The sequence below is a fragment of the Carica papaya genome, chromosome 6 (genome assembly GCF_054855325.1).
Source record: "Carica papaya isolate Zhongbai chromosome 6, ASM5485532v1, whole genome shotgun sequence".
NCBI classification, from domain to species: domain Eukaryota; kingdom Viridiplantae; phylum Streptophyta; class Magnoliopsida; order Brassicales; family Caricaceae; genus Carica; species Carica papaya.
The window spans coordinates 1,137,024-1,278,712 of NC_142314.1; the positions used below are offsets into that span (position 1 = coordinate 1,137,024).

A 141,689-nucleotide genomic window follows, 5' to 3' on the forward strand; every position below is an offset into this window, starting at 1 on the left:
CTAGTAGCTTCATTGGCCGCAACATTGTGAGAAAAACATATACGGGTCTTGGACATGCTAATCTTGTGCCCGGAGCTCTTGCAGAACTCAGCAAGTACAGTCTTGATGAGTTGAACTTACTTAGTCGAGGTACGGCTAAAGAGGATCAAGTTATCGACGAAAAAAAGATATGAAAATTTGGGGCCCCTCTTACTCAAGAAAACTGGAAGCCACGCCTCACAATTAACCAACTGATCAATGTATTGTGAGAGGCGCTCCATGCATAACATGAAGATCTACAGTGATAGAGGGTCACCCTGACGGATACCGCATAAGGCACAAATTCTTCAGTGGCCTCCCCATTCCATAATAACTACATAGAATCAGAACACACGCACTGCATGATAACTTTAACGAGGGGCTGTGGGAAACCAGTGTCCCGGAGGGTATCTTCAATAAAATCTCAACTAAGTCTATCATAAGTTTTTTAAAGGTCCACTTTGATCGTCATCCAACCGACTTTGCCAGTTTTACACCTCATGGAGTGAGTGACCTCCTAGGCCATAATGATATTGTCTAAAATACTCTGACCCTCCACCAAACTTGCATGTGTGTTGCTAATGAGGCTAGGCATAATGCTTTTGAGCTTGTTGACAATAAGCTTGGTGATAATTTTGTAGGAGACATTAAGGAAGCTAATAGGACGGAAATCCTTGATAGTAGTGGGCCTAGTCATCTTGGGGATCAAGGTTATTAAGGTCCTGTTAATGCCCTTCTCCAGCTCAACCCCCTGAAAAACATCCATCACCATCCCACAAATCGAGTCCCCCACAACCCCCTAGTGGTGCTGGAAAAAAGTCGCATTAAGGCCATTCGGTCCTGGGGCCTTGAGAGGTTTCATGGCAAACAAGGCCAAACGAACCTCGTCTTTAGTGATAGGGGCATTAAGTAGGTTAAGCATAGTTGTCATAAGGGGCGAAAACTTACCCCTAATCTGAAAGGAGAGCCCCCAATGTATCTCTGAAATAATGTTCTTTGAAGAAACTCGCAGCCATGTGTCTGAGATGACCTTCGTCGGAGCCCCAGTTTCCCTCAAGGTCTTGGAGCATAATAATTTTGTTACGTCAACGGCGAGCCAAGGTGCGAGCATGAAAATACTTCGTGTTCTTATCTCCAAAAGAAATAAACTTACACTACGATTTTTGCATCCAATATAATTCTTCCTGCATCAACACATCTTCAAGCTCTTTGCGGAGGACCATCTCTAAATTGATGAGATACTCAAAATGAGTTTGTTCTAGCTTTTTTTGGATACCAAAGATATGAGACAACAAACGTTTCTTCCTTCTGAAAATGTGACCAAAGACGGTAGTGTTCCAATCGTTAGTCTACTTGAAAAAGTGCTCAAGGGTGGCTTGGAAAGAGCAATCGCTCTGCCATCTGTTATGGACGAGCGTAGGGAAGTCGGGATGAGTAAGCCAAGTCGCAAGGAAACAAAAAGATTGGGGTTTATGGCTTTGCGTGTGGCTCACACTAGCATTAATAAAAAATGGCCTATGATCCAACTGAATTTTGGGAAGGTGTTGCACCAACATCTCGGGGAAGGTACTCAGTCATGTCATGTTGGCGAGAGTCCTACGAGATGTTGGGGGAAAGTGCCTCTACGCCAGGTGAAAGTAGGACCCATATAGTCCACTTAAGAGAGGTGTTATGGCTTATAAATTAGGAGAAATAAGATCACCCTTTACAACTTCTCCTAGCCCCACCCATCCTGTTCGAATTATCCCAGATCGCATTAAAGTCACAAGCAAACAACCAAGGGTCATCAATAGTTATACTAAGTTGGTTGAGAAAGTCTCATAAATGGCAGCGTTTCTGACCTTGGGGGCTCTCGTAGACCGTTGTAAACAATATCATACGGTCGTTCTTATTCCATTAGATCTTAGCGTGAATGAATTGACTATTATTAACCAATATATTGACTCGGTAAGGATAATGCTAGAGTAGTCAAATACCACCAGAGAACCCAAGAGCTTTCACTCATTGAGAGGAGTTAAAGCCCGTGTTACAAATAATCTGGTCAGCTTTATCCCCGGTGGTATGCAGCTCCATTAAGCACTCCCAGACATGTATTGTTGACTAAAACCCCAAAATATCTGGCCGAAATTGGAACTCACCGCTCCCTGACAATTCCATGTGAGAATTTTGTGTTCCATGGATAAATATGGGAGGAAGATAAGGCAACCAAGAAGCAAAACAAAAGGAATTGGGATAGAGGCAAAATCAGGGGTGGCCATATTAGATAGCATTGCTGATAGGCTCATCGAGCAAGCCAGTTTCAGCCTCTGCCTCATGGCAGTCCTGTGCCCCACCCAGAAGAGACGTGGCTGCGAGCTTCGACGCCTCTATAACCTCTTCGCGGTGCTTCTTCAATTTCAGGTCGCGTTAGGAGGCCTTATTGACCTTGATGCCCGACCGATGCTCATTTAGTGGCTGGGAAGCTTTCTGAAGGCTATTACTCGAGGAATGAGCATAAGAATTAACAATGGCAGCCGGTGCGACGATGTTGCCTTGCTCGACCCGTTCCTCTTCAGTTCGGTTCACAGAGTGCTTCTACTTATCGAGGATGGAGCTGATGTGGTGGATCATCACGTGTGGGCTAGGGCTAAACTGCAGGCCCATGTTATTCTCTTTAACTCGTCTTGCACCGGTCGAGTCAGCTTGGGCCACCACTTGTTGAGAGTTGGCTTGAATTAAGCTTGGGTTAGTCGTTGGCCTGTTATGTTAGTCCAAGTTTGGTATTGAGGGGGTAGGTTTTAATAGGCCTATTTTAGACTGGCTTGACTTAACACCGAGAAGTCCAACACCCCTTTTCTTTTGCCTGTATTTAATATTCTTCTCTTTTTCACCTCTTACTACACCTGCTTCCAATTCTTGAAAATTTGCCCCCGTTGAATCCGCCTCATGGTCGCCCTCCTCAGATGTTGTCAAGTCCATATTGCTTACCTCGTTCATGTTCTCATCCACTATTTGTTTCGTTCCCTCCTCTCCTTCCTGAGGCAATTCGATGGTTTCTTTTCTTATTCTGACATTTTTTGTAGATCGATTGTGTAATACTCGGTCCCAAAATTTGTGACAAAATTAATTTTAAAATTAAAATATATATATATAAATATAATTTTCAAATTTATAAATTTTTATTTAATGTAAAATTAGAAAAAAAAAAATAGGTGGATGACGAAATTAAAAACAATTTTGAAAAAAAATAGTGAAAATTTGAGTTCGGAGAGTATTTTTAAAAGAAAAATCAGAAACTGGAGGTCAAAACATAATTAAAAAAAATACGTCACGTAGGACCGCCCAGTCAGCAGTCCCGACGAACCAAAGCTCGTTGCGTGACAAGGCACGCTGGCAATCCACGTGCCCGCGATCGGATGGCTTGGATGTGTTCCCGCGCGCATGGACGGTCCAGATCTGTTCCCTCCTCAGGCGCGATCAGACGGTCGCGATTAAACACAATGAACGGCTCAAATTCGTTCTCTCTTTAAACGTGATCGTACGGTCAAGATCAAATCGTGATGAATGATCCAAATTCATTTTCTCTTTAAACGTGATCAAATGGTCGAAGTTAAACGTGATGAACAACCTAGATTTAAGGGAGACGGGTATAAATATCTCACTTCACACTGAACCCAAACCCTAGTCGCTAGCCCCCGCCGGAGAAGAAAACTGACAGCCACCCGCCGCCGCGCTGGAGCCACCCCCGACCGCCAAAAAAGGTAAAAATTCTCTCATTCGCACAAAATTTGATTTTGAACACCTCTATAGCCAAATCAGAGTAAAAAAAATGGTGAATGAGCCAAAAAACTACGGATAAAGCTCAACGGCGCCGCTGCGAGAAAAACCAAAAATTACCTCCGATAAGCCGCTTCCCATTTCCCGTTTCGTGCAATTTTTTCACCATTGTGTTCATTCATTCTGTTTTCTTCAAGTTGACCAAAGAAAAACGGGTAGTCGCGAAGGTGAGCCGGCGGAGCTGCCACACTGAAAAATTCCATCGCCGGTAAGTTTTTATTTTTTGATTTTTTTGGCCAACCGAATCCCTTTAACGTGTTTTCTCGTAGGAATTGGTATAAAATAGCCGAAACAGGCCAAAAACGGCCAGTCTGAGACAAATTTCCACCACGGGCGGCGGTGCCGTCACCGGAGCACGGCGGTGTCGCCGTGCCAGAATTCTAAAATTAGCCGAAAAAGATTTTTAGCACCGATTTTGGATTTTTTAAGGTATTTTTAGGTACGAGAAGTGTGTTTTTACCTCCGCAGGAAAATTTAAGAAACCCAGAGACCGCCAGTAGGCGCAGTAAAAAGTTCAGTATTTTGGACACCGAGTCGGATAAGAATCTCTTACCTTATTCTCTGTTATGGAATTGAAATCTAATTATAAATAATACGGTATTTTGCGTAATTTAAAAAACTTCGATAATTAATTACAGGTTACTGATAGAGCTGAAACCGGTTATTTATTTCTGCTTGTCGTGTTTTAACTTATTGTTTGATTTTACAGTTTTAAATGTATGATAATATACTAAAATTGGTAAGACGATTCAATTGTGTTTACTTGATGTATATATTGCTTGTTTTGCGTGATTTACAGTTAAATTGTGAAACTGAAAATTAAATATAAATGCTGGTTAAATGAATGAATGAAATGGTTGTCTTACTGGATATCCTGAGAGATGGTGGATAGATCGGGTACATAGAAAACCCTATCATGAACGTCGCTTCATACCGGATAGCGTATTGATGATTAATATTTTAGCGCTCATACCGGATGGGGTATTAAGGGATGATATTTTTGGCCCTCATACCGGACGGGGTATGGGGACGACCGATTAGTTGACAAGTCTTGTTATGGGTTAACACGTGGTGGAACATCGCTATGGACCCTCAGGGATACCAGTAAACAAATAAAAAAGAAAAGTTGTTGTTCTAACTAATTGAATATGAAATTATGATGTTGTTTGTGTTATTACCTCTATAAGTCGGTTTTAAAAATCTCGCTACGGTAAGTATGCAATAAATAATTTTATTTATGATAAATGAATTTACTTAATTTAATAACTTCATTAGTTGTTTTTATGATTTTTACCAACCTTCATTTCTGTTTCGGTGAGTATTGTAATATTCTTAGTAGACTAGTGTAACTCACCATTTCATTAACCATTTCAGATCAAAAGCATCAAGATCCAAATCCCAATCAATAAGGGAGTTGTGAATAGTTCACCACCCGGACTGTCTTCAAAGGCTAGTGAATGTCGTCTTAGGATGCCTAATTGTTTACTTTTCATTTATTTCTTAATTTTTTGCTTATTCTTTTAGAAAGATCATTCCCGTATCTCTATTGGATATTCTAAATTATTGTGTAATGAATATAAATACTAACTCTATTATTTCACTTCTGCATTCAATTCATGCCTTTATCTCCCTTTGAAGTTCTGGGGAGTTACAGATTGTCATCCGGGCACACGGAGCCTTGCCCTTTTCATTGAGAGACATATCATCAAGAGAGATCATAAATTTTTAAAGAATCCTAAAAAAGTATATGAAAGCCTTAGAGATAAGTATTTTTAGTGTACATGTATTTTATGCATCGACAAATATGGGGTCCATGACATCTCCTATTTTTTTTTCTTTTTTTTCTTATATTTGACCCATATAATTTATTTTTTAATTAATTTCATAAAAACATTGACATATGTGTGGATATACATGTAATTTTACATTAGATTCATTTCCTAGATTGAGAAAATTTATTCATATTTTATACCATTTTCAGATATTATAATTTATGGTTATCAATCATATCTACTATTAGGAAACTAGAGAATTGATAATCATTGAATCTAAATTTAAATTACAAATTAATAATTGTATATTAAGTAAAATTGTATAATTTATAATACAATATCCGACCATTTATACATAGTGTTTAATGATTTAAAGTCGGTTTAAAATTTAAACCGAATTTTAGAATCATTTCAATTTAATTCTATTCAGTGTATACTTAAATATGAAAATTAAGTCCGAACTAAAATGAATCATTTTATTTTTTAAAATATTTACAATAATTTTTTACACAAAATACTTAATAAATTTTAAGAGATAATTGATTTATAATAATCAAAAATCATATTTACAAAATTAAACTGTAGTTTATTATTTAAATTAAATATAATTAAGAGATAATTTAATTAGTTCATACCAGAATCAAATAGAAATAAAACAGTTATATTGATCCTTAATTTTTTGGATCTCAATATATATATGTAACTAAAGTATGTGATATTTATATCTTTTATTAATATTGTAGATAACTAAAAATATTTTATTTAAAATAAATTGTGTAAATACACGCAATCATCTATAAACATAATTTATTTTGCACGAGAAAATATAATTATATATATCATTTTCAATAGTCATAAAATAAGTAGAAGTAAGTTATCTAAATATTTGATTATATTCAATTTTAATTATAATTAAGTCAATTCAAAATTGTATAATTTACTATGAATTCATATAATTCATGGTAAATTAATATTTACCAATACAATGTAAATTATTTTATTACTTATTTGAATTAGATCATACTATTTGATGTTAATTGTATGATTATAACAACAATAACGAGTTACGTGAAAAAATTACTTATTTTTAAACCGAATTGATTGTAAATATATATATATATATATATACTAATTAGTATGTGAAAATAATTTATTTTGCATAAAAATATAATTGTATGTATCATTGTTAAAAATTTAATTTATAAGTGGATAAAGAATAAATTAGATAAATATTCAATTATATTAAAATTTACTTATAATTAAGTGAATCACACATATCAATTCAAATTCATTGTTAATTATTCATACAATTTCTTTATAATACGTGATAGATTGATATTCACCAATCTAATGTGATTAGATTATATTATTCAATGTTAATTGTATGATTATAACAACGATAAGTCATAAATCTTACGTTATTCTCATATTATATCATGTTTTATATTTTTTATATGGTTTAAATTTATGACCTCTAAACATAATATAATAGTTTTAATCATTAAATTACCGTGTTGTTGATAATATTATATATTAAAATAATAAAATATTTTTATAATATTTGAAAACATATATTTAAGTAATATTATGAACGTTCAATTAATATATTAATTTATTAAAAAAATGGTATAAAATAAAACTTTTTTAGTTGGTATCTATATAATGATGTAACATATTCTTCCATAAGCAACTTGATATAACATAGATATGTATATATATTTATTTGTTGGTCGTAGTGTTTTTTGAACAACTTGGTATAAATGAGTGTATTGATATTATATTTAGAGAGAAAGAGAAACAATCTTATAAAATTATTCATAATAAACTAGATTTATCTCTTCATTAAGCATGTTATATTAATTAAATTGTATATATTTTATTTTATTTTTCTCTTCTTGATTTTTTATATCTCATTATTCTAAAACAAAAGCTTGAGAAGATGTAACTTGTGACATGTGGTTATCTACATAATCAAAATTTTCTCAATCTTACTATAAAGTTCTAGATTATGCTTGGTCGGATGACATAAGATTTTGGATCCAAATATAAAATTAAGAATCTTGAGATTGAATAGAGTGTCCCCTACTAGTTACGTCAAACTTAATATTAATAATTTTTCGTTAGAAACCCTAGTAGTGTCTCTATACGTGACATCCTTGGATAATAATGATTATTACCTCATTGGATTTGTGTGTCATCTTGATCAGAGTCATCATATAGATACTAAGAGCAATGGGGTCTCGGGGGAGTTGAAGTTAGCTTGAAAGAATGTGGTTAAGAAATTATTCTATTGAAACATATAGTTGAGTGATCTATTAGGGTCCTCATAGGAAGCCATTATTTCAGAAGTTTTTCAACTCTTATTTTTTTATCTTTAAGTCATTCTAAGTAAAAATTTTATTATTTAATTAAATATTGTATGTATCTTTCATAATTTAGCAATAGAAATGATTTGGATTAAATTTTGTTTCAATGATATAAGAACCTTTTGCTTTTTTCTTCCGACTTTGATTTTTATAATGATAATATCGTCTAATTTGTTAATTTCATAAAAATCTAGCCAAGGTAGGAAATAAACCATAAGTATAAGTACATACATAACCATACATTGCATTCATTTCCTTAATTGAGAAGATTTATTCAAATCTTATGCCATTTTTAGTGATTATATTTATGGTTATGAATTATATACACGAATTGGAAAAATAAGTGACTCATAATTATTGAATCTAAATTTTAATTGAAAATAAAAAATTATTAATTAAATAATATAATTTAGATTGCAATCCTCTGTCTTTTGTACATAGGGATATTCAACGGTTCAAAATTAGATGGGCTTAAATCAAACGTGAAAATTTTTTGGATTAAAAACTAGATTGTTTCTTATTTTGTTCGATTTCATTTAGTACGAACCATATATTGTATTTAAAAAATTAATTTAGTCGATTCATACTAGAAGTGGACCGATACTTAGTGATTTCTTCAATCTTAATTATTTGAACCAATATCCAGATTGTTCTCCATCGGTTCAATTCGTTCTTTTTTTTTTTTGTTGGGCCAAATAATGAAGACCTCAATCCATGTATATTTGTAATTTTATATTGATATTGTAGACAACTAAGAAAATATTTTAAAGTGAATTATGTGTAAATAATAATATATTTTATATGAGAAAATATGATTATATATATCATTAGCAAACCAAATTAAACTTAAATATAATGTATATTTGTATAAAGAGAGAGAGAGAGAGATAATTTACCATGTTATATTAATTGAATTATATATATCGTGTTTTATTTGTATTTTTTTTTATTTTTTATTGAATTATTATAAAAAAGAAGACTTATGATAAAGATAGAACTTGCAATATATGATTATCCATTGAATCAAATTTTTATTAATTTTAATAAGGATTCTAAATAATACATTTTCGAATGTATAAGATATTGTATCTAACGGATAGTTAAAAATTTTAAAATTAGATAAAATGCCTCCTACAGGTTAGATCAAAGTTCAATATTGATAGTTCATCGTTAAAATACTATAGCAACACCTCCATATATGACATTTAGTAGATAATAATGGTTATCGGCTCGTTGAACTTATACGTCATCTTTGCCACAGCCACTGTATGGATTTCTGATATTAATGAGACTTTGGAAGGGTTGAAGGTGGCTTGAAAAAGGTGGTTAAAAACTTAACATTCGAAGTCTTTTTTTTTTTCTTTTTTTTTTGGTATGCAAGTTTTTCGAAAAAATAAGAATATTGGATAATTCAATTTTATTATCAAAATTTATATTAAATATATTTTTTTTTGTAACCGACAAGTTCACATTTTTCACACATTTTATAAGACGAATATGTGGGTGGATTGCACGTATCTAAAAAAGCTTCATGACACATTCTTGTGCCCTTAAATTTATAGCCTTACTTGCATTTGAATTTTTAGTGTTACAATATGAGGTAAATTAACTACTCAAGCTATATAATAGTTTTTTTTTTTATTATATCAAAAAAGAAAGATCTCAATATAAAATGAAAAAATTATAAATATAAACATAATATTTTAAAAAAATTATTGTTAAATATACAAATACAATTTAGTTTGTACAAAGATAAATTTTTATATTAAATACAAAATTATTGTATTAATTGTGTTATCATAATATTTTATGTGTATTATTAACCACTTAAATCAATCATTGACAACCATAATAATACAATAAAATATACAAGTTATATATCTTTTGTGGGATTCAAAATCATGAATCAATAATAAATTAATAATAAATTTACAAATAAAACTTAAGATAGTGAGTTTGAATAATAGTATATATCACCATAAAAGCATAATAGCAATAATTAATTATTCCTAATTCAATTTACTTCATGAAGCACCTATAGATTTTATAAAGTAAATATAATTTAATTTTAATATTTTTACAATATAATTACATATTTATTAATATATTTTTAATATTTACTAATATTATATTATGAAATAAATAGTATACGATAAATAGATGGATTTCATTCGCACGTTTGTATTAATTATATTTAATAAAATAAAAAAATATATAATTCCCAATTCCTTAAAAAAATTATATAATTTTCTTTTATACTCATAATAATTTACAAAATATTTCTGAAAAATATATTAAAATTCTACATGTTTATAATGCCTAATTTGGCAAATTTGAAATTGGCATGGAAAGAAAATTCCTTCATAATTCACGCACGTGCGGGAAAAGAACTTTCCAAAAATAATAATCTTAAAAAAAAAAAAAGGAAGAAGAAAATCCGCCAGGCGTTGTCTCTGCATTTGGTCGCCTTCCAAGATTCACCAAACCCACTGACACAAACCCCGATTCCCGAGAAAATCCACAGACACGAAAAGCTTCATTCATGGATTCCCGGAAATTGTCAGCTTTACTTTCTTCTCTCGTCTCTCAAGTAATCCTCCTCCTCTTCCTCTTCCCGTCGTCTTCTTCAACCCCTCACTCCCTCTCATCCGATTCCAATTCACAAGAAAACCTCTTCCCTCTCCTCCAACATTTTCTCTGTTCCCAAGAAATCCTCACCTCGCTGGTTCTCTCAATTTCCCGGAAACGGAAGAGAACCCTTTTTCCAGACCCGGAATCCGAACCGACCCACGAAGACAGATACTCCCCGCCGAGAGAGGTCCGTCTGACTCGAAGTCCCGGGTCGTTCAAGACCTGCTTCAACATGACATCCACGACATTCGAATGGCTCTCCGGCTTACTCGAACCGCTACTCGAGTGCCGTGACCCGGTTGGTTCGCCTCTCAATCTCTCCGCAGAGCTCCGACTCGGAATCGGCCTTTACCGGTTAGCCAACGGGTCAAATTATTCCGACATCGCGACACGATTTGGGGTACCCGAGTCGGTGACCCGGTTCTGCGCCAAGCAACTCTGTCGAGTTCTCTGCACTAATTTCCGGTTCTGGGTCGCGTTTCCTAGCCAAGATGAACTCAAATCTGTGTCGAATTCTTTCGAGGAACTAACTGGTTTGCCGAATTGCTGCGGTGTTATTGATTGTGCGAGGTTCAAGATTGTTAAAGACGATGAAACATGGAAGGAGGATAGCATTGCAGTGCAAATCGTGGTCGATTCTTCGTCTCGGATTCTGAGCATTGTTGCAGGTTTTCGAGGGGATAAACCAGATTCAACTGTGCTTAAGTTATCAACTCTGCACAAAGATATTGAAGAGGGAAGGGTATTGAATTCGAATCCGGTTTATGTCAATGGGGCGGCAGTGAATCAGTACTTGGTTGGAAATGGTGGTTACCCTCTACTTCCATGGTTAATTGTACCTTATGAGGATTTTCTTCCAGGTTCATGTGAAGAAAAATTCAATGCAGCCCATAGATTTCTCCGGGTTCCTGCATTGAAAGCCATTGCTAGTTTGAAGAATTGGGGGGTGTTGAGTAAACCCATCAGAGAGGAGGTTAAGTCTGCTGTGGCTTTTATAGGTGCCTGTTCAATTCTGCACAATGTTTTGCTGATGAGAGAGGATGATTCTGCATTATGTGATTGTTCAGGGGATGATTACGATCATCAATTCCATGGGGAGTTTAGGAATTTGGAGGATGATTCGAAAAAGGGTTTCGAAATTCGTAGAGCATTGGCTGCAAAAGCAGCAGAATTTCATGATTCAAGATCGATGCAGAGTGATTAAGAAGCTTGGCTGCTGGAAATTCTGTAATTAGTAGAGAACCAAGATGATTGGACATGGGTTCTTCTTCTTCACACATTTTTGAGATAGGTAATTCAAAATTCTTTCTGGATAATAATTTATGAAGTTCATTCATGTTGATTTTCTGGGTAATAACTGATTTGATTTGATTTGATTTAACATTAATCTCAATAAAAAAAAAAAGCCCCCTTCAAATTTGTTCTTTCTTTTCTAGCTTAAATCTTTGAGTAGTATTTGAAGAGGCACTCAGAGCTGCATCCCTCTGATAGCTTTCTTTTTTTGACTTTCCCTTTGTATTAAGAGGAAAATGTACATGTCGAAAACTTGATAGAACATTCATGGAGTTAAAAAGAATCCATCCATGGCTGCTTCCCCATTCATTTCTTCTTATTATTTGTACATGTTGGAAATATGGACTGTACTTTTTCTGCCCAAATCCAACACCATCAAATGGTATGCAGCTTTTCACCCAGACAGTAATTTACCTACAAATCTGATTTGCTGAATGATCTTCGTCTTGAGCTGTTATTGATTATCGTAACTAAGAAAATTCTTCGGAAACGTAATAAATTCGTTGAAACTTAATCTAACTCAGTTACCTGCACCTCTAACAATACATTAGTTAATTAAGTTTTTGATTATATTAAATTAAGTATTGTAAGTCGATCATTATGAGTCCATAACATACTTACTAAGTGATAACTTCTACATTATCTCGATAATTTTTAAATAGAGAAATTATGAAATATTGGTTTTGATATACAAAATCAAACACTTATATATATATATATATGTATATGTATTTACTTATATGATTTCTTAGTTTCCTTAACTTGCACAATCATTGATGGACAACTTTAAACCATTGTGCAAAATTGTCCAATTGATTTGATGTTCAATATTGAAAATGTAACACCATTATACTCAAACTCTAGTTTGAGCTACTAAATAAAAATTTTGATAAGTTATTAAATTAATTTGTAAAATTAAATATTTATTATAATTCAATTCTTAATATTTTTCGTTACAATTTGATTATTTAAAATATTTTTTATTTATTTTAAATTATTATAATTTTTTTTATCAGTAAATAAAATAAAATTAAACATTTAAATCAAATAAAAATTACGAGAAATCAAATTATAATTTGTGTCAAATTTTAAGAACTAATTTGATAATTTATCCTAAAAAAAAACGTACGAGAATTGCGTTATATTTATAATAAATATAAAATTTATATAAAAATTATCGATAAATTCGTAATTATTTTAACTATTATATACAAAAATTTATATTTTAAATAATAAAAATTTGAGTTTAGCACAAGACTGGATCTTGGCAATATTATTAGGGAACCCATAGACTTTTGATTTGTTTACAACCGGGTCCCAATGACCCTGTAAATGACCCGTTACCCGGATCCGGAACTCGACCCGGATCCATAGGGCCCTTAAAGTTTCCGTCCCCTTCCATAGGCCGCCCAGACCCAGACGACGTCGACCAGGCCCGCGAGTGGCTGATTATGTATAAATTTATAAATAAATTTAAAATATATTTATTTTTAGTAGTTTATATTTAAATAAATTAAAAAATAATATAAATAAGATGATAAAAATTAATTATATATGAAATCTAATGCAAAACTAAAATAAAAAAATAATCAATTTTATATATTTAAAATGTGTCTTCATGTTAATTTAAATTTTTATTATTTTCTAAGAAAATTTATACGCGTATAATGAATTAAAGCAATATATATAACGTCCTTATCACGTCGAATTTAACGGGGGTGGCATGGTTGGCCAACATCTAACGGCGTGTTACTACCCGGTTCAACGGCTTTGACTGAACCTTAAACGGCAACCCCCGGGTAAGTATTCTACTCAACTTTCTTAGGGAAAGGACGTAAAGGAGGTCCGTCGTCGTTTTACAATATTTGACTTCTCGCCAACCCCTATATTACATATATATATATATATTAAAAAATATTATATAAAAATATCACAATTATGAATATTTTGATATATTTATACAATTATGGAAATTCTATATTATTAATATAACTTTTTTCTTTATAAATTCATTACAAAATATTTTTTTTATTAAAAATTATAATAATTTCGTTAAAAATTAAATTAATTTAATCACCATAATTTTAACAATATATTAATAAATTAAATTTTTAATATTACTCAATTAAGTATTAAGTGAAATTAAATAATTATTTAATTAAATTTTGTTAGTTTTATTCTAATTATATTTATATATAAATAAATAAATAAAATTTCAAATGGTACTCCAATTTTTGTTAGTACAATAATGGGTTAGGTTAACAATAATTGACCCAATTGCTCTATAAATTTGATATGCATAATAATTTTTGTATAGGCAAATATACATACACACATATATATATATATATATATAGCACTTACATGTTAAAATGAGTACTCCTTATTTAATTTTGGGAAAAAAAAATATGTAAATGCCATTTTTATTATTACATACGATGACTACACCAAACATACAATAGACACGTATATACATAGTCAATCAATATCATAACATTCACTTTTGAAATATAAAAAACTATATATATACTCTTGTATACCTAATTTTTTTGGTGGGACAAGTAGGGATTTAAAAAAAAAAATTATGGTTTAATATAAATAACTATATATATATATATATGTACATGTATTGAAATAATGGCCAGCCATTATTTCAATGCCTTATCTATTACTAAATTAATTCATATATATATATATATCCCCTTTAAATGATATTAAATTCCTATAATTTATAGTTTCATTAAACCTTGTAAATATTTAAATTAAATATATATTTTTAACGACCTTTTCTAAAAAAAGTATTTCGAGACTAATTAATATGACGTCAGCCAATAACTATTTGTTGAGTAAACTTTTTTTGTGGAGTGCAGACACACCCACCAACTCCCTCTGCACCAACCCTCTTACTGCCACGTGTGAGTCAACCACGTCGTAGGTCCCACCACTTCCTTGAACCACCAAACGCCGTCACCACGTGGTAACCCCCATTTATTTATTTATTTTAATTTCATATTTTGTTTTAAAAAAATTTTAATTATCTTTATGCCAATTATAAATAGTTAAAAGTAAAAAATATATATATTATATTTATTTACAAATAAATAAATTTCTTAATGTTGGCGGTTAATTTATCTCTAAAAATTATGTAAGAACTTCTAAATGTTTAAAAATTATGACGTCATAAATATTTTAAATGATTTCATTTATAATAAAATAATTTAAGTTACATAGAACAATGGGTCAAAAAATGGGCCCAAGACTGGTAATGCTAACACCCAACATCACCTCACCAACCCCCGGCCGGGTTGGCGGGCGGTCTAACCACCGCGTATCTAATCCGAACCGGTTTCTGAACCTCCATATATACCTCTCCACTTCCATTTCAAATCTCAGGTAACCTCTAAACCACTTCCCAATTCCAAATTCAGGAGGGGATCTCAGAAGTATCAGAAGAGCTTTCATCAATGGCCGCCAATGGAGAAGAGAACCAATCTCAGATCGGGAGGCACCAAGAAGTTGGCCACAAAAGTCTGTTGCAGAGCGATGACCTTTACCAGGTTTGTATAAAGCATCATACGGTCACGTTTTCGTTCGATTTGGTGGATTATGGTGTAACTTTCGTTCGTTCTTTGCAGTATATACTGGAGACCAGTGTGTATCCGAGGGAGCCTGAGCCGATGAAGGAGCTCAGAGAGTTGACTGCTAAGCATCCATGGTTGGTTTAATTGGACAGATGATCACTCAGATTTCTATATCCTTTTGTTTTAAAATTAGATGTGTTCTCTAATTGAATGATTTGAATTTGAATTTTGGAAATTAACAGGAACATCATGTCGACCTCAGCCGACGAAGGGCAATTCTTAACCATGCTGCTCAAGCTCATGAATGCCAAAAACACAATGGAGATTGGCGTTTACACTGGCTACTCTCTCTTGGCGACAGCTCTTGCTCTTCCTGATGATGGAAAGGTCAGCTGTTTAAATTTTAAGTTGATTTCGTGAATGAATCAAATTTGCTCATAAATCCTCTCTTCAATCACGCGATCTAGAAAATAATTTTAGTTCGTCTTTTGCAATTGATTGCTGCAGATCTTGGCCATGGACATTAACAAAGAGAATTACGAGCTCGGTCTACCTGTAATTCAAAAGGCTGGCGTTGCTCACAAGATCGAATTCGGAGAAGGCCCTGCTATGCCTGTTCTTGATGAGATGCTTACAGATGTAAGTAAATAATTATAACTATTTATGACTAATTTTATTTGCATTGATTGCTTTTGAACTGCAATTATATATTTGATCCTCAAATTATTATATTCTTATCTTCTCTCCACTCTGACATTCCTCTGTAATCGCAAACGTGTTAGGTAGGTTAACTTCTGTTTTTGGCCGCCCCCAAAAAAATATATAATATCACCTTTAGTGCCAAAAGTGTAAATATATATAATTGAATTATTCTCTGCGGTGCTACGCAGGAGAAGAACCATGGATCCTACGACTTCATCTTCGTGGACGCTGATAAAGACAACTACATCAACTACCACAAACGTCTGATTGATCTCGTGAAGGTCGGGGGTATAATCGGCTACGACAACACCCTATGGAACGGATCCGTGGCGCAGCCAGCAGATGCGCCGATGAGGAAATATGTCAGGTATTACAGAGACTTCGTTTTGGAGCTCAACAAGGCGCTTGCCGCTGACCCTAGGATCGACATCTGTATGCTCCCGGTCGGCGACGGAATCACTCTCTGCCGTCGGATTAAATGACCGGTTTAGAGTCCAAATCACATGGTACCGCTAATGCAATGTCGTATGTAATTTTTTAAAGCTTTATTTTTATTTTTCGGCTTCCGGCCATTTTTTATTTGCGAAATGCTATGGATTTGTATTTTTAATGAACAAAAAAATGCGATGATTGAGGAATTATTATAACTACCATTAATATGTTGACTAAAATTTACGTTTTGGTACACCCACTCTCTACCAAAAGCTTCCCCACTATTCCACATTATATACACACATGCTTATTCTAAGTATATATATATATATATACACACATATATATATTGACCACTACCTAACAAATTTTATAATGGACTAGAAAAATTAACAAATATTCTTTTAATTTATACAAAAAAATATATTTTTGTGACTTATATCTTTACGGTTTTTAATTTCTGATAATGTTAACGTAGTAACCTAAAAGTTAATATTATTACGTTATATTTACATATTACTATTTTGAAATTCATAAAAAATATAAAATTCTTTTAATAGTAATTGATTTATAATAATTAATTGAATCGAATTGAATTAATAACTTAATTTTTTTATTAATGATACTGTAATGACAGAGTTTTAACTAAAATTAATATTTTATAACAGATGCGTTACTAATTGAGACACTCGTAATAAATTAAATTTGATATATCATTTAATTTTTATTTAAATTGAATTTATTTTTGAAGAGTGTGTACGATATTAGATTATCCTTTATCATTATTATACTAGATCGTCGCATTTACAACAAATCAACTTATTAAAGATAGTACGCCATCGATCTAGTTGAAATATGTATGCACGTATATATAGTTTTATTTGTATTTCCATGTGCAAAAAGACAGTTCACCTGCCGCCGCATCGGAGCACTTTCTGACCATCAGGTAAAAATTTTGAGTTGAGTTAAAATATCAGTCAATTCTTGGGTGTTACAAATCCAATAAAACAAATATTTTTTTAATTGAGTAATAAAAATCAAATAAAGGTGATTAAGGTAAGAAAATATAATTTTGTTTAATACATAAATTACGATAACATAATCCCATTTCATTTTTTTTTATTTTTCAATTTTTTAAAAATCGTATTATATTTTTCACTTAGGTTATAACATTTTATTTAATAATTACTACATGTATATTAATTATTCAAATACTATATATTAATTTATTACAAAATATTAATTAACACAATGGGCTCTATCATATAGGAAAATCCAATATACTTGAATGTTATTTTGTGGGCGCATGGCCCATTTTCACTTTGTAAAAATGTGGTAGATTCAAGGTCCAATGTAACGTGACCGATTGGAAAAGTCTTGTTGTTGCTATCTACTATATAAAAAAAAATAATTATAATATAACATAACTATAATAAATTTATATAATATTGCAATAATTAAAAACAATTATTTAATATATATATATATAAAAGAGCACGTATAAAGCACGTAGATAGATCTCGTAATTATATAAACACGTATTATAATACAATTTTATATACAAAATATATAAAAGTGATTCAAATTAATAACTTATTTTTTTAAAAAAAAAGACATATTAACTATATAATAAAAAATATTGAACCGTCAATAATTATTATATTATTGTTTTTAAACAATAAACTAAAATTATTAAACTATCATACGTTAATCATTGATATTCTATATATATATATATGTATATATTTATTTATTGAATTGAAATTATATTTATAATTACTCCATATTATGAGACTTTTACATAACGCAAGCGTTACTACTTTTCCTTGGTTGCCATTTCTCGTTTCCTTAACTTTTAGATTATGTGTGAAAGTGTAAAGTCGCTTTTAACTCCTTTGTTCTTGCCTGCGCGGAACTTGCTTATACACCATGTATTATTTTATTTGTATATTTTGGAATTACGTCTATTTTTTTTTTTTTATACGAGATTATGAGTTAAATTTAAATATTATAATTGGTATATATATATATATATTACGTAATAAAATTAATTAGCTAATAACTGCCCTAAATAAACTAAATTAGCCAATTAATTTAAGCAACTTTATTTCTTAATCCTTTCCGGAGTGGACCGGTCAAAAGATGTCTCAGGCCAGACATTCACGTTCTGAAATTAATTAGTATATTCTAATTGTTAATGATTATAAATTTATATTATATTTGTAATAAAAATTAAAATGCAACTGTCACAGAGCAAATTACAGCGTAGTTGCAGGGAAGAAGACGGTCACTGCAAAATCCAAAGAGATACAAGTTCATTTCGCTCTTCTCTCAATATTCTCTGTACATTTATTGCAGCTTTTTCGTTAGACCCACACATCTTCTTCTTTACTGCCACCTCTGGTTTACCCTTTTTTTTTCATTTACTTTTTCCACGTCCTTTTCTTCTTGCTTGCCGAGTAAGACAATATCCACACATTATATATATATATATATGGACACACTGGCTATGGATACCATAAGTAACCAAGAAATCTAACAAACCCAACTGAAAACACTGATAAATATCTACTTCTTTCTTATTTTTCCCTGTTCAATCGATTTTGATGGGGTCGCCGGAAAACTTCTCCGATGAACCGTTGACGCCAGCCGGGAGACTATTTCTCCGGCCGGAGCTGAATACAATCATCCACTCGGTAGTCGGGGTCAAGGACGAGGTCAACGTCGAGGCAGTGAAAGCCGTCATCAAGGACTCCGTCATGTTGCAGCACCCGAGATTCTGCAGCCTCCTGGTTCGCGACCGAAACGGGTTGGAGCACTGGAGGAGAACCCAAGTGGAAATCGACCGCCACGTGTTCGTGGTCACCGACCCGGTGATTCCATCACCGCCTTCCAAGACAAGCCTCGACGAAAACGACGACGTTGAGAGAAGGTTAACGGCGGTGGTAAACCAATACGTGGCGGAGCTGTCATTAAGTACGCCGCTCAGTACTGATAAGCCTTTATGGGAGATTCACTTGCTGGTGGAGTATAGGTGTGCGGTTTTGCGTGTGCATCACGCGCTTGGGGATGGGATATCGCTGATGTCGATGTTTCTAGCGTGTTGCAGGAGGAAGGATGACGGCGACGCGCTGCCGAGTACGGTGGTTTCTAGTTCCTCCGCCGGGAAGGGGAAGAAGAAGGAGAGGAAGATGACGTGGAGGAATTTGGTTCGGTGGTTATGGGGGTTGGTGACATTGGTGTGGTTTAACATTGTGTTTGCTGTGGAATTTGTGGGGAGAGGTTTATGGGTTCGTGACCGGAAAACGCCGATTGCCGGCGGGGCTGGCGTGGAACTCTGGCCGAGAAAACTTGCTACTGCCAGATTCTCTATTCATGATATGAAGCTTGTGAAAAGTGCCATTGCCAAGGCGGTAATTACTAACTTCCACACCCACACACAGCCACAGAGAAATGGCGGATCTTCCATTTTCAAATTTGACTCTGCACATTAGTTTATTCCAACTGCTTGGTTTTTCTTGTTGAGCAAATGATTTATGTGGGTGTTTTCTTTTTCAGAAAAAATGTTTTTCTTTCATTAAAAAAAAAAAAGGGATTTATACATTTTTTTTTTCTAAATTCTTTTGAAATTTTAAGAACAGGGTGTTTTGTAGATTTGACTTCTGAGATTAACATATATAGACATTCATTCTCTGATCAAGTAAGAACAGTAGAACAAACATGTGGTGGAGAATCTATGGACATAAATGGAGGCTGGTTGTCCTTCTCAAACAGTTATTTACCTTTCCTTTTTGAGTTCATTAGTGCTTCTGCATGTGGGTTTTGTACCAAAATGAAATTTGATGTAATAATAATTGATTTCTGTATAATCTTTGCTAAATTATAATCTCATATTGTAAAATTACTGCATGATTGATTAAAATTTTCAATTTTGATGTCAATGGTATTCACATATATTGGTTAATTGTATATTCTACAATGTATAATGCAGACCGTTAATGATGTTCTTTTTGCGGTGGTATCCTCCGGGCTGTCGAAATACTTGGAGCATCAATCATCGACGGGTATGAATTCCTTTCCAACAAACTATTATTCGATGTTTAGTTCATGATCTTATGCCCCTGTATGTTTACCTTTGCCTTATGTTTAGCTACAGTTTGAAGCAACTTTTTAACATGTTACAGTAATTTAATAGTTACTATCTTCTTAAATAATGCTCTAGAATCTTTTATTGTTAGGTCTGCAAAAGAGGATTTGTATAACAGGAACCGCCATGGTTAATCTAAGAGAACAGCCAGGATTGCAGGTAATTCACCTACTATCTTTTCATTTCTCTTCTTGAATTGGAACTACTTTATATAGCACTGTACACCTTTACCTTTCTTGGGTTTGAATGATCCCTTGAAGGTACCATGAGTAATATTTCATAGTAATTCAGTATTATATCTGAGGCATTATAGATTTTTTTCCACATTCTTCATTTTGGGTTAAAAATTCCGAAAACTCTTACGGGTGGTTAATTGGAAAATGTTTTCTTCCGAGCAGGAACTATGTGACATGATGAAACGCAATTCAGGAGCGCGGTGGGGTAACAAGTTTGGCATGATTCTCTTGCCCATTTACTGTCAAAAAGCAGGTGCAGATCCTCTGCAATATCTAAAGAGTGCCAAGGCAATTATAGATAGGAAGAAACAATCTATAGAGGCTCACTTCTCTTACAAAACTGGAGACTTAGTAATGTCCTTGTTTGGACCAAAGGTGAACATGATCTTAGAAATGAGTTTCTATTGATTCTTGAAGTTATATAAGAAATATGTTGAAAAACTCTTTTATGTTTCTTATTGCAGTATGCTAGCTGGCTAAATTACCGGATTTTATGTAACACGACCTTTACGATCTCTAATGTGATTGGTCCTCAAGAAGAGATTACCATTGCGGGCAACCCTGTGACGTATCTTCGCGCGAATACATCTAGCTTACCTCATGTAGGCTCTCTAACTTCTCATACTTGCTTCCTGTTTTATTTCGGATTATCATATTTTACTTACCCTGGCAACTTGCAAAAATAATCTCCTAGACTTTTAGAGAAATATGTGTTGAAAAATCAAACTTTGCTTTAGATAAGATGCCACAGTAAAATTAACCTGTGAATTTGAAATCAATGCCCCGTATTGACCATCATAAAAGAATATTTTGTAGTTTTATAAGAAAAATAAGGGTTATGAATTTACATAAAATACGACAGTACGATTAATTCCTGAATTTGAAATCACTACTTATATATCATGTATTATCTATAACTCATAAAAATATTCTGTAATTTTAATAAGGAGAGAAATGATTAAAGATTTATCCAGTGTGAGATATCATGTTGTTCGAAGAATTTTAAATGTTATCGGAGTAAAAGGTCATCGACAAATACATGTATTATTCGATAGATTCATTGGCATAACAAGAATGTATGTGATGGTTTGCAATGCAGGCACTCACAATGCACATGGTGAGCTATGCAGGAAAGGCTGACTTGCAAATCTTGGTGGCTAAAGACATCATACCTGACCCAGAATTTCTTGCCAAGTGCTTTGAAGATTCTTTGCTTGAAATGAAGGAGGCAGCCATTGCCACCACAAAAACCTAAAGAAGCTCGAGATTTGCACAGAAGCCAAAACAAAAAAGAGGAGGATATAGATTCTTTGACATTACAGAATACGTTTTGAGGATGAATTTGAAAATACAAATAAGATTTTCCAGAAAAGAAAACTATTTCTTTCGTATTAAAACTTCGTGTCTTTGTAATCGAATGTCCTTACTCGTATATCCTCGTTGAATTGTTGAAATTGTAAACTTTGTAAGAATTAATAGTAGATTCTAAACTGGTAAACCAAATTCTCAGTTTTACTAAATGAAGAATTATACATAAGTTACTATCAGTTCATAATATATATATTAAGTAAATTATGTTTTTCGTAAGCTTTAAATTTATATTTAAAAAATAAAATATAAAAATTTTCATTATGTCGATTAGTATAATTTACTTTAAATTAGATTCAAAAAAATTGAATTTTAATATTAAAAAAATTGGTAAAATAATAATAAAATAGAATTATTTTTTAGGACTCAAAGAAATTGCCCAAAAAAATGAAGAAAAATGTCAAGAAATTAAGAATAATATTTTTAAAATTTTAAAAAATTAAATAATTCAAACATGTTGCGCCCCGTAAATCTTATCCCCTCGGCTAACTAATCGTCTTAAAGCTAACAGTGAAGTTTACGCGGCGGAGTAACGACCGGGAAAAGGAAATGAAGGTGGGAATGATGGGAGTGGTGCACAGAACTCCTCCTGCTACCTCACTCCCTGTTCGTAACGTCAGGTCTAGGGCTAAATGCTCTTCGGTTCCTGGTAATGCATTATCTTTTTCAATTCAATTGTAATATTATACATACATGCATACATACATACATACATACATACATATATATAGCTTGGGTACTCACTCGGTTCGTTAGCACTTTTAGTTACTTAGTAATTCAATCTGGTTAAATTGTATGAAGTGGGTAGTATTGGTCTTTCATGTGTTTGAATTGGAAAAGATAATCCAGTAGATTATCTTTTCTGAAGTGGGCTAATGAGGTTTTTGAATTGAGTAGCAAAGTGGTTAAGTTAAATGATGTAGTGTGATTAAATCCAGTAGATTTCCACCCATAAGAAAATGAATGTTAGAAGTGATGATGCTGTGAATTTTGCTGTCTCTTCGGTTGGGTTAGTGTTCAATTTCTATTCAAGTCCTGAACTTAATCATTAAAGTTTTAGAATTGAATCATAATTTTCATATCTGAATCTGTTCGGTTGCGCTTTGATTTTCTTAGTGTGAATTGGAAGCTGCCAAATTCCAACTGAGAGAGATGATTACACTTATTTATGGTTGAGTTTGATTCAAAAAGTTAAATCTATATGATATGAATGCGATAAAGATTTGCATGAAAATGATGTTCTAATTGAAGGGTAGATACAATTCACTTTTGTAGCTTGTTCCTTGACTAATAGATATACAAATATGTCACTGTAAAAGTAATTATATACCGAATATGTAAATTATAGCTGAATTATACTATTAGATAATATGATCTTGAATAGAATAAAAATAAAATAAATTTAACTAAACATAGTGTGTCCATTAAGTAATTCAGTAATATAGGAATTGAACAAGAAGAACTGAATGGGATCTAGAGTTTATGGTTTTTCTTACCTTTATTTTGGTCCAAAAAATGTGATGCCTCAATGATTTTTAATGAGGATGGAGTTGAATAAAAAAATTCTACCTTAATAATATTTGAAGAATGGGTTCTTAAGATCGTTTTTCACAGATCATATCTCCTTCATCAAAGATGTGGCTGTTACTCAACCTCCTGATCATCTTCCCCATTTGTTGAGAATGCTTCAAACTAAAGGTAAGGTATTGATATTGTTACACCGTTTACTATAATGTATTTGATGCATTGTTTCAGTCTCTTTTCTTGTAATCTTGATATGCAATTATGAGGTTCTGGAAAGAGTTGTTCATGTTGCATGAAATAGAAAAATTAAGTCAGCAGATCAAAGATTAAAGTAAAAGACAAAAAAAAATTACATTGTTCGATCAGTGTGTCATACTCTACAATAGGGATGGATCTAAATTTATTATAGAAGACTTCTAAATATTACAATGTGATTATCTTTTTCTCTCATACCCTAGTTCCAATACACCAAAATCTCACAATGGAGTAATAATCTTGGTTCTAAAGGCGAAAAGTATGTATAGTATAACAGCTCATTTTCGCATTGGGTGGATGGTTCTTGTCTTGAATGTTTATAGTTAACCGGTTCCTAGTCTTTGTTATAACATGCACAGAGCACCTATTTTTTATAAGCAGACTGGCCTGGTTATTCCAATAATAATCTATTTTCTTTGCTGATAAGTGAAGTACCCCGAGAATAGATTACATATGGAACAATGCTATGGATTTTCAATCAATGACTATTTGCATTAAGAAGCAAATATATCACTGGTGAACTAATGATTGCATCAATATACCCTACGCATTCTCTGCCACTTTAATCCTTCGCGTCTGCAAATTGATCATGCATGAGATTTGAGCAAATTTTCTTCAGAAGAACTTCCTCCATGTATTTAGATGTTTATACATGATCTAAATCTGATCCTGCTTAACTCGAGGACTTATGTTTTAGTTTCTGTCTTGTCCTCTTATTTACAGGAGAAAACATCCTCTCGCCGGGATGTAAGCAAGGATTGATCCCTCTTGCTATTCCTCTTTCCAAGAATCCTGCAGGTCAGACGTGTAGATATTATAAGCTATTCATTTGCCTCAGGCAGTTTTTCAACAAAACTTTCTTCTTGAGTAGTCTAGCGATTGTTGGTTCATTTCTTAATAGGTTCAATAACTGCATTGCTGCGTTGGCCAACTGCACCACCAGGGTAAGAGATTTGAGTTTCTGATGTTCCATCCTAGTTTATTTCCATTTAATGTATATATTGGTATAAATTTATGGCTAAAAACATCTTTATATGGTCATTGCTATTCACACAGAATGGAGATGCCGGTGGTGGAAGTTCGCAAGCATGGCGTGTGGCTTTTGGCAAAAAATGTAATGCATTTAACCAAGAGCAAAATAATGTGTATTACTAAATGGCTTGTACTCTATAATAAATTAGCTACAAATTTGTGGGTTCTACTACTTTTTATGTTGGAATAACAGGATTGAAATCCAGGTAGATCAATATATTCAACGGATTTTGGTAGAAGAAGATGCAAATGGCTTAAATAAAAGTAAGGATGAACTATATCATGCTTCAGCAGAGGCTGGTGAGAAACTTTATAAAAGAGGTGATTTTGCAGAATCTCGGATTGGAAGCCTCGATAGTTATCTTTTAAAAGAGGTAGCAAGCGGAAGTTGTTTTAATCTAGTTAATAGAGATCGACAGTTGTGCAGTCGCAGATATTTTTATTTAGTATAGATGAAGAAAAAATATTTGTTAGTTATGCTGCTAACTGAAGTATTTTATTGTAAGTACCTCAGGTTGGACTGTTTCCAGATGTTTTAGAGCGTAAAATAACGCGGCATTTCGAGCAAGAGGATCATGTAAGCTTTTTTCAGTTTTTGGTCATTCTACAAGAACTGTGAATTGTCCCATCTCGAGCTACTCTCAACAACATTTTATATTCGTATATGGGTGGAAGGTTTCAGCTTTGGTTACGGGAGAGTTCTATACCAGGAAGGACCTCTTTCCAGGATTTGGACGTCCTTTTGTATATTATGCAGGGATTCTGCAGAGGTTTGTGCCTATCTTCTGGAGCATTTTGATTGTTCTCATAGTGTTGTGAGCTTCACAGAACTGCTCTCTGAGCAACATTTGAATTGTAGGGTAGGACAGCTTTCAGAAGCAAAAGATGCTGCAAGGGTGGCATTGAAATCACCATGGTGGAGTTTAGGCTGTGCGTACCAGGCATGGGACTTCATTTGACCATCTTATGTCCTTCCTGATTCTATCATCACTTACATATTCCATAAATATATATGTACATGATGCATATCAGGAAGTTGCTGGTATTGCACAATGGGAAGATGAGCAAATTGAGTACATCAAGGAGAAGGTGACAGAAGAGGGCAGACAAGAGGATCTGAAAAAGGGAAAGGCACCTGCCCAGGTATACCTTCACGGCATTCTAACTTGTCTGATTTTCTGTTCTGTAAATTTTTTCCTGTTTGTTAGTTGTGCACTTGGTATAAGGGAAAATGAGCATGTAAGACTACAGTTCAACTATGAGAGACCATGTTCATTTCAATTTCTTTGTGTAGATCGCGTTGGATGAGGCTGCATTTTTATTGGATTTAGCTTCAATTGAAGGAAACTGGGTTGATTCTGTGGAGCGAATTGCTGAATGTTATAAAGAAGCTGGATTGAATGAAATTGCAAGATTCATTCTGTACAGAGATTGATAAACAATAAGGATATAAACCCACAATCAAAGGGTCTTCCTTTTTGACATTTTTAAACATTTTCACAAAGATTCATTACAGTACTTTACAACAAAATGCAAGACTTGGTAGATACATTTTGTGATTTTGTGATTATATACAAGTTGAGCTTCCTTTTTTATATGAGATGGATTAAGTAGCTCTCCTTGTCATTGAGCCCTTGCAAGTTGAATAGGAGCCTGAATTTCTTTCATGGGTGCAACTGTTAGTTGCAGACTAACAGGAGAATGTGCAGTGAAAATCTTTAGCCTTGGATCAATTGTGCATTTATGAGTTAAAATGTAAAGCCCCTGCTTGGACAATTAAGTTTTTGTATGGAACAGGCTCTGCATCAGATAAGTTCATAGCAACTCATCAAATTATCCTTCATGTCAAGAGCTGCGCTGTAACTCAGTTGATCATCCCCCCTCGTGTGAGCTTTTAAGATCGGGGGTTTTATCCAATTACATGCCCATTAGAGAAGGAAAAGGAAACTAACTACCCTTCACCTTAGCAGAATTGTAAATTTACTATCAAATTCTGATCTGGAAAAAGATTTGGTCTTATTAGTGATAACGGATGTCAAGTAAGAATCCCTTTTTGATTAACTATAGGAGTTATTCAGGTTTGAAATGCTTTAACATCCCACATATATACATTACCAATAGACACTATATACCATCTCTCTCTCTCTCTCTCTCTCTCTCTCTCTATCACTCATGAGGTAAAAAAAAGAAAAAAGAGAACAAACTCTCACCATCTCAAATCCTCAATGTAAAAATCAAACACCAAAGTAACAAGAAAACCAAATTAACTGACCAGTGAATTCCTCACTTACTGAACTACATCTTTCTTCTTTTTCTATTCTTCTTATTCTTCTTCTTCTTCTTCTTCTTCTTCTACTACTACTACTACTTCTCTCTGTCATTCATGAGGTTGAAAAGAAACAGTGCAAACTCTCACCATCCCGAATCCTCAATGTAAAAATCAAACACCAAAATAATAAGAAAACCAAATGAACTGACCAGTGAATTCCTCACTTACTCGACTACATCCTTTTACTGCCATGATAGCAAAAGAAATATTCTCATGAGGCCTTGTCTTAGCTTGTTAGGCTTTATTTACTCACACCTTAGCCACTGATCGAGGATCGAGGTTTCTTGCCGCTACCTTTCTTCCGTCCAACTAACAGCCTCCTGAGAAACCCAACTCCTTGCTTCTTACTTGGGCTTGGCACAACGGGCAGAGAAGCAACAACAGTAGAGCTCCTGGTTTCAGTCTTTGAAGCAGAAGATGCTTCTGTAGTGTATACCACCAAGGCATTACAAGCATTGGAAGGAAGAACTGCTTGAGCCTGTGAGTCCTCAATGCATGAAGCTCCTCTAGTGTTTGAGGATCTAGAAACATCTGCTTTAAAACCATCTTCGGCTAGCATTTGATCGCGCAATGAAGTGCGTTTGTGCAACTTCTTGTTATAATTACTTGCAGCGGTTGCAGAACATGTCGCAGAGAAAACTTTATCTAAGAGTACTGCGTCTCGTGGTGTGGCCAGTGCCTTTAACTGTTTCCCCAGGTTCATTATAGTTTCCTGGCATTCTGCCAACTTCACAGAAGCTGCTGTTATCTCCCAACCCTGCATGTTTGACCAAGAGCATCAACAGTTGCTAAAATTTTCCATGAGTTGATACAAAATTATAATTTTCCCAAAAAGTAGTATATAAAAATTGAACGATTTGTCAATAGCTTACATTTTCAGATTGCATTCCATCTTGATTTATGCTATATTTTGCCGGTTCCTTCTTCGCAACACTGTTTTCAGCACATATTGCAGAAGTCAATACTTGTTTCTGAGAAGAAAAATTAAGAGAAAACCCATAAATAATTTTTTTACCTTTCTAGCTGGAGTTGAAGCTCAAGACATGTTGCTTCTAGTTCTTCACAACAATGATTTTTGTACTCCAACTCAACTTCCAATGATGAGAACCTCTGGAATACCTCGTTGAGTTTAACTTTGGCAACTGAAAGCTGGGTGTCAAGCTCTTCATTGATGAACTTTTGATTTTCAATTTGATCCTCAATTAATTCCTTTGATGCTTGCAGAGATTTCAGCTCTGTCTGTAAGTTTCCAATCTTTTGTTCTGATTCCCGAAGTTTCATCATTAGCTCTGCACTATTATCAGCTGCATACTCCAGCCTGTCTTCCATGTTCTTCATCTCATCTTTCAGTTTTTTGTTTTCTTCCTGAATATTAATCTGACTAGTTTCCATTTGAAAGGAAAAGTTTTGATCACATGAAGAAGAAACCTGTTTCAAACATGCTCCTCGCTCAGTACATGTATTATCTGCCTCCGATACATCATATAAATCCTCTCCAGCCTTAACTTTATCATCATTTGGTGGGTTGTTCTGACCAAAATGTTTCTTGCTCTTATCCCTAGAACTAAAAGCATCTTTAGGAGTGGTATAGTTGTTCAAGATCCAGTCCAGAACAGATGAGAGCTCGTTAGCAAATTTCTCAAGATCAGATCTCCCATTCAACAATTCATTACAGTTATGGATGAACTGCTGCAGAACAAGATTCAGTTCAGATCTTTTCCACTGGAAAATACAGACAAAGTAATCTGCAGAGGATGCTAATGGTGAGGAACTTTGATCTCTGTCAGACCAATTATCACAAGCATGATTACTGTCTAAAGATTTTATATTGATTCCTGCAACCAGCTTGATGATTTTACTGATTGACTGATGCAGGTTGCACTGAGTGTCAATATTTAGTGTTCCACTTGATGGATCTATGACTGGAGATGTATTTGGAGATTTCCAGGTGATATAACCACTGATATGGAGAGGATCAAATTCTTTAGATTGTCCTGATATTGCCATTTTATCAGTTTTCTCGGTATTGGGAAGACTAGTGCCAGACAAAGCAATCCTAATGTCCTCCAGTAGTTCCACAAGACTTCGTTTTGAAATTCGTGCTTGCTCTAATAGTGCTTGGAGAACAACCTGAAGCCAGTCAAAAGATTCTCCAGCTGCTACTTCTTTTGAGTTCATCTGTTTCACATCGTTGAAATTAGAATCACCTTGCGTTACTGGTACCAGTTCAGTAGTAGTTGAAGTGGGGTGACATGTCTGGTTTGAAGGTGTTTCAACAGAGATGATGGCCAACTTTTCCATCTCGACAAAATCATCCATCAAACTCATCTCGGAAATTCCACTGACACAGCAATCCTTTGAATTCCTGAGTCTCTCATCTCTGAAATGCTCCAGTTCTGAAATTAATGCACTGGCCCATGACCCAGAAGAGCTACCTCCATCATCACTACTGATGTCAAAGCCAGATATCAGAGAAACCTCGTTTGAACTAGAACTACGCACTGCCAGCTCCATAGATTTCTGACCTTTTGAAACTGAAAGCTCTTTAAGAAGAGCGTCAACCTGCAATACTCTTGAAGCTGGCTGTGAGCATGGTACTTTTGAAGAATAAAGTTCAGGATTCATTCTTATTATTATCTCTTTAAGATTCTTGTTTTCTTCTTGCACATCATGTAACTGCTCTATGAGGAGATTGACCTTGTTCCTCGGAAACTCGTGAGAGCTTTCCACCATTGGGTCTCTCACAATCAATTCTCTTCCGGGATTCATCTTTTTCTTCCTCATCTCCATCCTGTCCCTTCCTAATATCTCAACTTCACTCCTCATCTTCAGCATAGCTGCAGGACCAGGCAGCCTCTTCCGCATCATCAGGCGTAATTTCTGACATTCTGCTTCTAACTTTGAGATTTTCTTCACACCTTCCAGATACTGTTTATGTGCTAGGTCAGCAGATCGGCGATTGTATTCCATCTCTTCATTTCTTATCTCGAGCTCCTTCTCAAGAACGTGAAACTCATATTTTAGAAATGCATTTTCCTTTTCTGTTGAATCTGATCTTACCAAAAGTGCACTGAATTCTGCTTCAGCCTGAGACTTCCTCTGTTGTAAATCTTCAACCAACTTATCTTTAACTAAGAGAGCCTTAGTCAGATGAGTATTCTCAACAGCTAACTTGTCAAGCCTTCTATTTGCCTCACTTAATTTTTCCTCCAATGCTTTCTTTTCATTATCGAGTTCACTGGATGCCTTCATAACAGCACCACGTGTCCTTAGCTCCTGCTCTTTCCGAACAAATTCTAATTGCTGTATGCACTCCTTCAATGCAGCATCTGAATGAATCATCTTCTCGTTTCCCACCACTCGTTTCATTTCATCTAATTCTTTTACCATCAATATTGCTTCTAGTTCTGCCTTTTCCTGGCCTAAAAAAAACTTATTTCAGTAATTGGATTATTCCAAATACCCACATGAAAGATAGCAGAAGAAATGAAAAATCACCTGCAATGGCTTCTTGTCCTTTCTTTGCTTGACTTGCCATAGAGTCGTCATCTTTAGCAGGACAATCAACGAGGACTGAAGCCAACTTCTCGCTTAAATTTTTCACAGCTCTCCGCGATCTAAATTCTCCATTTGAAGAAAGGGTTTCCACCTGACTTAATCAAATAATGACAACTCAATCATATTTAGTATTCTCATTGATCTTGGGTTTAGTATGAAGAATTCTGAAAGTAAGTGTTTCTCAATCTTAAACCGGATGCCGAATTGAAAAGGTACTGGAGAGGTTCTAAGCTACCTCTTCATCGATTCGACTAAGCGAATTGTTGACTTTGTCAAAAGATTTATTATCTGGGGATTTTTTCCTCCAGCGCCAAGTCTTGGAATCCATGATATAAGTTCTGTGGAGAGGAACAAAAAGGGGAAAAAAATCAAACTTTCTCTCATCAACTTAATGGAGGTGATATTTTTGCTCCAAGAACAATGTAATGGCAACTAACACAAAGAGATTAACAAACAGAAATAAAAGGTTTGATTAATTATTCAAAAATTTAAGCTGACAATAACTAGCCCAGGTTAATAATTCATACTATATACTAATATAATGAAAGGAAATATCACTGAATTAGCAAAAAAAATTAGAGTTTAATATAGCAACCACCACAGATGGAAATTCATAAAACAATATGTCGAAAGTGTTGTATGTAATCAGAGATCCAACAGGGGTTGAGTACAGATTTGAAAAAGAAAGATATTGTCATCTGATTTTCTCGCTAATCACTGAGAAGTACAGTAGAAGAAGGACATGGAAATGGGAAAAAGAAGGCTCGGAATCATGATGCTTCTCAATTAATTTTTCTATCATTTAATAGTAACTCATTAACTTTTAATGAATTGCTAGTTCATTGTGTAATAACTGAATGGTTAGATCCCTAATCTTCCATATTTATCCTCGAAAAACCAAAAGCTTTCAAGTCACAGCACACTCAAAAAATGAAAATCCAAGCTTGTACCCAACAATGGCCTTGTAGTTACAATCAGACCCATAAGAAAAACAAGCTGAAATCTGCCATGAAACCAAAATCCCAAGAAAGAACAACCTCCGGAAAAACAAAAAACACCAACCCAGAAAAAATAAAAATCATTACTTTCAGTTTTTAGCCTCTTTACCTGAGTGGTCTAAACCAGACCCAGAAGTCTTATTAGGAAGAAGAGTTAGGCTAAAGCGAGAAAGATGAAGAAAATGTGAAATGCAATCAAAACAAAGAAGAAAGAGAGAGAGAGAGAGAGAACAGAAGGTGAAATGTAGTAGAAGAGTTTGTTTTACATTGGATGCTATGATTCCACCGACACTTTACTGCACACCGAGGAGTGATGATAAGAAAGAGAAGCCATGGGAGCTGACCCAAAAAAGAAAACAAAAGGAAGCGATGAATTCAAGCAAAGTGAGACATTGAAGGGACAAAAGCAGAAAGAAAGGAGTAATCAAAAGCGGATAAATTTATTTATGAGGGTGGGAAAAGAACAGAATGAGGATGCGGAAGAGAGCCGTTAGGTTTGGTAATTTTCTGTATTTGGATCCGTTTGATTTTTGTCGTTTAACGAAGGAGACAGTCAAGATTGCTGGATTTTTTGTGTGAGTTACACGCTCCCTTATTCCTTACTTCTTTAATTACTTTTTTCACTGTGGTTTAATATATATTTACTTTTACCAACGAAGTAAAAATTAAAATTACTGTTTACTTTTCTGAAACATCCTCCACCTGGAGCGGGTATTCCGCACGCGCACGAAAGAAGCGTGGGTGGAGAAACTTGGATAAACAATATAAAAGTCTAATTTTGTCGTCGGAATTTTTTTAATGTTTCCTTAACACCATCTATTTTTAATTATAAAATAAATATTTCAATTAAATATTAAAATATTTGTGATTCTTATAATAAATTAAATTATTTATTGTCAACAATTTAATATAATTTTTTTAATGTCAAATAATTCTTAAATTTGTAAATAAAAATTTTATTTAAAATAAAGAAAAATACTATTTTAAGTGTCAAAAAATGAGGTTAATCAATATGGAAAAAAGTTAATAAAATTTCATTTGATTTTAGCAATTTAATTAATTAGCTAACTAATTATAATGATTTGGGTATGTTGCTTACACCAATATGTATATATATATATATATGTGTGTGTGTGTATGTATAGTTGTAGCAATATATATGGTCTATATTTTTCTCACATTTTTTTGTGGTGGGTGTGACTTTATTTTGGGACCAAACTCTCAACGAAAATTTAGGCCAAATGCTTTTAGTGTCAAAGTTGACAAAACATAAAGTTTGATGAAACGTGCACCATCCATCATTGTTGGACTTCATCACCTCTTTCTATTATTTCCTAAGTTTTATTATAAAATATAAAAATAATAAATATTTTATATATATTTTTTACTATAAATATATAGAATTATATAGACGAAAACATTAATTTATTTATATTACAAAATTTTGAAGTATGATATAATTTAAAGTGAATAAATTAATATATTTTATTTAAATATTATAAATTTAAAATTTATTATTTTATAAATATATTATGAACTAACCGGTTTTTGATTTTATATTTATAATAATTAGTTAATTAGTACGTAAATGAGGGTCAAAAATATGGGAACTGAAGAATTTATAAATTTATGTAAGGCAAGTGTTCGTAAATCAGAGTGGCGCAGCGGAAGCGTGGTGGGCCCATAACCCACAGGTCCCAGGATCGAAACCTGGCTCTGATAAGTTGTAATTTTTTACGTTTTTTTGAAGCGGCGTCGTTTTCCTGCTTGCTTCACTTAAAATGCAAATTACCAACGACGTCGTTCTCCTGCTTGTCATACAAAACGCGAGTTCTTCAACATTACAGACCGTGGACTCGGCCTGTCTTTGTCATGAAGTGTAAAAACAAAGCCCACTGTCCAAAATTCAAATGACTAAATAATTATATATATTTTAAAAAACTCCTATTTATCTGTTATATACATATGTATGTATAATTAATTATATGCATTATTAATTTTATTAAAATTTTATTTGTTTACAGCTCATACATAAGCTATAATTCTGTTAAATGCATTATTAAATAAAATATCTATACTTATATACTTAGTTATAATTGAGAAAAATATTTATCATTAAAAAAACTATATGTTAAAAAAAATAATCATAGATAAATTTTATAATTCATAATTATTATTATTGTTACTCTACGTACAATTTTATGTGGTCCATGTCACTAAACTATTTGGACCGCAAATTTCAACATCAGGAATATAACAATCAATATTTTCAACAACCAATATGATACTTAATTAAATTAACATTTACACTATTTTCCAAAAAAAACCCATTTTAATTCATTAAATTTTAAAATAATATATAAATATTTATTTTTGAAATAAATTAAAATATTAATGAATTTTATTTAAAATTCTGAATTAATTTATTTTAATTTCTGAATTTATATGAAAGTATATATTTTTTTTTATTATGATAAATTTATAATTTATATTAAAGTTGGTTCGTAACTGAATTTAACTGGTTCAACCGCTACATAATTAAATTAAAAAAATTTAAAATAAATTATTAAGTAATTAAAAGTATTTTATAAAATATTTAATTATTATAAATAATTATATTAGAAAATAAAAGAAAATTGATTAGTTTGATATAAAAATTTTGAGAATTAATTTAGTAATTTTAATTTATTTAAAATAATTCCGCAAACCGACAAAACGTTAAAACCGTGATAAAAGACGGCTGACGAGGGTATTATCGACCAATCATTACCACATCAACGCCCGTCTTCCCAACGATCTCTTTTTTTTTTTCTCTTTCTTCCTCCAGGATTACCAACGCAATCCCCTTCCTCCTCCGCTAAAAATCTTGATCCGACTCGCTGAGCTAACTCATCGCAACTGATCGCCGCCGAGAATTTCTTCACTCCATATCCTCAGTCTTGAATGGAGATCTCCTCGGCCGAGCCGCCTTCTCCGATTGGCGGCAGTAGTGGCGGTGGTGACGCCGCTTCTGTGTCCTCGCGATCGGTAAACTCTTATTCATCGTCGTCTTCGTCGTCTAGTCCTTCTTCCGTGAAGAAGGAAGAGAGCGTATCGTCTTCGGCGGCGGCTGTGGCGAGGTTCGATGAGGAAGAGGAGGAGGAAGAGGATGTTTGCAGGATCTGCAGGAACCCAGGGGATGCGGAGAATCCGCTGCGTTATCCGTGCGCGTGTAGTGGAAGTATCAAGTTTGTTCACCAAGATTGTCTCCTTCAGTGGCTTAATCACAGCAACGCTCGGCAGTGCGAGGTTCTTTTCCAATTCTTGCCCTCCCTCTTTTTCTATATTCGGTCTTCGGTGTGTTCGTGTCCATCTCGTACACATGGGTATATTTTTCTTCTGTGCGATTATGTGGATGCCTATGTGCATAGTTTGATAGGTTTCTGGGGCAATTTTGGGGAACTGCTGTGAATTTGGAGGGGATTGTGGTTTTGGTGAGCATGGTCGATGATAGCTGAAATTAAGGTCTGATTAGGGTTTAGTGGATCTTTTCTTTTTTGTGCTAATTTTATTACTCTTTTGAAGTATTGCTAAATAATTCAGTGGATTGCATGTGATTCCTGTGAGTCGCTGTGTTCATGAAATGTATATGGTGATTGGTTTCTCTTTTCATGATTTGAAGTGGGTTATTGGTTTGATAGAGGTTACCAGAGAACCTTCGTTTAATCGTCCACCAGTGGGGAAGCATGAGGAAATGACAAGGGAAATGCATGTTTTTTTATCATGAGAGAGTGAGAGAGAACAAGTTTAGCGATCGTAAAGGTCAATAAATGTTGTAAATGTTTTTTATCTAACCTGAAAATCATCAGATCATGTAAACTGCACTCTTCTATGCTATGAACTTTGAATTGAGTCAAATAGATTATGTATAAATGCATAAGCTGCCCGTTCTAGTTTGATCACAGGCAATAACAATAAGTTCTTTGGAGAAAGAATGACATTTTTGGTATATATTTTTGCTTTCAGTCGTGGGTTTTATTCATTGTCTTTTAACATCTGATTTTGGTTTCTCTATTTCTCTTATTGACTTTGAAATTATAGTAGTTATTAGGTAGTCTCAAATTGTTAGGGTCTCGAGAAGATAGTTTTGAGAAGGAAGTTAAAGTTGAAGCACATATTTGTTAGTTAAGATAGATGAAGTGCTGCAAGTGCATTGTCGGGCTTGAAATTTAAACTCAGCATTTATGTGCAGATGTTTGTGCATGTCAATATAAACGTATAAGCTAAAGCTTTCTTCTGTTTTCTTGAGTGCACTTTATTAATTTGTATTTCAGTAGCATCTATTTACCTTGCAGGTTTACTTATTGCTGTGTTTTCCCCTCATTTCATTTTCTCTGTGTGTATTTCTACCATTAAAAAGAAGTACTTGATGAATAATGCAGGTATGCAAGCATGCGTTTTCCTTCTCCCCTGTTTATGCCGAGAATGCGCCATCAAGACTTCCTTTCCAGGAGTTTGTAGTTGGAATGGCAATGAAAGCTTGCCATGTTCTGCAGTTCTTTTTACGCCTTAGTTTTGTACTTTCTGTTTGGCTCCTTATAATACCTTTTATTACATTTTGGATATGGCGGCTGGCCTTCGTAAGGAGCTTTGGTGAAGCCCAGAGATTATTTCTAAGTCACATCTCAACTACAATTATTCTTACTGATTGTTTGCACGGATTCCTTCTTTCTGCTAGCATTGTGTTCATTTTCCTTGGGGCTACTTCTTTGAGAGATTACTTCAGGCATTTACGGGAGCTTGGAGGGCAGGATGCTGAGAGGGATGATGAAGGGGACAGAAACGGTGCTCGTGCTGTAAGGCGACCTCCTGGGCAAGCTAATAGAAATCTCGCTGGTGATGGGAATGCTGAAGATGCTGCTGGAGCACAAGGAGCTGCTGGTGCTGGTCAAATAATAAGGAGGAATGCAGAAAATGTTGCTGCACGATGGGAGATGCAGGCAGCTCGCCTTGAAGCACATGTTGAACAGATGTTTGATGGGCTGGATGATGCTGATGGTGCAGAGGATGTGCCGTTTGACGAACTTGTTGGCATGCAGGGTCCTGTGTTTCATTTGGTTGAAAATGCATTTACTGTAAGTGTGTTTTCCCTCTTTTTTCTTAATTATGTTTATCTCCCTTGTTTCTTGACGTGTACATGTACTGACAGTCTGGTGTTATATATTTTTTTATTGTTCTCATTTTTTTCATTTTATCTTTGATCATTATTCCCTTTTACGATTTGCATGGAGATCCTTTGAACAAAATAAGAAATGACATGCCCTTTCTTTTAGTGTTCAATCCCTTTTGTGATTAGCCAGTAGAGGCTAGATATAGTGGTAATTGGCTTAGCATGCTTTTATTTTGCATTAATTTCATGTATGTGCTTCACATCCTTTTGAATTTTTGGTCGTGTATCATAATTCTCAGTACTGTATGGCCTTTTAGTACTTCAGTGCATGATTGTAAACCATATGTTACATGACAGCATCATGTCTAGTTGCTCATGTCACATGTTAGCTATCACAGGCTTGGAGGTGTCCTGCAAATTTAATCAGTGGTTGCTACTGCTGCATGATGCTAACTCAAATCCTTTCTGCATATCGTATGAAAATGACAGCTTTATTGTTGTAGGGTTGATGTTTGCTCACCCATTTGCTTATTTTTTGGATGATATACAACCAGTTGCTTTCCATTGATTGTCAGAAATAAAATGCCTACCCCCTGTTTTGAACTTTTCTGTTACATTTCATGCCAACTGGGTCTTATTCTTTTGCAGGTCCTGGCAAGCAATATGATATTCCTTGGTGTGGTTATCTTTTTGCCCTTCACTATTGGTCGGAGCATACTGTATTACGTATCCTGGATTTTCTCCTCTACTAGTGGTCCTCTGCTCTCAGCAGTTATGCCACTTACAGATACCGCCCTCTCATTAGCAAATACAACACTGAAGAATGCATTAACTGCTGTTTCAAATTTGACATCTGAAGGCCAAGAAAGTGGTCTGATCGGCCAAGTTTCAGAAATGCTAAAAGCAAATGTTAGCGGACTAAATGAAATTTCAAGCAATACAAGTGCACCAATTTCAGCCGAGCTTTTAAAAGGGGTTACTGTTGGAACATCTCGGCTTTCTGATGTTACAACTCTGGCTATTGGATACATGTTTATATTCTCTTTGGTTTTCTTCTATCTGGGCATTGTTGCTTTAATACGGTACACTAAGGGTGAGCCATTAACTATGGGAAGATTTTATGGTATTGCTTCTATAGCAGAGACAGTTCCATCTCTTTTCCGACAGTTCTTGGCTGCAATGAGGCATTTAATGACAATGATCAAGGTGGCTTTCTTGTTGGTCATTGAGCTTGGGGTGTTCCCTTTGATGTGTGGATGGTGGCTAGATGTTTGTACAATCAGGATGTTTGGGAAGACAATGTCTCATAGAGTCCAATTCTTATCCGTTTCTCCTTTGGCAAGTTCATTGGTTCATTGGGTTGTAGGAATTGTGTATATGCTGCAAATAAGCATATTTGTTAGCCTTCTTCGGGGGGTATTGCTCTTCATGTTCTTATTACTTTTAGTAATCTGGTTTCCAGGACAGTACCTGTTTTCTTACTCATCAGTAACCTTTCTTTACTTGTCATATGCAGGTCCTGCGCCATGGAGTTTTATACTTCCTTCGAGATCCAGCTGATCCTAACTATAACCCTTTTCGTGATCTAATAGATGATCCTGTTCACAAACATGCTCGCAGAGTTCTGTTATCTGTTGCAGTTTATGGGAGTTTGATTGTGATGCTGGTATTTTTACCAGTGAAACTTGCAATGCGGGTGGCACCCTCCATTTTCCCACTTGATATATCGTATGATACTATCTGTTTCAGTGGTATCTATTATCTTTCTGTATGTGAAGTTTTGATACCAGATATAACCTTTATTTTTTTGAAATATTTGCAGGGTGTCAGATCCATTCACTGAAATTCCTGCCGACATGCTTCTCTTTCAAATCTGCATTCCTTTTGCTATTGAGCATTTTAAATTGCGAACAACAATAAAATCTCTCCTCCGTTATTGGTTTACAGCAGTTGGCTGGGCACTTGGTTTGACCGACTTTCTACTGCCCAAACCCGAGGATAATGGTGGCCAAGATAGTGGAAATGGAGAACCAGGGAGGCAGGACAGACTCCAGGTGCTACAATTAGGTGGACAGGATCGTGCCATGGTTGCACTTGCAGCAGCTGCTGATGATGCAAACAGAAGCCTCCTTGGATCAGGGAACCCTGATGTTTCCGAGGAATATGATGGTGATGAACAGTCCGACTCTGAGTAAGTTGTGGGAGTTATATTTGTAATCTTATCAATCATCTTTCTTGAGTAAATTTGTTTATAGTTTAGTTGGCTGAATTCTTTGCTTTTAAGGAATTGTATGCAGATTCATGAATGGGGAATTATTTCATAAAAATTCATGGTTTTAGATCATGCCATTGTTTAGCCTTGTATAGAAAGGGGTTTGGGTTAGGTTTTCAATATTTTCTTTTATTATGTCATATGTTGTAAAAAAAAATTAGGGTCATAACTATATTTTTTATCCACATTTATTTTTCCTAGATTTATATGTAAAAAGAAAATCTGTGTCTGCTTGAGTAGCGGATTAATTATCTGTTTTACTTCATTTTGGTTTGGCTTGTTCTGGTTTTGGATAGTTCTTTTTTTAACTTAAATCAATTGTAGATTCTGGGCATGTAGCCACCTGAGAACGGCAATGCATTAAAGAAGTTTTTGGGTTGTTTGTTTGCCTACATGTCTTGTTATTGTTAGATTGAAAATGCTTGCTTCCCACTACCTCGGACCTTGGGGATGAGAATTATACTTAAAGTGATGCTATTTAGCAGGTACGGCTTTGTACTGCGTATTGTCCTCTTGCTGGTGGTTGCGTGGATGACCTTGCTTGTCTTCAATTCTGCCTTGATAGTGGTGCCAATTTCACTGGGACGCTTGCTTTTCAATGCCATACCTCTCCTCCCAATAACTCATGGCGTCAAGTGCAATGGTAATATGACCTACAGAATCAATCTTTAATTTGATCTGCCTTGTATTTCTGGGATGGAAATCCTAATAAGCTCATGGTTCATTTCTTCTTAGATCTTTACGCCTTCATCATTGGGACATACGTCATCTGGACTTCCATAGCTGGAGCTAGATATTCTATTGAGCATGTCAGAACAAAGAGGGCTGTGGTTTTGATAAGCCAAATTTGGAAATGGTGCGGCATTGTTATGAAGAGCTCTGCACTTCTTTCAATATGGGTAAGGGTCTTTCTTTGTCATTTTCTTTAGGAACAGTTATATTATCTATTTATATAATTTTTTTTATCAAATTTTTTTAAACCTTGAATCTCTCTCTTTGTTACTTTGCAGATTTTTGTTATTCCAGTATTAATTGGGCTTCTTTTCGAGCTTTTGGTAATTGTGCCGATGCGAGTTCCTGTTGATGAAAGCCCAGTTTTTCTCCTGTATCAGGACTGGGCATTAGGTCTAATTTTTCTGAAGATCTGGACAAGACTGGTAACTTATAATATCACTTAGGTGCATTTCCAGCCTTACAAAATGAAGGCTTAACCTTCTGTTTGCATCTGCACAGGTTATGTTGGATCACATGCTTCCATTGGTGGATGAAAGCTGGCGAATTAAATTTGAAAGGGTGAGGGATGACGGTTTCTCCAGGCTGCAAGGCCTTTGGGTGCTTCGGGAGATTGTGTTTCCAATCATGATGAAGCTATTGACAGCCCTATGTGTACCTTACGTGTTGGCAAGAGGAGTTTTTCCTGTGCTAGGCTATCCGTTGGTCGTGAACTCGGCAGTCTACCGATTCGCCTGGCTCGGATGCCTCTCTTTCAGTCTTCTGTGCTTTTGTGCAAAAAGATTTCATGTTTGGTTCACAAACCTTCATAACTCCATACGGGACGATCGATATCTCATCGGCCGCAGGCTTCATAACTTTGGTGAAGACTTTGGAGAGAAGCAGAATGAAGCAACTAGCTCTGAAACACAGAATTCTGATTCTAGAGTTGCGGGTTTAATCCGACATGACAGAGAAGTCGATATGGGTTTGAGGTTGAGACGTGCTTATTGAGAACAGAGGTTAACTCGTGCCAACAGTAGGCCCCAAGGAGGTTTTTTCTGTCAGCACGAGGTTTAATATAAGCAGTAGGTTTTGAGCTTTTAGTAGGTAAGTTTGCAGGCTGTGTCTCCTCCATGCAGGTCCTGGAAATGTGATTGTAATTTTAGAAATATAATAATTCGTCTCTGTGCATATTACGACTGTTGACTTAGTAATTAGAAGGAAACAGAGTTGGGAAGACCTGGTTTTATTTACAGAAAAAAGATTACTGTAACGTGATTATACTTAGCCGAGCTGAAGCTGATATATATTGCCATCAGATTTATCTCGCTCTGCCTCCGAAACTTCCAATCCATGTTTTGCAGTGTTTTAATTTTCAAACTACATGGTAAGATTAAGTTCTGTGTTTGGTGTAATTGGATATGATCATTTTAATTAGGGTCCAACTAACGTCTTGGAGAGAGTGGTTTGGTTTATTTCTTTTTCCCTATCTTCTTATACGGTATACAATATAATACATGTAAAATATTTAGAGATAAAATGCATGTTTACCTAAACAAGATTCATAGATTTCTTTCAAAACACTCTTAAAAGAGCTACTTCATAGATTTCCACTCCTCCCATTACAATTAAAGACGACCAAATTCTGATCGAAGCCAAAAAAAATACCATAAAAACCAAAAATCAGTTTATAGTTTAATCGTTTCGATTAGGTCCATCTTTTCATTCAAATTTTCAATTTGAACATCGCTTTGTAGTTTGTATAGTTAATCGTATAGAATTTAAAAACACTTAGGTTTTTCCTCAGTTTTGAAAATTCACAAGACGGCCTAAAAGAAGAAAGCAAATGCACACACTTGACAGAGAACCAATCAATCACCTTGACTCTTAAAACTTTGAGAATCGAAAGACCATCAAGTTCCAAACCAAAAGGCAAAGATAGCAAGGAACATGGAAGTCACAATCTTCAAAATATCTTCTCGCAGTATACACACCAAAACCAGTACCTACTCAACTAAACAAATTCTTTCGGAAAATATGTCAAAACCACAACTACAGGGGAATCTACTTTTAAGTATCTCAAAAACACATGCTCACATATAAACTCAGAGGTTGTCATTCAACGACAACGAGGCCAGTTGATCAGCCGGATTACCGGCCTGTTGTTGTTGAGCAACACTCCTCAGAACCTCCATAGCCTCGGCCACTTTAGCTTTTAGTGCTTCAGGTGACTCGAGCAAGTGCAAAACTTCAGTCTGATCCATCTCCAGAAGCATCCCGGTAACCTTGGCTGCAGCATCAGGCTCTAGCTGTTCCACTAGTGGGTAAAGATTCTCGCCGAGCATCTACAAAATGCCAAGACCGTACAAATTTAATCACCTAAAATATAATTTTTTTTTAAAAATGCCAAGGGTATAAAGATTTTTGTACAAACTTGTATAGCAGCTGATGCGGATAAAAGAAAATTAAGCAACTTAACTGATGAGAACTGATCACCCCAATACAATGTTAGTTTTTGAAGTAATTTTGTATGTTCAGTTCTCTTTAAGCAATAGAAAAATTGACCATTTGGAACATTTTTTTTCTAATATCACTAAAACCTAACGTCTGGCATTGGAAATCCATGTGCATATCATGTTTTTAAAGACCCAAAAGCCGTTCCCTAATCAAAGCACAGAAGATGCATACCGTCCTCTGTTGCTCTGAGGTTGCATTTGCAAGTGCTGTGGCTAAAGCTCCAATAGGAATTGGCTGAGAAATTGTCGAATCACGCAGTGGCATTCCGCCCATGTCATATGGAACAGAAAGCATGCCTCCGGCAACGCCAGGCATGGGAACATCAGGGAGGCCACGCCCTGGTGGGTACCGGTAGACACGGCCCCTAGGAATCATCTGTCAATCATATGATCCATGAGATTTGAGTTATTAAGATGCCAAAACACAAAGAAACACAAAAATGAATGGGAGAACTCCAACCTGCTGTTGCATCAACGGAACTGCTTGTGGAGTTTGCTGAACAGCCCCTCCCCTTCTGCCACCAGGACGCTGCCCTTGCTGTCCTTGCTGAACCATGGGCACGAAAAAATTTGGCATAGGAGCCCCACCAGGCCTCATACCAGGAACAAGCTGCTGCTGATATCCAAATCCAGGCTGACAGAAGTACAATAATGGGAAAACAATCATTACTTCAGGAAAGAAATATATGAATGTTTGTTTGCTTTCATTTTACAGTCATATAGGAAAAGTAGTTACCTGAGGAGGAATAATAGCAGGGGGTGCCTGACCGTAGAATATCTGTTGTCCAATACCAGGCCCACCTGTGGGGTACATTGGCATTCTAGGAGCAACAGAGGGTGTCATTGCAACAGGCCGCATTTGAGAAAACTGAGCCTGTATAAGCAATAAATATCACGTATATATGTACGCACATGAGGTAAAACAACCGGATGAAGACATATTTTAGAAGAGTCAGTATCAAAACACATCACTGCCAAAGTAAGACAGGAGAAAGTATCTTGAATGTGCATTATGTTTTCATCTCATAAGAGCATCCTTTGAGAAGACAAATAACTTATAACAGGTCTAATAGTGAAATCAAAGCAAAACTTCATCAATATAAAACAGAAAAAGAAGCATCCTTCAATGCATCATGGTATCTGAGATATATTCTGCACCCTATATAAGTTCATTAATAGACTGGAATAGAATCATATTAACAATGATAACTGCAAGAGAAGTGCATGATAAACCAGTGTAGCAGTCAACATGCTGCAAGAAGCAGTAAAAAAATACCTGCAACCTGGCTCTTCTATCTTCCTTCCGCTGTGCAATTGCCACATATAGAGGTTTGCTGACAACCATTTTTCCATTCATTTCCAACAGCTATGATGAGAAAAGAAATATGAGCTTAGGATATAATCTTTGCTACTGCATGAAAACAAGTAAACTTACAGCTCTAGATGCTTCTTCAGGAGTTGAAAATGCAACAAAGCCTGATCCTTTACTGATTCCATTAGGGTCTCGCATGACCTGTTGTATTTAAGATGGAGCTGTAACCAATAGATTATCATGGTGTTCTGAAATAAGAGAAAAGAAGCACAAACCTTGCACGATGTTATGGTTCCAAACTGAGAAAAAAGCTCCTTAAGTTTATCATCACCAATGCTATCATCCAAATTCTTAACATACAAGTTTGATCCCTGAAATTTGTCTGCTGCCTCCCTCATACTCTGCTCAAATCGAAGCTTTAGTTCAACTTCCCTTTCAGATTTCTTTTGGGCTTTCCCTACATACCACTCCTTATCATCAAATTTCTTCCCATTAAGGGCTTCAACAGCTCTAGCAGCATCATCTGCATTCTCAAAGTTCACAAAGCCAAAGCATTTTGATTTCCCATCCCCTTCCTTCATCACTACAGCACTGGTTATCGTTCCGAATTCACTAAAGACGTTCTTCAGGTCATCATCGGTTGTAGACTCTGAGAGATTCTTTACATAGACATTGTTAAATTTTGTCTTGCTAGTAACAGAGTCTCTTTCTTGTTTGCGCAGAAAGGGTCCTACATAAACTTGCTTATCATTCAATAGCATTCCATTCAATTTCTCTATAGCCTTTTGCGCAGATTCCTCATTGTCGTACTGTACAAATCCATAGCCCTTTGATTGGCCTGAGGAATCTGTAGCTACCTTGCAGGAGAGAATGTTTCCGAATGCAGAAAATGTATCATGCAATGCCTTGTGGTCAATCAATTTATCCAAATTCTGCACAAGTTCAAATGATTTGCAAAGTGAATAAAGAAATAAAACATCTGATTCTAGCAGAAAGAAAAGGCTGGCAATAACAAAGGACTATACACAAGAAGATGATCATCAGATATGAATACCTTTATAAATATATTCCCGGAACCACTTTTGCGAAGACTAGGGTCACGGTGGGAATACATAATCCTAATTGGCTTTCCATTAAGAGGAGTGAAATTCAATACATCCAGTGCCCTTGCAGCTGCCAACAGTTGCAATAAAAGATGTCAAAAAACAAGACTTTTAGAGAAAGAATTAACAGAGAACACAAGTTAGAAGATGCAAATAGAAAATAAAGCTTTTCTAAGGGAGAGGAAAATTCATCAGAAAAAGTCAGCTGTAAAACGCTTCGTTATTTATTGAATCCTTTTCATACCACGGTTAAAGGCAACTGAGCCTCTGCTTTGAACCCTAATTACTACCAAATAATTTCCATCAATAACCCATATTCCACATTGTACAATTCCAAAACATCCAAGCACAATATAAACCCTAAATCTTAATAACAAATAAATTTATGAAGTACTGAGCACATGAAATTAGCTGTTCGAGTTAATCAAGAAAATATATTAATTAATTATTATATCAATCAAACTTGATATAAGAAGAGCAGCAACCGGAGTCAAGAGCAATTTACCATCTTGTGGGTTGCTGTAGTTAACATAGCCGTAACCGAGCGATCTCCGGGTCGTCAAGTCCCTGCAGACCCGAACAGAAACGACTTGACCCACCTGATTAAACGCATCGTACAGCTGCGAATCCGTCACGTTCACGTCCAGATCGCCGACGTAAAGCGACGTCGTCACGAACTGGTTCCCCACCGCAGCTCCGTTCGCATTCTGGCCTGGCACCTGAATCTGAACTTGCGCCATTTCCTCAGAGAAGCAAACCCTTTCTCTCTTTCCTAGAATAAATATTTTTCTATTTTTGGGATTTCTCTTCTCTTCCCTCTCCTCTTCTTATTCGATACACAATAAATACGAAACCAAGATAGAAAACCAGAGCAGAGCTACAAAGCCTAGCTAGAAAATGACAGCAAAAAACAGGGATAATAAAGGATAAATATCTCGTCTTTAGAGGTTTTTTCCTTTTGTTTTTGGGTTTTAGTGGAGGAGAGGGAAGGGATAGGAAACGAACGGGATTGTTGCCGGCGGTGAGCGCTGCGGCGGCGCGTGATAGACTGACACTGGGGTCGAGTAATTTCCAGGGACGAAGAGCAGATAAACTGCAACGAAAGAGAAGGGTTAAGTACGAAACAGAGGCGATATATATATCGCAGAATGGGAATACCTTCGGTGTAAACCCTAAGATGGTGTGAGGACGAAATCCAGCCGTTGGATTTAGTTGAGGTGGGGTCTGATGTGGGACCCACCGGAGGAGAAATGTGAACGGTGCTGTTGCGGGTGAAGTTAAAATGTCAGTTGCGATGAGGTTTAAGGCTGTGTGGGAGTTGGCCAGCCCACGCGTCAGTCTCATCGCGTGACGCGCGTGACACCTACTGTAAAGTGTGCGTAAAAATGTACTGTTTGAGTTGTAAATTTGACTGTTACTTTACCCGCTAAAATCGGTTTGAAGAATTTGACTCGGAATAAATTGAAATTTACTTAACCATTTTTTTTTTTTTTTTTTTTTTGTAAATCCAAAAGACTTCTCTATTATATGATTAAAATTAAAATTATTATTCACATTTTTATCACTTAATTTTAACTTAACAATTAAGTAATTAATAGATAAAAAAGATTAACTTCGCAATTAAGTTTCAAGCTTTTTTTTCTTTAAAAAAATAATAAATTTTAACGTTTAAAAAGATGAAACGGAAAATGATTACGTTATTTACATATAACCGTCACGACTAGTAACGTTAACAATCACGTGAAGTTGTTTTAAATTTTTTTCTGTGTGCTCGTGGAAATTCGAGTAATTTGTTTTCATCGAATTTATGTTCGTAGCCTGTTTTAGAACATAATTAATGTTTTTAGTTAATTATAAAAATAAATAAATATAAATAATAAAAAGTAAAAAAAAAATAGAAAATATTTAATTTTTCTTTCTCAAATTAACTTAACAAGTGTCTAAAAATTTATAAATAATAATCACGAGTTAAAAAAATAAGCTCTAAAAATATATAGTTTTTATTTAACATACGAACAATATTTGAAAAGGAATGAGCATAAACTCGTTATCCTCAATAGCAATATCAACAAAAAATCAATAGAGTTTAGTTTTCGATTATTTGAGTTTTAATTTAAAATAAAGATTTAAGTTTCGATTCTTAATTATAACAAGTTTAACATATATTATAAGGTAAAATCAATACATCAATTTTCAGTCAGATCAATCTTTATATGTTTAAAAAAAATTTAATTTTGTTACAATCGTTAATAAAAGCTAATATTATTAACTTAGAACATAAGTTTATTAATATATGATTTTTTTTTATTGGTATAAGTATTAGTTGAATGTTATGAGATATTTAACATAATATTTAAAAAAATGTGGATGTGAATTGGTCTAAACAGATCCATAAATTAAAAGAAAAACATCGTTACGATGATAACTAAAAAGAATGACGACTATGGGATTCCATATGGCTCCTTAGCCAACTCCTCCTTAACCGGGATGTCCAAATGGGAAATTACTGTAGTGGTGACTTAACTTATCTTCTTCTTCTTCCTCCTTAATTAGTTGAATCAACTCCACCACTGTCATTATTGTCCGATTCAAACCTTCCAATTGACGAGGAACTAGTCAAAGAGTTATGTCAATTTATATTTATATTTTAATATTAAATAGAATATGACGTGATATTTAACTAACATTTGAACCAACATAAAAATTTCATGTGTCAAATGAATTTGTTACGTGGAACTCTAAGTAACTGATGTTAATTTTTATTAACGGTGTAGAATAAATCAAATTTTTTTAAAAAATATATAAATCAATTTGATTAAAAATAATTATAAGAATTAATTTGAACAAAAATAGAGAATACGTTAAAAAAGCACTAATTTAACCTATATTACAATGTACTTTAAAAAAATGTTAAAAAGAATCTTAAAAATATATTAAATTATTAATTTAATCAATATGAAGATAAATTGATATCATTAAATCATATGTCTTTTCAAAAAATTAATTTTAACTATTAAAAAATAATTTAATTTATATATTATTTTTTTTTATAAAATTTATAACTAAATACAAGATTTAAGTAAAAAATACGAAAAATTATATTAGATAAATTCGAAAACGAATTAAAATCATCTAGTTGACTTCTAATCCACACCTAATTTTTTTTAAATAAAATTTAAATAATCTGAAATCGAATTATTTATTTTATAACGAACTCGTATTATCATTTAAATTAAAAAAAATAAAATTTAAGGAACATATACTTTAAATCACGCGTACTGAAATCCATTCAATTAAAATAAAATTATTATATTATTATCGGAATAATTTTAATCGCAAGAGAATGTATCATATTCATCATTTGTAACCACTCGTGTGCTAAATTTCACTCGGTGGTTAATACATTCTCAAATCAAATTTTACACAAGAGGTAACTTCTGCTAAAGCAATTTAGTAAAAGCTTTTGTTCTATTGAATAAGAATAGAGATTGGAATCAATGTAATTTACTCCTTTCAAACATGATTACAAGAGTTTTTGCTGGCACTAAACATTTGATTTAAAACTATAACTATCGCGGACTATGAATTTTACGAGGAGATTTGACTTTTACCTGATGCAAAAAGATAGTTACATAAAGCGAATATGAATCTCCCCGTGGAGAGGGACTAAAAGTGGCACAAGAAAAATGAACATGGCTGGAATTGGATTCGAGTTTTGGTTACCGAATGTTGACCGAAAGTAAATTTCGACTCGGAATCAAAAGTCTGAAACTCCTGGGTCAAGTCGAAAATTCCACTGGTGGGAATCTAGGAATGAAATTTTCTTGAAAATTTTGGGAGAATTATATACCAAGAAGATGGAAAAACATTTAAACTAATTGAAATTAATCTCACAAAAATGTAAAGCAATACTTGGTATTATTGTTCATCATATAAAAGAATCATATAAAATTAAGCATATGTTTATAATAAATTGATTGCTTTTGCAATGTTTACTTAATTTAAATTAAATGCGAGCATTGACATTTAAGAAGAACAAAATAAGAACCTATAAGTAAATTCTGTAATGACAGCCATTTCTTTCTTCTAAACATACCCTAACCTCTTTCTAACATATGCAGCATTTCTACAAAAATTCGGTACCCACTCTGTATTCTACTAAAGAAAATTTGGACATTCTCGGCATTCTGAAGGAGAAACTTAGGCGGTAGCCGCTGACCACGCCCTGCTTCCAAACAGGGTTGGATTCCGGCTACAATAAAGAAAAATCTTAATGGTTTTCTGATGCACAAAAAGGAGGCTATCCCTGTCTAGCTGAAGTTAAATGCGGCGGCAAAGCATTCAATGCGCTTCGCGTTCTCATTATACGTGCAGCACTAAAACCAGAAAATCTCATCCCAAAGAGACAAGAACTTGAGGACTCGGTGACTGTCTCTTTCGGAGTATGGTTCCCATCGGAAACCTCATGAATGTTCGGCAACTCACCACCCACATCCTGAAATCAAATCACTAAGCATTGAGATTCAAAAGATGCATGATAAATGAACATGAATTATATATGTATAGATCACATTTAACCTTTAGTCCTGATGCTGACAGAACATGTTGAAGGGGTCGCTTAACCTGCGGGGACCAACTTGTTAGGGAAGAGATACATGAACATTTTCTGATTCTTTTGATATATAGCTAGCATAATATGACTAAGAAGCAGTTTAGTTATTTCCGCCACTCATCCAGGAGGATCAAGACTCCATAACAGAGGGAGTGCTCAGCATGAGCAGCCAAGTGAGGAAGCCGCGGAGGGCATTTTCAACTTAAAGAAATTATCAGATTTACTAAAACCAAATATGCTTTCTACCATATTCCCCATCCATGCAGAAGATCAATAATCTTTTTTACTCGTGAATGGATTGAAGTGAAAAAGAAGCCATGCAGAATAAAGAACCCCAACTCCTTGCTCTTCAACCATTCAAAAACTTAGCAGTATGGTGGGATTGCAAGTCAACAAACCTTTTGAGATCCATTTGAAGCAGATGATAATTCTGGTTCTCGTGGAGAAACAGGAGCCAAAGACACAGTCTGGTGATTAAAAAAAATATCAATAAGAACAGGGAACATGATCATATCAAGAACACAAGCAGTTTTGTTAGCAAAATTAATTAGTTTAGCCAAAAATTTGACCAAATCAAAGATCAGATAAGGAAAGATAAGAGGATGCCTTCTTTAATACAAAGAATATAGATTTCCATTTCTGTAGAAAGTCAAAGTTCTCAGTCAGCCAATCGACAAGGAACTGCCCAGTCCATATTTGGTTAGCAGCAGATAAATTTAGCCTAAGATCTAAATTGAAATACTTCGTATTTAGGATAAACAAAGAAGGTCAATAGTGTCATTTGTCATTTCTAGACAATGATTTGAAATTGGTTAAAATATCAATTTTTTTAACTTCGTAGACCGTTGAGGAATAGGAGGTGTGATTTACCCTCGATGATGGCGTCACTGGCGCTGATTCAAGAGCTGGCCTAGATGAACTTGATAGAGAAGCCTACAGGTTTCAGCCGAAGTTAGAAAGTAAGAAATAAACATTCATCAAATAAGCTGAAAAGAAAACTTGAGAATTTGAGGATGTAAAACCAAGCATAAACAGAGACTCATGGCAAAATTACTAAAAGATAAAAAAAAAAAAAGATGTAATGAATTTTTTGATTCCAAGTAACATGACTAGGCGATGGATGGACTAAAAAGCTATAGGAAAGTGTTAAGTAATTGACAAATAACAGCAGATAATTTATAAACATGCAAGTCCAATATGGAGACATTTACACTGAAAAGAAGAAACATGTATGTTATATAGATAAATTCTTCAAGCATATACGTTGGTACATGCCTGATTTCGCTCTGCAGTTCTACTTTGTTCCAGATTCTGGGCAAAATCACACAACCTCTTTACTCCTTGTGTCGTCAAATCCTAAACAGGCCAAAGAATTACCACAAACCAGTACAGACAAACCATTCATTAACAAAATGTGAGCATCATTCATAACAATGTGGAGCAATGCTATTCTATAAAAACCTACCTGCTTCCCTTCAATTCGACTAATTTTACTTTCCTGTAAAAATTATAAGTAAATCAGAGTTGGCCCTATTCATGTCAAGAAGGCAGGCATATGAATGTGCTATAGATATAAAAACGAATTACTCACCAGAGTTTCAACTACATGACGAACAGACCTGACATCCTCCCCAATTCTTGCTGCACCTTCTCGTAGTTCAGAAACCTGAACGGGTTGATAGAGTCTTTTCAGTGAATAAACTTGAAAAGCTAATCAAATGACTAATTTTACAAACCAATATATTCACTACCTACCTCTCTCCCCGTTTCTCTAGTGATACCCTCAATTTCATCCAAACCAGTATCTGTTCTGTCAATTCTTGATGACAGTTGCCGCCTTGTAGCCTGGAAAATTTAGAAGAACTTCATAGAGACAAATTTTGGAATAAAGAGGGCAATCATCGGATATAAATGGCACTGAGTCAATTTAAATTTTAAAGTGAATTCGCTGGAAAAAAATTTCCACAAACTAAAGTATACCTGCAGTATATTTCTACAAAGGTTACAACAAGCATGTTTTGAACAAAGAACTCAATTTTTCATATGATGTAGAAGTACTGATTTTCTCCACAAAATGTTTGTATTTTCCGATGCTTGCAAAGGAATCGACATGGTGAAATAGAACAGAGAACATGAAAAAGATAAAAGATAAAAGTAAAAAAGAATATCAATACACAATCACAGGATTGGCAAGATATCAATCATGAGAACAGTTCTGTAAGTAGGAAGTAGCAAACAAATAGAAATACTAATGCAATAGGAAATAATAAACCTATACCAGAAATGACTTAGGAGAGTACTCTTAGCCCTAGAAGAGCATGCTTTCGCAACATTCCAAGATGGTCTCGTATCCGGGATTTTATTTACAACATTAGAAACATTAGTCTATTAATTTTTATGTTTATAATTTAAGATGTAACCTTATTACAGAAAAACAGAAAAAGAAAAAAGAATGTCTCTTATTACATTGCAACCTGAAAAACCATTTAGAACATGAAATTTTCATTGTTGTACATGTACTCCATAAAAATGTGAATATAATTTGATATGAAATTAAAACCAGTTTGATATATGAAAAACCACAGGTCTGAATTTCACAAAGCAAAGTGCAAGGAATAATAATTCTGCCATTAGAACTCAAAGCTCATACCAAAAAGAAAACCTCTTTTGTTATCACCATATAGAGGAGATAATGTAGCACTTCATAAATCTTAGACGTGACAAAGGCAAAATTTGTTGTTTACAATAAGGTATCAAATTCGTTACTACCACGAATAAATTTTGTTTCTCTTTGATTTGACAATTATACACACTATAATTGTCCTTTTCTTTGAGAGAAAACACTATATTCATCAACAATAGAATAGAAGCTAAACATTTCACTGACCAAGCAAAATCCTCCATTAATACCTTGGAAAGCAAGAGAATCATTTTAGTCAGATAATAAGTAAAAGAAACAAAAAGATACTGGATTAGCATCTAAAACAGAACAAAAAATACGATGAGATGACTCTGTTTCTATACAAAATATTATCATTTGCATTGAGAATGCGAGCTACAACTATTAGAGGGCATTAAGGATAACGGTAAATCAAGAACTTGCCGAAATTGATGAGTAAACACTCTCCAACTGTTTAGCTATGGAATCACATGCATCAGCCAAACTACGCCTCGTTGCAAACATGAAATCAGGAAGTTTCCACCCCTGTGACATTCAAGGAAAATGCAAATTATTGTCAGCCGATGGAGACTAACATAGAGGGGAAGAGAAGAGATTGGTTAGGAATAGGCTCTTATATATAGTCACGAGACTTATTGGGGAGAGGGAGAAGAGAAACAGAGAGGACTAGCCAACAAGAGGAATGACAAGTTCTCCGCCAAAAAGAAGTAAGATGACAACATGAAATTTCTTTAAATTATATTTTCATAAAACAACAAAAACAAGTATTACAGTTTAGATGGTCTAATGGGTAAGAGTAAGGGCCTAACTCTTTTTTCTTTTAAAAGAACGGTAAGCTATAAACTCTTATAACCATGTTTGGATAGAATTAGTAAATGAAATGAAAGGAAATAAAGGGAAAGAAAAAGAAGTGTGTAATCTTTTGTTTGCATATAAAACATGGAAAAGGAAAGGAATCAAGAAAATTGCTGCAATCCTTTGTCTGGTTAAGGTTTGGAAAAAAGAAAGGAAATCATAGATAATGATAAATACTTTAGTTACACCCTTTACTAAAAAAATAGTATGTTAGGTACTTTGAGGATAAAACAGATGATAAGTTCTCGAAAATTTTTATTTCCTCTCCTACCTTTTCTCCCTCTACTTTAGATGAAAGTAAAAAATAAATTGTTAAAACGAAAGAGAGAGATATTCACCATCTTTCCCTGTCCCACCTTTTTTTAAGCAAAGAAAAAAGAGATGGCTCATTTCCCATTCATTTTTTCTCACCCCTCTCAATCCGAACATGAGTCAAAAGAATTATGACTTTAAACATTAAAAATCCAAAAAACATGCATATTCTCATCATATTTCCACCGAGGAATGTCCTTTATTTCATAATTTCTTCAATTGTACACTATCCAAGATCATTACCTTCCACCATACATAGCCATATCCAACCACCACCAAAACAATAACTACGCCATATTTTCTACCACCTGCAATAAGGATATTCCATGACCAATTCCAAAGTCATGAAAATGATATGTCAGAAGACAATTTTTGAAAAAAGAATATAGAACTAAGATTCCTGCTGTCTAGAAAGGAAATCACGTCAATTTTTTCTGGAAAAAGGAATTATTCACAGATAGCAGGATACCACTGACGTACAAGATTCTGGTACACACTCATTCAAAACTGTAATTGCCATTAACTAAGAATCTGAAACTAGTGGTTCTAACCATATAAAATTCAGTTCATGTTATGAGAAACAAAGACTGTGATCCAAGAGAAACCCAATTATAAGAAGTCAGTGAAAGACAGTGATCCAATAAAACCTAACCATCCAGAAGTCAGTTCATGTTATGAGAAAAGAAGACAGTGATCCAAGATATTTTTTACGTCATCTAGTAACTGCATAGGCAGAACATGGACATGCATATTCAGGGGAAAAATAATCATTAGCCATAACTTAGGAACCAAAGAACTTAATCAATATTCATCTCATCACCTGCCATGTTTCAGAAATCTTATTGTGAGAAAACTCTACATACCAATAATGACCATGCAAGACTGTAAGAACATCAGCAGTAACTATATAAAATGATTTCAACTCCATTCTTATCAGTGTTTGCAAGTTAAAGGCGAAAAAATAATAGAAAATGTAAATTCATATCAATTAGCATATCTGTGGTGTACAAAAGATCATAGATTACAGTTATTTCCTTTAACACATAAAAGTTAAAGAAACCTGTTCCATGGGTAGTAACAATTGTAACTGGCCTGTTTAATGCCAACAATTGTAGCTCCTGCCTTAGACTGTTAACCTAAAAGAGAAAAAAAAGTGAAATTTAGATCAGCATTTTCAAATTCTAATATAAGTTTGCAGCATAACAAGTAATAATGGTCATTTTTCCAAAAATGAAAAGCATATTCAAAGACTTAAAAGAAATTAATTTGCAAGATAACACTTAACAATCATTTACAATTGCATCACAAAAAAAAAACAATCATCTGCAGCTTGGGAAAACGAACTAAAGATGAGAACAATCATAGATCGTTCATGAGACAAATTATCAAGACTAACTGTCTCTGCATTTCTTTGTGGAGATTACCATCTGTTTTGCAGTTTCCATCCAAGAAAGAGATTCTTTTAAGGTTTTAACACTGAAATACATTTTTTTCTCAATCATTAGTAGCAACTCAGTAGGACATTGAAATCATAGCTGTATGAAACTGTGAAACTAACATATTCTCTAGATTTGACAAGATTCCTTGTTCTAGTTCTAGCATGACCATTTGGACAGAATCAAGAGTCAGCAACCAAACAAGTAGATTTCTTAGAATTACAACTTTCAACCTCTTAATCTGTCGTCATTTCTCATTTTAGACCATTTGCCACTGTGATTCTCTTTTTAAATAACTTTGCCACTGTAATTCTCAAATAAACTCTTTAAAAAAATTCTGCCGAAAAACATTTTTTTTAAAACCTTGAGTTTATAGATTGATATAAATTAAAAGCCTTAATCAATCTGTTGTTATGTAAGGAAATACTGTTAGCTGTCATCATCAAGTTATGTAGGATGGCACAAGGAAACATGTGCCACCTCATTGATTCCAGATTCAAAAGTCATCAAAGCATCTTCCACCAAAATCTGCCAGATCAAAATGGTAAAGTGTTAGTTTCTTTCTCTTCAAATCTCTCTCTAGTGAACAGTCGCAGATGGAGTTTGAGAGAAAATATAGCAGGGAGAAAAGGAGTCAAAAGGTGGTTCACTGCCTAAATCACCATCAGAGACCCTCTGCAAGTTTGCTCAGATGAAGAGGTTGTTTTGTTTTATATCTTAAATCTCAGGGTTTAATTATTCAAATCAAATATGAAGGCTTAAGTTGTAAACGTGTATAAAGCTCAAGGTTTTTCTAATATAACTTTCCAAAAATCTATTTGAAGTCCAATAGTAGCCAAATTTAAAAAAATAAATCTCTTGCAACGATCCGTTCCATGACACAAATTGCAAAGCTATGAAAACTCAAATGACATGCTAACGTAATGTCATTTTAGAATTCCACATCAATAAGATCTTTTTATCAAAGTTTCCTTTTCAATGTAGCCGCATAAACCTGTATATTTTTTCTCAAATGCCAAATCTAGCACATAAAGGAGCTTTGAAAAACCTAAAGCCTCTAATCAGCTACATTTTGACATGAAGAAAGCACAGTTTTTTGTAGAAATCCTCAAAATGTTCATTGCTAACTTTATATGTTTGTCAACCAACCCATCAGAATTATGCGAATCAAAGATATGTACATTTAAAACGACACAATTTCATGTAGAAACACAACCAAAAAAAAAAGGTTAAAGATATGCCTAAACACATTTCATCATTTTGAAGGCATATTCCAACCTAGACAAAATATGTTAGCAAAGCTGTTTTAACAGCTAAGAGAATGTCATCCATCCTGTCCCAAAGAGCTAGTAATAACATACTAGTATCAGTCAACGTATGAAGAGCAATTCACACCTGAGCCATCAAAGAGTCATTGGCTAGAGGCTTGCGGACTGATGAAGTAGAATCATCCTGTCCAAGTTGCCTAAAAGCAATCTGTAATGAGTGATAAAACATTATGACAAAATATAGACAACATTGTAGAGTCAGGCCATTAAGGTAATCTGCCAATGCATCACTGAAATAAAATACACGAATATGAAAGAAATTCTTGTAGAATTGGAAGATGTAGAGCAAAAGCAGAAAGAAAAAGAAAACTAGACAAAGCATCAATCCATCAAATTTCCAATTTTATACTCTTCAGCAAACTTCATGAGCCCACTGACTCTCCTCCCATTTGCTCCATAAGTTTACTTATCAGTTTGCAGTTATGACCTATGGGGGAGTACAAGTCCATAAAAAGTTTTTGGATCTCATACCAAACATCCACTCAAGTAACAAAATTCCTTCCATCCCATACAGAAAATACTACAAGCAAAAAAAGTTTCCTAATCTCCCAATATTACTGAAAATAAGCTTGTTAACTATAAGGTAAGGATGTCTGGAAACATGAGACATCCACCAATACTTTATGGAATCTTTCTAATACTGTTACATCTTTTAAAAGGGAGAAAAAAATAATAACTGCAATGTCTAAGCTAGAACTACTTCAATAATTAAAAAAAAATGGGGACCTTCTGGTGACCAAGGCCACATTACTGCATCTGTGGAGTAAAAACCAGACACAAGGTTCTTCTATAAATCTTACAGAATAATCGAATATGTAAGTCAAAATTACATAAATAAAGAAGACCTCCACAAGATCCTAAATACAAGGTATCAAACAAAAGAAAGAAATGCACATATTTGTCATAAAATGCAAACTTCCGAAAAATCTAAGGTTTCATTTTCCCAAGAAAAAATGAAGGAAATATATTCTTCGATTGTGTACATGGTGGATAGCATATGATGGACTCGAGACAGAGAGGGGAGGGGAGAGAGAGAACAATTCTGTTACTCTTATCAAATGGAAACACATAACTAAATTCAAACTTCAGGGAGTTTGAAACTCCTGAAACTATACTGAATTCTTACTCATGGAATTACCTTAAACACCCCTGAGAAAAAATCAGAAACATTAAAAATGCCCCCTTCTTTCACAATAACAGATCCAACAATACCTAAAAGACATAAGATAACAAGTTGGATCAGCAAAATCATCTTTTCATATCAAAATACCCCAGTAGAAAGGAAGCTTGATTCCAAAAAAATAAATAAATCTGAAACAATAAATGCTGTAAAAGACATGTAAAAGTAACAATAAAAAATACATATATACCGACATAACCATATTTTTTTAGCTGTAGAATGTAGGCAACATTGACCCTTCATTCCCTGGTTATCCCTCTACTAGATTACTTCTAGTTTTATATCTATCAGTCTATGATATCCATATTTGTAAGCAGACAACTAAATTACCTATAGTCTTGAAACATGCAATAGCTCTCATGCTGCAGATTATAAATTAGCTTTTTGCAAAACCTATACTTTTTCTCCTCTTTCATTTAGGATTTCATCTAGATAACTAGTACACTCCCTCTGTCTTCTCCCATTATTACCTCTTTAGAGCATTCTCGGACACTTCTATAGCCTCCCCCTTACGTGTACTTTAGCACTAGTATTCCAGTATAAAAAGAAAACTGAATTAACATGAACCTTAACTATCAACACCTCAGTAACCACAAAAATGCTGAAGCAACTAACGTATTAACGAGAAAGAAAAAGAATGATCGAACCATATAATCACCGTCTAATGCTTATTCAACTTGGTCAGAAAACTCTTATTCCACCAATATCATAATTAAACTCGCACAAATAACGCAAATGTAAAAATCCAGTTCTGAAGTATGTATAAATTTCATGAAAATCCGAGAAAGTGATAGGAATTAAGCGGACCTGCACCGACGAGGATGGTTAACTTTCCGAGGGGAAGAGCCATGGAGAGTGACGTGCCAGTATATAAACAAAACTGTAGAAACTAGTCTGCGGAACTACGTCGTCACATGGAAGAGTTGATGAATATATGAAGAACCATCGAGAAGGACGTGAAGGGAGATTGGTGAAGAAGATGGATGTAGGTTTCTCGCTCCGCCTGGACTGCTGAGAATCAGAAACGCATCAAACCTCCTCGCGGCTTTTGTTTTGCTACGTCTCTCTTTAGTTTAGTTTTGGTTCCTTCCGATACAATACTGTGTCGTTTTACCATGAACTGAGCTCTTCGAGCATGTGCTGACATGTGCCAGATTCTACCGGACCGGACCGCACGGAAATAAAATTTAACTGGGCTACACGGCCTGGTCTATCGTGGGCTCGGCAGAAAGACCTTAGTTTATAATTGCATTCATAAATATGTATTATATATATATATATATATCAAATTTGATACACGTATATCATCCATTTAACAAACAAGGTGGTAAAATAGTTAATATTTTAACGTTCCATTATATATGATTTGTTACTTTATAAATATATTATTAGTTAGATATTATTAATTTATAATATTTTATTTAATTAATATATAATTTAAGTTATAAATCTTTTAGTATAACTATAATGATCAATTCAAATTTCATCACTTAAGTAACTATTATCATATAATAAATAAGATTTATTAAAAATAGTTTATGATGGATTTTATCGAACTCTAATCGATATATTATCATGAAGAACAAACTCACATTTCAACAAAAATATCTAATATATATTATGTTAAGTTCGAACTAATTATATTAAGTAGGTTCAATTACAATGTATTATTCATAAAGCTGATAATACAAAGTTTGATTTATATATTTAATTTTATTTCAATTTGATTAGGTAGTTATTTCTTAATTTTTTAAAAAATAAATAAATAAATTGACTTAGGAGATTAAACAAAGTGAAAATTTTATGTGAAGGACAATTCCCTATGTATCACTTAATTTATGTGAAATAACAAATAAGTCAAATGAGTTTTTAAAATTTATGTATCGATTTAAATTTACTTTTTTATTATAAACTAATAATTAATTTTACATATGATAACTATATTTATCAATTAAGTTTGATTATTAAATAAACATTACATTATTATATTTTCAATCCTTGTTATTATTTAATAATTAATATGTAAAAGTTCAAAATTTTAAGGAAATTAATATATATAGTGATGGCAGAAGCAATTAAGAAGTTATGATTTACATTCTTTACATAATAAATCGGGATGCTCGATAGGGTTATGGGAATATCCATTTACAAAAGTTTTATAACATAATAAATAAATAAATAAATAATAATTAAAAATCTTATAGGGTTAACTTCTGCTTGATAACTCTGATTGGATATGAGAGATAACGTTTATTCACAAATTTTTTACTATTCAGGATCTGGATCTTAGTCTTTATGATATGAAATTGTTAAATAAAGAAGATGAACTACATAACTCAGTAAAAATATCACACTTAACACTAATACATAAAACTAAAAGTTGGTAAAAATAAAAAAAAATAAATGGAGCCATTATTTATTTTTAAATAAATTCATTTAACATAAGAACCGTTATTTTCATACTTATTTTTATGAGTTTTCAAAACTGGTTTATGAAAACAATAAATATGATAATATTTTATTGCATATTTAAATGAACAATAACAATAAACTTACATTATTACCCACTTACCAGTACTATTGGGAGTCAATATTGATTTTTCCTATGCGTGGACTTATTATTCAATTTACCAATTAACCAGTCGTCTCCATACCTCATCTGGTAATGGGTGCCCAAACATGTCACTACCTCAGTACCCCGTCCGGTATAAGGGTGAACTATACCTGCCAACCCCTTATGGTTTGTGACTTCTCAACTTCGTTCGACTGAGTTAATATCTACGGTAAGATTTTTCCTATGCACCAGATTTGTATACCATTCCCCATGGTACCCGATAAGCATTTCATTCACGTATTTATACCATCAACCAGTCACAAATCACATACCAACATTTTATATTTATAGATCAATAATAAAACATGCAAATAGACAATATGAATTTTAAGAAAACATGATTAGGACATTTATTTTGAATCAGTCAATAGACGATAATAATAACCAAACAATCAATGAACGATAAAACAATTAAAATCAATAATTAGTAGCAATTTAAGCAGTATAAGAATAAATAGACAACACAATTATGACAAATATACATTGATCGATCACTAACTCTGCTAGTGACATGTATTCAATTAATTATAGATTTTTAATATTTACAAAACACATCGTTATTTATTATTAAACTTTAATTTACCATAAGGGGAGAAATGAGTGAGATATTTTTATCCCGGGTCGGTGTTCGAAATATTATCTTTTTTATTGTGCCTACTGACGATTCTCGGATTTCTTGATTTTTTTTTTCAGAAAAAAAATATGCGTTACGTATTCCAAAATACCCTAAAATGCCAAAATAAGCATTTTAAATTTTTTTGGTTGGTTTAGGGTTTCGGCACAGCAGCGTCGCCATGCTCTAGTGTCAGCTCCACCGCCCACAGTGACACTTCTTCTTGATCTGGCCGTTTTTTACCAAATTTGACTGATTTTGACAAGTTTTGCATAGAAACCTTCAAAAAATAGGGTTAGAGAGCCCTTATTGGTCGAAAAAGGAAGAACCGTGACCTTATCAGTGAAGGAGTTTTTTGGTGCAGCGATTCCGTCATTCCTCTCTCGTAGTCGGGGCTTCTCTTCGGCCAACCTGCAACAAAATGAGATAAGGAACACGAAGGTAAAAAAATTGAGAAAAATAGGAAACAAAAAAGGGCTCATCGAATAGGTTTTTGGGTCTTGGCTGTCGCGGCTCGGCCAAGCTTTGCTCGCATTTTTTGGCTTACCTTTTGGTCTTTTAGCTCCGATATGACTGTGAGAAGGTTTATAATTGAATTCCGAATGAGAAGGGGGGAAAAATACATTTTCGACGTCGGTGGTGGCTCTGTTGTAGCAACGTCGGTGGGCGGTCTTCTTCTTCAGCTACTGATTCGCTTTCCGACAGCCCCTCTTCTTCTTCTCCAATCTCATCTATAGCGGCTAGGGTTAGGATTTCATATGGAAAATGAGTTTAAATATTCATTTTCATTAAATTCGGACCGTCCATTCGAAAAGACGTGACCCATCCTCAGCTGTTGGATCAATTCTATTTGGAAAATGGATCTGGATCGCACAATCATATGAAATCAAAACCGTTTGATCGCGCTTGAAGGAGAAACAAATATGGGTCACTGGATCCGTTGGCACACAGATCGTCCCACGTGGATACGTGCCCACGTGTTTGCCACATGGCGCACAGAGACTGGTTGCGCTGCTGACATGGCGGTTTACGTAGCCAAAGTTTCATAAATTTTATTTTATCTTAAATTTTCAGATTTCTTTTCAAATATGTCATCTCTTATTTATATTTTTGTCATAATTTTCAAATGTATCCAAAATTCAATTTTCTTAAAAAATTCACAAAAAAATAAAAAATTAAATTATTTTAATTTATTATTCTATTAATATTAAATTATTTCGGACTAAATTTTCAAATCCGGATATTACATAATATATTATTCCCTCAATAAAAAATTAGCACCAACGTTTTATAAATTATGTTTTAATCTCAAAACCATTAAATTTTATACATTAATATTTTATAGTTCTATTTTTTAAAACTTAAAAATTATGTTATATCCCAAACAAATTTAATTTATATTAAGATTAATCTACACCGTACAAATATAAAGAAAAATAAAAATGAAATTGGCTTTCCAAAATTATTGAACGTTGACCATAGCTTAATTTGACTTAAATTTATGGTTTAAATAGAAAAATATTCTTAAAAAGAAAAAAACAATGCTTGGTATGAATTTATGACTTTCTTTTTTCAATGAGTGATCAGTTTATGACTTCGTTCTTCTACAGGACAAAACTTCTTAATCACATTTATTTAAAAACCTTTCAAATTAAAATAAGTCTTAATAAACTTATATTTTGTATTAAAAAAATATTATACAATAATTAAATTTTATTATTTAAAATAATAATTACGCGTTAAAAATATTATTTAATTTTATTATTTTATCAAAATAAAAAATATTTTGAGAACTCTTTTTCCATTTTAAGTTTAATATTATATGGAATACTATTTGAAAACGTAAACATAAATTTAAAATTATTATATTTTCGTTTAAATAATATGCATTATAAACATAATTTATAATCATACATTTAATTTCATAATTATAAAATTAAGTTTTTATCCACACACAAACTTAACTTGATATTATATTATTATTAAAACTTTAATCCATAGTTCGATTAATTAAAGTTTCAAATAATATTTATAATTAAATAAATTAACTATTATAATTCAGTTGGCAGTTAATTAGCGTACCAACTACCAACTAGAAAGTTCACAAAGTACAATTTGTTTTTAAACGTGTGGCATGAACTTATACACGTTAGCCAAATAATATTCAAAAATAATATTTCCACCTCTAGTAATTTATTTTTTAAAAAATACATTTTAATTTAGTAAGTATTTTTCAGTATTTATAAAAATATTAATATAAAGTATATTCTGTTATATATATTGAAAGAAGATCGGAAAATCGTATATGATGTGTGTATATATATATATATATATTTTAATTTTTTTAAAAATTAAATTTTATAAGGTAATATTCAATTTTTAAATATTTTTTTAATTGATTACAAAAAAGTTGAACAATTGGGGTCCACAAAACTATAATTGGCACGTGCCCTACCGACCAACTTTGTTTTCGACTTTTCAAGTTCTCTCGCTCGACGCTTTCCCATCAAAACGGAGGAAGAAGAAGAAAAGAGTTCATCTTCTCCTGTTGAATCTTCTTCATACTCGACCTTTTTAAATTTCTCTGCAACTTCCTCAATCCATCCTAATCCTTCTACGCCATCGCTCGGTTCCTTGTTCTCTTAATTAACCCTAAAAACTAGCGCATCGTAAAAAAATCATAAACAGATCCATATTTTTTTTGTGAATCGAATTGATCATGGACTCTGTTTCTGTGGCTAACTCAGTAATGTTAGCCCGAGTCAATGGGCTTAACTCGGTTCGTCATTCTCAGTTACCCTGCATTGTACCTTCATACCATCATCGCTGCCCAGTCGTAGCTTTCCATTTCTCGAAACGACGTCGTTCGTATTCTACAACTCACCGCCGCCTTCTCCTCACCCCCTCTATCGTCGACGCTCACATCAACAACTCCGTTCCCGTGAGTCCTCTTTTCTTCTTTCCTTCTTCTTCATCGTTTATATACTGGTGTGTGTTAACTTGTTTGATTCGATGTTTTCACGTTTCAGGCTACCGGGTCCTGTACAGTTGGTGATTTCATGACGAGGAAGGAGGATCTCTATGTTCTTAAAACGACGACAACTGTTGATGAAGGTATCTTTAGATTATTATTATTATTATCATTATTAGTATTATTATTATTGGTATTTTCTGTAATATAATGTTAGAAATTTATATTATGGTGTTTTTTACGAATGTAACTACAGCACTGGAGGCTCTGGTGGAGAAAAGAGTTACTGGTTTTCCAGTGATTGATGACGACTGGAAATTGGTAAAAGTTTCAATTGCTTTTGCTTTTTTCTCTAAGAAATGAAACATACATTACGATCGGGGAACATCTGGATATTCAATCAACATGTTATGTTTTATCAGCATGAGAAATTGGGATTAACCCATGTAGTACAACTTGTTTTTGAATTATGGGCTAAGATTATGTATACTGGATATGGGTGAGTTTTGGTGGCCATGATTCTTGAATTATGTTAGGATTTGGGTGTTGATGTAGCTGTTAGAATGCTTGTGCTTCTGTGTTTGTCATGATTGAACTGTAAATTTGCTTATTATGGAGGCATATTGGTTGTGTTATGTGGATGAATTTCATGGAAGATAAAACAGGACAGTATCCATGATCTGAATCCAAAGCTCTCAGTTGATCAGCTTATAGTTAAAAGGAGTAACAACCCCTCATTCTTACTCTTTCTAGCCAGTTTCTCTGCTTACCTATCGAACAATTTTTCTCTCGTTCTCGCATACTTTGAGGGGAGGATTCCCCTAACTGATTTCCTGATCTTTAAACACCCATACTTCCAATCGATAATTTCATGTAGTTGTCAAGTATTTTAATTAATTATATGACATATTACTCAGTTTACAAGACATTTAATTAGTTCCATTTTGTATCTTTCAGTTGACACCTTTTTATAATTGCTGCAGATTGGTGTTGTTTCAGATTATGACTTGCTAGCATTGGACTCCATATCAGGTATTGTAAAAATTATTAGCTCAGACTTGAACTCTTAGGTCAGATATATTTCAGGAATGCTTCTTCTGCTTTAAACCCTGGTTTTCAAGGAACAAATTTATTGGTATAAAATATTGTAGAAGACACTACTCTTGTGCTTGGACTAAATAATAATTGATTGTTCTTTTAGTTTATCAGGCCCTTTTGTTCTATAATTCAGAATGGTGTAGATAGATATCAATAGTTTGACACTACAAAGCATAGAAATATCTGGAGAATATAGAGGTTATGACTGAAACAGAATTTCATGGAAATATTGAAAAGGACTAGGCAATTCCTTAAGTTTTTGTGAGTTTGTATTGAATTTTAATCCCATCACTCAAAAGTTCTATTTCCTTAAACATGATATATCATTATAATTGTTGTGTTTTGCCAGCTATTAATATTCTTTGATAATTGGCTTTTCTATGGTCCTTTTTTTTTCCCTGAAACTGCTTCTAATATTCATTTATGTGGCAATTAGGTGGGACTCAAAGTGACACAAACTTGTTTCCAGATGTTGATAGTTCTTGGAAGGTACGAATGCTATCTTTTCTAGTTTCCTGCTTAGTCAATTTAAACCAGAGGTTACTCTGTGCTAATGTTTTTCCTTTCCTACTTACTGTTGAAGTTGTATTAGTGAGTTCGTAGCTCTCATCTGTGAGCTAAAATTCTCCCTTTCTCGCCTATCGTTTTTCTGATGTTCCTAATAAACTTTTAGATAATCTTCATAGAAGATGCAGGCAAAATTAGACATACAGACACATATATCTGAGGCTTAGGCAGCCTAGGTGCTAGAAACATACCTGTACGTGGTTAAGATAATTTATGATTGTGCATAATAATTTATTGGATACAGTAAACGAGGAACGTGAAACACCCTGAAATGTTGAGTAAATGAAATGCAATCTCTTTACTTTGCCTGGAATTTTGGATGTTTTGTCAAACCCAGAGGAGTAGCATTAGGTTTATTCTTTTGATATCTCTAGCGTTCTTCTTTATCCAAATTTACAAAAGTCAGGTGATGGAGCCTCCATGTAGGAGTATAAAAATGAAGGAAATCATCTTTTAATAACACACTACTCTGGCATGGACCATTCAAGGAACTGAAAATTCTGGGCATTTTTTTTGGAGGAAGAACTGACATCATCTTGAACTTTGTCTCTGTTCGTATTACATATTTGTTAACAATATCTTTCATATGGATTCTGGATGGCTACAATTAAGATAATTCTAGGCGATGGTACGTGTCTTAAGGTTCTATTCGATGACTATAAATGTCCTAGAGACTTTGATATTTCAAGAATAAGTACATGAATCTCTGACTCGTTGTGCTTTTCTTTCATATAGTCTTGTAAGGTTATGGAAGTTGGTCTCAACCCCCTTTCTATATTGCCATTCAATTATGGTTGATAATCTCTGGAGTTTTTATGATGCTCCTCCTTACTTTTGTCACATGTACGTGATAAAGTTGGAAAAGATGTTTAGCCAATAATTTGAAGTCATCTGTGTGTGTGTGTCTCGTGGCTGGCACAGTTTTAGTTTACTCATTAACTGTGAATTATGCAGGACATTTCAAGTTACTACTTTTCTAATCCTGAATCTTATGGCAGGCATTTAACAAGATACAGAAATTGCTAAGCAAGACAAATGGCAAAGTTGTCGGTGACTTGATGACGCCTGCTCCGCTGACTGTTATGGAAACCACCAATTTAGAAGATGCTGCTCGGTATCGTTTTTGTCTTTTGCCACTGCATCTATTCTGTTGAATCTTTCTCACTGGATCTGTAATTAAAAGAGATTTTGTTTGAAATTAAGAGAACTAATTAGGATCAATCTTCAACAGTGATGTGTATTTAAGTATGAGAGTATCAGTGGCTACTGGAGGTTATGGTTTAATATTAAAGTTGCAAGGAGTAGAGATAGTGATTTTGTTCTGATCTGCAGTAGAGTTTTCTCGTGATGATTTTAGAAGATGTGTTGGTCGTCTATTTTGGTGCATCTTAAGTTTTGTACGTGATTTGTTTCCAAATAGAAATTGGGTTATAATTTTAATCTACTGAATCCTCCAATGTCAGATTGTTGCTGGAAACAAAATACCGTCGACTACCAGTGGTGGATAGTGATGGTAAACTGGTAAAAGTCTTCATCTTGCTAAATTTCTTTTGCTGGATGCTTTGCTGATCAGCAGTGGATGGTTTTTAACTGGTCTCTGTTTTCAATCCCAAAGGTTGGAATCATCACGAGGGGAAACATTGTCAGGGCTGCTCTGCAGATGAAAGGTCGGCCTAATACCTGAATTACAAAACAAGAAGAAGAAGAAGAAGAAGATTCATAAGCTCGGAATCATGTTGATGATGCAATTCTTTTTGCACTGCAACCCAGTTCTATTTTTTGTCCCAGGTAAATTATTTGCTGTCACACATACCATGGACTACACTGAGGGAAGTGCTCTGTTGATTTCTTCCCCGAGCAGTTCATGTTATACACGTAGCTTGCTTGCCTATGTAAAATCTTATACTTGAACTAGTAAGTTAAGATAAAATGTTAGCTAGGATAAGATTTAATCCTGCAGTAATATTATGCTGAGTATTATTGTATTAACTAGCTTTCCAATCTTTATCAGTAATTTTCAGTATCTTCTCAGCCTTTCACTTCCATTACTCAAAGCTGCCTTACTAGCATCTGAAGAAATATGTACTGCATCCATGTGTATGCATCTCTTACTACCATGTGCAGAAATAAATTAATACTGTACGTTGGTTGATCACTTCCTGTGGTTTAATAATTAAGATTTTGCATCTTGTTTAAAAATTACTGAGTTTAAACCTTAATCGACGCCTAAACAACTTGTTGTAATGCTTGATTTAGCATAATGTTAAAACATTACTTGAAGGCATGCTGCATTCAGTAATAGAATCTTTTTAAATGATGACATATCTGCATACGCAAGCTATTTTGTCCTTTTCGAGGTTAATTACATTCCCCTAGTCAGTCATCTCTAAAGTAATTCAATTTTGGCTTCTCGACTCTTCAATCATTTGTCTCCACACTCACTATTCTAACTATATATCACAGTCCCATTTCCCTCCTCCTCCACCCACAAAAGAAGCTCTAGAGGTCTAGTCTAGTACAGTCTCATGGAATTAAACCCAGCTCCGGTTGAAATCTTCTTCTTCCCCTTCGTCGGAGGCGGCCACCAAATCCCCATGATAGACATGGCCAGAACATTCGCCTCCCATGGCGTAAAAGCCACCATCATCGCCACCCCAAACCACGCACTCTCCTTTGAAAGCTCCATCCGCCGTGACCAAAACTCCGGCTGCCCAATCTCCATCCACACCCTCCAATTACCCGGCGACCTAGACATATCCGACGTCGACATGTCCGCCTCCCCCCAAACCGACACCTCCATGCTCCAAGAACCCTTGACTAACCTGCTACGACAAACCAGACCCGACTGCATTGTCCACGATATGTTCCATCGGTGGGCACCCGAGGCTATCGATGATCTTGGAATCCCGAGAATCGTGTTTAATGGCAGCAGTTGCTTCGCTCGCTGCGTGATTGAGAGTCTGAGCAAGTACAAGCCACAGGAGGAAGTGGGTTCGGATTTCAAGCCTTTTGTGGTTCCGGGTCTACCGGACCCGATCGTGTTGACAAGATCTCAACTTCCGGTGTTTAGGAAAAAGCCAGGAGGCCAAATAGGAAAACCAGAGGAGAAGAGTTTTGGGGTTTTGGTTAATAGTTTCCACGAGCTAGAGCTTGAATATGCGGACCATTTGAAGAGAGAAACGAATAAGAAAACATGGCTTGTTGGCCCGGTTTCTGTAAACAACAGAACCGTCGCCGATAAAACAGAGAGAGGGAAAAAAACTTCAACCGACGAACAAACAATTCTCAGCTGGCTCGATGGAAAATCACTCAACTCGGTTCTTTACATAAGTTTCGGTAGCTTAGCTCGCTTAGCTCTCGATCAACTCACCGAACTCGCTCACGGGCTCGAGGCTTCGGACCACCCTTTCATCTGGGTGGTCGGCAAAATCTTCAAATCCGCCGGAAAAGAAAACAACGATGAAGAGAACTTTTTTCCCGCCGGATTCGAAGAGAAAATGAAAGAATCCAATAAGGGGTTAATAATACGAGGATGGGCGCCGCAGCTGTTGATCTTAGAACACGAATCGGTCGGCGGATTCATGACTCATTGCGGGTGGAACTCGACACTGGAGGGAGTTTGTGCCGGAGTGCCAATGATCACGTGGCCGATCACGGCGGAGCAGTTCATGAACGAGAAGCTGATAACTGACGTGCTGAGGACTGGAGTGAAGGTGGGGAACTTAGAATGGCTTTCGTGGGACACAGAACCGCGGACAGTTGTCGGACGGGAGAAGGTGAAGGCGGCAGTGGAGAGGCTAATGGATGGTGGAGAGAAGGCGGTTGGGATGAGGACGAGGGCCGGGGAGCTCGCGGAGAAGGCCAAGAGAGCTGTTGAAGAAGGTGGGTCGTCGTGGAATGATGCTGTCAATCTCATCGGCGAGCTCGAGTCTTGCAGGAAATCTGCGAATTGAAGAATGTCCCCTCTTGGAGAAGTCGTTTGTTAGTTATCATTATAAATTAAATATAAATGTTTATAATATTAATTAATTAATTTATATAAACATATAAATATTTTATTAAATATTTAAAAGTATTATAATTATAAATTATATAAAAATTAGAAAATAAAATATCAAATTTCGTCATTTGAATCAGTTTATTTTACCGTTTACATTTTACTTATTTCATATATTTACTAAATTAAATTAACGAAAGAGGGCCAATGAATGGGAAAAAGAGTACCAAACGGAAATGGGCTAAGGACGATCCAGTTCTCCACATTTCATGACATGATAAATTTTTTTATTATAATAGTAAAATTATTATTTTAAATTTAATATAAAAATGTTATTTTTACATTATGGTATTCAAAAAATAATCTGAAATAATTTTGGTGGGGCCTCGTCCTTCGATTTTGGATTAGGAGAAATAAATTATAATAAAAAATACTTTTTATATTTAATAATTAAAATTGAGATATTAAAATACTAATTTAGTATAAAAAAATGTGTTTTTTTTTTTAATTTTTAAAATGAGATATTAAAATAATAATTTTAACCAGCATATATAAGGGGCGGGAACAGAAAGGGATCGGCATTGGGATTCAAAATGATTCATTTTCGTTTCAGCGGGAAAAGCGATTTGGGGATGGTTTATCTTTCAACCAAATATACACAACCTACGGAGAGGAGAGGAGAGGAGAGATGGACAAGGAACACGGCGGCCATGGGAGATCATATTCTTCTGTAGTTAGCCTCAAAATTTTAAGTGCTCGAATGCTTTGCTGCAAGCACGAGGACTCAACATCCGACGAAATGGAGTATTCCTGCTCGATATTTTCCGATTACGCTCGTGTCAAGCACTACGTTGAATCGACGCGTTGAGAAAATCCTTTGATCGAGGATTGGTGTTGGTGACTGATGATCAAGATGACGATGAGCTGAATATGCAAGTTTTACTTCCGCACATAATATCCAGTCGCTTTAGGGGCTGCGTCGAGGCCATAGACGAGGATTTTGCTGCCGGACTATCTGATATGGCTGCGGCAAGACCACACTGGCTCATGCCATTGCGAATGAAGTCGGTGTTTCCTTTCACAAGATTTCTGCTACTCAATTGCAGGTGTGGTGTTTCTGTTTCGAATCACTTTGGCTTCTGTTTACGCTGTTGTAGTCACTGTTGATCTAGTTAGCCTTTAACTAGACTGTTTTCTTTCACCTCATCTTTTAACATCTTTTAACTAGGAATTACTTGTGATTCATGGCACTTATATATTTATTTAAAAACAACGGAGCTCTGCTTAATTCGTTTTCATTATTTGTTCAATCATCCCTAACATCCAGAACTACGGTATAGATTCCTTTCTGTCTTTGCTAAAAAAATTAGGTGAATCATAGGAAAATATCAGAGAACTTTTCTGTAAAGCATGCAGAAAAGTTTCAGAGGGATGGAGAACCGAAATGCGATGCAGTTGATGACTTGCACGGATGATTTGCATAGAGTATCTGCTAGTGATGTAGATCAGAAAACAGATATCCATGTGCTAAATTGTATTTCAATGAATTGAAAAAAATATTTTAAAACTTGAGTAGTATGAGATTTTTGTGCTAACAAATATGTTCATGTTGAACGACTGAAATCATCAACGGTGAGAAAAAAATATGTTTATGTCAAAGATTTTTGGTTATAAGGTCCACAAAGATCCACATGTACTAATTGAAAATTTTTGGTGGTTTTAATATGACTGAGTGGAAATGATGTTCTCTGTTACTTAGCTATTTGGCAAATGTTACAAGGAGTGAGGGAAACATGTTTATTTTTTAAAAAATGTAAGTGAGACAAAGCTAAAGAGGAAGTATGTCCTAGTCTTTTATACCAAAGAGATAAGGACTGAATTGATTTTTTTTTTGTTGTTGGAATCAATATAAGTGCAGCGGAGAGAATGAACTAAATTGACAGTATTGCTATTTTGTTTTAACAAATTTGTGTGATAACCAATCAACTCAGAACTAATGCTCCTTGAATCCAAAATGTAAAGTCGCCCAACCACCCTTCCAACAACTAGGATTTTCTCATTCTGTAGGCATTGCAACAAGCAATAGTTAAGAGAGAAAACAAATTTAATCAAAAAGGTTTCTGAAATTTTATTTACTGATAGTAGATTATATTGGAAAACTGGTATATGCAAAGTGGAAGTTAAAATAAGATTGGGAGAGAAATGTACATCTCCTACATTATGCACCATATTGACTAAACCATCAGGTAAGAAAACAAGAGTAATAGCTTTGACTGAATTTGGTCTTTGAATGAGTTTTAGATCACTATACATATGATTTGAGGAACCTGTATCCACAATACAGCTATCAGGTTCCAATAGATCAAGTATATTAAAAGCAAAATGGTGTGAAGTTATACCTGCAAAATCTTGGAAATGAGACATGTTAGCAAGACCTCCCTCTGTGATATCTTTCCCTTTAATAAATTTACTCATTTCTTGTTGAATCAGTTCCTAAATCTAGTTGTTTATCTCTGCTGAAATTGTTCATTCCTTGTCAGTATTGATCTCAGTATCCATGTCTGCCATATATACCATCTGTTTAAAACCTTGTTTCCCTTTAGTTTTCATGAGGTCTTTGTACGAATCAGGAATGCCATGGATCTTAAAACATGTTTCCTTGGTGTGTTCAGTAAAGTTGTAATGTGGACAATGTAAATTAGATTTATCAGTCTTCTTAGCTCCACCTCTATCCTTGCGATAATTCTTTGCATCATGACATGTTTTTTTGTTATTAACTGTTATCATAGCAATATTATCCAGGGTATCTGTGTATACATTTTTAACTTCTTTTTGCTTTTCAACTCTCAAAATCATTGAATAATCTTTGTTCACAGAAAGTAATGGTTTTATTACCAAGATCTGATTTCTTATGTTATTATATCCATCATTCAGAGTATTAAAATTGCATCAACTTGCTTGAAGAGTTATAGTTTATTACCTGCTTAGCTGCTCAACAGCTGCATTGTAGAACTGGTTGCAAGCATTGCAGCTCATCCCATAACTTCTTAAGCTTTGTGTAGTACTGAACCACTGTTTGGTTCCCTTGAGAAATGGAAGAAATCTCCCTTTGCAAGTGGTATACTAACGGACCATTGCATTCTCCAAGTCTCTCTAATTCCTGCCAAAGTTCCTTTGTAGATGCAATATACAAGCATGCATCTACAATGTCCTTGGCAATGGAATTTAGTATCCACGACTCTACCATACAGTTCAATTTATTTCATTTTTCAAAATTCTCTTATCTTTCTTTTGACATTGCACATTTTCCATCTATGAAGCCCAGCTTCATCTTGGCTCCTATAGCTATCTTCACGGAACGACTCCAAGCTAGATAGTTGTTCCCATTTAATGGAGTGGAAACAAGAATCATGCCTGGATGATCAGATGATTGAAGAAGTAATGGATTTTCGTTGTTATGCCTAGCTCCTTGAACACTTCCTGTCACAGTCTCTGCAACGCTAATAATTCCCTCCATGCTTAAAAATTATTTGTTTTCTCTCAATTTGGATCGTTTGCGCTCTGATACCATGAACAAAGTAAGCTGTCGAACCAAGAAACTTTCCTATTTAAAATATATAATTTTTTTACACCCCATACAAGAAGGCTATTGCTACTTATATATATCTAAGAAGAAGGTCGAAGAGAAAAAAAGTAAAAGGAGCACCAAAAATGGATAACGAAAATAACAAAACAATTGGCTGTTACAACAGAAAATACAGTTGGCGTAGCACACTCCATTATGCATGCTTTTACAACAGAAAATGCAGCAGGTGAATATCTTAATTCTCTACACTTATTTATTATTTTTTTATTTATGGAAATTGCTAGTGCAAATTACTGACAGTTTTTCCTGAATGTCTTGCTACCTTCTAGAAGAGAAGGATTTCCGGCCGTATCTAATGTTAAATGCGAAGGTGTCAGTGGATTTGATTATCGAAGTCAGCAATTTAACCGTTGCATAGTTAGGACAATGAAGTTTCCTGAAAATTTTTTGTTGATAATGACAATTTTCTTTTTTTCCGTGCTCTATGTGTATGTGTGTGTCCATGAGCATGTGCTATGTTCATGCTTATCAAAGTTATTGGGAGTGCTAAATGTAAAATGAAGTAACTACTGCAGAGAATCCCCAAAAAATGGTAGAGGAAAACATGAAGAATCTCTTTTCTTACTGAGGCCACTAATAAAAAGCATTACCTGCTAAAGTGAGCCATAGAAGCCTAGAGGATGGGATAGCTAGAGTACATTGAGTCTAATTGGTGGTGCTGTGTAGACTGCTATATAGTGATTGTTGGAGATCTGAGGTGCCTGGTGGTTGTTGGGTTTGATTTTTCTATTCTTGGATAATTTATGAACAAAAAAATTGATTTCATGATCTGTTTGTGTATGGTAACTATGCTACTAGTATCTGGGAATTTAGTATTAAATCTCTACTTGAGATTAGAGGTTGAATTTTGATATCACCTGTGTTTACATATAAAAAACTAGTGTCCCATAAGGATCACAGTAAAGTTTGATTGCATCTGTCACAAAACCTCTCTGAGTTAGTCATTGTTTTCCTCCCTTAAACATTCGCTGATAGGTTGATGAAATTAAACAATCAATACAAAGCATTGTTTGTTCATGTAGTAAAAGTTCCTTAGATTTGGAAGAATGCACGACCTTGGTGTGACAAGAAGTATAGCTTTTAAAGTTTATTTCAAGGGCGCCCCTCTAGGAACATTAGTATGATAGCAGAGGAAAATGAGTGGAAGGTGAAGCAATTTGACTATAGTTTTGCTGCATGGATGTAACTCCGTAGATGCTAAATTACGTTGTAAGTGGCACAAGCTATAACCTTTTTATTGTTGGCTTGGTTTTGCTGCACCTCCTGGAAGGCAGAGCGCGTTTGAACTAGAAAATGGATGTTATACTAACTTTTACTTTTTGTAATTTCAGGAATATAAAGGTTGATGCGGCAGAGGATTTTTGCTTTATCGACCTCCTGCTGCAGCGAAACATTGATTTTCAAGGTTGTTACTAGTGATGCAGCAGGACCCAGTTTCATTAACATCAAAGTTCTCATGTATTATATTCTTTCTTGTTCAGCTAAGTGTCTTTTGTATGCTTGTTTGTCATTTAAAAGTTTAAATTCTTATTATCACGTGTTTCCTTGACTTGACAGGGCCCGGCCCTTGAGCTTCTAGATAAATACGTGGGAAAAGTGAGTTAGCAGTTTGAACATTATTCAGCGGCGCGGGGCATGCACTTTCAATGGTCTTCTTTCATGAGGTTTGTTTTCTTCTCGCCCGATAACTTTACTATCTCCTCTTTGGTGCTTGATCTATTATGTTTATTCTTTTCTTTTTCTTCCAAGAAGGATTATTGCGAATTATAGCACAATATTGGCAATATATAATTTTATCAATGTAGAAGTGTTGGGAAAATTATGAACTACTCTCAATTTTTGGATTGAACGAACGGGGGTTTCAAAGCTTTACAAGGGTTTTAGTCACTTTTTCCAATTTAATTCCGTTTAGAACTGTCAGATGTTTTAGTATTAGTCTATATTTTAATTTTTGTAACAAAAACACTCCCAAACAACCTAATAAAGTTCCGTTATGATTTAAAGCAAAAGTAAATGATCATACCTTCGATATGACATGAGTGATTTCAATATAATGGATTTATGTAGTATTTCCGTGCTAATATGGGATTCAGGTTTTATTCAATCCAGTTGTTTTGATAGCAAAATATTAATCTAAGTGTTTGTTGTTTGTATTAGTTAACAGCATATGGAGGAGTTTCAAGTGTCCAGTTTGTTTTTATTACATATTAGTACTTCTAAGAATTGATCTATATATTATTGTTAGAAGTTTAAGATGATATTTGACTCACCTTAAAATGAATTTTCTTAAACGATGTATGAAGTAATATGTTTATTTTACAAATAAGCCATTGAAATGTTTGAAAATATAGTTTACGAATTGTCGTCTTTTCAAATTGATAGAAGAAAAAAGGCACTCAAAACTGAAATAGGACAGACTCGAGTCTTCCTTCGTGACTTAGTGGTGTAATATTTTCCTTGTGGAGTGAAAGTTACGAGTTTCATTACAAGCATTATGGGGTCAACTCCCCTCCTAGAAAAACGTAAAATAGGAAGATTGTGTAATTAATAAAAGAGAACATTATATACTCACTGACTAACTTCTAAATTCTACGTTCTTTTGTCTCATTTATAATTAGGCAGCACTGTTTGATTCACTTTTATGAATTCATTTTCTTTTCTAAGCAAAAAAAATTAGACTTTTACTTGTTGTGCCTAACGTTCTTAGAAAATTTATAAATTTATGTTGACCCAAAAAAAACAAGTTTAAAACACCATCTTTTCAAAGATGGTTTAAAATACTATCTTGGTAGAACTAATTTTGTTTTATGTAATATTAATGTGTTTGTATTCTTGAGATTGCTAGAGTTGTAAGGCCTTACAGTTATATTAAAATGATATTAGATGGAGAAATATCTGGGAGAAACTTTGGGAGAGGGGTTTTGAAAGGTTAAATTCTAACTCATCTCAATCTTAATCTATATTTTAATCCAAAAAACTACATTAGATCAAATTTTAGTAAAGTGAGATTAAACAAATTTAGGTATAAACTACCATCTCTTAAAAAATATATAATTTTATGTAAAATTCTTTTGCCTTTTAATATGTTAACCTTGTAATTAAGTAATTAATTAATCAAATCAATCTATCCTATGGCAAACAAAATTTAAAAAGAAAATTCTGAAAATTTCACATCATACTAGTTTCATGATTTCGACTATTTGATGTGGGTTCATGTGTCCTTGTCTTTTCTGAATTAAATGACGTAAGTGATTATGTAGTCCATGCATTTTTCAGGTGCGCGTCTCTTTTTTTTAGACAAAAAAAAAGAACTATTTCTCCCACTGACTCGGGCCCTCAACTTTCAAGTCCTGTTAGTAGTACTGAAATTTAAATGTTGACAAATCGACCGAACTTGTACTATATTATTATTATTATAATAATTTGGTCTTTCAAAAAATTATTATTTATATTTGGATTACTTACTTCTTATATATTCAATTTAAAGCAAAAGCCTTCCTTTTTTCAACGAATTTATCAGCATTGCTGAAGTGGTGTAATATGTACTGTATGCAGATACGTGATGATGACAAATTACATTTCTGATAAAATAAAGTATGTCCAACTTTCAATAAATACTGTCGAAACAAAATTGAATAGGTCAAGTATATCCAATCTACAAAAGTAAAGCTTTTCATTTTCTTGTCAATAACGAAAGCTGCAAGTTCTTGCAACAACTGACCACTCTCTTATTACTATATTATTTTTCTTTTTCTTCATTAAATACTGCAAAAAGAAAAAACAGACTCGATGACGAACGCAAAGACGTCTGCATAGTCAACTCAATTTGTTTTCATTTTCTCGAAACCATGTATTTTCTCCTTGTCATCCCCCATTTCGCTTTATCCCTCCAACTTGTCAATATAAATTCATGTTTGTCCTCGTCCAATTTCAGTCATTCTCAAGCTCCTTCTTCTTCTTCCTTTGTAAATTAGAGAAAGTTTTCTGATATGGGTAGTGAAGTACTTCATCATGATTATTCTCAGCTTAACATTTTCTTCTTCCCCTTCATGGCGCATGGCCACATGATCCCTACACTCGACATGGCAAAGTTATTCGCCACCCATGGCGCAAAAACATCCATTATCACCACTCCTCTGAACCTCCCTTTCTTCTCTAAATCAATCGAAAGATTTTCCAAACAAACCGGTTTGGAAATCGGCGTCAAGCTCCTCAACTTCCCGTCCGTCGAGGTAGGTTTGCCGTCGGGATGCGAAAACGCCGACTCTCTCCCGGCAGGAGAACCACTCATTGTCAACAAATTCTTTGCTGCCGCGGGGATGCTCAAGGACCCGCTTGAGAGGCTCCTGCAAGAATTTAAACCGGACTGCTTGATAGCCGATATGTTTTTCCCGTGGACGACTGATGCCGCCGCGAAATTCGACATCCCGAGACTGGTTTTCCATGGGACGAGCTTCTTCGCTCTCTCCGCGTCGGAGTGTATCAGACTGTACACGCCGTTCAACAACGTTTCCTCTGATTCCGAACCTTTCCTCGTTCCAACCCTCCCCGACGAGATAAGACTGACGAGAAACCAGTTGGCGGATTTTGCAATGAAAGAAGGCGACGAAAATGGGATTCACAGGCTGATTAAGGAAGCCAAGGAATCCGAACTTAAGAGCTACGGAGTCGTCGTCAACAGCTTCTACGAGCTGGAACCGGCTTACGCTGATCATTACCGGAATTTTCTTAAGAGAAAAGCATGGCATATCGGACCCGTCTCGCTCTGTAACAAGACCGTCGAGGACAAAGCAGAGAGAGGAAAGAGAGCTTCCATTGACGAAGACGAGTGCTTGAAATGGCTGAACTCGAAGGCTCCAAACTCAGTCATTTACATCTGTTTTGGCAGCATGGCCAACTTCAACTCAGCTCAGTTAATGGAGATCGCGACAGCCCTCGACGCTTCCGGGCAGGAATTCATCTGGGTGGTCAGAAGAGAGAAAAACGAAAACAACCAAGAGGACTGGCTGCCTGAAGGATTTGAGCAGAGAACAGAAGGCAAAGGACTGATAATCCGAGGATGGGCGCCTCAGGTGTTGATTCTGGAGCACGAAGCAGTGGGAGGATTTGTGACGCACTGCGGGTGGAACTCGACGCTGGAAGGGGTGACCGCCGGCATGCCGATGGTGACATGGCCGGTGTCTGCAGAACAATTTTACAACGAGAAGCTTGTGACGGAGGTGCTGAAGATAGGGTTGAGTGTTGGGGTGAAGAAATGGGTTAGGTCGGAGGGGGACTTCGTGAGCAGAGAAAAAGTTGAGCAGGCGGTGAGGGAGATCATGGTGGGAAGTGAAGCGGTGGAGAGGAGAATGAGAGCTAAGGCTATGGCGGACATGGCGAGAGCAGCCGTGGAAAAGGGCGGCTCGTCTTACAATGATTTGAATGCTCTGCTTCGAGAGGTCAGCTTAATGCGTCGTCAACAATCACAAAACCAGTGAAAAAAGATTTCGTGCACGATTTGCGCACGAGATGATAGTTTTTTTTTTTTTGTTTTTTTTTTAAAACTTAAAATAAGGGTGTTTGAATTATCAAATTCCTTTTTTGTAACTAATGTCGTATTAAGTAAAACATAAATAACTATCCAGATTAAATAATATGTTCCCAAGTTATCACGATGTAGATCAGTTTCACAATAAATATGAAATTTTTGTGAAAATTACTATAAATGTAAAATTTTTGTTCAAACAAAATACCAAAACAAAATTAAAATGAATCAAGTTTATTTTTGGGTGAATTGAAACACTTCCACATTTTTTGTAACTATAAAATATTCAACATGTTATTATAATTTGATTAAATTTGGTTAGGCACTGGATGGTAAGATGTTAACCCATTTGGTTTGTGATAACCCTTTCTTCATTTATTGGACCTCTTTTGTTGGGCCTATTTGTATTGTTGGCTCTATGGTATTATGTTTCTGATAACAATTATGTTATTAAATTTTTACTATGAATTAAAAAAAAAAAACCAACTTAGAAGACGAGATTTAAATTTTTTATTTTGTCTTCATTTGAATGTTTATTAGAATACTTATAAATATAATCACTATTTAGATCATTAAGTTAATAAAATAAATTAATGCCTAAACTGATATTTTAATAAAAATTCTTATTTTATAATCAAACTACCTAGATTTAAATTAAATAATCTGAAACTATGACTAGCTAATCTTACAAGCCTAAGTCATGTCAACATCGACTAATTAATTCATTACCCCAAGACAGAAATTCATAAATAATTAATATGTTACTCTGACATGGTATATATATATATATATATTGTATATATATTCTGATGGAGAAATGTCAATTTGTCAAATGTTGTATTATTTTTTTTATTTGAAAATTCAGTTATACAAATTAACTAACTGACAGGGAAATTATAACGAGAGTTACTAGATGATCATGCTTTGTATAACCAAACAAAACCAATATTTAATTACTGAGAACTAGGATTGAGCTTAATTTAAATTTTAATTATATAAAATATTTATATGATAATTTTTTAATAACAATAATATTTTAATTTAAAATCAATTTTATATCTAATATGAATTAGTTATTTTTTATTATTATTTACTTAATAAGTATAAAAGATGTTCATATCAAAAGTTTAAAAAATAAACTTGAATTATATAATAACTTTTTCTTATGATTGTTTTTGGCCACCAGGGATCTTGTCGGTGATCCACGATCTTGATTTTGAAGGATATTAAGATAAAAAACAACATGTTCAAGTATTAGTTATTGAATAAAAGTTATCCAAAGTTTCTAGAGAAAGACAATCCATGCTTGAACCATCTATTCTTGTAAAATTAGATATTAGTTTTTGGGTTTATTCCTCTCGAAGGTTACTCCAAGACTAGATCTTATGCCTCAACATCATCTTCCCTCTTAAATGAAAAAAAAAAAAGAAACAAAATAAAGTTCTCCACTTAAAGGCTTAAACTGCAAATACAAGGTTTTAAGAATCACCGGCATCATCATAGTTTCTCCTCTCTCCCTTCTAAAGAAAAAATCAATTATTACTATTAAAAAAAACTTAAAAATATCAAAAATTGTGACTTAGTTACTAATAATTCCTTTAGGTTTCTTCTTTGCTCTAATTAGTGACAATTTCATGAATTCTCTGCCCTAGAAACCTTAATTCTAATTACCTCCAAGTACCTGTAAATAGTAACTAGGTGGTTGCATTGAACTCACATGCAACTGGTTGCATTAATCAAAACTCCAAAACCTTGTCAACATATAACCTCTCTTTCCCACAAAACTGCTTTGGCACATCGACTACCTAACACTACTTGCTATCCTCCACCTTTTTTTAAAAAACTCTTCAGTTTTGTAACTTTCAAGGTACAAATTCCTCTTGTCTTATCAATTTCGTGAAAGAAAAAACTAGATAATTTGATTATGTCAGTAACTATAAATAAAATAAACAATAAACAAGGTTCTCATATCCCAAGTTAGTTGCAGACATTTTATCTTCTCACAGAAAGAACATGTAATGGTAGTGGTGATTTGTTGAAGGAGAATGTGGGCTTCGTTTTACGTGATGGTGATGTTAGGCTCCATTAGAGTAAAGGTTAAAATGTTGCTAGCATAATATGTAACGTCCCGATTTTAGCTTCAACGGCGTTACGACGACTCTATTAGCATACGTGATATAATATGTATCATCCCATAACCAATTTCGGCCATAACACATAGAAAATATTCAAATCAAATCATTCAAATTACTAAGCTTACTTCATTATATATTTATCAATACTGTAGATTACAATTTCACAATTTCTCATTTCAAAATGAGTTACTTTCTACTAACTATATAAGTATTCTGTTTTACTATCCATACTCTTTGTTCCGTCTCCTCCATACACTAAGTTCGGAAGAACGCAACTCTGGTCCAGTTTTCGGTATTATATCATTTGTAAATGATAGGTAATGAACATTTAGAAACTCAGTAAAGTAAATTCAAATCATAAGCATAGCATAAAAATCCAGTTAAATGCCTACTCTCCTAGGTCCTCACTTTCATTAGTCACGCCATCCTTTCTACCCACACTCTTCTTCTCTTACTCACCTACCCAAGCTGTAATTACAACATCTCCTCGAAGAAAATCATCAACCCTTACCACTTCTTACCACGTGAAGTCACCACAATAGGCCACCCCAACATTAACCAACATACTTGTCCACTTGACCTTAACCCAGCCACACACCCACACTATTACTCCCAGATAAAACCCCCTAGCCATCACCAATATCGGCAACCCTTTTTTGTCACTACTTGACCCTCAACTAGCCACCCACTCACACCGTTACCCAATCCTTCCATCACCAATATAGGCAACCCAACTCATCTCCAATTCTGTCAATTCTCGACTATAAATTGACCACACACTTACATTGTTACCCTTCTTGCAACTCCTTAATCGTCACTAACATCGGCGGACCCACTTATCTCCAGTACCAACAACCATCAATAGCCAACATCGGCGTATCCAGCCACGAAAATACTACAAGCAGAATTATACAATTTCCACAATCACAGTCAATCATCATACATGCATGTATATTCAACCAACACACAGAATAATTCATACAGGCATACATATCCAATAAGCACATAAACTAGCTCATTTTACTGTCCACACGCGTGTGCAACCAACAGAATTCATACACATACTCATTACTCTTATCCTATAACGTACACACACACACACACATACACTATTAATGTATATTTTCACCATGCCCTCACTCATTGTGTCCATTTTTTTCTCATATATATCTCTCCCTCTCTCATCTCATGCAATTGTACCTTTCAGACCACTCCCTCTCACTGGTATCTCTCTATCTCATCTCCCTCAATTATCCCTCTTAGACCACTCCCTCTCACTGGTATCTCCCTCTCTCATCTCCCCCAATAGCCCCTCTCAGACCGCTCCCATAGTCATAATCCTTTTCATTAATCCACTCCCAGCCTAACCTCAGAGGTAAATTTCCTTTCTCTTTGGCGACTGTCATGTATTCACCTACACGTGTTTACATTTCCTTGTTCAATTCCTATATTATTCGAACTTCTTCTCCCTCTGGTGACATTCTGACATATATATATACTGATATAAAGTTATACATCTTTTTCCTTCGCATTCCTATTCGTCCCTCGCACACGATTCCCTCACGTTTTCCCCTACCAGACTTCCCCCTCTCTATTCATTTCCCAACCGACTCTCCTAGATGAGTCATTCCTCCTTCTATGGCTCCCTATCCTCTCTGTTGATCTACTCTCTCTCATCTAGGGTTCAATACACAAGTGTGCATTTCCAAGTCATAATTTAACTACAAATTGCCATTTCATTGTTTGAAATTCTAATTACAAAACCTCCTGTCTCTATCGACCTCAACAAAACCACAACTCACTCAATCACCTTAATCGTTTCCTCCTTCTCTAGCTCTCTCTCAAGTCCTCGATCAACTGCCTCCTCTGTTCTCTCCTCGACTGATTGCCTCATCTCATCTCTTCTCCCCCTCTTTCTTTTCTTTTTCTCTTTTTTTTTCTTCTCTTCATCCTATTTATACCCAACCTGCTAAATCATCCTAACCGTCCATTCCCCATCCCTTAAATTTGAACCGTTCCTTCTCACTCCTTCCCCTCATATATATATATATATATATATTATTTATAACCCAGTTATTATATTATTTCCCTATATAAAAGAAATTTGGTCCCTCACATTTCGTTATATTACCTCAAAGAGTTACGGATAGTTACTTTTTATCTTGTTTTCCTGTTCTCAAGTTGCTTCTTCATTTGCGTGATGTCGTCATTGTATCTTTACCATAAGTATCATCCTACTTCTCAATTTTCTTTTTTGTCGCTCGAGGACTCGGATTGGTTCCTCTTCGTAGGTTAAATCCTTCTCCAATGGCAATAATTCATACTGTATAATGAGTTTTAGATCAGGGTGATATTTTCATAGCATAAAAATGTGAAATACATTATGAACCCCCTATACCGCAGAGGAAGTGCTACTCGATACGCAACTATATCCACCTTTTCGGGAATCTCAAAAGGCCCTATGAAAAGTGAACTTAACTTCTATTTCTTCCCAAATCTTAACAAATCCTTCATTGAGGACACCTTTAAAAACACATGATCCCCTACTTCAAAGCTCAAATCCCTTCTGCGATTGTATGCATATCCTTTTTACCTACTCTGGCCCGCTTGTAAATTTCTCTGTATCACTAACACCTTAACTATAGTTTATTTCACTAGTTTTGGCCCAATCAACTGTCTCTCTTCGACTTCCTCCCAACACGCTGACGACCTACATGACTTACCATAAAGAGCATTGTAAGGAACCATCCCGATACTAGTATGGTGATTATTATTATAGGCAAATTGCATCAGAGGTACGATATCCTCCCAATCCCCCCTTTGTCAATGACCCATGCCCACAACATGTCTTCAAATACTTGTATAGTTTTCTCTGTTTGCCCATCTGTTTGTAGATGAAAAGCTCATTAAAACTTAACTTGGTATTCGATGCATGTTGTAAACTTCTCCAAAATTTAGAGGTGAACCAGGGGTCTCGATCTGAAATAATTGATACAAGAATATCATGTAGTCTTATCACCTTCTTGATACACAACCTAGCCAATTGATCTATTGAATCTGTCACCCTCATTGCAAAAAAATGGGAATATTTAGTTAAACGGTCAACTACCACTCAGATACTATCATGCTTCTTGTGATTCCTTGGCAACCTGGTCACAAAATCCGTAGAGATATGCTCTTACTTTCACTCGGATATAGACAAAGGTTACAACAAACCCACAGGCCTTTGGTGTTCCACTTTCACTTGTTGACACATCAAACATCTCGACACATATTCAACCACATCTCTTTTCATACCCCTCCCCTAGAAATTTTTCTACAAATTCTTGTATATCTTAATACTCCTCGGATGTATGGCAAATTTGGTGTTGTGAGCTTCACTAAGTACTTCTTCCTATATCGCACTATTATTGAAAACACACATTCTGGTTCAAAATCTGAGTAAGCCATCACTCTGTACACTAAATTTTTTCGTTGTCCCTTGTTTTACTCCCCTATGGATTGTCTGTACCTTGATATCCACCATTTGTCCCTTCTTATTTTTCTGGACCAAAGTAGGTTGAGCCCTCAAACTAACTACATAATTTCCACTGCCTTCTTCTCGAATTTGAAACTGTTGCATGACTTTACATGAATCCCACTCAGACATCATCAAATGTGCCAACACCCCAATATTTTTCTGGCTGAGGCATCTGCCATCACATTTTCTCATCCAGAATGATACTTGATCCTACAATCAAAGTCTTTCAACAAGTCCATTCATCTCCTCTGTCACATATTTAATTCCCGTTGGGTGAATAGATAATGCAAACTCTTATAATCTGTATAAATTTTAAAAGTCTCCCCATACAAGTATTGTCGCCACAACTTTATGGCATAGATCACTGCAGTTAATTCCAAGTCATGTGTTTGATAGTTTTTTTCATGTATCTTTAATTATCGGGACCCATAGGCTATCATCTTCGCTACTGCATTAGCACACAACCTAGTCAAAGATGAGATGCGTCACTGTACACAGCATAACCTCCATCACCCGACAGAATGGCCGATATTAGGGTAGTAGTAAGTCTTCATTTGAGTTCTTAAAAACTGCTTTCACACTTACCATTCCACTCGAACTTCATATTCTTTTTAGTCAATCTAGTAAGGGGTGCTGCAAATACTCGAAAATTTTTTGACAAACCGGTGATAATACCCAACTAGCCCAAAAAATAGTATTCGGTCTTTCCCACTTTATAACTACCTCTACCTTTGCTGGGTCTACAGATACCCCATTTCTCGACACAATGTGTCCCAAGAATGCTATTTGATCCAGCCAGAATTTACATTTACTGAATTTTGTATATAATTTGGCTTTCTGAAGGATTCCTAGGACTACTGCTAGATGTTCAGCATGTTCCACAGAATCCTTTGAGTATATCAATATATCGTCTATGAAGACAATCACATAACGGTCCAAAAGGGGTCTGAATACTTGATTCATTAGATTCATGAATACTGCAGGTGCATTTGTTAATCCAAATGGCATCACCAGAAATTCATAATGTTCATACCTTGTACGGAATACCGTCTTTGCAATGTCTTCTACTTTAATCCTCAACTAATGATACCCAGAATGTAAATTTATTTTTGAAAATATTTGTGCTCCCTACAATTGATCAAACAAGTCGTCTATCCTCGGAAAATGATACTTATTCTTTATTGTTACTTGGTTCAAATCCTGATAGTCAATATACATTCTCATAGTCCCGTCATTTTTCTTAACAAATAACATTGGGGCCTCCCATGGTGATACACTCGGGCCGATGAATTTCTTATCTAATAACTCCTGTAACTGCTTACTTAGCTCTAGTAATTCTGATTTCGCCATTTGATATGGGGCTTTGGAAATTGGTTGCGTGCTAGGCTGCAATTCTATAGTGAACTCGACATCTTTATCTGGTGGTAATTCCAGAAGGTCGTCCAAAAATACATTCAAAAAATCTCTCACTACCGGTATCTCATGGACTGTGAGTCTCTTACTCTCGTTCCCTATCAAAGGCATATATAAAACCTTTAACTCATACATTTATCAATTCAAGACTACTCTGTGCAATTAGTCTCCTCCCTATTATTTCTATTCCATATGACTTAAACATTACATCAGTACGTAAAGCGCCACTAGTTGGCATGGATACTACAAGCACACGATCTAGTACCATTGGTTTGGCTTCTATCTTAGATGCAAACATAGGTGATATAAATGAATGCGTGGCCCTAGGGTCAACTATGACTATAGTAGGAAAACCTAAAATGTAAAGTGTACCTTGTATCACTTTTGGAGTCGCGGCAGCCTCCTGGGCTGTTATGGCAAATACCTGACCGTGAACCATCTGCCTACAAGGCTCCCTGGGCAAGGGGTAATCATGTACGAAGTGCTGAGTATTGCCACACTGATAGTAACCCCAACTACCACCCATGCACGGGCAATCTCCATGGTTCTTACCGCACTGTGCACAGCTTGTATTATTCGAAGGTATCTTGTGACTTGGTGTTAGATCTTGTACTGTTCTCTACCTCTTCTCTATTTGGCCAGACGGGGGTGGTGGCCATCTATAACTGAAAAATCCTTTGTTATTCTCAATATGTTCTTTATACAATGTCTCTACTAATTGCATCTTTTTCAATACCATCTGATAAGTAAGTAATGCAAACGTAGCTACCTGGTGATACAGTTTTGGCCTCAATCCTTTCTCAAACCTCCTAGTTTTTCTTGATTCATTCATCATAACTTCAGGCACAAATCGACCCAACTCTATGTACCTCTCGATATATTCGACTACTGACAATCTCTTCTGCTTACGTTATGTGAATTCAATCTCTTTTCGTTGTCTAAGAAAATCTAAAAAGTATTATGCATTGAAAGCTTCCAGGAATACCTCCCAAGTGATTGGGGGAATCAGGGTTCCCTTCTTCAAATTCCACCAACGCTCTGCTGGCCCTCTTAGCATTAAGGTGGCAAGTTGTACCCTCTGTTTAGTTGTCACTGTTATCACCTCAAATAATTTTTCTGTCTCATTTATCCAATCCTTTGCTGCCAATGGATTAGAGCCCCCATTGAAGATCGGGGAATTAAGCCTTCGGTATTTTTCAATGTTGTTTGTATCCATTCCACCTTGGTGAACAACACCCTGTTGTGGAAAAAATGTTGACTCTGACCATAGTTCTCTCTCTCGAATCATCGTTGCTAGGCTCTCAACCACTCTGCATAACCGGTTAAAGTCCTCTTGATATGCCCCTGCTTATCCCGCATGTGGTGCCAGCAGAACGACAGAGGATCTTGGTTATGAGGGGGGAGGCACTGTTTGGTACGAGGGTGGCCCTTAAAACGCAGTGAGGGACACCTGGTGGAATGCAAGTGCTTGTTGTGGGGACATCGGTGGGTCTTGCAAAATCGGGACGGATTCCCGACGGGGTCGGCCTCAGCCCTTCTTCGTCATTTCCCTTGGTTTATCTGCAGGATAACAACAAACATTAATGTTTCTCATTATTTGCTCTGATACCAATCTTAACGCCCTGATTTTAGCTTTAGCGGCGTTACAATAACCCTGCTAGCATACGTGGTATAATATGTATCATCTCATAACTAATTTCGGCCATAACACATAGAAAATGCTCCAATTAAATCATTTAAATTACTAAGCTTACTCCATTGTATATTCATTAATACTGTAAATTATAATTTTACAATTTCTCATTTCAAAATGAGTTACTTTCTACTAACTATATAAGTATTCTGTTTTGCTGTCCATACTCTCTATTCTGTCTCCTCTACATGCTAAGTTCGGAAGAACGCAGCTCTGGTCTAGTTTCCGGTGCTACATCATCTTTAAATGATAAGTAATGAGCATACACAAGCTCAGTAAAGTAAATTCAAATTATAAACATAACATGGAAATCTAGTTCAATGTCTACTCTCCTTGGTCCCCACTTCCATTAGTCACGCCATCCTTCCTACCCACACTCTTTTCCTCTTATTCACCTACCCTACTGTAATTACAACATCGCCTTGAAGAAAATCGTCTACCCTTACCACTTCTTACCACGTGAAGTCATCACAATAAGCCACCCCAACATTACCCAATGTACCTATCCACTCGACCCTAACCCGGCCACACACCCACACTATTACTCTTAAATAAAACCCCCCAACCATCACCAATATCGACGACTCTTTTTTGTCACTACTCGACCCCTAACTGGCCACCCACTCACACTGTTATCCATTCCATCACCAATATCGGCGACCTAACTCATCCTCAATTCCATCAATTATTGACCATAAACTAGCCACACAGTCACACCGTTACCCTTCTGACAACCCCTTAATCATCATAAATATTGGTGACCCCACTTATCTCCAGTACCAACAACCATCAATAGCCAACATCGGTGTATTCAGCCACGAAAATACCACAAGTAGAGTTATACAATTTTCACAATCACAGTCAATCATCATACATACATGCATATTCAACCAATATACAGAATAGTTCATACAGGCATACATATCCAACAAGTACATAAACTAGCTCATTTTTCTGTCCACACACATGTGCAACAAACAGAATTCATACACATACTCATTACTCTTACCCTATAACGTACACATACACTGTTAATGTATGTTTTCACCACGCCCTCACTCATCTCACGCAATCGTACCTCTCAAACTACTCCCTCTCACTGGTATCTCTCTCTCTCATCTCTCTCAATTGAGTGCAGAAGCGAAATAAAAGGTTAAGATTAACATCCCTTACGCAATAACTTAAAAGTACTAAACAAATATCACGGAATAAGTTCTTTGAAAGAAATACGAGAAATGAGAAAAATAAAGGAAACTATAAAGCATCTAGCATCTACTCGCAGTCTTCTTGTGAATCGGGCTCGGGAACCAGATCTTTCTGATATGAAATGGTTAAATAAGGAATGAGCTACACTAGTCTAGTAAGAACATCACACTATATCACTGTCATAGAAGTAAAGGTTGGTAGAAAATCAAAACAACCAATGGAGCAGTAAATTTAAACCAATACATTTATTTAAAATAAAACTATTTACCTTTTTTTCTTACTATTGGAGAATTTATAGAAACAAATTATATAAGCAATAATATCATACAGATCATAATTTCATGCATAATCAATAACATATAACATATCATAAATTCGTATTCATTAACAATAACTAATCATCACTGTTTCTTGTTTCACCAGTCTACTAGTGTTCATGGGGATCTATAAGGGTGTCCTCCCTACACGTGAACTATTTTCCTTAACAATCTTAATTCCAGGGTCGTTCCATACCTCATCCGGTATGAGTGCCATGACATTAAACCTCAATACCCCGTCCGGTATGAGGGTGAAGCGGGTCGTCCCTATACCCCGTCCGGTATGAGACAACATTCACGGTAGGGTTCTCTATGAACCCGGTCTGTCCACCATCTCCTAGGATATCTAGTGAAGCTGTTATCTTATCCATTTATCAGATCACATCCCATTCCTGTTTGTCCTTGGTCTCCGTCACCAAATTAAACATAAATACATAAACAAGTAACGTGCATCTAACAATGCAATCATATTTTAGATTCCCAAAATCAAACAATAGTCAAATAAGACAGTAATACATGCATTTAAATCATATAATATATAAACCAGATATCATCATACTTTTAGGCTGTACAATAAATCAACAGTAATCGATAGAAAATAATGTCTGATTTAAGCTCCATTAGCAATCCGTAATTAATCAAGCACATCCATTTAATTTGTACAAAGGACTGTATTATTATTTATTTGAACTTTAATTCCATGATAGGAAATAGGGTGAGAGGTCCTTACTTGATTTAACGCCGAAAACTATATGGTTACTGCGCCTACGGGCGGTCCCTATGTTCCCTGAATTTTCCTTTGAGAACTGAAACGCGCTTACAGTACCTACAAGTGTCCCAAATAAACCCAAAAATCAGTCCCAGAGCCCACTCGGCCAATTTCAGAAATCCAACAAGGCGGCTCAGCTGTGCTCCGGTGACCCGCCTTGAGTTGGCTGTTTTCGTCCATTTTTTACCGAATTCAACCAAACTTGCATCGGTTCCTGCAAGAAAACACACTTAGGGCTTTCGGTGGGCCAAAAAAATGTAGAAAATCGAAACTCACCGGCGGTAGGGCTCTCCGGTGCAGCGGCTCCTCCAGCTCACGTTGTGGTTGGGTGTTTTGCTTCGGTCAGCCTGTAGAGAAGGAAATGGTGATCACAACGGTAGAAAAATTACATCGAACGGGAATCGGAAAGGGGCTCATCGGAAGCATTTTTTGAAACACCCCGCGGTATTTTTCGGCCAATTAGCCGATTCTTTCACTCTGATTTGGCCATGGGTGGGTTTAAAATTGAATTTCGTGCAATAGGGGAAATTTTTACTTTATTTAGCGGTTAGAAATTGCTCCGGTATGGCATCGAGTGGCAGCAGTCGATTCCCCGGCAGTTGGGTTTTCTTCTCCTGCGAGGGGCTTTGGCGGCTAGGGTTTGAGTTTGGGTGCGGATGGGGTTATTTATACCCATCTGTTTTTTATCTGGGTCGTCCATCGCTTTTGATATGAACTGTCCGATCGCGATTAAATAGAGAGTGAATCTGGGTCGTCTGTGCGCGATTCAATCTGCGCCGTCCGTGCGCGATTCAATCTGCGCCGTCCGTGCGCGATTCAATCTGCGCCGTCCGTGCGCGATTCAATCTGTACCGTCCGTGCACGATGCAATCTGTGCTGTCCGTGCGCGTTTTCGATCTGGACTGTCCGTGCGCGCGAGAATAGATCTCAACCGTTCGATCGCACGCACATGAATCGCCCATGTGACTCCCCCTGCGTGGTCTCCTGCATCAGCACCTCTGCCACCTGGTGCGTCCTGATTGGTCAGGACTGCTGACTGGGCAATTGACGTGGCGTAACTTTTCTAAATTGTGTTTTTACTTCCAGTTTTTTATTTTTCTTTCAAAAATACCTCTAAAACTCAAATTTTCATCCATTTTTCCCAAAATTATTTAAATTAAATCCTTAATTATTTTTTTCATCCTTTTTATTAATATTATTATTATTATTTTCATTGAATCAAATTAAAATAAATTATATTCAATTAAATAATAATTATATTTATATAAAAAATAAAAATAAAAATGAATAAAATGTTGGGTGTTACAATTAATCTACTCTCTCTCATCTAGAGTTCAATATAAAATATGCATTTCTATGTTAAAATTTAACTATAAATTGTCATTTCAGTGTTTAAAATTCGAATTTGCAATACCTCTTGTTTCCATCATCCTCAATACAGCCACAACTCACTTAATCACCTTAATCGTCTCCTCCTTCTCCGACTCTCTCTGAAGTCCTTGACTGATTGCCTCTTCTCTCTTCTCCCTTTTTTTTTTCTCTTCATCCTATTTATACCCAACCTACTAAATCATTCAAATCTGAAGTGTCCCTTCTCACTCCTCCCCCTCTTCTATACATGTATATTATTATTATTATTTATAACTCAGTTATTACATAGTATATACCTTGCAACTTTTTAAAACATAAATGCTCATGTAGTCATACCATCTTCAAATGAGCACCAAAGTAACAAGCTTATAACAATCATTAACATTAATATTAATACGAAGAAAGTACAATTATACTTTTAGTGTAAATCCCTTAAACATACAGATAAAATTTATTTAATTATATATTAAATATGTAAATTAATTAAACTAAATAAATCTTAAGGTATTTTTATACTATGTAATAGTATAAGATAAGATGAAGACTCCAAATGCACATATACTGCTATGATACATGTTTAATATATAATAATATATTTTCAAACTATTGCTTGTTGCTTTTTGGAGTCTAAATTAATAAAACCCAAATCTGATTCAAAATTCTCTTTCACGTAAATAATCTGGTCCAAATCTCAATCAAGGTACTTTAAAATCCTCAATTCTCATTTTTTTTAAAAAAAAAAAGTGGACTACCATCTAAAAAATATTATTATAATAATTAAAAAGTGCTTACTTTTAAAATTGTATAATGTCTTTAGAGAATCATTACCATCATGGATAGTGCAAAAGTGACAAACCCAACGGCATTCATATTATTGTTTAAATTAAATATTATATATTTTATAATGATATTTTACTAGTTACAGGAATTATACATATTAAACTACTTCTATTTATATTCTCATAAATAACAAAAGTATTTTATTTAAATTAAGCATGAAATTAATCTGACTTCAGTCAGATATTCATATTCTTTTGTATAATTAAAATTTAAGAGAAATTAATAATTAATTATAATATTGAGTAAAAAAAAGCAAACACTTACTGTGTTTTTTTTTTTTTTTTGTTCTTTAATTCTGAATATTTGTGAAAAGAGGAATCAAATATGCAGCCAAAAACACAGGCTTTTAGTCGCACGTGGATAAACGTGCAATGAAAATAAGTCTTCATGTTTTCGCCATGTAACAACCTTTAACTGAAATTACCCGTAAATTCCGGAATAATTGGACAATTTAACCTTAATTTTTTTTTTTTTACATATTTACTTATTAGAAAAATAAAATAAATAATTATCAAATACCTTATTTTTTTCGTTCTTATATTAAATTAAAATTAAATTCTTAACTTCCACTTTTGTAGATATAAACAAATACCATTTTAGTCAAAAATCAAGTACTAATGAATAATTTGATTATTAAATAATAAATTATATGTTCAAATATTGATAAGTTTATTGTTGGCTTTTGTATAATCTATTAAATTCTCATTAAATTTGTTATATCTCAATTATGTAATATATATATATATATTTATAATGCTATAATATTTTAAGTTATTATCTTATAATTTTTCTATAACTTGAACAACACTTTTTGTGTATCTATATTTTATAAATTTAATGATGTATAAATGAGTTTTAAAAAAAAATTGATTTATTTTAAATGATAAATGATTGAATAATGATTATAAGCAAATTAAAATGAGTTATTTATTTCTTATTTCCAAATTATTGAAATAGAAAGTAATATTTTTTATTATTTGTCATTTTGTTCCATTGACTACCTATCCTCCTCAAGATACTATTAACTTTAAATACGGCAAATAATGAAAGCAAAATAGAAAAAGAAAAATTCCCTAAAATAGAAGCATAGTAGCAAATATGTATCACATATATGACATTGAAATATATTAAACTTTGTTGGTAAATCTAGAAAATGGTGGGCATTTATTAAATTATTAATTAATGATAATTATAACCTGAAACATCAATTAATTCTTATATATATATATATGTAAATATACACTATATGCACATTCAACCTATATAATTTATTACTACAGATCTTTTTTTTTTTTTGTATAGAAAAATTACCAACCAACATTCTGTCTTTTTTCGAAAAAGATAATTATGATATGCTCATGTGCCCATATCAAATTATTTGCCACATATAATAAAATACCTTTATGCACATTAATAATATATTTTTTCTCATAAAAAGGAAATATTTAATTACAATAATTTTTGTCCTACAAAATTCATTACATATACCCAAATGCAAAATAGTGAAGTAATTTTTAAACTGAAAATAAATAATTTGTTTGGTTTAAATCAAAAGTTGATTATTGATTGGAATTTTAAAAAATATTTGAAATGGTTTTTTCCGCAAAAATTTTAAAAATTGAAATCTTACATTTGACATGTGGATTGATATTCATTTACTGAGAAATTAGATATTATAAATTTTTTATTAATAAATTAATTATGTAAATTAAGTAGCTATATTTTTAATATATTTAGTCAACTCCCCCCTTTAAATTTATATTTCACTTTAGTTCCCCGTTCAACCATCATTATCATTTTGTTAGTCTTTTACTGTTATTTTAATTATTATTATTTCAGAATAAAATAATTTATATTTATGACATTCATCTTATGTAACCATTTTTTTATAATTATTTAGTAAAATTTTGAAAAAGCATTTCATAGGACGGATAGTCACTGTCAATTTGTCACTAATTAATTAATTAATGTGGAAAATAATTAATGAATATTTAAAATTTTAAAAATATGGATTTCGGGTAAACTAATGGTCGAGCGATGATGGTGACGAAAACAAAAGCCTGGAAAACAGGAGGAAACGACGCCGGATTATTCACTCACTCGCCGCAGTCGGTCATGGCCTTCTTCACTGCGTTTTAAATTGACCATGGGTCCCACCTGTTAGTAAAGAAAAATCCCAGTAGGTCCCACCTGTTATCTCGCCCCTAAAATCCCGTCGTATCTCTCAGTTTCATTTCTCAGATTTCAATTTTCCTTCTCTGAGAATTTTAGGATTTTCAGAATTTCAGAGATGAAGAGCAACGGCAACACAAAGCTCATCCTCCTCCACCCGTCGATCAACCACAAAACGACGGCGTCTTCCCACCGTCTCTGGGTCTTCTTCTTCATCGCTTTCTTCACTCTGATTTTCACTCTCACTCTCTTCTCCACCGCCATTAATTCTTCGTCTCCTTCCTCATCCATCTCCACCGCCTTCCCTTCCTCTCCCTCCACCGTCCTCCCGCCCTCCATCGCCACCGCGCTCCTCCATTACGCCGCCACCTCAAATGCCTCTTCCACCAAGATGTCCTCCGCCGAGCTCTCCGCCGTCTTCTCCGTCATCCGCAAGCTCTCCCCTTGCAACTTCCTCGTCTTCGGACTCACCCACGAGACTCTCCTCTGGAGATCTCTCAACTTCCTCGGCCGCACCGTCTTCGTCGATGAGAACGAGTACTTCGTCTCCAACTTCGAGAAAATCCATCCCCACATCGAAGCCTACGACGTTCAGTACACCACCAAGGTCTCCCAAATGAACTCGCTGCTCACCCTCGCGAAAACCCAAATGAGCAGCGAGTGTAAACCAGTGCAGAATCTTCTCTTCTCCGACTGCAAACTCGGCATCAACGACTTGCCCAATCATATTTACGATATCGACTGGGATGTCATCTTGGTCGACGGCCCGCGCGGGTATTCCCCAGACGCTCCCGGCCGGATGTCGTCGATTTTCACGTCGGCGGTCTTGGCGAGGACCAAGAAAAATTCAGCCGCGTCGAAGAAGAAAACCCACGTGTTCGTTCACGATTTTGGTCGCGAAGTGGAAAAAATTTACAGCGAGGAGTTTCTCTGCGAGGAGAATTTGGTGGAGGTAGTGGATTCTCTGGCTCATTTTGTTGTGGAAAGAACCGAGCCTGATAGATTTGAGTTTTGTAGTAACAAAACCAGCTCCTCCTCGTCGCCGTCACCGGGAACAGAAGGTGACGACGACGATTCCGACGATGTGAGTGATGACTGAGACGTGTACTTATACATAGGCGCTTTTTGTAATTATCACCATTGTATCTATTACATGTTTTCTTCTATCTTCGCTTACCGTTTGTTTTGGATATTTTTCTTTTTTCAGTAAAGGGTTGGCTAAAATGTTAAAGCTGTACCGAAATCAAAAACCAAGATTTGGGATTTACACAGAAACTCGTGTTTGTTTCCCGAGAAAGGGTGGGAATTTTGAATTTCGTAAGATCCCTCTACTATTAATTATATAAGAACAAGGGTTGTTTGGCTGGTAATAAAACAATAAAAGATAAAAACCATTAGAGCTGAAGTATGCTCTTTTCTTTACATCTTCATCGAACCCACAAAAGAAATAAAGTTTTTTCTTTCACTTTAATTTAATTCTTCAGTTTTCTCTGCAAACCAACAAGAAATTTTCATTAGTTTTAAATTTTAAATTTCAAAAAAAGAGTAGACCACGAGGTGGTAAGATGTCAAAGCCAGTCGAGCTGTCGGTGAGAGACATGAGTGGAAACTGAAAGTCTGTACCTTTAAGATGTCGAATATTCGGTTCGGGTCGGTCGGGTCGGGTTTATTCGGCATATTACATGCTTTTTACATTACAATCTTTTGGCTTTATACGATCACGTGCTCCGGGTGAGTCAAGCGTACGTTACGGACTCTGAATTAGCGAAAGAGATATGTCGGTGAGGGAACACGGTAAGTGATCAGTGGACGCGCGCGTAGGGTGTTGCAATTAGGGGTTTACACGATTTTGCGAACCACACGTGCGAGTATTGTACTGCTATGGCCTTGGGAATTTATTGGGACAGACTGTATTTGCTATGGTTGGAGGGAGGCCATGAACACATAATGCATGGAAGAGATTAATGGTATCTTTTCCATAACATAAGGCATTATGTCAAGATTTTTATGGGGCCACACCCTATATATGTATATGTATATCTATGTGTGTACATATATTAATTAATAAAATTCTAAATCGAATGCAAAAATTTGTAAAGAAAAAACCCATTTACAGCGTATAAATCTAAATTTATTTTTTTTAATTGTAATAATTAATTTTTCGTCCTCTTAAATATTGAGTTATTACTGATAAGAATTAAGAATTTAATTCCAAAAAAAATACTAAAAATAATTTGGTAATACCAAATGATCAAATTGAAATTGAGATGAACCGGTTAGATTGACTTTATTTTAGACTAAGTTTTTTAAAAATATATTTTAATTTAAAACTATAATATTTTTATTGACTTTTTGGACAGCTGATTTGATTTAATTTTACATAATTTGTCAAAATTATTTTTTAAAAAAAATTTAAAGAATGCATAAAAAATATATAGTGGGTTGAGAAGGGTTCAATTTTTATAGGCTTGTATGAAGCCCATGTTCATTGATAGACTTTCTGGCTAGTGGGTGTCCATTGAACCATATGTTGTCTGGTAAGTCCACAGTACCCTCAAAATTATGATCTCCACCCACACATATATATATATATATATATATATATATATATATATATAAGGTTTTAACAGTCAAACGGTGAAAATATAAGTTTTTGAAAAATTAATTTGATTTTTATAAAATTTTAAATAATTATAAATTTTTTACATAAATAAATACTATGTATCTTATCATAATATTAAGGTTTAATTTTTATTTTTTTAAATAATAAAATAAAATTATTTTAAAAAACTATAGAATTGATACGTGCGAATTTCTAATTGATTATGATATAATTTAATTTATTTAGTAACTTTAATGTAAGAAAAGAGAATTAATAAATCTCACATATAACAATCATAACACCTCACTTGAATTTCAGAATTAGACAGCACATAAGGCATGCACAGAATAGTCAATCCATGTCTTAATCTTTAATGCCTAACCTAAATTCCCACATTGACTATTAGATACACACACACACACTTATATCTATATATATATATATATATATACATATGTATATAATTATATACGTGACATGATTTGGGTTGACATTTTTCCATCCACAACCACACTTCCCGCAATCTTTGCCTATTTCTCACTATTATATATATCCAAGACTGTAACGTGTCAATATATGTAGTGTATATGTATATGTATTCTGAATTATAATCATCATCCCACTACTATATGTTATTCTTGAATTTTCACCGACCATCTTATACACTCCATATATAAACTATATCACTATATATACGTTTATATAATATGTGAGTGTATATGGATCCATGCCACTAAATAACCCATAATTAAAACCTTACTTGAATATTTACATTAGGTATATATCAAGCAATTTACTTCCAAGATTAGTGCAAGTCAAATTTAGATATTTAATAATAGATAATAAATTTCAAGCACGAGTTATATTTAGCTCGTTGATGTCATGATTACGCATACATACATACGTATAGGTACAAATATATATATATATATGGATGTACATATATAACCCTCTGTAATTACTTTCATTTTACTATGTAATCACCCTAGAAAATCACTGATTGTTATAATTCAATACACATGATTGATAATATAACTAGACACTATAATTATAGTTCATACATATATATATATATATATATATTACTACGTATAACCCGTTAAGCAATTATTTGCAAGTAATTTTCAATAAAAGGAAAGACACTATAATTATAGTTCATATATATATATATATATATATATGTTAATTATCATTAAGCCTCACACAAAAAGCTCATAATCACTTATAAATGTCTTGTTAGAGTATTATAAGTAACCCACTCTGATCTCCTTCCTGACCCTCCTCTCTTATAATCATGTAAATTTACAGTATTACCACTGCAAGGAATGATACTAAACGACGTCGGACGAGGACAAACCTTGCGCTGCAAAAAGAACTTCAAGCATTCTCCAGCCGGTCTCTGATCAGGAAGATCACGAACACAATTTCCCCTCGCATCAAGAACCCCACTTTTTATTAACCTCCGGCAAATAGGACCGACTCCGGTAAAATAGTTACCGGACAAGGATAAATTCATCAAGTTCCCAAGCCTGCATATTATCTCCGGTACCCTTCCGTAGAGCAAGTTTCCGGCGAGGTTCAGCTGCTCGATCTTCCACAAACAACCTAGAGAACACGGTAATGGGCCGGTCAACAAATTGTTTCCGGCGTCCAAAAGTCTGAGTTCTTTTAGAAACCCTATCTCGTAAGGAAGACAACCCGTCAACTGGTTATTCAACAACAAAACTTCGGTCAACGTCGACGAAGCATCGCCGATGCTCCGCGGGATTTGACCCGTGAAATGATTGTTGGCTAATGTGAGGAAAACCGCCGGCGTGTCTCCGATGTTCGCCGGTAGGTTCTGCATGAAGTTGTTGTTGTTAAGGAAGAGAACTCCAAGATCTTTCATGAAGATCTCCGGTGGGACTGTTCCGGTGAAGGAGTTGAATCTTATGTCCAAAAAGTACAGACTTTTCATGCGAAGAACTGCCGCCGGAAACACGCCGGCGAGATCGTTGTTACTTAAATCCAGCTCGTATAAGTACGGGAGGTTTGAGATTTTGGAAGAGATGGTCCCGGAGAAGTTGTTGGAGTTTGCGTGGAAGATTGCGAGATCAGGGAGTTGATCGATGAAACCATCGAGGGTCGGTGCGGAAAGATGGAAGCCATTGAAGTCGATGGAAGCTACGGTGGTTGCAGAGAGATTGTCCGGCGGATTATCGCAGAAAAAACCTTTGTACTTGCAGATATCGGAGCCGACCCATGTGTTGGTTATGCCTAGCGGATCTAATGTAATTGTGTTCTTGAAGGTTTGGATTATGGGGTAAACAATGGCGAGTCTCTGGTCTAAGAAGTTCAAGAGCTCTGGTATTAATGGAAGAGGAGGTAATGGAAGATCAGGGATCAACTGAGAATGTGCAGAGAAAGTTGAAAATGGAAGGAAGAAGACGATGAAGATGTTGATCAAGCTTCTAGTTTTCATGAGCTTGAAAATGTGAATGTCCATTTCATCTGCGGGGAAGAAAAATCAAGAAGATCATAAGAAATTAAGAGTCCATTATATATATATATATACAAATAGGATATGTATAATGTTAATGGTTAGTGTGGTTGTTGAAGGCCCAACTCACTCTGAAATGACATTAGAGTTTCAAACTTGCTTTTGATTTGCCTTAGTGGAGCATATACATTAATATATAATATATACGTGTATATATATAAATATATGTATATATACATTTCTTTCTCCTTTAGTTAGTTAATTATATGTGGGTTAATATATTCACTCAAGAGTTAATTATATATTTTCACGTCGAAGTTGGGAATATGATTTAGTTTTCTTTAACTAAATTAGTAGCTGGTTTCCATTTATGGGAATCCTTGGAACGCACATATTCTGCATATACAAATATATAGCATATTATATATCCGTTGTTATTGATATATATTTATGAGTGTGCGTGTATGTATGTATGGAGAGTGTGTATTAGGAGAATTCTATATCCTCATTTATGTTCTTAATTTTTAAAACACTTAATTTTTTTTTAATAAAAATTATAATTTTTAGTTAAATTATACTTTTATTTATATATTTTTTTTATTATGACATGATGATTAATGTATATATGTATATATTGAATAATTTATGAATATGAGATTTATGTACATGATGCCTTCCGGAATATAAAAAATTAAAATCCCATAATCCATATTATTTTATTTCTTTATTATTGCTAATGTATATACATATATATGATATATGAAATTAAAAATCATCAAATAATGAGGTAAATACTATTAGACCATAATAGTACATTATAAATTTATAAATTTTATATAAAGAATATTTATAATTTGAAAATATAACTTCACCAATTATATATATATATATATATATATATGTAATTATGATTACTGACAACCATTTGGTTCATACAACTCGATCAATTGAGATCAAATTAGTGCGCCAACCATTAGCTAGATCACGCTCATCTTTAATTGAGAATGAATCACTCACATAAAACTATATAAGTAATCATTTTGCCCAATATACATACATACATACATACATACAAATATATAAGTAATCACGACATTGATTAATTACATGCCTTCTTAATGCCTAACTTAGTTTGATTAATTTTGGGTTATGTTAATCTTATTAAAAACATTTATATATTTAATTACAAATAAACCTCATATTTTTCTTGATATATTTAAGAAATAATTCATATTTTTAGTGAGTTAAATATTTTATCTCGCATTATTTAAAAAAAATAGAAGTAACCCTTAATTCAGTTTATTTTATTATTTTATTAATTAGTATAATCTAATATGGAAATTATATAATTTAATTTTTTAAAAAAATAATAATAAAAATTATAATCAAATAATTAATTTAGTTTATTAATAAATAAGTGTCGATTTATATGATTCATCGTTTCACCCGTACCCCTAGAGGAGGCAGGGTGTCATACAACTTACAGAGGAAGTATATAACCATGAATAGATCCATAATGACAATTTTATTTTGCATATGTGTTTATACATCATTCTAGAATCTATCGTCCTGCATAACTCTAATGGTAAGAAAAAGAAAACCCATTTCTGTCTCAGTTATACAAGTATTATTTCAGTATATTCCTCGAGGAATCGAAGTCCAAAGGTAGCTAAAAAAAAATGTTATTGCAAGCTCGAAGTAGTATGGCTCGTCTCCAACACTTCTCGATCTTGCTCTCGCTTTATCTGTCATGTGATAATAAAATAATGAGCTATACTTGTTCGGTAAGTAGAATTTGAAAATCAAAACAAGCAAACTGAAATTACTACACCAAACTTTCACTCGCCTTGTACTCCCAACATCTTACACTGCCTGCCCATTGCTCACATTTCCTAAATTCATCTCATTTACACTTTATTCTGATCGCCAACCTTCAATTTGCTAATTTCATAGCTTCTGTCAATACTCATTAACACCTACTCCTCAATCCCTTAACGAAAAAATGCTCCATAACATGCCCAGGCCATCCTTGCTCACCATCCCCCTTATGGTAAAGCTAAGAATCACTCAACAAGTATGTACCCAGTGATCTGGAGATCGCAAAAACACCAATTCCTTCCGGCATATTCTGCTGCCAACAAACATATGCACAATACACACATAACCATTCGGGGTTTAACCCCTCGACCCAAGCAGACAGGCCAACACACACAACCATTCGGGATTTCACCCCTCGGCCCAAGCAGGTGGGCCAACACACACAGCCATTCGTGGTTTTCGCCCCATCGACCCAAGTAGGCGGACCAAACACACACAACAATTTGCATTTTCACTCCTCGGCCCAAGCAGGCGAGCCAACACACTCTACACTCTGCGTATTTATATAAGCTCACACAGTCACACTCCTATACGCACACATATATATACGATCATATATACAACCATTCCGAATATATCCATCCGTATCAAGAGAAACCACCAAGCATCCATAATAAATACCAGATCAGTCTCTAAAGAAACTTAGAAAACCATACCTCAGGATCATTTAAACCATCCATATCTTAAACTTGATTTGTGAATTTATACCTAGATCAATTTTGTCTTCTGAAAAGCTCATAACATGCACCTAAACACTCAAATCTGCATGAATTTAAGGTAATTATCTAACAATAATTCATCAAGCAGATTTCAACCATAAACATCAATGAATAACAAGCTATTTCTAACAAAAGGGTTTGAGAAATATGTAGCCAAGAACTACAGCATACTCATGTACCTATATAATCCGTCGATTTTCTCTTCCTTTTTTTTTATATATTTTTTTATTCGATCTTACTTGGCATTTTACCCTTCCATTCTGGAAATTTTCCCAACTCTGATCTGTCTACCACTTTCCTACTCTAAGCAGTCACAAGCTCCCTAAAATTGACTTCCAATTCATTTTTCTTCATCCACACTAAACATGGTAACATCTCTTTGGATTGACCTTCAATTCAACATTCTTCTCCCCACCCTAAACCTATTAAAAGCCCTCTGTATTTAATTCCAACTCATTCTTCTTTCACCACCCTAAACAGATAATAAGTTTTCAGAATTCAATTCAAGCTCATTTTCCATTCTCCACCAAATCAGATTAAAGTTCCCTAACCTCAGACCAATCACATTTCTTCCTTTCTATTAGAAGTCAGTTTATTCTCCGCATGCTCAACTCTCTTCCTATCAACGTATATAATCAATAAAACTCTACAAACAGTCACATCAGTTCCACCAAGCATTCATAATAATTTTTGCGGAGAAATTTAGTACTCATAATTTCAAATCCAGGTTTTGAAAGTCAAATTTCACCTACCTCTTACCTCCGATCAATCTTGCTTTGCAGGGATGATCCCTCCTTCTCAACCCTTTCCGTCCGTGTCTGTTCTCCAACGAGATTCCACGCAATGCCTCCTTCGCCCTAGACCCCTGACTGTCTCCCACCCAAACTCTCCTCAGTCGGCATCACTGCTCAGCTGTATTTCCCTCTCTCTCTCTCTCTCTCTCTATTCAGATGATGTAAGTTTATCTGTAATTTAGTGGGATGCGTTGGGATTTAGGGATTAATTTCTTGATTTGAAATTTTTTTTCATTTAAGTCCCTAAACTCTTTAAATTTGCAAAAGCCCCCTGAATTACCTAAACACTTATAAAACACCCCAAATTTTAAATGTTTCAATTTTTAAAACAATATTATGAAAATGTTTATATTAATTTTCAAATTTTATTGTTATTTAACCAAAAAATAAATAAATTAGTGAAAATTAATTAATAATATAAAATTTCGAAAATTACAAATATTAATTTATCCCTCGTGTAACCCAAATTTTCCAACGTGTTCAAAAATATTTTATTCATTATTATATCTAATTTTGTTAATAAATTATTAATTAGAAAAATCCCAATACAAATACACTAGTCCCTTTGTCCATAACGACGTCGTATTTGCCATTCGGCCCACTAACAAGTCCAAAATCGAGAAAGAAAATATAAGTGTAATAAAAATTATATTTATAATTGCTATATACTATAGTATATAATTAATTTTCCTTGTATTTTATTAATGAAGCTTAATGAATACAAACTTGTAATAAAAACATATATAACACGTACAATAAATTACTCGGATTTATATTACTTGTTTTAAAAAGTAAAAATATTCGTGTTAAAGATATTGGGCTGGCCGAGCCGAAGGCTATAGGAAAAAGGGCCGGTTAAGCCCACGAGTGATAAAGAAAATGTGAGCTCGATTGTTTATTTACCCGAAATATAAGTAACTATCTTTTTCATTTGAAGAGTTAGAAATTAGATAATCTCGAAAACCCTATTAATAGATTTCTCTCTATCGTTCTCGGATTTTTTTGTATTTTATGTGTTTTGTTACTTTTTTTTTTCTTGTAGAACTTTATAAAGAAGGCTCATGAATAATTTTGGAACACTTACTTATCGTTTGAATTAGATTTTATTTTTTATTGTGTTATAATTGATATTTATGTATTATTTAAGGTTACTATATATGTATGAATTATTAATAAGTATATTAAGAAAATAAGAATTCAACTCCATCTCATCATCTTTCAAAAGAAATATGTATATATATATATATATTCATTGTTCCTTGCTCGCAATAAATTCCTGCAACTGCACACATTTAATTATTAATTAACAGTACTCTGGCATCCCCAATCAATGCGATGACCCCATGCAAACGAGAAACCGAGAACTCACAACCGGTTCGGCGAAAGAGCACCGTAGGAAACCGGAGATGGAGGATTTGCTTTCTTCACCTTCTTATTCATTTCCGCCATTGATGAGTTCGAATGATAATCTGCGTTCTTGCATGGAATCAGTTTCATATATTTCGCTTTCTGGCAGATATAGCGTCTTGAGTAGAACGCAGCACACTCAGCTTTCGATCTCTGATCAGCTTGATCGATAATGCAGTTCCTCCTCACGTCAAGTCTCTTCTGGTACATCAACTTCCGGCACTCCGGTCCGATCTGAGTGAAAAAGTTGCCGGAAAGAGACAAGTTTCTCAGATTCGGTAACATGCAGACGCTCTCCGGCACCTCCCCGTAAAACATGTTGTTGGCCAAGTTGAGGAACTCGATTTTCTGCAAGCATGCAAACGAGTACGGTATCGTGCCGGTCAAGATATTGTCGCCGGCGTCGAAGACGGTGAGGTTCATCAAGAAGCCGATCTCGTATGGTAAGCAACCACTGAGCTGGTTGTTCAATAACAGAATCTCGAGTAAAAACGGAGCTTTCCCGATACTCGCCGGAATGGGACCGGTGAAGTTGTTGTTAGCGAAAGTTATGTAGAGTGCTCGGGAGGAGCCAAGATTATCAGGAAGTTGTTGGGTAAACTTATTGTTGTTTATGAATAAGACGTCGAGGTCGATGTTGAAGATTTCTGGGGGGACCGAGCCTGAGAATGAGTTGAATCGGAGGTCCAAGAAAGTTAAGTCCTTGTAGTTGCGAAGTTCCTCGGGGAAGTCGCCGGAGAGTTTGTTGTTGCTGAGGTCGAGTTCGTAGAGGAAGCTGAGTTGGCGTATACCTTTTGGGACTGAACCACTGAAGTTGTTGGAGTTTGCATGGAAGAGGGCGAGTTCATTCAAGTTGTCAATGAAGCCATCGAGTTTAAAATCCTCGCCTCCGGCGAAACCGAAGCCGTTGAAATCTACTGAAGCAACGGCTCTTTTCTTGGTGCCGGGAAGAATGTCGCATTTGAAACCACCATAGCTGCATACGTCTTTGCCTTTCCAAGATTTGGTTACACCTTTTGGGTCAGATGTGATTTTAGTTTTTAAATTTTTTATCACTCTGAAGGATCTGGCGATGAATTCGTTTTCGAATTTTTCAGACGAGTTCTTCGGAGGAGGCCGCGGAGGCGGAGGCGGAGGTGGAGGCGGAGGCGGAGGTGGAGGCGGAGGTGGAGGTGGAGGCGGAGGCGGAGGCGGAGGCGGAGGCGGAGGCGGGGGTGGCTTCGGCGGTGGGCTTTTAGGAGTCGGCGATGGACATCCCTCTACTGGCGGAGGTGGCGGCGGCGGGCTTTCAAGAGATGGCGTAGGACATCCCTCTACGGGCGGCGGAGGCGGAGGAGAAAGCGGTGTAGGGCATCCAGCTGGTTCAGGAGGGGGTGGTGGAGTTTCGGAACTGAAAGTGAAACGACCTAAAGTGGCGTCGTTTTGATGTTCTCCTGGGGTAATGCGTGTCGTTTTGGTGGCGACTGGGTGTTGGAGATAGGAAGAATGAAGGAGAAGAGTGAGGAATAAGAGGTTAGCGCCCATTTTCAGACCATGAATGTTGCCATTATTAGCATACCTATATATACACACACACACACACACACACACACACACACACACACACACACATATACATACATGAAAAAATTTATACAAAAATAAAATGGCCCCAGTCGAGGAGGGAGAAAAGTAAAGACCCATGACGCCCCTCCTCTTTTTTAAATGAAATTTATTTTAATATTGGCCAAATATTATATATATATATATATATATCCAGCTTCGACATATGTATATATATATATATATATATGTCTTTAGGTTGGTTTTGAATTTTCAGAGACAGAAAAGAAGCCTCTCTGCCCATCTTCTTGCAGCAAAAGATAGAATACCAACAAATCTTAACTTTTGCATATGCTAGCTGCTCATATATATATATATATATACATACATACATACATACACACACACACATACCATATATAATATACCTTCATACTATTAATTTTTGGGTTTGATTTATTACTATTAGTATCATAATTACTGGCTTTCGGATTATTATGTTTTAAATTTTTATTTTAATGTATTTAGTCTTTTAAAAACATTTAAAAAATTGTATTTTGAAAATATAAATATTTTCAAATTTTTGTTATATTTATATAAAATGATAAAAATCGAATCAGAAAATTAGTATCAGAAAAAAAAATTAAAAAAAATTATTTATTTTGTTAATTAACTTATGTATATATATATATATATCAATTATAATATAATTTTTTAATAATTAATAAAAACAACTCAAATCGAAATTATATTCTCATACGAAATATATATAATAATCGTAAATAATAAAATATAATTTTATTAATTATTTTTAATACAAATTTATATATTTTCTTAATTAATTAACTATATATAGGTACACACACACACAAATATATATTTTATCAACCACTACTTTTATATTATAAACTACCAAATCATCTACCACTCATTATTGTCAACTACCCACTTTTATATTATAAACTACCACATTTAACTATGTAATGAAGGGTACTTATATGGGTCATGCACATATAGATACACACACATAAATTGGTCCATTTATTTGTACCCTCTAGTATTTTATTATTTTATAATATAACAATTCCTCAAAAGTATATACTCACACATTTGGCATTTCAAATATTTGTGTATTGATTTTTATAGTACAAACAATAAATGTGACATACATTGTCACATGCAATGGGGCTAATTGGCTTAGACAATGTAATAAGTACTTATATGTAATTTTAATAGGCGAAATTTATTTAATGAAATAAAAAATTAAATTATATATAAAAAAATCAAATATCGAAACCCGACGAATAAGATGGCAAAAAAAAAAATGATTGAATCATCAAACCCACATAAAATTTGAAATTTTTTTATTTCGTCACGTTATTATTTTATATATCATAATTTTAATATATTATTAATTATATATCTAATTGTAAATACTCTAATAAAAATATAAAATAAAATTTCACGTGAACCATTTATTATATGAGAGAATTTTTTTGCTTATAAGTGACAACTTTAGTATTATAATATATGAAATATATAAAAAAAAATTAGTAAAATTGTGGTAATTAAATTAAATTAAATATTAATGAGCTTATTTAAAAATTTATAGTTATTAAATTCACTTAGTAAGTATAATCGATTTTTTAATCCGACATAATATTTTAATTTATTAAAAAAAAAGTTGAATTGAATTGAAGTTGGCCCAGTTAAGTGAATTCGTAGAAAGCCCAGTTGATAATTAAAGCCCATATTGGTGGTAAGATTTTCTCAGCTGGTTTCTGGTAACTATAATTTTCTCGGGATCCAATCAGAAAAATCGCAATGCCAATAAAAATAAATAATTACAATAGAAAAATCCAAGAACAAGGGACCGACTTGCTTCATGTGGTGGTCAAAGAATTGGATTGGAGTTAATAAAAAGTTAATTTATTTAATTTTGTAATTAATTACTTTAAACATAATTTGTTTATCTAAATGAGATTAACCACCGTAAATTATGTAATATTTAATATTTAATATTTATTTAAATAATTTAAAAAAGGTTAATTTATTATCTTAAAAATGTGAGATGGTACAATACACTTACATTTATTAAAATTCCCCTGACACCACCATCTTCCATCAACATACACAATCACGTAGATACATACATACATACATACATATATATATATATATACCGATTTTTAAGAATCAAGAAGACAGAACCCAAATCACGACCGACCTGGTGCAAGAGTACGGTAAATCATCGGCGACGGAGCCGGACTATCTCCCCTCTTCTCCGACGTCTCCAATGGAGTCACGTACCCATCTTTCCTGCAAGGAATCCACTTCATCGATTCCGGATTCTCGCAAAGCTGACGTTTCGAGAAGAACACAGCACACTCATATGGCGATTTCTGATCAGGAATACCCAAAATGCAGTTCTTCCTTACGTCAAGAACCTTCTTGTTAATCAACTTCCGACACTCCGGTCCAACTTGGGTGAAAAAATTCTCAGAGAGCGACAAGTTTCTCAGATTCGGCAACTTACAGACAATCTCCGGCACCGCCCCGTATAGCATGTTTCCGGCGAAGTTGAGGATCTCCATCTTCTGTAAGCACCCAAAAGAAAGCGGAATCGGGCCGGTCAAGAAATTCCGGCCGGCGTCGAACACGGTGGAGTTGACCAAAAACCCGATCTCGTACGGTAAACATCCGGAAAGCTGGTTGTTCAAGAAGAGAATCTCGAGTAAAAATGGAGCTTTTCCGATGCTTCTCGGGATCGGACCGGTGAAGTTATTGTTAGCGAAAGTGAAGTACAGGGCTCTGGAGGAGCCGAGGTTTTCCGGGAGGGTTTGAATAAATTTATTGTTGTTGATGAAGAAGACGTCGAGGTCTATGTTGAAGATTTCCGGTGGAACGCAGCCGGAGAATGAGTTGAACCGGAGGTCCAAGAATGTCAAAAGGCGGGAATTGAGAAGCTCGGCCGGAAACTCGCCGGACAACTTGTTGTTACTCAGATCGAGTTCGTAGAAGTACTTGAGCTTGCTGGTGGATTTCGGGATTGTGCCGGTGAAGTTGTTGGAGTTGGCGTGGAAGATTGCAAGTTCCGGGAGCTTCTCGATGAAACCGTTGAGGGAAAAATCATGGCCGCCCGCGAGTCGTCGGCGATTAAAGTCGATTGAAGCAAGAGCTCTCTTCTTCGTCCCGGGAAGAAAGTCGCATTTCAAGCCATTGTAGCTGCAAATATCTTTACCATGCCAGTTCTGCGTCAACCCTGTTGGGTCATCTACGATTCTTCTCCGAAATCTTTCGATTACAGGGCTGACTCTTTGAAGCAACTCGTTTTCAAACCCTCCGAACGGCGGCACCTGAGTCGGGGGCCGAGGCGGAGGATAATGAACCGTCGCCGGCCGATGAGGTTTTGGTGGTGGTGGCGGCGGAGGGCATTCCGGTTCCGGGGGAGGTGGTGGTGGAGGGCATTCTGGTTCCGGGGGAGGTGCCGGCGGCGGACAGTCCGGATTTTCCGGCGAGGGAGCGGGAGGACCGCCGCCGCCGATTATTATTTCGAGAGTTTCTCTGCTGGGGTTTTGATTTTCCGGGTTGGAGAAGCCACGGTGGATGAATGCATGGAGGAGGAAAGTGAAGAAGATAAGGTGGAAAGAAGAGAAATGAGGATTACCCATTCGTTCAATATCTCTGTGCGTTGGGGTTTCTCTGTTTGGATGGAAGGAAAAGAATGGGGAGGAAAGGAAAAGGAGAAGACTTGTGGAAGCAAGGAAAGAGGAAAGAAGAAAATTTCTCTGCGGGTCAATGGAAGGACATTCACGAGGATACATACAGACAATATGTATAATTTAACTACTGTCTTATAGTCATGGCTGGTCTCCTCTCACTTTCATCCTCACTGTTATATTACACACTGATTATATATATATATATGTGTGTGTGTGCGTGTGTGTATATATTAGTTGTTTTAATTGGAAAATAACAAGGTAACTTAATTTTAAGCCTCTCAATTGCCAACTTTATCAAGAAGCTTTTTTCTTCACAATATGATGCAATAATACATCAAATAATTGGTCCTATTATATAGTTCAGAATCTCAGGGACCATTTCAACCAAGCTACCTATATTTGATATAGTATTATATATATATATAAAATATATGTGGGTGCAAATTTATATACGTACATACATACACACACACGGAATATTCAAATTCTTTCCTTTGTACAGTCTATATGTGATTTATATATGGTTATTAAATGTATAGTTAAGCAGAAAAATAATATATATATAACTAATTATGATATTTAAAGAGTTAAAATTTGAAAATAATCAGACATTAGCGTGACAAATAGGGGAAGAAAATTCAACTTAATAGAACAAAAATGCATGAAAAGCATCTCATATTCAGACAAATCGAGTTCACGTGTAGAGAAAAAGGACAAAAAAAAAAAGCCAAACTATATATATATATATACATATGAAAAACTTACCATTTTAAGACGACCACTTGGGCGTGTGTGTATGTATATGTGCGTGTACATATATATATATATATATAAATACTGAAAAAGTTGTTGTGGGACAAAAAAAAAAAAAAAGAAAAAACAAGAGAGAAATAGGAAATGTCAAAGGAAGCGAACGACAGTGAAAGTATTTATACTTCTAATAAATGAAGTGGACTTACACCTCTTATGTAGCTTGTCAATATCTAATACACGTATACATACATACGCACGCACATACATACACACGTTTGAGAAAACATGTGCCCGTACAAAAAGGTTTTGCTAATGACGACACTATTCCACGTACTTGATATTGCTTACTAAGCATGCGCACAAAAAAAAGATGCATTGTAGATACATGCATATACGTGTGTGTGTGCGTGTGTATATATATATATATATACACACACACACACCCATATATCATATTGTATGTTAACAAAGAAAAATTGAAATGTTTAGTACCTAAGCATTACCACCCATAATTTTTCATATATAAATTATTAGTTTCCAAGCTCAAACTTGTTTTTTATTTGGAAGGAATCACCGTGCATTAAAATATTAAATCAATAAATAATACTGATTTAATTATTTTTATATTCATTTATTATATTTTTAAAACTATATTGATTATCTCAATTGGTCACACCTTTCGAATTTAATTGAAATTAATTAATTAATTAAGAAAATATGGTAAGTACATAAACTTGTAAGTTTATTATTTATCAATAAATGGTATATCTATTAATTTTATATGGTATATCTATTATATATTATCTATAACATAGTATCACATGGCAAAAATTTAGCAATTATTTACGCTTACGTGATAATAATATTACATTTTAATCGGGATACGTATATAATATAAAATGGTAATTTAAATAATAAAAAAGAAATATAATACACGTGGCGAGCAAGGATTGGATGGAAGGAACGACCATTCACATGGGGGAGTTCCCCTAAAAACTCTAAGCCGAACAAAGTCAACAAATTAGACGGCTTTTCCAAATTTAGTTAAAGTTACCGTCACAGCCACGACCTGCCGTGACAGCCACAACCCCCTATTTCAACGCTGCTTTCCGCTCTCGCATATCAACTTATCCAATTTCCAAATTCAATTAATTTCCTCTCTGTTTTGGGTTTCTGGTTTCTCTCCATCTCAATCTCTCCGCTAATCTATACACACACACACACACACACATATATATATATATATATTTATACACAGGTATATAAGCATACGCGCATCTCACCAAACTCACATCTCAAAAACTCTCCACGACGACGAGCTTCTCCACCTTTCCGAGACGCGATTCATCAACCGCATTAGCCATGGCGCCGCCTCCTTTTCGGCTTTGTATAGCTATTTCGTTCCTTTTCATGGTCTTCTCCTTGTCGCTGGCTTCCATGTCAATCATCGATTACGATCTCCCCGCCGATCCTCTGCAATCGACGGAACGAACCGAGGCGCACATGATGAAGATGTACGAGCATTGGTTGGTTAAGCACGGGAAGAACTACAATGCTATCGGCGAGAAGGAGCGGCGATTCGAGATCTTCAAGGACAATCTTAGGTTTGTCGACGAACAGAACTCCGTTCCTGGCCGCACCTACAAGCTCGGATTGACTAAGTTCGCCGACTTGACTAACGAGGAGTACCGAGCGATGTATTTGGGTGCGAAGATGGAGAAGAAGGAAAAATTGAGGACTGAAAGGAGCCAGAGATATCTGCACAAGGCGGGCAACGATGACGACCTGCCTTCTCATATTGATTGGAGAGAAAAGGGCGCCGTTACGGAAGTCAAAGATCAAGGCCAGTGTGGTAAGCCTTTTTCTCATTATTCTTTTTTCAAATTCAGTCTCGTGTGTATTTTTGTATTTTTATTTGCTGTTTTTCTCTCATTCTTACCTGATTGATAGAGATATTGACAGTGAAAGCTACCTTTTTGTATTTATTATTATTTTGGACGGATTGTTGTTTGCTGGGTTTAATTATTAATTTCAATGCTCTTTTTGCTTAGTTTAGAAAAGTAATTTAGGGGAAATTGTTTTTTCAAATTAACATCCACAAGTTAATATTCATGAATTTGATATGCTGTAATTATTAGTACAAATGAAAGAAGAATCTGAAGATTTGATTAATTTCGCCATATGCAACAGTTTCTACTCAAAGATTGATCATTTATCTTTCTGAAATGATTATGAGTAGTAAGTGAATTTCCCTTACTAAGAAGGATTTGTTTGTAAAACTTAAATACAAGAAAATGATTTTTTAATTATTTGAGATTAAAATTAATATGAAAATTAGAACTCAAAATTAGATTCAAGTAGGTAGATGCTGATCCGAGTAGGTAGACCAATCATGTGGACTTTTTCATCAGATCCAAGTAGGTAGATTAGTCGAGAGGTAGATTAGAACAATCTGATCCGAGTATCACCTTTATCACGTAAAAAAAGTAGGTGCTGTGATGAGTTCTTTTCTGTCATGGGTTGTTTGCAATGAACTAATTAGTGTCTGGTTGGTTTTTGATTGAAGGGAGTTGCTGGGCGTTCTCTACAGTTGGTGCAGTTGAAGGGATAAACCAGATTGTAACAGGTGATCTAATCTCATTGTCAGAGCAGGAGCTGGTGGATTGTGATAAAGCATATAACCAGGGCTGCAATGGAGGTCTAATGGACTATGCTTTTGAGTTCATCATCAAGAATGGTGGCATTGACTCCGAAGCAGATTACCCCTACCGGGCTTCTGATAACATGTGTGATTCAAACAGGGTTAGTGTCAATCAAATCCATTTAACTCAATGATGAAGAGTTTTGAGGGTTTGCTCTTTAAGGAGTTAAGAGTTGTGATTTTCTGTGTTGTTTGACAGAAAAATGCTCATGTTGTTACCATCGATGGATATGAAGATGTCCCGGAAAATGATGAGGAGTCGCTGAAGAAAGCTGTGGCAAATCAGCCAGTTAGTGTTGCCATTGAAGCTGGTGGCAGGGAATTCCAGCTCTACCAATCGGTAAGTTAATCAAAAGCATGAATAGCCTGTTGAAGATCCAGAGCAGTTGAATATAGAATGCAAATAGTCTTGTCTGCTATATCTTTTAACTTGAGATAGACAACTATACATGGCATGGCTGTATGAACCATTTTATCATGTTCACTCATTGAATGCATAATTGTAATGTTGAATATCTGAAAAACTTCTCACTTGTTTCCAAAACTTGAATATCTTAATGACTTAATCCTTGTGATATTATTTTTTTGTTCTTTTGGTGAAAATGCTTGTTCCTGTGAATTAAGTTTAGCTATAGATACTTGTTTATAATTATCTTCACGCCGTGACCACCTTATATTTGTCTCAGAAACGTATACTACCTCTTTTTCAGGGTGTGTTCACGGGACGCTGTGGAACAAATCTAGACCACGGTGTTGTTGCAGTTGGATATGGAACAGAAAATGGCATAGACTACTGGATTGTGAGGAACTCATGGGGTCCTAAGTGGGGAGAGAGTGGTTACATCAGGATGGAGCGCAATGTGGCCAGCACTGACACTGGCAAGTGTGGGATCGCAATGGAGGCCTCTTACCCCACCAAGAAAGGCCAGAACCCACCAAAACCGGGACCATCTCCCCCATCTCCGGTAAGGCCACCGACTGTCTGTGATGAATATTACTCCTGCCCTGAGGCCACCACCTGCTGCTGTGTCTACGAGTACGGTGGATTCTGCTTTGGCTGGGGATGCTGCCCTCTTGAATCCGCAACCTGCTGCGATGACCACTACAGCTGCTGCCCTCATGACTATCCCATCTGCGACCTTGACGCTGGAACTTGCCGAATGGTAATTCTCTCTGTCTAATCGACATTGACTTGAGCCATAGTATAAACTAATCTATATCAGTATTAGTTCATAACATAACTTACACCTCAAGGTAACTTTTTTTTTTCCTGTTGTTTCCAATGGAACAGAGCGAGAACAACCCAATGAGTGTAAAACCATACAAACGAGGGCCTGCTAGAAGTACACGATCACCAAGTGTTGGCGAGCTTGTCAGCAGTGCTTAACAAGGCCCTGCAACAATCAGCCGCTGCCATTGGAGGTTTATATGCTTTTGGGATCAATCAGTTAGTAGATAGTCGTAATCTTTCTCGGTGATTTGTTGTAAATAAGAAACTCCTTATTTATCTTATTCTATCCAAAATCAAACAGATAAACTCCCATTTCATTGTATCAAAATTTCCTGCGAATTCTCCATTTTATTTTCACTAATTCTGGTTTTTCTTGTTTTGTGATTTTATTATTTATTAGTTAATCCGACATCGTTTTCTAAAAGAATAAATTAATAAATTCAATTTTATACGGAAATCCAAAGATAAAATTTAAGAATTTTATATAATCAATTTAAACATTGTCTTCTTTTTTCTCCAACACATAAGATTTTGTTCAAAATAATTAATAGATTTACAGCACTAAAATACTTTGAATAGTAAATAAAAGGCAGTTAAATAGATATGAGACAAATCAATTATATTATAAAAAATATAATAATTACATATAGATTAACAAAAAGATCAAGTTATATAGTATTAAATCATAAGATATATTAAAATTTAAAGGTAAATATATGTGTTCATAAAATCAAATTATAAATTATAAAAAAGAAAATACTTTATATTTTAAATAATTTTGTTTTTAATAATGTTGTATATTTATTAAGTAATACATCATAAGATAAAATAAATAAATTTCAAATTAATGATACACATAAAAATACGTGAAATAATTAACATACCAAAAATGTAATTAATTAATTAATTTTAAAATAATTTCGAATAGGATTGCAACATTATAAAAGTCGTGCGGTAAATTAAGAGGGAATTATTATTTCAAAAGATGTTGAATTAATTATTTTAAAAATATAATATCATAAATTTTACCTAGCGCATGATGCCAAATAAACCCATAAATAAAACAAACGAATCAAAAAACAAAGCACCACTTGCACCGTCCGATTACAATTCAGTTTTTATCTGGTCGATCGCCACTAAAATCAACGGCTCGCGTTTGCGTTGACCAATACCATTTCACATGGGCGTGAAACACTCGATACGAGCCCAAATTCATGTCATTTCACCGAAAATCCTCTCTCTTTCGTTCATAAGAAAAAAATTATTTCTCTCTCTCTCTCTCTCTCTCTCTCTCTCTCTCTATGTGGAAACCCTAAATAGGTTCAGTGAACTCGCATGTGATCTTCTGTATTGAGATCTTCAATGTATTGATTGCGTTTTCCAGGTAAAATAAGTTCCTATCTGCAGATCTGAAATTGGTTAACAATTGAATATTTATACCGGCTTTTATCGTTGATTCTTCTGGCCTTTTGCACCTTCGTTTACGCTGTATGTAAATTTTTTGATGTTTTGATCTTGTTTTTTTCGGAAAATAATTTCTGTTTGTAGAGATTGTATAAGTTAAAATGAGTTAATTGTGTTTGAATATCTTCTTTTCTTTAATTGATGCGTAAATTTACTATGACTTCCTCAGGCATAAATTTGAGAGCATTTCTGATTAAATTTCCAAATAATGGCAGTTTTTATTCATAGATATGTATAATTAGCATTTTGGAGGTCCTCATTTTTTCTTTTTCCCCGCAAAATTTGCTTGAAGCAAAGAAAGAAACACGAGCAACGAGTTGAACGGGATGGCAGTTTAGTTTTAGCATTAGATGCTTTAGAAGTGGATTCTGTTCGTGTCCTTTGCTATAGCTTTACACGAAATAAGTTGAAAAGTTCAAGCGGTATTCATTTGCTTGGCATGTTCACGTAAGAGGTTGACCTTCAAATTTATTATCGGTACTTTAAGGTGTATTTGCTTTGACATGGTTTTAAGGGGGATCTCTTCTGCTGACATGAAACTTTAATTAGTTTGTTTGTTAGTTTGGAGCTTATGTATTCTTGGTACCTTTGGATCCTTCACATCTACGCCAAAGTAGCTGGAGTTGTTTTTCTTTTACGATGCAGAATGGACTAGCAATAGATTTCCTAAGTAGTTTAGAAATTGTAATCATGTTAAATGTAAACCAACTATACTATTATGGAATCTATATTACTGAGAGTATTATTATAATTTCAGTCACTTAGGATTTTTATTTTTATTAGTATTTTTCTATTTGTATTATCTCAAAAAAAGTATTTTTCTATTTTTACTAGGTTTAGTATTCCTAATTCTATTAGTTTGCTATTTCCTAGTTTAATTCTAGTTAAGAAAATATTATTGTAAATAGTCTTGTAATTTTACTTACTAATCATTCAGTTATTCAATAATATTTTGACAGTTTATCAGTTTTTTAGTTGTGTGATTAAATCCAACCCTAGGTGCGATGTTTAGGGTTTTTAATCCCAAAATCCTTAATTGGACAAATTAACCATGTGTCCTACATCATTTTATTTTTGCTGTTTTAGGAACGGAAACTAATTTACCTCTTGCTTGACTCTGTGTTTTTTCACTTTATGAGCATATGCATTATGATATTCGAATCAGTACTTACTATATCCAAGTGGTTGTGAACCCAGGAGGGAAGTATAGGGGTTCTTTTTTCTTTTTTCTTTTTCCTTTGTTTTTTTGGCTGTCTGTCATTGATTTGATAAGTTGTGTCTTTGCATGTTGTAGGCTCTGTTTAGTCATGCTGAGAGTAAAAGCTGTTTGTTAATTTTTTTTTAACTTCTTGATAGAACTTAGAATTTGCTGCTGTGGAAGCTAGCATCTGGTAACCTGTCTACTTTGCAAGTTCTGTGAAAGATATTATGTCAAATATACGGCTTGTTAATAATTCTTTAAAGTAGTTGTGAGGACGTGATATGAATAAGTTGCATATGAAAAAACTAAGTTTCTAGTTTCTACTTATTTCCTTGAGGATTCAATCTGAGTGAAGAAAAATCATAGCAGAAGTCTTTAGATTCTATGAAAAATAAAAACTCATAGAAAAAGCACAAGATAATTGATAGTTAATGACAAGAGGTTTTAAGACTTTTGTGGAGGGTTGGAAAATTACTAAAAGAAGACATGAATGTTTCTCCAAGAATATTAAATAGTTTTGTACATTCCTGTAAGATTCCAAAAGATGTTTGACATATTTAAAAATTTATTAAAACTCATTATTTGACTTCTTGTGTCTGGTGAAATCAACTTTTGTTGATATGGGAGCATTTTATACAGATTGTACCACTTTGATGTCTATATAACATATACTAGTTTTTTATTTTTAAAAAATAACATGTACTAATTTTATTTCAGTAAAAAAACTTTTGTTAGTATGGAACTGCATGGTTGTTTCTCCATGGCAATCGATATTTTCTTTTGCAAACTGGAAAATTGTCACTGTCTTGTGCTTGGAATTGACCACAATATCTAGCACACTGAAGAAGCAATCTTTCTGGATTTCCTGCCTTGTTGGCCTACGATGAGGCTGTTGAAGAGAACTTATGATCTTTAGAACATAAACTCTGATTTACTTTAATTGATGATGGATGATTTTATTGACAATAAACTCATCTATGGGGAAACTTATTATAATTAGATCATATTACAATGCGAGAATTCTTAAATCCTTATTCATTATAATTTTAACTCCTAAGGCTTTAGTAGACAATCCTAATTAAAGCTCCTAACTATCTTCCACTTCTCTGCCAATCATTATCCAACAGCTTCTGAGTAGGGATTAATCTCTCCTTTGTTGCTGCTGCTGTTACACCTACAATGACAAGTTTTTCCAGTGAACCTGTCCAGTGGGAATTGGTTCTGCAAGGGCGTAACAAAAATCTTTAAAAAGCAATTAACGGATGCATATCTATTAGTAATTAGCAAAAAGTAAGATTGAACTTTTGGGAAAAGAAATCTTGAAAGCATGACAGACGACAACCTTTAGAAGACAACACAAGCTTTTTTTTTTTTTAAGAAAAGCTCTGGTGTTTTAAATTCTTTAATATAGAATAAATTCTTTAATATAGAATTTTTCATATCTCCTCAATTATGATGGAAACCTATGAGGTTATGACCAGTCAATTAACAACTAACAACTCTACTACTAAGATTAAACTTTTGAGGAACACATGACCAATGCAGAATATTTTTTTTGTGACCTCTGGAAATCATTTGTGGTGGCTCCATCCATGGCTTGTTTTGTAGGAAATCTCAAATAGCTCTATTTCATCATATTCATAACTAAAATTCAGTTAATACGTCTTTAATCACATCGATACCTGAATTGTTGTTTGTAGTCTATTTATAATCAAGAAATTGAAGTAGAAAAGAGAGATGAGATGTTTGTGATGATTTTTAACTTTATTGTGTTTTTCGAAGTTAAAAGAAGAATTGACTGCTCATATTGGTCTTCTCTTGACGTGGTATATGAGTAAAAGGATTTTTTTTCTAAGGTTTTCTTCTAAAAGTTTCCTTGTATTCTTGTTGCAGTTCTGAAAGTGGGAATGCTTCATTGATATTTCTACCTGGGGTTTTCAACTTCTATCTTCCTCCTGAAGGAACTCTATACTTGTGGTATGGATCCAGGGTCAGCTGATTCATCAATTACGTCTAGTGCTAATTCTCCTGCTGTGCAATCTTCTGTTACTACAGCATCTGGACCCAATACTTCTCCGCGAGATGCAACGTCAAAGCTATCTGCTTCTGGGATATCATTGTGGGCCAAAAATTTGAAAATTCCCCAGCCATTCACTGTGAACCAAGATGATTCATCTAGTGGAATTGCTGGAAAGTCGAGCTTTGCACGATTTACTGGTGGATTAGGGCTTCGTTTATCCCCAAAATCTCCTCAGGCAGATGATAGTTTTGATGGACCTTCAACTACAGCACAAACTGGTTTCATTGGAACAATTACAAAAGGCTTAGTTGATTCATCTAAGAATGCTGTGAAGGCTGTACAGGTTAAGGCTAGACATGTTGTCTCCCAGAATAAACGAAGATACCAGGTGGGATTCAGTGTCTGATTTTTGTTATTTGTGTTCTTTTCTTAGTTCTTTGTAATAATTACTTGCACATGGCTGGCTCTGGTTTGTTTTTTATGAATGTTTTTTTTCCTAATAATAAGAGGCTCATGACCATGTCTGGTTTGGTTCTGTTCTTTATTAACTCTTTAATAATAACTGCCTCGCAACTGGTTTCCTTTGTGGTTTCAATCTTGTTTCTGCTTGGAACTGAATGTGTATCCCAAAGAAATATTTTCATCTTTATGCTTGTACTATGTTCTTTGGCCTTCTTGAGCTTTGTCATTTCTGCACTAAAAATAAGTAAATTCTTCTATTTTTTTAAATAATTAAATTTCAAACTTACTACTATTACTATCACTGCTATTTTATTGTGCATGTTCTGTCTTAGGAGATCTCATTTTCTTCTAACTTAGTCTGCTTCTTATCTTATCTTTACAGATATCCCCTTATTCCTGCTTCTAGATTGTGCATATTATCTATGATTTTATCCTTTGTTGTCTACTGGTTCTTCAGGAAGGAGGATTTGATCTGGATATGACATATATCACGGAGAATATAATTGCTATGGGCTTTCCTGCTGGTGACATGAGCTCTGGGTTCTTTGGATATGTTGAGGTTAGTAAGTTTATGCTCTTAAGTTGATATGCCTTGTCTGATTAAATTTGTTTTGTCAATAAGCTAAACTGTCTAGAAATCCTATGCAGGGTTTCTACCGAAACCACATGGAAGAAGTCATCAAGTTCTTTGAAACTCATCACAAGGTAGTAATGAATTTTTTTTTAATGTAAATGTACACATACTTACACAAACATGCATGTATATTACTTCTCACCTAATGATTTAGACATAGAGTGTGCTTTCAATTTACAGTGGTTTCTCTTGTTATGTCTCATTAACATGAAAATAGAAAGCCCACATGTTTGAAAGCATATCAGTTTCATTAAAGTCCTTTCATATTCTGATTTGTCAGATGTTAACCAAGTTTAGTGTGCTTGGTTTCCAGAATGGTCTCCTGTTTGTTTGAATTAACTCAAATCAGCCATATCTTAGTCAGGTAGCTGCTTGCTTGTTCTTGTTCTTGTCCCTTCCGATTATGCTGCATTCATCCTCTACCTTAATGCTCTAAATGATGCTGAAACAAAGATTGTCCATAGAGAAATTACAATTTTATCTTTTGCACATTGCTGCATAAATTGGAAAGATTGAGATGATTTTTGCAATGTTTATTTTATTTACGACAATGGTTACACTTAAGAACGAGGGCAAATAGCTTGAATGGACAAGACTCGTGCTTTCCAAGGCACGTGCATCTAGAACCGATGCACCAACCTCGCGTAAAGTCCAAAGTTAATCTCTCTAAGTCTTTTCTGCCTGACATTTGGTTCTTAGATCAGGCCAAAGTAGGCACTATCTAGTATCTCCCTTGGAAAAAAGATCCTTCCACCTTAATCGTAATTAGAATTACTTATCATATAATAAGGGCTGGCTGCTTTCCTAAACTTTAAGTTAAAGAATTGAGCGGTTTCTGCCCTCCAATTTAGAGTGTGGAGCAGCATTCATTCAACCTGTGGTTCTGTAGAACCTGGCTCGTACCGTCTGGCTATGCTTGCTGCTTTCTTATATTGTATGCCAAAAACTCTGGTTCCAATTTGATGGAAACTTTGGTTCTCATATAATTAAGTTATTATTTTGATTTTTATGGCTTTTGATATAATATCTTTAAAATATGAATGTAAAATTTATATGTTTTTTATTTCAGAAATATGATAGGGTAAGTGTAGCATGATTTTTGTAACTTTTCAAATGTCCTTTTATAAATCTAAACTCTGAATGGCTATATTTTTTCAAGAAAAATTTATGACTATGTTTATGCTGTTAATGGAAATCAATTGATGCTTCTTTCCATTACTTAGGATGATGATTATATTGTGTTATTGTTATGATCTATATATTTTCTATGTGCAGGACAAATACAAAGTGTACAATCTTTGTTCTGAGAGGCTGTATGATGCTTCATTATTTGAAGGGAAGGTGAGTTATTTAAATGATTGCACTTTAATCTCTCTGTGCTAAATGATTTTTTCTGAGATTTGGTGTGTGTAATACTTTGCAATATTGAAGAATTAGAAATTTTGTTATTTAGATGTGTCTGAGAATTGACAGTCAGTCTTAGGATTTGAACGATATTTGTGCTGTGGGATCTTTTCAAAATTATGCTGTTTGGATGAGAGTGAGAGTTTTCGAATTAATATTTTCTAGCATTCCTTTAAGCCTTTTAAGTATTCACAGATTATGGATTAACTTAGTTGCCTGAATTCTTCAAAATTATTTATCCTTGATGCTAGACTTCTTTTTTCATGTTCACATTGATATTCTTTCATTTAGGAAGAATGTGACATTCACTGGAATAATTACACTGTTTGTAAGTATGTCACTGTGTTATAATGTCTTAACCTCTGATCTAGTGGGGAATACATCGTAAGTCATGCATTCTGTGTCAGCCGAGAATGAAGAGATGTAAGAGTTCTTATTCACATGTTTAGGTGGATGTTTCTTAGATTCTGGAAGAACGTGAGAGGCAGCACCCCATGGTGTCCAGTTGATTTTGGAAAACATGAATGGCATTCACTCTTCAATGTCGGTCTTTATTCCACATGGGATCGAAATGCCTTTTAAAAACCCATAAAAGGAGATGAGTCACTCACTACAAAACGTGAGGTTGAGCTTCAGAAGCTAGTGAGTTGGGCTGAAAAGTTGTTGAATATGGTCTATTGATGTTACTAATATTATTTAGGCTTGAAACATATGTTAGCCAATCACGTTTGAGTTGGGCTGAAAAGTTGTTGAATATGGTCTATTGATGTTACTAATATTATTCAGGCTTGAAACATATGTTAGCCAATCACGTTTGTGCTAGAGCATGTTGTGACGCCTTGATTTGTCTTATTACACCCTTGTGAGAATGTCGATTATGCTTATTATATGTAACTTACAGTTTAGGATTTCATCAGGGATAACCGAGATACCTTTATTCTGCATTAAATAGAAATATGATTAATGAAGCCCACATAAGAGTTAAAGATATTTATTTTGAACTTTAGATTTAGTCTAGTAGCATGGATCCAAAAGTTGTTGGCTATGGTACTCGGTTTGAGGCATTACACTACCTTGAGCATTATTTATAATTCTTTTTGAGTTCTAACGTTTTATAATTGGATGAATATTTGTGATCTAACTTTTTAACTTGATATATCACGTCCACATTCAGGTGGCCAGTTTCCCATTCGATGATCATAACTGCCCGCCAATTCAGTTGATCATATCATTTTGCCAAAGTGCTTATGCATGGTTGAAGGAGGATATTGAGAATGTTGTGGTTGTTCACTGTAAGGCTGGTATGGCAAGGACGGGGTTGATGATTTCTAGCCTACTTCTCTACTTGAAAGTAAGTTATTCCAACTATGACATTGAGAGATATCTGATTGAGTTTGAGGAAAACTTTGGAGATTGTTTGGTTCCCATCTCTATGACTCACTTCTGGACTTGCATATTATTTGTTATCAGTTCTTTCCAACTGCTGAGGAGTGCATGGACTTCTACAACCAAAAGAGATGTGTGGACGGAAAGGGGCTTGTTCTACCAAGTCAAATTGTGAGCCTATTGTTTGCTGTTAAATCTATTTTGAAGAGCTCTAATTTGAGTTTTTCTTAAATCTCTGTGGAGCTGCTTTTGGATCTAATCTGACTGATATTTCCTTGAATTTTGCTTTTTCTAGAGATATGTCAAATATTTTGAACGAATCTTAACTTACTTCAATGGAGAAAACCAACCTGGGCGTAGGTATGTTACTAGCTGGTTCTCTTTCATCTATATTTCATTTTCAGTGTTATTGACACTGTAGAATCATATCCTACAGATGCATGCTTAGGGGCTTTCGGCTTCACAGATGCCCTTATTGGATCAGGCCTTCAATTACTGTCTCTGATCATAATGGTGTGTTATTGGCTCGTCTAATTAATTCCTGTTGTACAGTTGATGACCTCCCATGCTGCCACTGGAAGTCATCATAATTCTTTTCCATGTATTCTTGTTGAAGTTAAAATTTTATTTTATCCTCCTATAAAAGTAGTATCTTTTCTTTAACGGACTGCATTTGGCTTCTGCTACCTGGTTATAACATTTTCATGATAACCAGCTGCTGGGTGTTCTATTTTTCTGTTATTTTCTTTCCCCCCTTAAATGCAACCAGAAAGTTTTTAATGTGATAGTGACTACCAAATTAAAATTTTGAGATCTTTCTTTTTTTTCTCCAAATGTAGGGGTTCTCTTTTCCACAAAAAAACATCCCAGAACCAAGGATCTGTCGGTAGGTTTTATGCATACTAACACAAGCACAGATTTTACACAATAAAAATTTTCATTATCCAGCTTTTACTTATATTTTGTATATGTTTTTCTGCAGCCAGAAGACTTCTGGTTTACTGCACCGAAAAAAGGGGTTATGGTCTTTGCCCTTCCAGGAGAACCCGGCCTGACAGAGTTGGCTGGTGACTTTAAAATCCATTTTCATGACCGCCAAGGAGATTTCTACTGGTTTGTAATCTAGTTCTATCCCTCACCCACAATTAATCTCTTTTTTATGCTTTTCAACATGAAGCTGAAAGCAGTTACTTGTTCCTTTCTATTATTCTCAGCTGGCTAAACACCACAATGATGGAAAATCGAAAAATTCTTCTCACCAGTGATCTTGATGGGTTTGACAAGGTAGACATTGAATGCCATCATGCATGCTAATTTAATGTATTTAAATTATTTTCGTTCCAAAAAGTAGTTTCTATCTGCTTTCACTATTCTGTTGCTAGCCTTACAATATTTTTGCGTATCTTGCGTTGGCTATGCTTAGAGGAAACTGCCTTCTCCGGGATTTCAAGTTGAGGTTGTGCTTGCTGATTTTAACCTTACCCCTCCAGTAAGCACTAAGTCAGAAATCACTACCAAGAAAGCAGATGAAAGCTCTGGTGCTGGTCTTAACACAGTTGATGGAGTTGCAGCTGCTTCTACTCAGAATAAAGATGGAAATAATGACAAAGACGATGTTTTCTCAGATAGTGAGGCGGAGGAGGGTTCTTCAAGAGGCAGGAAAGCCCAGGCAGCTTCTGCAGTTGGAGGAACCGTGACCTCACCCACCACTTCTAATAGTACTTCAGATCAAGTTGCAGGTTTAACACGAGGAACCGAACAAGTTTCTCTTGGAAATGTGGCCTCCCAACAAACACATGCCTCTAGTGAGTCAAAGAAGGTTCCTGGTGGTATCTCGGGTTTTGCGTCTTCCAATGCAGATAGTGAGTTTAAGGTAATGGCCGCCGATGCGTCAGTTTTTACGTTTGGAGACGACGAAGACTACGAGAGCGAGTGAAGTAGCAAAAAGGACATTGGTGGCTCTTGATGTTGAACAAACGTGTACATAAATTGTTTGCAAGTTATACGTGTACCAAATGGTGAATGCTCAATCCATTCGTTTCATTTGTAAGTTTTAAAGTCTGGTTTCGGCTTATTGATTATGTAAATCAAGAAGCTAAACCTTAATTATAGTGATTACTGAATTAATTTTCTCTCAGGTAAGAAATTTGTGTTCATCGTGGCCGTGTTTGGATACAAGGAAAATAACGGGAGAGAAGAATTATGCTTTTATTTTCTGAAAGAAAATGAAACTTCCAATTTAAGTTTTTTTATTCAGATAAGTTCTTCAGAATAACACGTTTCTGAATGTTATGTGAAAATATTTTTCTTTGTTTTATTTTTTTTAGTTCATGTGATCATATATATATATATATATATTTGTTCGTAACATATATAATACATGTTATTTTTTCATTATGTATAACACATCGTGAGAATAATATTGTCACCGTCAAACTACAGTTTTCGTCAACTTTTATTTTTGGCATTTACAATTTCTAAAGGGGTTGACTTTGACTTTTTTAAAATGAGGCTTAATTTTTTTTCTCTCTTAAATTCATGGATAATTATCGTAATAGACATAAGTAACGACCGTGTCGAGAAGGCGCGTAAATTTCACAAGCAACTTCACAAATTTGTCACGTTCGCAGCCTTGAAGGATTCAATTCAATATCAATAAGTCTAATTATTTTAAACGGAAATAAAAGTATTTGGATATTTATTTATTTTCAAATAGGATTAGGTTATAATATATAAATAAAAATAATTAAAATTCTAATTATATAGTTATAGTAAATTATTTATTTATAATTAATTTAAACATATTGTTTGGTGTTGTATTTTTATAAGGTTATTTTATGTCTTTTTTAGTTGTATTTTGTTATAATTAACATTTAAAATTTTAATTAATTTATTTAAATATTTGACAAATTTTTTAAAAACAGATCGGTAGATTATACAAATTTTTAGTAAATAAGTGAAAGAATCAAATATATAAATTTTAGCAGATAATTGACGTAAATATTTACTTATGGTATTTTTTTTTTCTACTTTTGGAATAAATAATTATAGATATATGATAAAAATAGTATTAATATATCAGTGTTAATATGAAAATACTTTATAATTAAATAAAAATGTAAAAGATACAGATATCTTCAAAATTTATATAAAAAAATTAGTCTTTTAATTAGTATATTGTATTCATTAGTTTTTTTTTTCTCTAACATTATATTATTACATTTTTTAATATAAATTTGTTAATTGAATTATAAATAATTTATATTTTAATTAAATTAAAAGAGACTAATCAATACAATATTTGATCTAGAATTATTCTAATTAGCTAAAAATACTAACCGAGACATTTTCAAAATATTCTTGAAGTGTTTTATAAGTTACACATTTCTTAATTAGTGTGATAAAATTATAAATTTGTATAATTTACCCAAAGTTAAATTACATTAATAAAATATATAATTTAATTAATATTATAACACGGCGACGATCTAACACGAACTTGTCAACATTCTAACACGAGTCAAAACTACATCCGCCCGCCCGTCAAAATTAATCATAATACATAATTAATTACGTGTAAATACGTAATTAAAGTAATTCAATTTGATTTGTAACACGTGATAATTATCGTCCTACGCTGAAAAAAAAAACCATATTTTAAGATTGAAAATATAATATTTTTAAAGTTATTAAATAGTTTATCATATATCTTTATTATTAAATAAAAATTCATAAAAAAATCAATATGAAAATTTAATATATAATAACTTAAATAATGAATTTTTTATTATTATGATTAATTATTTTTGTTAAGTGATTATGAATATATTTTGAATATAAAGAGATAAAAAAAATATGTTAAATTAAATAAAAATATAATAATAATAATAATTTATTATTTAAAATATTTTTAAATGTATAAATAATAAACCAGTAAAAAGAAAAATTAAAATTAAAATTAAAATTAAAGAGCGCGTACTGAATATCTTAACTCGCAAGAGAATCTCTGCGGGTAGACCTTTCCATGTTCCTTCTCTCGAGTTGAGTTTTTCTCCACGCACACATATATATATATATATGTATGTATTATAAATAAAGGGTGTTAATTATAAAGGAGGTCAATCCATCAACACTTTCCAGACGCAACTTTTCTTCCTGATTCTTCCATGTCGATTTCTGGGATTCAAGGCCAAATTCTTGAGGTTACTGGTAAGATGCGCTTGCGGACTGTTTCTGCTTTTGCAAGCATTAGCAATTCATTTTCTGGCTATTAATTTTGATTTTTTCTGTTTCTTTTTTAGTTGTTGGGTGTAATAAATTGAAGGATACTGAATGGATTTCAAGGCAAGATCCTTACGTTTGTCTTGAGTATGGTAGTAATCGTGTTCGTACAAGGACCTGCACAGGTTTCAACTTCTTCTTTTTGAATTTTTGGATCTGAAAGTTAGCAGAACCGTTCTTCTTTTTCCTTTTTCTGAGTTCGCTTTGAGATCTGCTTTTTAGAATTCGCGTTTTCTTTTTCTTTTTTGTTAGATGGGGGGAAAAATCCTGTGTTTCAAGAGAAATTCATGTTCACGTTGATTGAAGGGCTCAGAGAGTTGCATCTCGTGGTTTGGAACAGCAATACCATGACTTACGATGATTTTATTGGTAGCGGGAAGTGAGTAGTCTTCAGTTTGTGTGATTAAAATTTGATTTTCTTTGATACCTTTTGGAACCTTTTTGTTTCTAATTTGGTTGATTTATAATGGCGAATAGGGTTCAGCTGCAGAAAGTTCTTTCGCAGGGTTATGACGACACTGCTTGGCCGCTGCAGACTAAAACTGGCAGGTGAAGTTGAACTACAATTTCCTTTGTCTACTTTATTAAGATAACTTCAGGAATTTACAAATTCAGGTTCTCTGGCTCGTCTGGTTAAGTTTTCTTGCTGTTGTTTGTGATAATTGCAGTTCATATTATGTTTACTCTGTGAACATCGTATTCGCCATTGCTTGATTTTGTGAATGTAGAACTTGCAATTTAGGGTTTCACTTCACTAGATAGTTTGCAAATCGAATTGGATGTAATTCGAATTCAGCTTCTCGAATAATTTTCAGGGGGATTCATTTGGTCTTTTCAGTCTCCGAGTGAAATGTATTGAGATTTAAAAGCTCTTGCTTGGAGGAGTATATATATGTTTTCTTCTAGAACTCAAGGGTCTTTAGGAGGAAATAATGATCTTCCGTAAAGCAAGATTTTCATCTTTAACTTCATACTTGCATATACAAGTTTCTAAAGGAGGAAATTGGCTTATCTGCTCCATTTTCCTCAGATTTAGACACATACCTTTAGCTTTTGTTGTGGTCATTTTTTGTGTTAAACATGTCTTGAATTATTATGATTTTTTTTTTGCATGAAGGACATTGTCATTGTCTAGGCTTTTGATTTAACTTGCATAATTTATCATTTTGGCTGTTGATATGGTGGAGAAGACAGAGGTAAGTATAAACTCAGCACTACTAATGCATTACCTCCTTTCAACTGGTTTTTTGTTAGATTATTCCCTGATTTGGTTCAAAGTTTAATTAATTAAACTCTTTCAGTTAGATTTTTTGCTTAACATTGTCTTCTAAATAAATAATGTCTTCTTTGTAGTGTTTAAATTGAAGCAGGATGTTAAAGGAAACTAATAGCCAACCATTTATCTTAGTTGATTACATGAACATCTGCAATATTTCTTATTTCATGCATCTTCTTGGGATGTCTGGATAGTTTCAAGCTACTGAATTGGAAGTTTTGAGTGGTAGACTAAACTCTAGTTCAGATACCTAGCACTGTTGCTTGAAAGCAGCCTAGAAAATTCCAACAGACCTCTTCCCCATTTTGTGTTTATTGTTGGTCGTCATCAAAAGAATGTTTTGCCAATTTTCATGTTCTGTAGGTTAGTGCTCTTAATTTCCAGGAATCGCACAAACATGTTTTCTTTAAAGCCAAGCAATTAAGGGTGGATATATATGTGTGTCTGGCTGTGACTTTTTATTTAATGTTGCTTATGATACTAATAAATGGAATTATTACAAACTCTTGCAGACACGCAGGAGAAGTAAAGCTCATACTGCATTACCCAAATGCCAACGTAAGTATCTTGCAGTAGTACTATATATTGAGGGATCTTATACGTGTGTGTGTGTGTGTGTGTATGTGTATATTTAAAGGGTTTTAATTAACAGCAAATCTATTTTACATCAATGCAGAAACCGGGAAAATCTTCAGCTCCGTCAGCCCCGTCTTATATTTCACACCCTGCTGAACCACCTTTATACTCTGTGCCCCCACCAGCAGCTTCTGCTCCTTATGCACCTACACCTACATCCTACCCAGCCCCACCCCATTATCCTTCTTACCCACCTTCAGGATACCCACCATCAACATATCCATCTGCTTATCCTCCTCAAACTTCTGCTTATCCTCCTCAAACTTCTGCTTACCCTCCACCACCATCTGCCTATCCTCCACCACCATCTGCCTATCCTCCGCCACCGTCTGCCTATCCTCCACCACCATCTGCCTATCCTCCACCACCACCATCAGCTTATCCTCCACCTCCACAACACTCGCCCTATTACCCGCCAGGTAAATTTTTTTGCTAAATATTTGCTCATTACTGCTAGTGCTAGTGTATACTAGTTATATAGGAAGAATACTAAAACCCTATTTTGCATCTCAATCAGGTCCTTTCCCGGGAATTTATCCACCACCACCCTACTAAAGCGAAGCACTGAAATTCTGACACGTCCAGGTGAAGAAGCAGGGTGTAGTGTTTCTTTTTAAGGTTAAGTTTGGAACAAAACGCTAAAAATTTTGTAGAATTTATTTACAAATTCATAATTAGTTTAATTAGGAAAAATTTTAAGGACCATAAAAATTGACCACATGGAATTTTATGTGTACTTGGAGTAAAGCATTCCAAATTCCAAAGTACATGATGGAATCTGGGACGTATTATTCTCAGATCACAAGAAATTCTATACGAGGTCAGTTTTTATTTATTTAGAAAGAAAAATGTATAATCTTCTAGTTAAACTAAGTGTAAATTTATAAATAAATTTACAAATTTTTTTATATTTGTTCCAAACATAGTCTTAACAGAATCAAAAGAGGAGTTGAATCAGGATCTAGAATCAAAAGCCAGCTCTTGTATAGGTTTTCTAGTGATGAGTTGGGAAAGTCCTTTTTGTCAAGCTCAAGAGGATTCTTCACCTCAGAACGAAATTTTCACATGCGTTGCTGTAGATACTTCTCCATTGTATCATCTTATCCTTCCAGCTTATGTTATTTCATAATTATCATGGTTGTTTAATGAAGTGGGTTGATGGGATTTCATGTAAAGCTTGTTTTCTTTCTGAATTTCAGTTGCTCCTGAGCTCCATACTTATATATCTTGGACTTACTGAGTTTTGGGTTTTCTGGACTTCGGCCTTTTAGCAAATGAATGTTGTTTATTTTTTACTGGTAAAAAAGTGCTTTTTTGGTATGTTTTTCTGCATGGAGAATATTATTACTGTGTGACTGCCTATGAGTTACCACTTGTCCTGATTCATAAAAGTTCTTATGCATGGCTGCTAGACATCTTCACCTATAATTCACAGTGGTTAATTGATCAGTAACATAAAAAGTGGATTAAAAGAATATTTATCAGGCATTCAAGTGTATCATCTTGTAATGATGTACTGATAGCTGGAAAAAAAAAAAAAAGAGAAATTGTTCGGATCTCGTTTTTAATTATTTTATATTTTTGTTGTAGTACTTGAATTATTATGTTTATTACACAAAACGATTCTCACTTCGTGCATTCGTGGTCTTTTTTATGAAGAAAAAATCATGAAATATTATACAATTTTTTTATGAGAATTTTTTGAAGTTTTATGTAATATCCGGATCTAAAATTTAGTTCGAAATTAATTTTCATATCGTAAAAATAATTAACAATATTATTTTATTTTATTAAGTTATTTGAGAAAAAAATAGATTACGTATGTAATTGAAAGTAATTTTGGAGAAAATTGATGAAAATTTGAATTCGAAAGGTATTTCTGAAAGAAAATTTTAAAATACGCGACCAAAATATAAAAATAAAAAATTCGACCACGTGAGACGACCTAGTCAGTAGCCCCGACGAATCAGAGCATGCTGTGTGACAAAACATACTGATGTCGACGCCACGCAGGCGATCCACGTGCCCAGCAATCCAACGGCTCAGGTTCTATCTCGCGCGCTTGAACGACTCAGATTCGTTCCCTCCTTAGGTGTGATCAGATGGACGATATCAATCACGATGAATGGTCTATATTCGTCCACGCAATCAGCCTAAACAGGCAACGATCGGACAAGTCTCTTTATTCTACGTCGACATAAATGGACAGTCCACATCGACGCAAGATAAGTATAAAAATATCGTGTCATAGGGAAACCCTAACCCTAGCCACTTTGCCCTCGCCGGAGAAGAAGGACCAACCGCCGTAGAAGGAGATCGATCCCTAGCCGCCGCTGCACCGAAGCCACTACCAACCGTCAAAAAAGGTAAAATTCTCCCATATCAGCTTGAAATTTGATTCCGAGTCTCCCTATGGTTATATCGGAGCAAAATGAACAACAGGTGAGCCGAAAACTGCGGCAAAATTCGGAGGAGCCGCTGCAGCCAAAATCCTAAAACTCATCGGATGAGCCCCTTCCTATTTCCCGTTTCATACAATTTTCTAACCATTATGTTCACCGTCTCTTTCTATACATGTTAACCGAAGAAGAAACCCCAACCGCGAAGGAAAATTGGTGGAGCCGGCGTCGGAGCACAGTGGCAACGTTGTGTCGGAACTCTAAAATTGGCTTGAAAGGGTTTTTGATACCGATATGGAGTTTTTGGGATATTTTTAGTTGCGTGACAAGTATTTTGAATTCCTGTTGAAAAATTTAAGAAATTCAGGACTCGTTAGGAAGTGTAGTACACAACGCGATGTCTTGAAACACCGATTCGGGTAAAGATCTCTCACCCTATTCCCTGTTACGATAAATGTAGGCTTAATAATTGATAATTATGTGTTTTGTAAAAACTAAAAGAGCTCTAACAATAATTATAGGTCATTAATAGAGTCGAAAAACTGGTCAATGTACGATTACCCTAAGCTCGTCTATGTAGCTATGTAATTTTTCTTTACTACTTAAATTGCTTAGTATTACACCGTATGATTTAAATTATCACATTTAATTATTTTCTCGTTATTGATTGCCTGATTGTGATCCTTATCTGATTGATTGAGTTGAAATAAATGTATAATTATGTTTCTTAATTGTTAAGGTATAAAAATGTATTGTTTGTTCAAATGTCGTTTGATTGATCAATAAATATAAAATGAGATGTTAGTAGGTGATTGGTGATTGCTTATTGATGGATATCTATATATGAAAGACTTACTGGGTACCCTGAGAAATAGTGGACGGACCCGGTACATAAGAAAATTCTACCGTGGATAATACCTCAGTCGGATGGGGCTGATGGGTTCTATACTGAAAATGTTGGGGAATATGGTTCATTCTTATACCGGATGGGGTATCGAGGCGATAGTGTATTTGGAGCTCATTACCGGACAGAATATGGGGACTACCAGGTAATTATAAGTATAGATATTGGGTTCACAAATAGGGAGATTTTCCTATAGACCCCCAAGAATCTCAGTGAGCAAGTAAAAATGGAGAATGATCGACTTTACTAACTTGGACATGAAATTATAAATATTATATGGGTATTTGTCTTATAGGTTGGTTTTAAAAAACTCGTGACGGTAAGTGTGGAAATAACGTTTTGATATTAAATAAATTTACTTATATTAAGGGTTTCATTAGTTGTTTTGTGATTTTTACCAACCTTAATTTTTCGTATTAGTGATTAGCACGATATTCTTACTGGAGTAGTGTAACTCACTCTTCTATTAACAATTTCATATCAAGAGTATCAGGATCCAGATCCCGATCAGCAAAAAATTTGTGAGTAGTTTACCTCCCGGACCTCTTCAAGAGCTAGTTCAGGTTAACTTATAGAATATCTATTTATTTGTTTTAAACTATTTATTTACTTTTTTTACGAGTTACTGTAGTAGAGATATTCTCGTAATCCTATTAGATATTATAATTTATTTTGTAATGAATGTATACCCTAATATTATTATTCAATTCTGCATTTAAATTATAAGTTTACTTCTTTTAAGTTATGAGTTTTTACATATTATCCCACAAATTACAACTGGAGTAATGTTTGGTGATTGTTTTAATCAAAGTAGCTTAATCCTATTAAATTGGATAAAAAAAATTAAAATGGGTATATAAATTATTAACACACACACATTTATATATATATTGGTAACGATCATACAGGTATAATTCCATTTTCTTTTCTCTGGACTAAGTTAGTATATATATATATATTGAGGCGATAGTGTATTTGTCGCTCATTACCGGACGGGATATGGAGAGATAGTGTATTTGGCGCTCATTATCGGACGGGATATGGAGACGGCTTGGTAAATTTATAAGTTTAGATATTGGGTTCACAAATAATGAGATTTTCCTATAAACCCCCAAGAATCTCAGTGAGCAAGTAAAAAGGGAGAATGATCGACTTTACTAACTTGTACATGAAATTATAAATATTATATGGGTATTTGTCTTATAGGTTTGTTTTGGAAAACTCATGACGTTAAGTATGAAAATAATATTTTGATATTAAATAAATTTACTTATATTAAGGGTTCCATTAGTTGTTTTGTGATTTTTACCAACTTTTATTTTTCGTATTAGTGATTAGTGCTATATTCTTACTGGGGTAGTGTAACTCACTCTTCTATTAACAATTTCATATCAAGAGTATCAGAATCCAGATCTCGATCAACAAAAAAATTGTGAGTAGTTTAACTCCCGGACCCCTTTAAGAGCTAGTTCAGGTTAACTTCTAGAACATCTATTTATTTGTTTTAAATCATTTATTTACTTTATTTTTACGAGTTACTGTAGTAGAGATATTCTCGTAATCTTATTGGACATTATAATTTATTGTGTAAGGAATGTAAACACTAACATTATTATTCGATTCTGTATTTAAATTATAAATTTACTTCTTTTAAGTTATGAGTTTTTACATATTATCTCACAAATTATAACTAGAGTAATTTGTGATGATTGTTTTAATCAAAGAAGCTTCTTAATCCTATTAAATTAGATAAAAAAAATTAAAATGGGTATATAAATTATTAACACACACACACATATATATATATATATATTGGTAACGATCATACAGGTATAATTCCATTTTCTTTTCTCTGGACTAAGTTATTATAAGTTTGTCCCCCCTTGTCAATCTTTATATATATATATATATATATATATATATATAAAATAAATTGCTGGAAAGTGAGGACATGAGAAAAATGTCAAAAATGTATAAGAGAAGAAAAGGTCAAATAGGTATGATTTGTAACTTTAACGAGCCACCAAGTGATATGGACATTTCAGAATAATGATATGCATGAACCCAAAAAGAATTTCTGCTTATATATATATATATATATATATATATATATAAGTAAAAACTTTGTAATATATAATATTTTAATTGATTTCGTAAGTATTTTTCTTGTGGGTATGATTTGATTTGGGCTAACATATTATTACACACCATGTCATATAATATTATATAATTAATTTATTAAACGAAGATACATATATATATATATAAAAACATTGTAATATATAATATTTTAACTGATTTCGTAAGTATTTTTCTTGTGGGTATGATTTGATTTGGGCTAACATATTATTACACACCATATCATATAATATTATATAATTAATTTATTAAACAAAGATATATATATATATATGTAAAAACATTGTAATATATAATATTTGAATTGATTTCATAAGTATTTTCTTGTGGGTATGATTTGATTTGGGCTAACATATTACACACGAGATATCATATAATATTATATAATTAATTTATTAAACAAAGATATATATATATATATATGTAAAAACATTGTAATATATAATATTATAAGTATTTTCTTGTGGGTATGATTTGATTTGTGCTAACATATTATTACACATGATATCATATAATATTATATAATTAAGAAATTCAGAAAATCTTAAACCAAAAAAGTATATAAGTGGGTCTATTTGACTATGAGCATACATGATAACATCACCTAATAATCATCAGGAGATTTACTTTCAGTCTTTTTTTAAAGATCATGCAATATCAATGTTCATGTAATCATACATACATACATACATACATACATACATACACACACACACACACACATATATTGTAAGAAGTATAATTATTAGTCACAGTATGAGTTAATCTCTTGGAGCTGTTTGATTGAGAGTCAAATTTCTTTTGTAAAGGTTAATATATATATATATATAAATTAATTATAAGATAATATACTGAGTGTTAGTATGTTATTAAAGTGGTATATAATTAATTATTTTTTAAAATTAATTAATTTAATTACAGTCATTATAATTTTTTTTTTCTAAAAAAATAATAATAATATAATTTATATTAATATATAAAAATTAAATTTGGGTTTTTATGGATATAAGTTAAAAAAAGAAAAAAGTAATTAAAAGCAGAAGGCAAAATCACTAACTACCACCTTTGGGTTGGATTGTGGCTGGCAACCACCCAATTTTTTTTCTTCTTCTATTTTTTGTGTTTTCAATGTGAAATTATTCTTTTGCAATTTATGTAAGATTGTATCATAAGTGGAAACAAATTATTATACAATATTGTTTGTCTCCCATTGTGTGTTCAACACTATATCTATATCTATATCTATATATATATATATATTATAGATATACATATTATTATTAAGATTACAATATTTTATTCAAAAATTATAAATTAAAATTTATTATTTTATAAATATATTATAAATTAAAAGTAATCGAACTATAATATAAAATAAATATTCACTAATGCACACAAAGAATCCCTTTTTCTTTTTAGATTAAAAAGTTACCACATGGGTAAGGTTTAAATTTTAAAGTCTCACCAACAATATTGTAATATTTTGATTAAAATTTTTACATTATATTTAGATATTACGAGTTCAAATTTTATCTGGGTACGTAAAATTCAGTCATTTCATAGATTTTTACACACGAACAACGATCAATACATAATATTTAATATAGTATAATTAAGAACTTAATTTATTAATATATTTATAAAATTAAAAAATATTTAAAATGCCAGTGCTTATATATATAGTTATAGTGAATCAACTTTATAAAGGGTATATCACAGTGTATAAGGCAAGTGGGTTTGTTTATTTGGGTATAAAAATAAGTATTAGTAGTTGTTTTCATAGGTGTGCTGCTTGGTGTGTGTGCCATTTCTGTTCTTTTTATGTATTTGTTCTTCTTTGCACTTTTCATTTTGCAGTATATATTGTGTATAAGTAGATGTACAAATAGTGGGTACATGACTGTATATTAAGAAATGTTGTGTATAAAAGATGTGCAAAGACTTTTGAATGAGTGGGAGAAAAATGAATGATAAGAACATAGAAAAGTAGCTAAAATATGAAGGCAAAGTTTTGATAAATATTAGGGTAATATTGGGAAGATGATTAGGTTTGGTTTATCATCGATTTGAGCCGTAAAGCTAGAAATGTTGACTACTAACTTTTATGATTTTTAAGATCCGAATTTAAGTTTTTGATACGTCAGTCAAGTAAGAAAGATTTTTTTACGAATTTTATACACTTCATTATGAAGAAAATAATAGTGAAACTCAATATTATCAAAGTGTCATTTAGTACTATTAACGATAAAACATATGGTACTCGTTTTACATAATGATTTATGTAATGTCCTTAATTAATTTTAAAAAATATTTAAAATTAGTGTGTAAATATAAAATTTTGAGTTTTTGAATTTTTATTTAATGTATAAAATTTAATTTTTAAATTATTAGTTAATGTAAAAATGAAAAAAATTAAATAGAGGATGAAATAAAAAATAATTTTGAAAAAATTAGGTGAAAATTTAGGTTTTGGGGTTATTTTTAAAAGAAAATTTAGAAACTGACGGTCAAAACGTAATTTAAAAAAATTATGTCACGTAAGACACTCAGTCAGCAGTCCCGACGAACCAGAGCATGTCGCGTGGCAAGGGACGCTGACGCGGTGCCACACAGACAATCTACGTGCCCGCAATCGGACGATCTAGATTCGTTCATGCTCGCACGGATAGTTAAGATCCGTTCCCTCCCCAGACGCGATCGGACGGTCATATTTAAACGCGATGAACGGTTTAGATATATTTTTTATTTAAACATGATCGGATGGTCCAGTTTAAATCGTGATGAACAGTTTAGATTCACTTCCTATTTAATCGCGATCGGACGGTTCATATCAAACGTGATGAATGCCCATATTAAAAGGAGAATGATATAAATAACCATTTTCACACCAAACTTTAACCCTAACCGCTGCCAAACCACCCCCCGGGCCGGAGAAGAAGACCTAGCTGCCGGAAAAGAAGCCGACCGCCGCTGCTGCCACGCCGGAACCACTTTCGACTGCCAAAAGAGGTAAAACTTTTTTCTTTTGCTCGAAATTCAATTTTAAACACCTCCATGTCCAAATCAGAGCAAAAGGACTGGTGATTAGCCAAAAATCGCGGGTAAAGCTCAGCGGCGCCGCCGTCGGAAAATACAAAAAATGCCTTCGATGAGACCTTTTCTAATTCTCGTTGTGCATAATTCTTCCACCATTGTAATCATCGTTTTCTTCTCTATAGGTTGATCGAAGCAAAATACTCAACTGTGAAGGTGAGCTGGTGGAGCTGTCGCATCGGAGAACCCTACCACCGGTGAGTTTCGATTTTTCGATTTTTTTGGGCCAACCGAGACCCCTTAACATGTTTTTTTACAAAGATTAATACAAACCGGACGTGGTATGAGAACGACTCATTGCACCCTCATACCATACGGGGTATTGAGATTTAGTAATTTAGTGCTCATACCGGATGAGGTATGGGGAACGACCTATTAATTGAAAATATTAAAGGAAATGATTCATGAGTTGTGGTGTAACGGCCCCGAAAATTTAAAATGAAATGTATATTAAAAATATCAAATGCAGAAGCGAAGTCAAAAATTCGATTAACATCCCTTACACTAAAACCAAAAACGTGCTCACAAAATATAAAAGATCAAACTACCTAAAGGAGAAACTTGAAAATAAAAGCTACGAATATGACTATGGAGTCTTTAGGCGTCCCCTTCGTCGTCCTCCTGCGGAACCGGCTCGGGAACAATGTCTTCCTGATCTGAAATGATTAAATAAGGAATGAGCTACACTAGCCCAGTAAAGACATCACGATATCTCACCGTCACAGAGGTAAAGGTGGGTAGAAAATACAAAAAGACCAATGGAGCATAATTTACAACAAATTCTTTTATCAATAATAAATCATTCACCATCCACTTACCTCGGTGAAATTCATAAAACAGTATACGAAAGCAATAACATTATCATCATCATGAAATCATATATGAACTGTATAACATAATACTTATCAAGCCTTTTGTAATTCAATCGTTACACAACATATTTTCCTCATTTACCAGCCCACTAGTATCCATGGGGATCCATAGGGGTCCTGCTACCCGTTAACCCTTAACACTTGAAATCAGATTCCAGGACCGCCCCCATACCCCGTCCGGTATGGGCGCCAAAACTATAAACCTCATTACCCCGTCCGGTATGAGGGTGAAACGGGCCGTCCCCATACCCCGTCCGGTATGGGCGCCAAAACACATAAGATCTCCATACCCCGTCCGGTATGGGAGACCACAATCCCGGTAGGGTTTCCTACGGACCCGGTCCGTCCACCATCTCCCAGGATATCTAGTCAGGCTGACCACATTATACAATTACCCATTTACATAATCTTTCATTCTCTTTTCCCTCAGTCAGCATTATCAATCCACATACAAACAAGCAAAACGGTAATTTATGCCAAATAGACAACATACAGCATCAATATCCTAGTCATTCAATCCATAATCAGTAAAACAGTAAAATATGCACACGAAACTATAAAATGAAAACATCAAACCTCATACTGCATTTAAAACTGTAAAACGGCCAAATAACAGTTAACCGACAAAAACACTAGACTCGGGCTCCATTAGCGACCTTAAGCAATTTTACACATTCGTTGATTCATGAAATACCGTTTTATCATTTATTGAACTTTAATACCGTGATAGGAAATAGGGTGAGGGGTCCTTACTAGTTTCGGGGTCCGAACATGGCTTCACAGTGCGCCTATAGGCTGTCCCTAATTTTTCCTGAATTTTTTCCGGGGAACTGAAACGCACTACGAGTACCTGCACGTGTTCCAAAAAATCCCAAATTAGGCCCAGGGCCCCTTTTTGGCCAATATCGCAATTCCGGCACGGCGGCGATTCGCCTCGGTTTGGCCGTTTTGGGCCGTTTCTGGCCGAATTCGGCCACACTTGCATCGATCCTTGCGATAAAACAACCCTAGGGCCCTCGGGGGGCCAAAAAATTATGAAAAATCGAAGCTTACCGGCGACAGTGCTCTCGGGTGCGGCGGCTCTCCGGTGAAGTTCGTGTTTTGGTGATTCGGCTCCGATCAACCTGTAGAGAAAAGAATGGTGATCACGGTGATATAAAAATTGCATCAAACGGAGGCCAGGAAGGGCCTCATCGGAGGCAAAAACCAAGAAGGGGCGCGGCGGCGCTGCTGGGTTTCGGCCGTGTTTTTCGGCCGTTTGGCCGGGATTTTAGCTCCGATTTGGCCACAGGGGAAATCAGCGTGGAAAAACGAGTCGGGGGTATGAAATTTACCTCGATCGGCGGTCGGAAATCTCTCCGGTGCGGCGGCGGGTGGCGGCGGCCAGCGTCTCCGGCGTCTGGTTCGTCTTCTCCGGCGAGGGCAGGCGGCTAGGGTTTTTGTGGTCTGGTGTGGGGGTTCTATTTATACCCTTTTGCCTTTTGATCTTAGCCGTCCATTTTGTTTTAATCTGGGTCGTCCGTTTTTTGATTAAATCTGGGCCGTCCGTGCGATTGCATCTGGGTCGTCCGTACACACTTGATCTGGGCCGTCCGATCGCGCGTACGCGGATCGCCAACGTGGCCCGTCCCCGGTCGACGTGGTTTTGCCACGTGGCATGTCCTGGTTGGCCGGGACTGCTGACTGGGTCTGCTGATGTGCCCCACCCCCCCCCCCCCCCCCCCCTTTTTTTTTTTTTCTCCTCTTCCAATTCCCGGGCGTTACATGTGGGGACATCCTTATGAATTCTAATGGATACCAGTAGGCTGATAAAAGAGAAAATTGTTGTTTCAACCGATTGCATATGAAATTATAGTATGTGCTATGTCATTACCTCTATAGATTGTTTTTGTAAATTTCATTACGGTAAATAATTTTATTTATGATAAATGATTTTTCTTAATTAAAATCTCAATTAGTTATTTTTATGATTTCTATCAATCTTCATTTATGTGTCGGTGAGTAACGAGGTATTTTTACTAGGTTAGTATAGCTCATTCTTTCATTAACCATTTCAGATCAAGAGGACCAAGATTTAGAGCCCGATCTACAAGAGGATTGCGAATAGGACGTTCAGTTGTTTAGTTTTAATTTATTTTTTTGGTTATTAATTATTCTTTTAAAATAATTATTCCCGTAAGTCCTATTTAATACTTTCAGTTATTGTGTAAGAAATGTAAACTTTAACTATTTATATCGCTTCCACACTAAATTTTATAATTTATTTTATTTGAAATTTCTGAAATCGTTACAATTTAAAAAAGTGAGGATTAGTTCGGAATAAACATGTATATAAGAATGAATTAGGTAAACATTTGACTGAAGATTTGAAAAAATTGATACATTTTAAACAAATTTTGATTTAAGGTTGTCTTACAAGTTAACAACCCTATATTTAATATATTTTTTATTAATAGTACGCGATGTATTTGCAATGCTCGTAAGTATCGTAAGTCGTATTTAGTATCGATTTATATATATTTGATTAGGTCATAAGTTTTTTAAATTCTAAGATATAATATATATATTTTTAAATGATGTATAAAAATATTAACCTTAATTTTTTTTAAAAAAATAATATAAATGGTGATAAACTTAAAAGAAGATCTTGAATATGTGGGGAAATTAGAACAAAGTATTATCATCCACTCAATTATATTATTTATATATAGTCAATTTTTTTAACTTTATATTTTGCTTTTTAGAATTAATAGAAATGAAACTCAAAATTTTCTTTACTATTTAAGAAGGTCCTTAATTATTTTATAAATTAATAATCGAAAAACTCATGATATTTTTTAATAAATTCATATACTAATTATTTTCATAATACATATACATATATATATATATATAACCATAAAATTTATAAAATACCCAAAAATAAAAATTAAAACTTTATATAGTAATAAATAAAAAGGACACAAAGTGAAACCCACTGTCATAAAAATCAACCTCTCTTTTCTTTTTCTTCTCTCCATATATACGCTTTCGCCTTTCTTTCTTCCTCCTTCTTCCTCCTTACCTGCTTCTCTATGCAGAGAAATATGGTTATCAACCTCTCTTCATTTCACCTTCTCTTTTGTGAAAATGAACGCTACTGAAACCAATCTCAACTGAACTGGACTTTCTTCTTCTTCCAAGAAGATAACAATGGCGATACAGAGTAGTACTCCTCCCTCTCTGCTAGACCATCTGTATTGCCTGGAAGAAAGATGGGAAGAAGTTGAAGAAGCTGCTGAAGAAGCTTTCCAGAGCTTCCCAGGCTCTCAGCTTTTCTTGCTCGAACAGGATTTGTTCTGGGAAGACGAAGAGCTCCTCTCTCTATTCTCAAAAGAAGAAGAACAACAGAGTCGTTTCAGTTTTATCAATGTCGAAAAAAATGATTTTCTAGATGTGGTTCGTAGAGAAGCTGTGGATTGGATAATGAAGGTCATTTCCCATTATGGGTTCACCACTCTTACTGCTATTCTCGCCATTAACTATCTCGATAGGTTCCTCCGTACGCTCCATTTCCAACGAGAGAAGCCATGGATGATTCAGCTTGTTGCAGTGACTTGTCTTTCTTTAGCTGCAAAAGTTGAAGAAACCCAAGTCCCCCTTCTCTTAGACCTTCAAGTACGTCCATTTTTTAATCATGAATATATAACTTTTCAGT

General features: G+C 34.5%; 15 protein-coding genes, 1 long non-coding RNA gene, 1 other non-coding gene and 4 pseudogenes across 27 annotated transcripts in view; 15 read left to right on the forward strand and 6 right to left on the reverse strand.

Moving 5' to 3' along the window:
- The first annotated feature begins 10,400 nt into the window (after window positions 1-10,400).
- On the forward strand, window positions 10,401-11,922 carry LOC110806699 (protein ANTAGONIST OF LIKE HETEROCHROMATIN PROTEIN 1-like). The gene has a single exon (XM_022031617.2). The coding sequence runs from the start codon at window positions 10,515-10,517 to the stop codon at window positions 11,805-11,807; it is 1,293 nt and encodes a 430-aa protein (XP_021887309.1). The 5' UTR covers window positions 10,401-10,514; the 3' UTR covers window positions 11,808-11,922.
- Window positions 11,923-15,276: 3,354 nt separating this feature from the next.
- On the forward strand, window positions 15,277-16,829 carry CCOAOMT1 (S-adenosyl-L-methionine-dependent methyltransferases superfamily protein). Its single transcript, XM_088222963.1, has 5 exons — window positions 15,277-15,453; window positions 15,532-15,611; window positions 15,720-15,864; window positions 15,985-16,116; window positions 16,368-16,829. Exons 1-5 carry the CDS (start codon window positions 15,361-15,363, stop codon window positions 16,659-16,661), a joined length of 744 nt encoding a protein of 247 aa, XP_088079089.1. The 5' UTR covers window positions 15,277-15,360; the 3' UTR covers window positions 16,662-16,829.
- Window positions 16,830-18,898: 2,069 nt separating this feature from the next.
- LOC148253171 (wax ester synthase/diacylglycerol acyltransferase 5-like) lies at window positions 18,899-22,541 on the forward strand. Its single transcript, XM_088222220.1, has 6 exons — window positions 18,899-20,024; window positions 20,603-20,675; window positions 20,850-20,917; window positions 21,157-21,369; window positions 21,459-21,596; window positions 22,094-22,541. Exons 1-6 carry the CDS (start codon window positions 19,218-19,220, stop codon window positions 22,247-22,249), a joined length of 1,455 nt encoding a protein of 484 aa, XP_088078346.1. The 5' UTR covers window positions 18,899-19,217; the 3' UTR covers window positions 22,250-22,541.
- Window positions 22,542-22,805: 264 nt separating this feature from the next.
- On the forward strand, window positions 22,806-26,768 carry LOC110806681 (cyclin delta-3). Its single transcript, XM_088222221.1, has 11 exons — window positions 22,806-23,011; window positions 23,977-24,060; window positions 24,865-24,939; window positions 25,043-25,085; window positions 25,198-25,255; window positions 25,380-25,547; window positions 25,688-25,750; window positions 25,849-25,943; window positions 26,033-26,114; window positions 26,206-26,316; window positions 26,468-26,768. Exons 1-11 carry the CDS (start codon window positions 22,912-22,914, stop codon window positions 26,606-26,608), a joined length of 1,020 nt encoding a protein of 339 aa, XP_088078347.1. The 5' UTR covers window positions 22,806-22,911; the 3' UTR covers window positions 26,609-26,768.
- Window positions 26,769-27,208: 440 nt separating this feature from the next.
- On the reverse strand, window positions 27,209-32,507 carry LOC110806698 (filament-like plant protein 7). Of its 7 annotated transcripts, none has more exons than XM_088222217.1 (6): window positions 32,325-32,507; window positions 31,296-31,398; window positions 31,001-31,155; window positions 28,518-30,924; window positions 28,375-28,435; window positions 27,209-28,259 (listed from the first exon to the last, which is right to left on the reverse strand). In XM_088222217.1, the coding sequence occupies exons 2-6, from the start codon at window positions 31,301-31,303 to the stop codon at window positions 27,759-27,761; spliced, it is 3,132 nt and encodes a 1,043-aa protein (XP_088078343.1). In that variant the 5' UTR covers window positions 31,304-31,398; window positions 32,325-32,507; the 3' UTR covers window positions 27,209-27,758. The 7 variants fall into 7 exon arrangements, with proteins under 7 accessions (XP_088078343.1, XP_088078340.1, XP_088078341.1 ...); XM_088222214.1 differs by having other exon boundaries at window positions 31,001-31,151; window positions 32,325-32,506; XM_088222215.1 differs by lacking the exon at window positions 32,325-32,507 and adding an exon at window positions 32,168-32,318 and having other exon boundaries at window positions 31,001-31,151.
- A 1,201-nt stretch (window positions 32,508-33,708) lies between these two features.
- On the forward strand, window positions 33,709-33,780 carry TRNAM-CAU (transfer RNA methionine (anticodon CAU)). The gene has a single exon. It is a non-coding gene; the product is annotated as a tRNA-Met (tRNA).
- Window positions 33,781-34,836: 1,056 nt separating this feature from the next.
- Window positions 34,837-41,520, forward strand: CER9 (RING/U-box superfamily protein). Of its 2 annotated transcripts, none has more exons than XM_088222211.1 (9): window positions 34,837-35,346; window positions 36,480-37,172; window positions 37,856-38,623; window positions 38,724-38,935; window positions 39,030-39,398; window positions 39,962-40,122; window positions 40,215-40,378; window positions 40,490-40,636; window positions 40,713-41,520. In XM_088222211.1, the coding sequence occupies exons 1-9, from the start codon at window positions 35,002-35,004 to the stop codon at window positions 41,202-41,204; spliced, it is 3,351 nt and encodes a 1,116-aa protein (XP_088078337.1). In that variant the 5' UTR covers window positions 34,837-35,001; the 3' UTR covers window positions 41,205-41,520. The 2 variants fall into 2 exon arrangements, with proteins under 2 accessions (XP_088078337.1, XP_021887291.1); XM_022031599.2 differs by having other exon boundaries at window positions 34,838-35,346; window positions 39,965-40,122.
- A 612-nt stretch (window positions 41,521-42,132) lies between these two features.
- PAB2 (poly(A) binding protein 2) lies at window positions 42,133-46,247 on the reverse strand. The gene is made up of 9 exons (XM_022031603.2): window positions 45,630-46,247; window positions 45,076-45,194; window positions 44,297-44,953; window positions 44,145-44,222; window positions 43,986-44,075; window positions 43,446-43,583; window positions 43,170-43,343; window positions 42,882-43,085; window positions 42,133-42,538 (listed from the first exon to the last, which is right to left on the reverse strand). Exons 1-9 carry the CDS (start codon window positions 45,862-45,864, stop codon window positions 42,299-42,301), a joined length of 1,935 nt encoding a protein of 644 aa, XP_021887295.1. The 5' UTR covers window positions 45,865-46,247; the 3' UTR covers window positions 42,133-42,298.
- A 2,778-nt stretch (window positions 46,248-49,025) lies between these two features.
- Window positions 49,026-58,596, reverse strand: LOC110806686 (uncharacterized). 2 transcript variants are annotated; one of them, XM_022031605.2, is made up of 14 exons: window positions 58,335-58,596; window positions 57,486-57,559; window positions 56,415-56,495; window positions 54,644-54,719; window positions 53,827-53,891; window positions 52,840-52,941; window positions 51,492-51,581; window positions 51,328-51,402; window positions 51,202-51,234; window positions 51,012-51,092; window positions 50,607-50,669; window positions 50,135-50,203; window positions 49,703-49,747; window positions 49,026-49,619 (listed from the first exon to the last, which is right to left on the reverse strand). In XM_022031605.2, exons 1-14 carry the CDS (start codon window positions 58,375-58,377, stop codon window positions 49,425-49,427), a joined length of 1,092 nt encoding a protein of 363 aa, XP_021887297.1. In that variant the 5' UTR covers window positions 58,378-58,596; the 3' UTR covers window positions 49,026-49,424. The 2 variants fall into 2 exon arrangements, with proteins under 2 accessions (XP_021887297.1, XP_021887298.1); XM_022031606.2 differs by lacking the exon at window positions 57,486-57,559.
- Window positions 58,597-63,236: 4,640 nt separating this feature from the next.
- Window positions 63,237-67,545, forward strand: LOC110825522 (CBS domain-containing protein CBSX2, chloroplastic-like). 2 transcript variants are annotated; one of them, XR_015812801.1, is made up of 9 exons: window positions 63,237-63,695; window positions 63,784-63,868; window positions 63,982-64,046; window positions 64,709-64,757; window positions 65,260-65,312; window positions 66,389-66,504; window positions 66,854-66,911; window positions 67,006-67,178; window positions 67,402-67,545. XR_015812801.1 is itself a non-coding variant. In XM_022055985.2 (8 exons), the coding sequence occupies exons 1-8, from the start codon at window positions 63,474-63,476 to the stop codon at window positions 67,072-67,074; spliced, it is 717 nt and encodes a 238-aa protein (XP_021911677.1). In that variant the 5' UTR covers window positions 63,238-63,473; the 3' UTR covers window positions 67,075-67,379. The 2 variants fall into 2 exon arrangements, 1 of the variants encoding a protein (XP_021911677.1); XM_022055985.2 differs by lacking the exon at window positions 67,402-67,545 and having other exon boundaries at window positions 63,238-63,695; window positions 67,006-67,379.
- A 308-nt stretch (window positions 67,546-67,853) lies between these two features.
- On the forward strand, window positions 67,854-69,517 carry LOC110825521 (abscisate beta-glucosyltransferase-like). Its single transcript, XM_022055984.2, has one exon. The coding sequence runs from the start codon at window positions 67,916-67,918 to the stop codon at window positions 69,341-69,343; it is 1,428 nt and encodes a 475-aa protein (XP_021911676.1). The 5' UTR covers window positions 67,854-67,915; the 3' UTR covers window positions 69,344-69,517.
- A 142-nt stretch (window positions 69,518-69,659) lies between these two features.
- On the forward strand, window positions 69,660-76,582 carry LOC110806683 (uncharacterized). 2 transcript variants are annotated; one of them, XR_015812803.1, is made up of 4 exons: window positions 69,660-70,493; window positions 74,365-74,438; window positions 74,591-74,697; window positions 76,310-76,582. It is a non-coding gene; the product is annotated as an uncharacterized LOC110806683 (long non-coding RNA). The 2 variants fall into 2 exon arrangements; XR_015812802.1 differs by lacking the exon at window positions 76,310-76,582 and having other exon boundaries at window positions 74,591-75,159.
- A 436-nt stretch (window positions 76,583-77,018) lies between these two features.
- On the forward strand, window positions 77,019-78,691 carry LOC110806682 (scopoletin glucosyltransferase-like). Its single transcript, XM_022031602.2, has one exon. It carries the CDS (start codon window positions 77,023-77,025, stop codon window positions 78,508-78,510), a length of 1,488 nt encoding a protein of 495 aa, XP_021887294.1. The 5' UTR covers window positions 77,019-77,022; the 3' UTR covers window positions 78,511-78,691.
- Window positions 78,692-93,667: 14,976 nt separating this feature from the next.
- On the forward strand, window positions 93,668-95,169 carry LOC110806670 (protein IRX15-LIKE pseudogene; annotated as a pseudogene).
- Window positions 95,170-97,681: 2,512 nt separating this feature from the next.
- Window positions 97,682-99,234, reverse strand: LOC110806697 (uncharacterized protein At4g06744 pseudogene; annotated as a pseudogene).
- Window positions 99,235-103,681: 4,447 nt separating this feature from the next.
- LOC110806675 (uncharacterized protein At4g06744 pseudogene) lies at window positions 103,682-105,459 on the reverse strand (annotated as a pseudogene).
- A 1,989-nt stretch (window positions 105,460-107,448) lies between these two features.
- LOC110806673 (uncharacterized protein At4g06744 pseudogene) lies at window positions 107,449-109,294 on the reverse strand (annotated as a pseudogene).
- Window positions 109,295-111,026: 1,732 nt separating this feature from the next.
- LOC110806674 (cysteine proteinase mucunain) lies at window positions 111,027-114,167 on the forward strand. The gene is made up of 5 exons (XM_022031593.2): window positions 111,027-111,741; window positions 112,456-112,691; window positions 112,790-112,930; window positions 113,301-113,753; window positions 113,882-114,167. Exons 1-5 carry the CDS (start codon window positions 111,252-111,254, stop codon window positions 113,975-113,977), a joined length of 1,416 nt encoding a protein of 471 aa, XP_021887285.2. The 5' UTR covers window positions 111,027-111,251; the 3' UTR covers window positions 113,978-114,167.
- Window positions 114,168-115,072: 905 nt separating this feature from the next.
- Window positions 115,073-124,550, forward strand: PEN2 (PTEN 2). Its single transcript, XM_088222577.1, has 13 exons — window positions 115,073-115,205; window positions 118,380-118,894; window positions 119,426-119,527; window positions 119,617-119,673; window positions 120,878-120,943; window positions 122,181-122,357; window positions 122,477-122,563; window positions 122,688-122,752; window positions 122,829-122,905; window positions 123,232-123,278; window positions 123,375-123,505; window positions 123,607-123,676; window positions 123,816-124,550. The coding sequence occupies exons 2-13, from the start codon at window positions 118,466-118,468 to the stop codon at window positions 124,326-124,328; spliced, it is 1,821 nt and encodes a 606-aa protein (XP_088078703.1). The 5' UTR covers window positions 115,073-115,205; window positions 118,380-118,465; the 3' UTR covers window positions 124,329-124,550.
- Window positions 124,551-126,429: 1,879 nt separating this feature from the next.
- Window positions 126,430-129,278, forward strand: LOC110806702 (Calcium-dependent lipid-binding (CaLB domain) family protein). The gene is made up of 7 exons (XM_022031620.2): window positions 126,430-126,601; window positions 126,694-126,798; window positions 126,926-127,052; window positions 127,151-127,222; window positions 128,462-128,507; window positions 128,626-129,004; window positions 129,103-129,278. The coding sequence occupies exons 1-7, from the start codon at window positions 126,559-126,561 to the stop codon at window positions 129,138-129,140; spliced, it is 810 nt and encodes a 269-aa protein (XP_021887312.1). The 5' UTR covers window positions 126,430-126,558; the 3' UTR covers window positions 129,141-129,278.
- An 11,688-nt stretch (window positions 129,279-140,966) lies between these two features.
- Window positions 140,967-141,689, forward strand: part of CYCD3;1 (CYCLIN D3;1) — a 1,911-nt gene continuing 1,188 nt past the window's right edge. Inside the window, exon 1 of the mRNA XM_022031608.2 lies at window positions 140,967-141,649. Within this exon, the coding sequence (XP_021887300.1) occupies window positions 141,185-141,649 (465 nt within the window). The 5' untranslated portion in view covers window positions 140,967-141,184. The remainder of the gene's footprint in view (window positions 141,650-141,689) is intronic.

Coding starts and splice junctions, on each gene's coding strand:
- PAB2 (XM_022031603.2), bottom strand. CDS start 45,864: ATGGCGCAAGTTCAGATTCAGGTGCCAGGCCAGAATGCGAACGGAGCT. Junction 44,223..44,296: donor GAACCATAACATCGTGCAAG/GTTTGTGCTTCT, acceptor TAAATACAACAG/GTCATGCGAGACCCTAATGG. Junction 44,076..44,144: donor CTGAAGAAGCATCTAGAGCT/GTAAGTTTACTT, acceptor TTCTCATCATAG/CTGTTGGAAATGAATGGAAA.
- CER9 (XM_088222211.1), top strand. CDS start 35,002: ATGGAGATCTCCTCGGCCGAGCCGCCTTCTCCGATTGGCGGCAGTAGT. Junction 38,936..39,029: donor ATTTTCCCACTTGATATATC/GTATGATACTAT, acceptor AAATATTTGCAG/GGTGTCAGATCCATTCACTG. Junction 40,379..40,489: donor CTGCACTTCTTTCAATATGG/GTAAGGGTCTTT, acceptor GTTACTTTGCAG/ATTTTTGTTATTCCAGTATT.
- LOC110806698 (XM_088222213.1), bottom strand. CDS start 32,044: ATGGGTCTGATTGTAACTACAAGGCCATTGTTGG. Junction 28,436..28,517: donor CTTCAACTCCAGCTAGAAAG/GTAAAAAAATTA, acceptor TGCTGAAAACAG/TGTTGCGAAGAAGGAACCGG. Junction 28,260..28,374: donor ATGGAATGCAATCTGAAAAT/GTAAGCTATTGA, acceptor TCAAACATGCAG/GGTTGGGAGATAACAGCAGC.
- LOC110825522 (XM_022055985.2), top strand. CDS start 63,474: ATGGACTCTGTTTCTGTGGCTAACTCAGTAATGTTAGCCCGAGTCAAT. Junction 65,313..66,388: donor ATGTTGATAGTTCTTGGAAG/GTACGAATGCTA, acceptor ATCTTATGGCAG/GCATTTAACAAGATACAGAA. Junction 66,505..66,853: donor AATTTAGAAGATGCTGCTCG/GTATCGTTTTTG, acceptor CTCCAATGTCAG/ATTGTTGCTGGAAACAAAAT.
- LOC110806686 (XM_022031605.2), bottom strand. CDS start 58,377: ATGGCTCTTCCCCTCGGAAAGTTAACCATCCTCGTCGGTGCAG. Junction 50,670..51,011: donor GAACTGCAGAGCGAAATCAG/GCATGTACCAAC, acceptor TGAAACCTGTAG/GCTTCTCTATCAAGTTCATC. Junction 49,748..50,134: donor CTTCAAATGGATCTCAAAAG/GTTTGTTGACTT, acceptor TGGTCCCCGCAG/GTTAAGCGACCCCTTCAACA.
- LOC110806699 (XM_022031617.2), top strand. CDS start 10,515: ATGGATTCCCGGAAATTGTCAGCTTTACTTTCTTCTCTCGTCTCTCAA.
- LOC110806682 (XM_022031602.2), top strand. CDS start 77,023: ATGGGTAGTGAAGTACTTCATCATGATTATTCTCAGCTTAACATTTTC.
- LOC148253171 (XM_088222220.1), top strand. CDS start 19,218: ATGGGGTCGCCGGAAAACTTCTCCGATGAACCGTTGACGCCAGCCGGG. Junction 20,918..21,156: donor GAGAACAGCCAGGATTGCAG/GTAATTCACCTA, acceptor TCTTCCGAGCAG/GAACTATGTGACATGATGAA. Junction 21,597..22,093: donor ATACATCTAGCTTACCTCAT/GTAGGCTCTCTA, acceptor TTTGCAATGCAG/GCACTCACAATGCACATGGT.
- PEN2 (XM_088222577.1), top strand. CDS start 118,466: ATGGATCCAGGGTCAGCTGATTCATCAATTACGTCTAGTGCTAATTCT. Junction 122,753..122,828: donor GAAAACCAACCTGGGCGTAG/GTATGTTACTAG, acceptor CATATCCTACAG/ATGCATGCTTAGGGGCTTTC. Junction 123,279..123,374: donor CCAGAACCAAGGATCTGTCG/GTAGGTTTTATG, acceptor GTTTTTCTGCAG/CCAGAAGACTTCTGGTTTAC.
- LOC110806681 (XM_088222221.1), top strand. CDS start 22,912: ATGAAGGTGGGAATGATGGGAGTGGTGCACAGAACTCCTCCTGCTACC. Junction 25,086..25,197: donor TGGCCAACTGCACCACCAGG/GTAAGAGATTTG, acceptor CTATTCACACAG/AATGGAGATGCCGGTGGTGG. Junction 25,944..26,032: donor TATGCAGGGATTCTGCAGAG/GTTTGTGCCTAT, acceptor TTTGAATTGTAG/GGTAGGACAGCTTTCAGAAG.
- CCOAOMT1 (XM_088222963.1), top strand. CDS start 15,361: ATGGCCGCCAATGGAGAAGAGAACCAATCTCAGATCGGGAGGCACCAA. Junction 15,865..15,984: donor CTCTTCCTGATGATGGAAAG/GTCAGCTGTTTA, acceptor TGATTGCTGCAG/ATCTTGGCCATGGACATTAA. Junction 16,117..16,367: donor TTGATGAGATGCTTACAGAT/GTAAGTAAATAA, acceptor GGTGCTACGCAG/GAGAAGAACCATGGATCCTA.
- LOC110806674 (XM_022031593.2), top strand. CDS start 111,252: ATGGCGCCGCCTCCTTTTCGGCTTTGTATAGCTATTTCGTTCCTTTTC. Junction 112,692..112,789: donor ACATGTGTGATTCAAACAGG/GTTAGTGTCAAT, acceptor GTTGTTTGACAG/AAAAATGCTCATGTTGTTAC. Junction 113,754..113,881: donor ACGCTGGAACTTGCCGAATG/GTAATTCTCTCT, acceptor CCAATGGAACAG/AGCGAGAACAACCCAATGAG.
- LOC110806702 (XM_022031620.2), top strand. CDS start 126,559: ATGTCGATTTCTGGGATTCAAGGCCAAATTCTTGAGGTTACTG. Junction 126,602..126,693: donor CCAAATTCTTGAGGTTACTG/GTAAGATGCGCT, acceptor TTTCTTTTTTAG/TTGTTGGGTGTAATAAATTG. Junction 127,053..127,150: donor GATTTTATTGGTAGCGGGAA/GTGAGTAGTCTT, acceptor AATGGCGAATAG/GGTTCAGCTGCAGAAAGTTC.
- LOC110825521 (XM_022055984.2), top strand. CDS start 67,916: ATGGAATTAAACCCAGCTCCGGTTGAAATCTTCTTCTTCCCCTTCGTC.